This window comes from Salminus brasiliensis, chromosome 11 (assembly GCF_030463535.1).
Source record: "Salminus brasiliensis chromosome 11, fSalBra1.hap2, whole genome shotgun sequence".
In the NCBI taxonomy this organism is placed as follows: domain Eukaryota; kingdom Metazoa; phylum Chordata; class Actinopteri; order Characiformes; family Bryconidae; genus Salminus; species Salminus brasiliensis.
The window spans coordinates 2,081,470-2,211,469 of record NC_132888.1 but is presented as its reverse complement, the minus strand read 5'-3'; the positions used below and the strand labels follow the sequence as shown (position 1 = coordinate 2,211,469).

The following is a 130,000-nucleotide window of genomic DNA, read 5'->3' as shown; positions in this document are numbered from 1 at the left end:
GTCTCTGTAAAGGAAGTGTGTCTCTGTAGGGGAAGGGTGTCTCTGTAGAGGAAGAGTGTCTCTGTAGGGGAAGGGTGTCTCTGTAGAGGAAGAGTGTCTCTGTAGAGTAAGTGTGTCTCTGTAGGGAAAGAGTGTCCTTGTATAGGAAGAGTGTCTCTGTAAAGGAAGTGTGTTTCTGTAGGGGAAGAGTGTCTCTGCAGAGTAAGTGTGTCTCTGTAGGGAAAGAGTGTCCTTGTAAAGGAAGAGCGTCCTTGTATAGAAAGAGTGTCTCTGTAAAGGAAGTGTGTCCTTGTATAGGAAGAATGTCTCTGTAGAGGAAGTGTGTCTCTGTAGGGAAAGAGTGTCCTTGTAAAGGAAGAGTGTCCTTGTATAGGAAGAGTGTCTTTGTAAAGGAAGAGTGTCCTTGTATAGGAAGAGTGTCTCTGTAAAGGAAGTGTGTCCTTGTATAGGAAGAGTGTCTCTGTAAAGAAAGAGTGTCTCTGTAAATGAAGTGTGTCTCTGTAAAGGAAGAGTGTCTCTGTAGGGGAAGAGTGTCTCTGTAGAGGAAGTGTGTCTCTGTAGGGGAATAGTGTCTCTGTAGGGGAAGAGTGTCTCTGTAGAGGAAGTGTGTCTCTGTAGGGGAAGAGTGTGCTTGAATAGGAAGAGTGTCTCTGTAGAGGAAGTGTGTCTCTGTAGGGGAATAGTGTCTCTGTAGGGGAAGAGTGTCTCTGTAGAGGAAGTGTGTCTCTGTAGGGAAAGAGTGTGCTTGAATAGGAAGAGTGTCTCTGTAGAGGAGGAGTGTCTCTGTAGAGGAGGAGTGTCTCTGTAGGGGAATAGCGTCTCTGTAGAGGAGGAGTGTCTCTGTGAAGGAAGTGTGTCTCTGTAGAGGAGGAGTGTCTCTGTAGGGGAAGAGTGTCTCTGTAGAGTAAGTGTGTCTCTGTAGAGGAAGAGTGTCTCTGTAGAGGAAGTGTGTCTCTGTAGAGGAGGAGTGTCTCTGTAGGGGAATAGCATCTCTGTAGAGGAGGAGTGTCTCTGTGAAGGAAGTGTGTCTCTGTGGAGGAGGAGTGTCTCTGTAGGGGAATAGTGTCTCTGTAGAGTAAGTGTGTCTCTGTAGAGGAGGAGTGTCTCTGTAGGGGAATAGTGTCTCTGTAGGGGAGGAGTGTCTCTGTGAAGGAAGTGTGTCTCTGTAGAGGGGGAGTGTCTCTGTAGGGGAAGTGTGTCTCTGTAGGGAAAGAGTGTGCTTGAATAGGAAGAGTGTCTCTGTAGAGGAAGTGTGTCTCTGTAGAGGAGGAGTGTCTCTGTAGGGGAATAGTGTCTCTGTAGGGGAATAGTGTCTCTGTAGAGTAAGTGTGTCTCTGTAGAGGAAGAGTGCCTCTGTAGAGGAAGTGTGTCTCTGTAGGGGAATAGTGTCTCTGTAGAGGAGGAGTGTCTCTGTAGGGGAATAGCGTCTCTGTAGAGGAGGAGTGTCTCTGTGAAGGAAGTGTGTCTCTGTAGAGGAGGAGTGTCTCTGTAGGGGAATAGTGTCTCTGTAGAGTAAGTGTGTCTCTGTAGAGGAGGAGTGTCTCTGTAGGGGAATAGTGTCTCTGTAGGGGAGGAGTGTCTCTGTGAAGGAAGTGTGTCTCTGTAGAGGGGGAGTGTCTCTGTAGGGGAATAGTGTCTCTGTAGAGGAAGAGTGTCTCTGTAGGGGAATAGTGTCTCTGTAGGGGAGGAGTGTCTCTGTGAAGGAAGTGTGTCTCTGTAGAGGAGGAGTGTCTCTGTAGGGGAATAGTGTCTCTGTAGAGTAAGTGTGTCTCTGTAGAGGAAGAGTGTCTCTTTAAAGTAAGTGTGTCCTTGTATCGGAAGAGTGTCTCTGTAGAGTAAGTGTGTCTCTGTAGAGGAAGAGTGTCTCTGTAGAGGAAGTGTGTCTCTGTAGGGGAAGAGTGTGCTTGAATAGGAAGAGTGTCTCTGTAGAGGAAGTGTGTCTCTGTCGAAGAGGAGTGTCTCTGTAGGGGAATAGTGTCTCTGTAGGGGAATAGTGTCTCTGTAGAGGAGGAGTGTCTCTGTAGGGGAAGAGTGTCTCTGTAGGGGAATAGTGTCTCTGTAGAGTAAGTGTGTCTCTGTAGAGGAAGAGTGTCTCTGTAGGGAAAGAGTGTGCTTGAATAGGAAGAGTGTCTCTGTAGAGGAAGTGTGTCTCTGTAGAGGAGGAGTGTCTCTGTAGGGGAATAGCGTCTCTGTAGAGGAGGAGTGTCTCTGTGAAGGAAGAGTGTCTCTGTAGAGGAGGAGTGTCTCTGTAGGGGAATAGTGTCTCTGTAGAGGAGGAGTGTCTCTGTAGAGGAAGAGTGTCTCTGTAGGGGAATAGTGTCTCTGTAGAGTAAGTGTGTCTCTGTAGAGGAGGAGTGTCTCTGTAGGGGAATAGTGTCTCTGTAGAGGAGGAGTGTCTCTGTAGAGGAAGAGTGTCTCTGTAGGGGAATAGTGTCTCTGTAGGGGAGGAGTGTCTCTGTGAAGGAAGTGTGTCTCTGTAGAGGAGGAGTGTCTCTGTGAAGGAAGTGTGTCTCTGTAGAGGAAGTGTGTCTCTGTAGGGGAATAGTGTCTCTGTAGAGGAGGAGTGTCTCTGTAGGGGAATAGTGTCTCTGTAGGGGAATAGTGTCTCTGTAGAGGAGGAGTGTCTCTGTAGGGGAATAGTGTCTCTGTAGGGGAATAGTGTCTCTGTAGAGGAGGAGTGTCTCTGTAGGGGAATAGTGTCTCTGTAGGGGAAGAGTGTCTCTGTAAAGTAAGTGTGTCCTTGTATCGGAAGAGTGTCTCTGTAGAGTAAGTGTGTCTCTGTAGAGGAAGAGTGTCTCTGTAGAGTAAGTGTGTCTCTGTAGGGGAAGAGTGTCTCTGTAGGGGAAGAGTGTCCTTATACAGGAAGTGACTTTAGGCTTTAGATTGATCCTTTTACACGATGTTGATGAGAACATGATGTGTGTGTGTCTGTGTGTGTGTCTGTGTGTGTGTGTGTCTGTGTGTGTGTGTGTGTGTGTGTGTGTGTGTGTGTGTGTGTGTATGTATGTGTGTGTGTACCTGCACAGTTCTGGATGGTACCTCACTTTCTGTTGACCCCCAGGTCCTAGAGCAGGTTCTGCACCTCCCTCTTCCACTGAGGAAAACACACAGCTATTCACTGAACTGAAGAACAATCATTGGAGACAGTATCATCAACATAATTATATATATATACAGTGAGTCCAAGAAGTATTTGATCCCTTGCTGATTTTCTTCGTTGGCCCACTAATAAAGACATGATCATTCTATACATTTAATGGTAGATGTATTCTTACATGGAGAGACAGAATATTAAAAAGAAAATCCAGAAAATAAATCTAAGGAATATATATTAATTGATTTGTATTTCATGGAGTGAAATAAGTATTTGATCCCTTAGTATTCATTAGCAGTTCTGGCTTTTACAGACCAGTTAGACACTCCCAATCAACTTGTTACCTGACCTGAAGCCACCTGTTCTCACTAATCACTTGTGTGAAAAACACCTGTCCACAGAATCAGACAGATCACACAGATTTCAAGTCTCCAACATGGGTAAAACCAAAGAGCTGTCACAGGACCTCAGAGTCAGAATTGTTGACCTTCACAAAGCTGGAATGGGCTACAAAAAGATTAGTAAGGTGTTGGATGTGAAAGTAACAACTATTGGTGCAATTATCAGAAAGTTTAAAGAGTATAACATGACAATCAACAGACCTCGGCCCGGTGCTCCAAAGAAGATTTCGCCTCGTGGGGTGGCAATGATGCTGAGAACAGTCAGAAATCGTCCTGCAACCACTCGGCAGGAGTTAGCAAATGACCTGAAGGCAGCTGGGACCACAGTTTGCAAGGAAACAATTGGCAACACTTTGCGCAACAATGGATTCACATCCTGCAGTGCCCGAAAGGTACCCCTGCTGAAGAGAGCACATGTGGAGGCGCGCCTCAAGTATGCCAATGATCATTTGAAAGATGAACCAAGTTATTGGGAGAAGGTTTTGTGGTCAGACGAGACCAAAATTGAACTTTTTGGCCTCAACTCCACCCGCCATGTGTGGAGGAAGAAAAATGCTGCCTATGACCCCAAGAACACTGTGCCCACCGTCAAGCATGGAGGTGGAAGCATAATGTTTTGGGGGTGTTTCTCTGCCAAGGGTACAGGGCTACTTCACCGCATCACTGGGAAGATGGATGGAGCCATGTACCGCACAATCCTGAGGGACAACCTCCTCCCCTCTGCCAGGGATCTGAAAATGGGCCGTGGTTGGGTCTTCCAACATGATAACGACCCTAAACATACAGCAAAGGCAACAAAGGATTGGCTCAAGAAAAATCACATTAAGGTCATGGAGTGGCCCAGCCAGTCGCCAGACCTCAATCCGATCGAAAATCTATGGAGGGAGCTGAAGGTCAGAGTTGCCAAGCGACAGCCCACCAACCTTCATGATTTAGAGAGGATCTGCAAAGAAGAGTGGGCCAAAATTCCCCCTGGTGTGTGTGCTAAACTTGTGGTTAACTACAACAAACGTCTCACCGCTGTGCTTGCAAACAAAGGCTTTGCCACTAAGTATTGAGTGTGTTTGGCAAGAGGGATCAAATACTTATTTTCCTCATTGAAATACAAATTAATTAAAATATATTCTTTAAAATTATATTCTGGATTTTTGTCTTGATATTCTGTCTCTCCATGTTAGAATATATCTACCATTAAAAGTGCAGAAGGATAGTGTCTTTATTAGTGGGCAAACAAAGAAAATCAGCAAGGGATCAAATACTTCTTGGACTCACTGTATATATATCAATTATTATTTTTTCCTTTTATATATTATATATATGTCTGTGTGCACCAAACCACACTATGATGGTTACACCCCAAATATATACACAATATATATACACAACATATATACTACATAATCATATATATTTATATGAAATGGTGAAAACCATATTTTGAAGCTCCATTTTTGTCTGTTTTTAGTTTTCATCATGTAGCTGCTTCTGAACACTGTGTCAATCATTCTGGATGAATGGATCAATAGAAATGCTCTAAATCACTTGGAATAAACTCATATTTTATATTGGCTTCCATTCAGAGTTCAAAAATGTTTGACCTTTTCTAGTAATTTTACCATTTTGGTAAAGTATATATATATACTGTCCATAACAATCGAATAATGCTGCTGAAAGAAGGGCTTCAGAGTCTCACTTTGGGAAGTTGCAGTGTGGATGGTAGCTCTGCAGGCATTGAGGGCAGATGAGTAGTTCCCCACGGGTTAGATGGCAAATCCCACAGGGGGTCCTAATGCCCGCCAGCTCAGGATCAGCAGCCTGAAAACAATATCCCACATCTCATTTCCATCCAGTTCAGACTTTACCGTAACAGTCGCTCATCTACACTCGTCTAAACACCTGCAGCTTTCACCTCAGCTTCAGATCAGCTTAAAATGATTGTCCGACTGAAGACTCCATGTGCCTGACTCATCGAGCCACCACTCCATCTCTGAGATCTCTAAAGGTCTCCTGTGGGATCTGGACACCTTCTGACATAAGTAGCAGATCCTCCTCCTCCAAGTCCTGTAAGTTGTCTGAGTGAGCCTTGGGTGCCCATGACCCTGTTCTTGTGGTAGGTACTGACCACTGCATACTGGGAGGGAAGACCTGCCTGATGTTCTGGAGATGTTCTGAGGCAGTCGTCTAGAACATCACAGTCTGGTTCTTGTCAAAGTGTCTCACGTTCTTACACTTGTCTATTTTTCCTGCTTCAGCACCTTCATCAAATTCAAGAACTGACCGTTCACTCGCTGCCTGATAGGTCCACCCCTCAACAGGAGCCACTGGACCCAGATCCTCAGTGTGATTTACTTGATCTGTCAGTGGTTGTAATGTTATGGCTGATTCTCTTAGTGACTTACATTTAAAGAATGTACTGTTCAGAGACTCTCATTGGTTTAGTGAGATGTGCTTGACTGGCCAGGGAATTGAACCCTAGTCTGCTAGGTGTCCCTAAACTGTCGTGATTGGTGTGATACTGAGGGTTTGTTCACACTACCTGGAGCCCTGCAGGCTGTGTGCCTTTGCTGCCCGTGACTGCAGACAGAGAGGTGGAGGAGAAGAAGGAGAAGTCCACCGTGGAGCTGGAGCTGCTCTCCATCAGAGGAGTGTGTACTGGAGGCTGAGAAACAATCACAGCATGAATATACGCTCTAAATGTAGGTATTGTGATATACACTGAGGAGGCGGAGCTACAGTCTCTCATTAGGGTGAATATTAATAACGCTCTAAATGTAGGTATTGTGATATACACTGAGGAGGAGGAGCTACAGTCTCTCATTAGGGTGAATATTAATAACACTCTAAATGTAGGTATTGTGATATACACTGAGGAGGAGGAGCTACAGTCTCTCATTAGGGTGAATATTAATAACACTCTAAATGTAGGTACTGTGATATACACTGAGGAGGTGGAGCTACAGTCTCTCATTAGGGTGAATATTAATAACGCTCTAAATGTAGGTACTGTGATATACACTGAGGAGGCGGAGCTACGGTCTCTCATTAGGGTGAATATTAATAACGCTCTAAATGTAGGTATTGTGATATACACTGAGGAGGCGGAGCTACGGTCTCTCATTAGGGTGAATATTAATAACGCTCTAAATGTAGGTACTGTGATATACACTGAGGAGGCGGAGCTACGGTCTCTCATTAGGGTGAATATTAATAACGCTCTAAATGTAGGTATTGTGATATACACTGAGGAGGCGGAGCTACAGCCTCTCATTAGGGTGAATATTAATAACACTAAATGTAGGTACTGTGATATACACTGAGGAGGAGGAGCTACAGTCTCTCATTAGGGTGAATATTAATAACGCTCTAAATGTAGGTACTGTGATATACACTGAGGAGGCGGAGCTACAGTCTCTCATTAGGGTGAATATTAATAACGCTCTAAATGTAGGTACTGTGATATACACTGAGGAGGCGGAGCTACGGTCTCTCATTAGGGTGAATATTAATAACACTCTAAATGTAGGTATTGTGATATACACTGAGGAGGCGGAGCTACAGTCTCTCATTGGGGGGAATATTAATAACTCTCTAGATGTAGGTATTGTGATATACACTGAGGAGGCGGAGCTACAGCCTCTCATTAGGGTGAATATTAATAACGCTCTAAATGTAGGTATTATGGTATACACTGAGGAGGCGGAGCTACAGTCTCTCATTAGGGTGAATATTAATAACGCTCTAAATGTAGGTATGGTGATATACACTGAGGAGGCGGAGCTACAGTCTCTCATTAGAGTGAATATTAATAACTCTCTAGATGTAGGTATTGTGATATACACTGAGGAGGCGGAGCTACAGTCTCTCATTAGAGTGAATATTAATAATGCTCTAAATGTAGGTATTGTGATATACACTGAGGAGGAGGAGCTACAGTCTCTCATTAGGGTGAATATTAATAACGCTCTAAATGTAGGTATTATGGTATATAGAAGTGTTTTTTTTAAACATACCTGCAGAGACGTGTATGTCTTCTCTACCATCGCTCGGCTGCCGTTACAGAACTTACAGCGCCAGGTACCACTAAAAAAATCAGAAGCAATAGTTTAGGACTAATTGGTGAGATTTAGGCTTCACTTGTCAGCTATCTAAAGAAGGACTGTGTGGATGCACCACCACTGTGAACAGTTCTGACCTGGTGAGCTTCTCTAGAATGGAGCGCTTCACACCAAACTTACCAAACCCAAACTGTCTCCTACAGTGAAGGTTCTGGTTCAGTATGGTTTAATCTGACTGACAGGTGTGTGTGTAGTATTCACACCTGGGAATGGAGGTGAGTGCAGGCACCAGGCAGGCGAGGTGGAAGGCCCGAGGACATCCATCACAGCAAATCAACTCTCCTCCATCCTTACACACAGCACACTCGTCATCATTACGCTCTACCTGAACACGAACACACATATAGCACACAGCTTTGATCAATTCCCATTAAGACAAACTGATAGACATGTCTGTAATTTGGGTACGAGGCCTCCTTGTTTCAGTCCTTCTTATGTGTGGGTTTGGGTCTTGTTTCATTTGCTGTAATTCAGGAATCAGACTTGGGATTTGAACCCAGGAATCATGGTTGGAATTTGAACTCATGACTAAGGGCTGGGATTTGAACCTAGGAATCAGCCCAGGGATTTGAAACCATGAATCAAGACTGGGATTTGAAACCATAAATCAAGACCAGGGATTTGAAACCATGAATCAGGATTGGGATTTGAACCCATGAATCAAGACTGGGATTTGAACCCAGGAATCAGGATTGGAATTTGAAACCATGAATCAAGACTGGGATTTGAAACCATGAATCAGGATTGGGATTTGAACCCATGAATCAAGACTGGGATTTGAACCCATGAATCAAGACTGGGATTTGAACCCATGAATCAAGACTGGGATTTGAACCCAGGAATCAGGATTGGAATTTGAACTCATGACTAAGGGCTGGGATTTGAACCTAGGAATCAGCCCAGGGATTTGAAACCATGAATCAAGACTGGGATTTGAACCCATGAATCAAGACTGGGATTTAAAAAAACAGGAATCAAGTCTAGATTTTGAACCCAGGAATCAGGGTTGGAATTTGAATCCATGACTAAGGGCTAGGATTTGAACCTAGGAATTAGCCCAGGGATTTAAAACCTATGAATCAAGACTGAGATTTGAACCCAGGAATCAGGATTAGAATTTGAACTCATGATTAAGGGCTGGGATTTGAACCTAGGAATCAGCCCAGGGATTTGAAACCATGAATCAAGACTGGGATTTGAAAAAAAAAAGACTCATAAATGCTAGATGTATTATATGATTGTGGGTTCCCATCTCTTACCATTAGGGCTACCAGACACCCAAACTAGCCTACAGGCTAGCAAATATGTTATATAAGAATAATATAACCTGCAACCCCCACACACGTCCCACATACGTTCTCAATTCTGCCTCCACCTTATTTTCAACGGAATGGATTAGAAACTCATCCTGCTCCACACACATCCACAGCTCTGGTGTTTGGCTCCCCCTGCTGGTGACCTTCGCTCTGTGCAGTTTGTGCCATGTGAGAGCTGGCCGTCTCCTCCACCTTTCCAGAGGAATAAAACTCTCCTCCGACTTTAATGCACTTCTTAGCTCCTCCTGGAAGAGAGAAGCCACGTTAAATTTCCCAGTGCCGACAGAGCCTGACAGAGTGAATATCGCTCAAAGCTCCGGAGCCCCAACAGTAATACTGCTCACTGCTCTGGACTGCCTCTCCTAAAGGCATCACGGCACAGCAGTCTGAGACTCTTCCACATAAGAAAGGCAGTTACACCCCAGTGTTTTGGGGAAAGCAGGTCCTGATTGAGTAAAGAATGGCTGTATTGGTTTGGAAATCCATTCAGAGATTACTTATCGTAGGATCCACATGAACATACTAAACACATTAACAGCACTACGCCCCCTATCTTAGGCATGATGCAACGCTCATCGCTATCTTCCACCCCACCAACAGTCTATTTCCACTCCTTCCTCCTGCGTGGTTTAAACAGCAGCGCTGCTTGTGAATATCTCTACGCTGATGGGCGCGGTGGTCTGGAAATGAGGGGTGTTCAGGTCAGTTTCTGGAGTATTGCTGTGTATCTCAGCAGAGGAAAACACAGCAGGAGCTCCACTGACTGAAAACAGTCTAGACAGACGTTCGTTCATCAACAGTCAGACGTTTGTTCGTTGCTATCTCAGCAGTGAATTGTCAACACAGGCGCGTGCAGCCTGACTCTCTTACCCCCCCCACGCTCTACACCACCGAAACAGCAACCCCCCAAGGTCAGTCTGACCGCACCTGGCTCTTAAAGGGAGCGGCGAGAGGCACACTGATTGGTTTATTACTGCACGTTACGCCCAAAACAACACACCCATGATTCATTAAGAGACTCAGTACAGGACTTTTGAGCGGCCTAAATCAAGTTGTCCGGTGCACGGCTGCCGGCCCGTCTAAAGGCCGCTATAATAGGGCCCTATGCATGATTACACACTCAGAAAGGAGTATGAAAAGATTAGTGTTTACTAATAACACTATATTAACGATCAAAATCATCGGAAACAACATTTCCATTCTTTAGATTAATTGATTTTGTCCCGTTTGTCCTACAGCAGAGCCACCCACCCACCCAACCAGTGGTAATGGTAATGCAGCCTATCATAACAGAAAACTAATAAAATCTAAATTATAATTATAGTCTGTGCAAATGTTTGGACACCCTAAGCATTACAACAGCTCAGGTTTCATACATTGATTTGAATATCTGGCCTGAGGCTGGATACCAATTGTAATTAGGAACTGTCATCTGAATCCAAATTTTCCAAAGTTTATAAATTCTCCGGCTCTTCAAATTTCAAAGTCCTAAGACTAAGCAAACACGGTCCCCCACGGTCAAAGCAACTGTTTAGATGACCACAAGGCAGGGGACAGCTAAAAGAAGAAGCCTGAGAAATGGCAGTTCGGGGGAACCGTGGAGGTCAGAAGGAGATCTGGAAGACCAAGACAGCTCTCAGAAAGGACAGCAGAGTCAGGAGGGTGGTGCACCTACTCTACTGTGCAGCATTGCCTGTACAAACATAATCTTCATGGAGAGTCATAAGAAGGAGACCTGACCTGTGGCCTGACCTTGTCACAGCATTCAGGGCTTAAGCCTGAATCGCCGTTCAGAACGCTCTGTAGTCCAGGACTAGGCTTATTACCTACTTCTTAATTAAAATAAAAAAGATATGCAGAACAAATATGCAGAACTTGGCCACGGGTGTCCAAACGTTCACATGCTGTAACTGTAAATGCATGGTCCATTGATCTCACCAGACTCGATGACCTGCTGGATGAGGATCTCCTCCACCTTTCCACAGCCTGCAGGAAGTTCTCCAGCGGTCAGGGTGACGGCCCGCTGGACCGAGGCGGACACAGACTGGACCCCTACACAAACATATGCAGCACTAAGCACAGTAACAGCCATAATACACTTTACTGAACACGGACAGACACAGACACAAATTACACAACATTACTGCCCTAATAACTCTGTCTCAGATATGTTGTGGGTTCTTGATGCCTGAAACAAAATCTGTCAAAATAGTGTAAACAAAAAGTATTGTGTTTCTCTTCAAGCTGATACACAAAGACAAACAAACAAACAAACAAATATGACTGAAACAAACAAACAAACAACAACATTGGAAAACATATCAGATTAAAATGGACCAAAATAAACAGAAACAGAAACAGTACCTTCTCCTCATACAGGAATCTGATATACTAGGTTTTAAAGTTATATATTAGAGTATGTAGAAATTCCCTTATATACAATTCCTATATACTATATGCTCTACTACATATACTATATCAAATATACTATATACAGCATATATATATATATAGAAAATATATAGTATATTTGATATAGTATATGTAGTATACTCTATACTATATCATAAATACTACATACTATAGAGTATATATAGAATTAGTATAACATATATAGTATATCTGATATAGTATATGTAGTATATTATATACTATTTCATAAATACTACATACTATAGAGTATATATATAGAATTAGTATAACATATATAGTATATCTGATATAGTATATGTAGTATATTATATACTATATCATAAATACTACATACTATAGAGTGTATATAGAATTAGTATAACATATATAGTATATCTGATATAGTATATGTAGTATACTCTATACTATATCAAATATACAATATACAGTATATATAGAATTAGTATAACATATATAGTATATCTGATATAGTATATGTAGTATACTCTATACTATATCATAAATACTACATACTATAGAGTATATATAGAATTAGTATAACATATATAGTATATCTGATATAGTATATGTAGTATATTATATACCATATCATAAATACTACATACTATAGAGTGTATATAGAATTAGTATAACATATATAGTATATCTGATATAGTATATGTAGTGTACTATATACTAAACCAAATATACTATATACTATACAGTATATATAGAATTAGAATAACATATATGTCAACATTTTTTTAAAATATGGGACATATATTCCAACCACATATGCACATATACATAAACAACAAATAATTCACTGGACCCTGGCACAAACAGACGCAGCACTAAGCGCAGTAACAGCCATAATACACTTACACACACTTTATATATATATATTTATATATATATATATAGGTATGTTATATATCATGCAGATGTGTCACTGTTAAAAGTATATGTTCCTTAGGGGTTCGGAAATTTAAAACTGTGGAGGAACCTCTTAAGGTGCTTTGAGGAATCTTTAAGAAGCTTTAGATTAAAAACGTTTTTTTAAGGTTTTTTAAAGAACCTTAAGAGGTTCCTCCATGGTTTGAAACTGAAAAACCTCCAAAGTTTCCTTATGGATCTTAAACTTTTTAAAAGTGTACAGTATATCGTTGCTGTTCAATGAAAAACATAAATCTCCAAAACGGAACTTTACAGGAAGGCAAAATTTGGAAGTCATTGTAAAATAAGAGTTTATTCCAAATAATTTAGAGCGTTTCTATTGGTCCGTTCATCCAGAATGATTTACACAGTGTACACAAGCAGCTACAGGTTTCAAACCATTGAGAAAACTTAAAACAGACAATAATTAAAGATACATGTATTTCATTGGACAGCAGCAATATGATACTTTGAATATGCATACAGTACATATATATTTAAATATATACCCAACCATTAATAATATATGTGCATGTATGACCATATATCAGATGTCTGTCTATTACAATGTACATTTCCTTTTTTGAAAACTAGACCTAAACCCTAACACTAAGCCTTACTGAAACTGTCTCTAAAACTGAACCTGAACCCTATAGCAGTACTAATCCAAAACTAAACTTAAAAACAAACGTTAAAACTGAATTTAAAACTAAACATAAACATATAAAACATCTGTTGACCTGAAACTGAAAACTGATAATAAAACTAAGCTAAACTTAAAATTTAAAACCGATTATAACATTATTAATATAACAAAACTGAACTAAACTAATCTTGATCCCTAAAGATAATGTGTCTGTATTCATATAGTTCACAACAAACAAACAAACAAACAGCAGAACCTGCTCACCTTTGCTCACTGACACCTGAGATAGAGACGCGCTGTCCGTCTTCCTCACAGACTTTCCCTTCCCTCCTAGACGCCGCAAGACAGATCACACTCAGTTACGTCAAGTTCTAGTTCCACAAAAACCAGACTGTGATGTTCTAGATAAACCACCGGTTCAGAACATCTCTAAAACATCCGGCAGGTCTTGTGGGGTGTTCCTGAAATGCAGTGGTCAGTACCTACAGAAGCGTTCCATAGAAGGTCAACCGATGAACCAGCAATAGCGTCATGGGCACCACAGGCCCATTGATTCTCTTGGAGGCCCCGCCCACCTCACAACCTCACGACTTACAGGACCTAAAGGACCTGCTGATTAAATCCAGATACCACAGGACACCTTCAGAGGTCTTGTGGAGTCTTGCCTTGAGCTTGAGAGGGGTACCTACACAATATTAGACAGGTGGTTTTAATGTTATGGCTTGATTGATGGGGATTACCAGTGAATAGTGGGTTATTCTTAGCCTAGAGGAGTGACTAGTGAAGCCTGGACCTGCCGCTGAGTCCTAGTCATTTCATGGGTTGTTGCTGGTACCTGTGCTGGGCTGTAATGCTCTCTTGGAGTAATGGTGTGGTCGATGGGTCAGCTGCTTCTCCCCAAGCCCCCTCTTCTTGCCAGGCTGTCCTCGAATCTGCAGCTCAAACCTGGGGCTCCTAGCAGCCCTGCTCCCCAGCCTTAGACCTGCCAGGTACAGTCAGGGTTAAACCCATGGAACAGCCACTCAAATTCCTACCTAATTCTAATATAAAAGTAACCATAATCCTAAAAATACACTAAAGTTATGAATAAATAAAACCAACCTGAAAACTGACCTTTAAACAAAACCGTAACTATCCCGAAAGCTAAACATGAGCCCTAAAACTGGACCTAAACCCTAAAATTAAGCCAAAACGGAAATAATTGATCCCTTTAAGTAATGCTAATCCTAAAACTAATGTTTACCCTAAAACCGAACTCAAACCCTTAAATGAACCTGCCGCAGACCCTGATGATCCAGTTCTACACAGCCATCATCGAGTCCATCCTCACATCATCCATAACCATCTGGTTTGGTTCCTCCACCTCCCAAGAGTGAGCCGAACTACAGCGCATCATCAGGACGGCAGAGAAGATCATTGGATGCAATCTGCCAACGCTTCAGGAGATCTACACCAGCAGGGCGTGAAAGAGCTGACCCTCCTCCCCCTGGACATCACCTCTTCCCAACACTCCCCTCTAGGAGAAGACTCAGAACCTTCAAAACCAGCAAAACATCTATAAACCTAATCTATAACTGACCTGAGCTGAAACTGGACTTCACTGCTGCACAGTACTGATACATTACATACAGAACATTTGCACTAGGATTATTTGCACAGCTGTACAGATGTTCAAATGTTCTGGAAATGTTTATATCATCATATCTGTATATAATAGTTTGTATACATATGGCTACATGTGGATAATTACAGGTTTTGTTTTGGGTTTTTTTACAGCTCATTATTACTTCTAGTGTTTTTTTAACTTATTATTCTTTATTTGATTTATTATTTCGTGTATTTTTCTCTCAGTGTAATACTTTTTTAAATTTGACCTAGTACCATTCCTTGTATGTGTAACAGACTTCCACCTTTGCCCCTAAAACTGAATCTGAACCCTTTAAAAAAGTAAACCTAAACATGAACCTAAACCTAAAACTAACCAAAACTAACTATTACATCTAAAACTAAACCTCTAACTGAGAATGACATTCCTGTCCACTTTATCAGAAACACCTCCCGTTTGTACTTTACAGATCTACACACAGTGTGTAAGCCTTCCTCTAGCCCTTCATCGGCCGCCAGCAGCCAATTACAGAACTGCTCTTGCTCTCGTCCAGACAGTTTTAGCTGGGGGACCCTCTCTCAAACCCGAGTAGACACGTGTAGGGGACTGTGCGTCACACTGTACCTTTGGGTAAATTGGCAAACAGATTCTGCAGTTTAGGATAGCTCTCCTGGTTGTACTCCTTGGACAGATTGTCCCAGAAAGCCTGAAGAACAGAGGTGTCCTGCTCCAGAAGCCACGTTAGAAGAGAATACACAGCCTTATGGATCCCGTCCTTCTTCTTCCTTTCCAGAGTCTCCTGAGGAGCACATGGACCACAGCATGAGGATCACTTAATGACAGGGAAAGCAAAATTACACCGACCAGCCATAACATTAAAACCAGCCCCATAACATTGTGTAGGTCTTCCTCATGCAGCCGAAACAGCTCTGGCCCATCAAGGCCCCTAAAGGTGTTCTATGGTATCTGGACATCGTCTGATGTTGCAGCAGATCCAATAAAACCTGTAAGTTGTGATGTGGGACCGTAGGTGCTGACCGTTGCATACTGGGAACACCCCACAATAACCTGCCTGATGTTTTGGTGGAGATGTTCTGACCCAGTCGTTTATTTAGAACATCACAGTCTGGTTCTGGTCAGAGTGTCTCAGATTCGTACGCTTGTCCATTTTTCCTGCTTCAGCACCTTCATCACCTTCAAGAACTGACCGTTCACTCGCTGCCTGATGCCGCCTTGCTGCACATGTATGACACTGTGAACGACCTTCTCTGAACTCAATGAAGGAGAGAAGCTGATCAATACTGTTCAATACAGTGAGCACTCTCACCCCGAGGAGCTGCTCAGAGATGATCTCATGGTCTGCCAGCCCATACAGCAGAGGGAAAGCGTCATGGACTGCCATGGCGATCTCAGTCCTACAGGCTTTCAGCTGGGAGCGCAGCTCGGATTCTCCAAAGACCTCCACTCGAGACATTCCGGACTAGAAAGTAGAGAGGAGAACAGGACTGAGGCTAATTTTACTGGCCACTTTATTAGAAACACCTACCTTATAGCTCCACTACTGGCCACTTTATCACAAACTTCCACACACCGGCCACTTTAGAAACCCCTACCTTGTGCTTCCACTCACTGGCCACTTTATTAGAAACCCCTACCTTGTGCTTCCACTCACTGGCCACTTTATTAGAAACCCCTACCTTGTGCTTCCACTCACTGGCCACTTTATTAGAAACACCTACCTTATACTTTCACTCACTGGCCACTTTATTAGAAACACCCTACCTTGTGCTTCCACTCACTGGCCACTTTATTAGAAACACCTACCTTATACTTCCAATCACTGGACACTTTATTAGAAACCCCTACCTTGTGCTTCCACTCACTGGCCACTTTATTAGAAACCCCTACCTTGTGCTTCCACTCACTGGTCACTTTATAAGAAACCCCTACCTTGTGTCTCCACTCACTGGCCACTTTATTAGAAACACCTGCCTTGTGCTTCCACTTACTGGCCACTTTATCACAAACTTCCACACACCGGCCACTTTAGAAACCCCTACCTTGTGCTTCCACTCACTGGCCACTTTATTAGAAACCCCTACCTTGTGCTTCCACTCACTGGCCACTTTATTAGAAACCCCTACCTTGTGCTTCCACTCACTGGCCACTTTATTAGAAACACCTACCTTATACTTTCACTCACTGGCCACTTTATTAGAAACCCCTACCTTGTGCTTCCACTCACTGGCCACTTTATTAGAAACACCTACCTTATACTTCCAATCACTGGACACTTTATTAGAAACCCCTACCTTGTGCTTCCACTCACTGGCCACTTTATTAGAAACCCCTACCTTGTGCTTCCACTCACTGGTCACTTTATAAGAAACCCCTACCTTGTGTCTCCACTCACTGGCCACTTTATTAGAAACACCTGCCTTGTGCTTCCACTTACTGGCCACTTTATTAGAAACCCCTACCTTGTGCTTCCACTCACTGGCCACTTTATTAGAAACACCTACCTTATACTTCCAATCACTGGACACTTTATTAGAAACACCTACCTTGTACTTTCCCTCCCTGGCCACTTTATTAGAAACACCCTACCTTGTGTCTCCACTCACTGGCCACTTTATTAGAAACACCTGCCTTGTGCTTTCCCTCCCTGGCCACTTTATTAGAAACACCCTACCTTGTGTCTCCACTCACTGGCCACTTTATTAGAAACACCTGCCTTGTGCTTCCACACACTGGCCACTTTATTAGAAACACCTACCTTGTACTTTCCCTCCCTGGCCACTTTATTAGAAACACCCTACCTTGTGTTTCTACTCACTGGCCACTTTATTAGAAACACCTGCCTTGTGCTTCCACACACTGGCCACTTTATTAGAAACCCCTACCTTGTGCTTTCACTCACTGGCCACTTTATTAGAAACACCTACCTTGTGCTTCCACTCACTGGCCACTTTATTAGAAACACCCTACCTTGTGTCTTCACTCACTGGCCACTTTATTAGAAACCCCTACCTTGTGCTTCCACTCACTGGCCACTTTATTAGAAACCCCTACCTTGTGCTTTCACTCACTGGCCACTTTATTAGAAACACCTACCTTGTGCTTCCACTCACTGGCCACTTTATTAGAAACACCCTACCTTGTGTCTTCACTCACTGGCCACTTTATTAGAAACCCCTACCTTGTGCTTCCACTCACTGGCCACTTTATTAGAAACACCTACCTTGTGCTTCCACTCACTGGCCACTTTATTAGAAACACCTACCTTGTGCTTTCACTCACTGGCCACTTTATTAGAACCCCCTACCTTGTGTCTCCACTCACTGGCCACTTTATTAGAAACACCTGCCTTGTGCTTTCCCTCCCTGGCCACTTTATTAGAAACACCTACCTTGTGCTTCCACTCACTGGCCACTTTATTAGAAACACCTACCTTATACTTCCAATCACTGGACACTTTATTAGAAACACCTACCTTGTACTTTCCCTCCCTGGCCACTTTATTAGAAACACCCTACCTTGTGTCTCCACTCACTGGCCACTTTATTAGAAACACCTGCCTTGTGCTTTCCCTCCCTGGCCACTTTATTAGAAACACCCCACCTTGTGTCTCCACTCACTGGCCACTTTATTAGAAACACCTGCCTTGTGCTTCCACACACTGGCCACTTTATTAGAAACACCTACCTTGTACTTTCCCTCCCTGGCCACTTTATTAGAAACACCCTACCTTGTGTTTCTACTCACTGGCCACTTTATTAGAAACACCTACCTTGTGCTTCCACTCACTGGCCACTTTATTAGAAACACCTACCTTGTGCTTCCACTCACTGGCCACTTTATTAGAAACACCTGCCTTGTGCTTCCACACACTGGCCACTTTATTAGAAACACCTGCCTTGTGCTTTCCCTCCCTGGCCACTTTATTAGAAACACCCTACCTTGTGTTTCTACTCACTGGCCACTTTATTAGAAACACCCTACCTTGTGCTTCCACTCACTGGCCACTTTATTAGAAACACCTACCTTGTGCTTCCACTCACTGGCCACTTTATTAGAAACACCCTACCTTGTGTTTCTACTCACTGGCCACTTTATTAGAAACACCTGCCTTGTGCTTCCACACACTGGCCACTTTATTAGAAACCCCTACCTTGTGCTTTCACTCACTGGCCACTTTATTAGAAACACCTACCTTGTGCTTCCACTCACTGGCCACTTTATTAGAAACACCCTACCTTGTGTCTTCACTCACTGGCCACTTTATTAGAAACCCCTACCTTGTGCTTCCACTCACTGGCCACTTTATTAGAAACACCTACCTTGTGCTTCCACTCACTGGCCACTTTATTAGAAACACCTACCTTGTGCTTCCACTCACTGGCCACTTTATTAGAAACACCCTACCTTGTGTCTTCACTCACTGGCCACTTTATTAGAAACACCTACCCTGTGCTTCCACTCACTGGCCACTTTATTAGAAACCCCTACCTTGTGCTTTCACTCACTGGCCACTTTATTAGAAACACCTACCTTGTGCTTCCACTCACTGGCCACTTTATTAGAAACACCCTACCTTGTGTCTTCACTCACTGGCCACTTTATTAGAAACACCTGCCTTGTGCTTCCACTCACTGGCCACTTTATTAGAAACACCTACCTTATACTTCCAATCACTGGACACTTCATTAGAAACACCTACCTTGTACTTTCCCTCCCTGGCCACTTTATTAGAAACACCCTACCTTGTGTCTCCACTCACTGGCCACTTTATTAGAAACACCTGCCTTGTGCTTTCCCTCCCTGGCCACTTTATTAGAAACACCCCACCTTGTGTCTCCACTCACTGGCCACTTTATTAGAAACACCTGCCTTGTGCTTCCACACACTGGCCACTTTATTAGAAACACCTACCTTGTACTTTCCCTCTCTGGCCACTTTATTAGAAACACCCTACCTTGTGTTTCTACTCACTGGCCACTTTATTAGAAACACCTACCTTGTGCTTCCACTCACTGGCCACTTTATTAGAAACACCCTACCTTGTGTTTCTACTCACTGGCCACTTTATTAGAAACACCCTACCTTGTGTTTCTACTCACTGGACACTTTATTAGAAACACCTACCTTGTGTTTCTACTCACTGGACACTTTATTAGAAACACCTACCTTGTGTTTCTACTCACTGGACACTTTATTAGAAACCCCTACCTTGTGTCTCCACTCACTGGCCACTTTATTAGAAACACCTACCCTGTGCTACTACAGAAAACTGGTGTTGGGTGAAGAGAATGTACTCACCGCTGCTGGTGGTGGTGGTGATGAGCTGTGATGAGGCAGTTCCTCACTCTCCACTGGGTCAGCTTTATATCTGCTTTGATGGCTCTGCTGCTTATCCCACCTGTCTGTGTGAGAAGAGGTGGAATCTCTGGTGGTCTTTGGGCTTGAGGGGCCGTTAACCTGCTTAGGCCTTCAGGGACGCTCTGATGGTGAAGCTGCTTGGGAAACTGCAGCTGGAATGCTGAGATGTAGGTCCTGAGGGAGGTGTTTTAACACACTGCCGGAGGGTCAAAGTCGTTTACAGTTTAGCAGATTCACACAGGCTCATTTCTGAGTAGAATTCTGGAAAGTCCACAGTTGACCAAAAGGAGACTTTGACTCTCTCTCTGTTCTGCCCACCTGCCCTTCCAAAAGTGCAACTGAAGTGTTTGTGGCAGGGGAACCCCACACTGAGGGTCACTACTCCACTACTGAAGACTTTATTATAAACGTCCACTCACTGGTCACTTTATTAGAAACACCTACATTGTACTTCCCCTCACTGGCCACTTTATTAGAAACCCCTATCTTATAGCTCCATTACTGGCCACTTTATTAGAAACCCCTATCTTATAGCTCCATTACTGGCCACTTTATTAGAAACCCCTATCTTATAGCTCCATTACTGTCCACTTTATTAGAAACCCCTACCTTGTGTTTCCACTCACTGGTCACTTTATTAGAAACACCTACATTGTACTTCCCCTCACTGGCCACTTTATTAGAAACCCCTATCTTATAGCTCCATTACTGGCCACTTTATTAGAAACCCCTATCTTATAGCTCCATTACTGGCCACTTTATTAGAAACCCCTATCTTATAGCTCCATTACTGTCCACTTTATTAGAAACCCCTACCTTGTGCTTCCCCTCACTGGCCACTTTATTAGAAACCCCTATCTTATAGCTCCATTACTGGCCACTTTATTAGAAACCCCTATCTTATAGCTCCATTACTGTCCACTTTATTAGAAACCCCTACCTTGTGTTTCCACTCACTGGCCACTTTATTAGAAACACATACCTTAAGCTTCCACTCACTGGCCACTTTATTAGAAACCCCTACCTTGTGTTTCCACTCACTGGCCACTTTATTAGAAACACCTACCTTGTGTTTCCACTCACTGGCCACTTTATTAGAAACCCCTACCTTGTACTTCCACTCACTGGCCACTTTATTAGAAACCCCTACCTTGTGTTTCCACTCACTGGCCACTTTATTAGAAACCCCTACCTTGTACTTCCACTCACTGGCCACTTTATTAGAAACACCTACCTTGTGCTTCCACTCACTGGCCACTTTATTAGAAACACCTACCTTGTGCTTCTTGTATTGCCACTTTATTAGAAACCCCTACCTTGTGCTTCTTCAATGGCCACTTTATTAGAAACACCTTATGCTTCCACTCACTGGCCACTTTATTAGAAACCCCCTAGACAGGGGCAAACACTTTTTCACAGCACTGATAAAGCCATGCTAAGGGCAGGAAGAGAAGGCACACAGATGTGTGGTATTAACACAGAGTTTATTGATCTTTTCAGACGGATGTCATGCTCATAAATGTCCATACAGAATGAATAGAGAGCCAACTGCACTGCTCTGCTCAAGCCCATGGCCACAGTCCCAGCATGCCCCGCGAGCTCACGGCACCGCGGTGCGTCTGGTCATACACACACTCAGCATCCTCTCACACTGGACCTGCTACACCTTTCAACCTCGCTGATGGACAGAGTGAACACAGGATTTCATTAAAGGAGTTATTTCATCACACAAACGCCATGAAACCACCCGGGCGCAGGGGTCACTTCAGTGCGCTTTGCAAATGACCGCCACCCTTCACGTCCCTGTTCTCGGGTTCTAGCCATACAATGAGAGCTTTGCATTTTGGTGTTAGAATAACAGAAGGCACACTAGTGTCACAGAAGTGGAAGGTAATGACGTAAAAGGCTGGACAGTACAGGTTAAATATGAGAGTGTGAGAGAAGTAGGAGGTGAATTAAGTCTAAACCTATTCAATCCTGTGATTTTACTGCAACAAAATCACCTCCGCAAGTGAAATCCTCTTAAATCAAGTCTAAATATCTGATATTTCTCTTTTTTAAATTGTTAGAAAAAATATTACAGACATTTTCAACTCATTTTTAACATATTTCTACCATTTGTTTTAGTTTTTAAGTCATTTTATTCACTTTTATTTTATTTACTTTCATTTATTTGCTTGTTTTAATCACAATCTCTGACCAAATCTGAATTATTTATTATTTTTAAATTTAGCAAAATAATCTGCCAGATTTCACTAAATAATCACTCCAAACAAGTAAAAAAAACCCCAGAAATGAGTCAAATAATATCATAATATTTCTCTAATCATCTCAAACTGAGAAATATGAAAATGAAGACTATATTTATGATGATTAAACTCGCTAAGACTGAACTGTTCGCAGCGTTCTTGAGCTGTCAGCAGATTTACAAGCACAAGATTTAAGGTTTCCAGTGATTCTATCTCATGGTTAACTCCTGATGACCATCAAAATCATGGTCACGTGACTACTGCTTCTACTGTATATCTCATCTAGCGGAAAAATGACACTCTTAAAATGAAAGGTGCTTTAAATGGTTCTTTGAGCAAAGCCATAGAAGAACCATGTGTGTAAGAGAGAGGCGTGAGGGTGAAGAACCTCTGAAAGGTTTGAAGAACCTTCTCTACTACAGACATGCTTCTTTATAGAAACCAGAAATGTGTTTCTATGCTGCACAAAATCATCTGAGCATGTGAAATCCTCTTAAATCCAGTGTAGGTATGTGATATTTCACATGATATTTCTCATTAATTTAGGATGAACTTATTTTTACTTGTTTTTAAAGTCACTTTATCTGCATTTTGCTTGTATTTCTTCACAATAGCTGAAATATCTATTAATTCTTAAATGAATAAAAAGAAAACAAGATAAATAAAGTCAATTAAAATAATCTAGAAATTAGTTCACTGATGTTATGATAATTATAATTATTCTATAATCATTTTAAAATGAGAAATAGTCGATACTTGGACCACATTTAAGAGGATTACACTTCTGAATATATAATTTCTGCAAGGTTTGCAGTGTTCCCCATTTTTTTAAGAGTATACATGCACTGGAAATGAACTGACCAGATCTCAACGATCTTTACAAAGGCTAAAAAAAAAAAAAAAAAAAAAAACAGCCGTCATTAATTCATAAACGTCTATACACAGTGGTGTCAGTGCATTCATGTAAACAAACAGAACAAAATACACATATATATATATATCAAATAAGACATTATTATGAAATATTAAAGATTAAACTACGACTACTACCGTGATAAGTAAACAGTTCACATTCCTTTAGCATATTGGTGAAATGACCTGAATCTTATAGAGTGGCCTTAAACCACGTTTCTGTACATTCTCCCCCAGCTTTGCTCCGTTTAGCACATCCCATCTGGATCTGAGGACTTTCATCCACACAGGAGAGCGAGATCAGCGTCCTCCAGGTGGGAAACCACCATCGTTCTGTATGAATGCTCTGCACCTGGGTCCAAAATGTGCTCTACTGAATACTCACGAGGGGAAAAGTGACACAATTCAGCGTATCTGATGACATTACGGCGCGGACAACGGCATGTTTCCCTCTCTCAAGACACTGGAACAAAGTGCATGTATTAGAAGTTCAAAGCAAAACCAAACGGCTGGCCATCGGTTGCTGTGCAACAACAATAACGGAGACAGAAATAACCTCGAAATACCTCAAATTTGAGTGAAACCTCAAAACAGTCCTCCTTGCTGTAGTCCTGACGTCACTGTACTGAAGGGCAGTGCTCCTGAGGCTGCATAACACCTGCATAAGCCTACATAAACCTTTATACAGGCTCAGACTCTTATTCTACATGAATTTGTGTCAATTCTGATGTCATTTGAAAGTCCTAGAATTGCTGAGGTTTGTCGGAATAAACTGTTAGAATTGATTATTGATATAATCTGTAGGTGTGGTGAAGTCAGCTCCCTCCAGTACTGTGTTCCCTTCTTAATAATAACAACGGTAACAGCAACCCGCTGTAAAAGCTGCTGGACAATACGATTTTAAATGGTTTCTTCAGCACCCAAACTGACCACCAACAACGTCAGGACAACGTCTGAAGCCAACGTCAATGTGATGTAGGATAGTGACAGCTGATGTTGATTTTATGTTAGTTTTAAGATGTTAAGCAACCAGAATCCAACGTCTTCTAGACGTCACTTCCAAGTCAAACATTTAGTTGTGAGGTTTGGTGACCAAAACCAAACGTCTGCTAAACCTAACATAACGTTAAGGCCCACACAATGTGAAATTCTAACGTTGTTAGATGTTGATACGGTGTTGGTGACAGCTGACGTTGATTTTATGTTGATTTTAAGATGTTAAGCAACCAGAATTCAACATCTTCTAGACGTCACTTCCAAGTCAAAATTTTTAGTTGTGAGGTTTGGTGACCAAAACCAAACGTCTGCTAAACCTAACATAAAGTTAAGGCCCACACAATATGAAATTCTAACGTTGTTAGATGTTGATACGGTGTTGATACTGTGTTGGTGACAGCTGACGTTGATTTTATGTTGGTTTTAAGATGTTAAGCAACCATAATCTAACATCTTCTAGACGTCACTTCCAAGTCAAACATTTAGTTGTGAGGTTTGGTGACCAAAACCAAACATCTGCTAAACTTCATAACATCCACACAACGTGAAATTCTAACACTGTAAGATGTTGATATGTTGTTGGTTTTAAGTCATGGTGATAACTGACCAACATTCGGAGCTTGACAGCATCCCAATGTTGTTTTTTGTGATGTTGGTTTCTAACCAAAATTCTATGTCAGGTCAATGTCTAATGCCAACGTCAATCTGACGTTGTTTGTTGGTTTTAAGTTAATTTTAAGATGTTAAGTAATCAAAATCCTAAACGCCTGCTAAATTTCATAATGTTAATGTCCACACAACGTGAAATTCTAATGTTGTTAGATGTTGATATGTTTTCATGATGTGGTCATGATGAAGTGACCAAAATTCAACATCTGTCTAATGTGTGGAGCTTGTTGTCAACCCACTGTCGGATTTTGATCAATGAGTTCCAACTGGAATTCTACATCTGTGACATCAAGCCCCAACGCTGTAAACAAGTGTTGGATATGTGAATTTCAAATCCGACCAACATTGTACAAATTCAACATCTGTACAACGTTGGAGCTTGATGTCAACCTAATGTTGGATTTTCACGGATATATGACTTTGATTTCCAATCAAAATTCAACATCTGTACAACGTTGGAGCTTGATGTCAACCTAATGTTGGTGATTGATGAATGTGACTTTGATTTCCAACCAAAATTCAACATTTGTACAACGTTGAAGCATGATGTCAACCTAATGTTGGATTTTCACGGATATATGACTTTGATTTCCAATCAAAATTCAACATCTGTACAACGTTGGAGCTTGATGTCAACCTAATGTTGGTGATTGATGAAAGTGACTTTGATTTCCAACCAAAATTCAACATTTGTACAACGTTGAAGCATGATGTCAACCTAATGTTGGATTTTCACGGATATATGACTTTGATTTCCAATCAAAATTCAACATCTGTACAACGTTGGAGCTTGATGTCAACCTAATGTTGGTGATTGATGAATGTGACTTTGATTTCCAACTAAAATTCAACATTTGTACAACGTTGAAGCATGATGTCAACCTAATGTTGGATTTTCACGAATATATGACTTTGATTTCCAATCAAAATTCAACATCTGTACAACGTTGGAGCTTGATGTCAACCTAATGTTGGTGATTGATGAAAGTGACTTTGATTTCCAACCAAAATTCAACATTTGTACAATGTTGGAGCTTGTTGTCAACCTAATGTTGGTGTTTGATGAATGTGACCAAAATTCAACATTTATACGCCGGGTTTTGACATCAAATCAATCTGTCCGACATTAAGAGCCCAACATCTTTCTAACGTCAAACCGACGTCCAGTGCCTGCTGGGACAGCTCCTCAAAAGAACTCAATGTGTTAGACCATATAAGGCAACAGCAAAATGCCCAAATCAACCCAATCAACCGAAACCAACCCTGCTAGTGAAGAACCTCGCCCAGGTGGGAGAGAACGACAACGGATCGGAGTGAAGCCCTTTTCATTTCGGAAAGTAGTTCAGATCAGGCGAGCGTGAGTCGTCTTTGACGGATGCCAATGATAATATAAATACTATATACAATACAGTACAGCATGGCAGATCTTAAAGTGTGCGGATGGAGCCGGGATGAAACACACCAGGCCTCTTTTACACTGTACCTTTAAGCCGTACCTTAATAGTGGACTGACTGTAGGCAGTCTACGCCAGGCTCGGGTTACTGAGACATGCGAAGCGGGCAGATTGGCGGGGCTGCGATGGGATGAGGGGGTATGTGACCAGTCGAGGTTTCGTGATCATGTCGTCAAAGTCACGTAAAAACAAATATATGTTTGAGGAATGTGAGGCAGTATATTGGCGTGTTTTCAGATGATTAAAACCTATTACGTCATCACAGGCACTGCCAAAAGCATTGGAACGGAATGACAACACTATGCTGATCAAATATGTGTAATAAAAACATGTGTCAATCCAGAAAAATTCAATGCAGAGCTTCTATTCACTGCACCAGACTCCTCTGCTTTATCTGGACAGGCCTACACAAGGCCACATTGGTCATTTCTGGTCTTCTCCATTAACCTCAAAGCCTTTTTGCTGTTTTTCCTAACCCTAATTGCGAGTAGGGGACTGAAATAAGTGACTGTACCTATGAATCCAGGGCTGACATGCATGAAGTGTAAGAAAGAATGATGACCCAGTACACTGCTGCCCCTGCCTGTTCTATATTCTCCATATTCTCCATAGTCTCATTATATCTATGAAGGCATCATCTAGCGCCTCACTTCATGTAGAAAAATACAAAACATAACGTAACGTAAAACTTATTTCTACTACTTCATCCCAAAGAAACGGTATGTGTGTCATTTCATTGCCTACATATTCTCAACAGCATGTATTTCCTCTGTATTTGTTACATGTTTTCTCTTTTGTTTGTTTGTTTGTTTGTTTTTCGGCATCGGTGTTGACAATGTGGATGTGATTTTGTACATCTGAGAGCTCTGATAACGTTTGGCCCACTCAGTCGGATGTAAAAAGCCTATGTCCAATCATTACGTTCAACTGGATGCTGACCCATGGGAAGCAACAGAACAAGCAGGTTGTGTAAATGAAGGTGTCCATGAGGGGGCGCTATACTAACAGGAGCAGCCGCTCTCGGTGGCTGGAGGCTCCTGCGGTTTATCCAGCTTGATGTCGATCACTGAGGGGTTCGCCGTCAAGGAATCTGGTGTCACAGTACACTGCCCTTCAAAAGTTTGGGAACCTTTGTCCATCTTGTGGGTGGAAATGGGTGGAAAACAGCACACACTCCACACTGTGACTTCATGTGGATGTTCTAATGTTCTTCCTAATTTAGTTATTCCCAATTTCCACCACTAACTAGGACCACTCCCACTATCACACAATGCTACTAGTGCTGGGAGGGTGAAGGCTAGCACAAGCTTATGCCCTGTGGGATTCCTGACCATGGATGGCTGAGGCATCACTGGGGAATGGACTGAAGAATGAGAAGATTAGAATTAGAAGATGAGCTCATTTCATGCACTGTATGTCCAAATGTTTGCGGACACCCCTTTCTAATGAATGCATTCAGCTGCATTAAGTTGCACCGATTGCTGACACAGATGTGCAAATGCACACACACACAGCTTGTCTAGTCCCTGTAGAGAAGAACTACTGCCAATAGAATAGGACTCTCTGGAGCAGATAAACATCATGAAGCTATTGGCACCATGCTGCCTAATGCCAGGCATGGGCTAGAGGCGGGGTATAAAGCCCCCCAGCATTGGGGAGCTGTGGAGCAGTGGAAGAACTGTGTTCTCTGGAATGATGGTGGTGGAGCTCCATCCAGTACTTTTGGGATCAGTTGGGGATGATGAGGTGAGGTGGTGATCATCATCATCCGACATCCTGACCTCACTAACAGCGCTCTTGTTGCTGAATGCAGTGAAAGCTTTACAGCAATGCTTCTCCAAAATCTTCCCTGGACAGTAGAGACAGTTACTCCAACAAAAGCAGAATCAGCTCTTTTTAATGCCTTTGATTTCAGAAGAAGCAGAAAATGAGCAGGTGTCCCAATACTTTTGTCCATACAGTGTATGTCACTAGAATAGGGGCGTCCAAACCTTTCCACAAGACTGTAGTTGCTAGAGAATAAGCCACACCTACCCTTTATCCTAATGAGGACAGGAAACCTCTTTTTGACTACAGAGTTTTGAGAAATTATTAAAAAGATCATGGAAATTATGAAATATTAAATTTCACCACAATTACAGCTGAACATTTTGGTGAAAAACTGACTGGAGGAACTATTTACACTGGTGCAATATACACAATAATACACTCTATTAGGACCTGGTTATGTTTTTTAAGATCATCCAAGTCACCTAAAAATTTGATTTTAGCCATAAAATGAGTGTTTACTCTAATTACCATTAGAACCAGTATTTTTATATAATAAATAACTATATTATTAAAGTAATCATACAATTATTTTTCTTGCTGTTGAGGCATTTTAACACTACACTTTTAAAAAAACAAAGGTCCTAAAAATGGTTCTTTGAGTGATGTCATAGTAATAGAAATACGAGGGTCAATTTAATGGTCACACACAAAAAACATGGCATGGCATCACTCCCAAAAACCCTCTGCAGCACCATGTTGTATTTTAGGAGCGTAAGCCATTTGAGCATGGATGAAAGGATACTGCCCTCTTTGTTAGTGTCGTCCAGACTCTCCATCCCAGGCAGGGCAGCGGCCACTCGCCGGAACAGCTGAAGAATCAAAGCAAAATGAGCGTAAACCAGAGAGACGGAAACGGAGACGACGGCCGGACAAAATCACGGCAGGCTTAGTCAGCAGTTCAGGCTGAGACTGTGATCAGAACTGAGGAGTCTACAGACGTCCAGACTCACCTGTTTCACATTGCTGCCGGTTTTAGCACTCGTCTCAATGAACATCACATTCAGCTCTTTGGCCCTCTGCTCACCTTCCTCAATCGTGATTTGCCTGTGGGTAAACATGAGACAGATAAAACCTCGGCAGCTGTGAAAATATTTTAGTAAGTATTATAAGTAATATTAGAATAAACACTAATAATAACACTCCTACAGAAAATGCTGGTGGTTATCCATCCCTGTGTTCATCATTAGAACATCTCCAAAGTTCTCCTCATGGAGTCTAGTATTATTTAGAGTTCTCCTCAGATCAACACCTGGTTTGGTGGTAAATCAGGGCTTAATGATGGTAAATCAGGTGAGCTGCTGCTGCACATTTGTCAACGAGCTGTGGTGAGTTCAGTAAGCTCTTCAGTGAGACTTGCTTATGTGGTCCTTAAGTACTGATACTGTACGACTCACTATTATCTAGAACATGGAAGTACACTGGATCCATTAACTTTGCAGTTCCAGACACTGAGCATTCAAATCTCCCCAGCTGTAAAAAAAAGAGCCTGGCCAGTACATGCTGGTCAAGCTGGTTAAGCTGCTGGTGGACCAGTTCAGCTTATGACCAGCATGGAGTATGCTTTTCTAGCTGGTCTACAAGCTTAACCATCTTGACCAGGTCAGTTAACCAGTCCACCAGTTGGCCACCTCCAGCATGGCCAAGGTGTCCCACCAATATGACCAGCTTGGTCATATGACCAACCATTGTGGCCTGCTTGACCACCAGTTTGTTCATTCAGGTTGGTCATGCTGGAAGACCAACTAGTCCATCAGATTCAAATGAAAACATACACTATGCTGGTCAAGGGCCGGCTAACCAGCTTGCTTACCAGTATGACCAGTATGACCAAGAGAGAAAACGGTTTCAAACTATCACTTTAACCCACAGCCTGGTGACAAAGGCAAATTCCCACCTCATTCCACTCCATGGGTTCAGTCAGGCATTGTGCTAACTAGTAGCCTCCTTGAATCCATGTGCTCTGATGTGAGCTGAGCTACAGGGATGAAAGCTGCAGCTGGTCTGCTGTGGTTTGCTATGGGGGGCAGACTGTAGCAGAAACTGGTGGAATTGCAAGTACAGTTTTATAATTAAATCAATGAACCTCTTCTCCTCCAAGTCGGTTTTGTTGCCCACTAGCATGATGATCACATCACTCCCCCTCTCCATCCTGACATCATCAATCCATTTAGAGGTCAGCTGAAAGGAGTTCACATCTGGAGAGAGAAGAAGAACCGGTGTTGACCTTTTAAACCAGTTACAGGTGTAAACACAGCGTACTATAGGTTTTACTATATATAGTATATATATATATATATATATATATATATATATATATATATATATATATATATATATATATATATATAAATATATAGTTTTACTATGAGTCTCAAATGAAAACTATGAGTCTCAAATGTCCAGTCTGACATTAGTGGGTGGAGCAAGCGTCCAACAGCAGGCATATACTTTATATACATACACATGACCCTGTGTGCCCTCTGCTGGCCGCTAGTGGAATAGGCCTGGCTATGGGGTGCTTGCTCAGATCCAGGGTAAACTCCCACGAGAGATGGGAGGCAGATGGACATCCAGGGGAAGTTCGATCCATCACTTCGGTGCCAGGAAGGAAAAAGGCCTGGATGCTTGTCTTCCGTAATTCTTAAGGGATGGCGGGTCAAGCCGAGCCATATCTTGGCCATATCCAGGTCCTGGCTCCCAGGGTATGGCTTGGATTGTGTGTGTAATATTGACCACCAATCTGACCACCTTAATTTTAATTTCTGTAGGAGATGCTGTGCTTTTGCTCTCTTCTCTATGACCTCTGTTGCAGAATCCTAAATGAAGACCCTAAATGACCTCAGATCAGGAGTGGTTGTCCTTACTCTTTTAATAGCTCCCAATAAAGCAAATCTTACATTTTATATGTTGCGGTCTTCCCCGGGCCGGGCGTTACACTGTGTAAATAATTCTGGATGAACCGACCAATAGAAATGCTCTAAATTAATTTACTCATGACTCATTTTTGCATTCTCAGGTAAAGTCATTATTTTGGAGATCCATGATTTTCACTGGACAGCAACAGTATTTGAGGTATTTCTATTATTTATCTGTCATGCATCTGTTTGGTACTGTGCATGATACTGTAACATTGGAGCAGAGTGTTTTTAAGGCTTTAATTAATCTGAAATGCTCATTTTGTTTGTTTGTACATTATATATAATATGATTCAAAATTTGCATGGTGCCACATTTTTATTGATGTATTATTTGATTTGAATCAAACGAATCAAATGAAGCAATTTCATTAGGTAACTAACAGCATACCACGGATATCAGATATGATCCTTCGAGCTTAGAAAAACACCAAAGCGGGTGAATTACAACTAATAGAAGTTGAATAAAAAGAGTTGAGTTATTAATAAGGTTGTGTAATAAATGTTTGGAGTCTGAAGGTTGTCTGTTCCGGGTTCAGGGAACCATGTGTCCAAACGATTGTCTGAAGCAAATGACTGCAACAGATACGGCAGACTGAGAGCCTGCATTACATGACTCTACCTGAGTGTGTGTGTGTGTGTGTGTGTGTGTGAAGCTCACTTGTGATGTCATACACGACGACAGCCACTGTGGAGTCTCGTATGTAGCTGGGGATGAGGCTCCTGAAGCGCTCCTGTCCAGCTGTGTCCCACAGCTGTAACCTCACCTGCAGGGAATCAGTGCACGTTATTGGAAGCTGAAGCTGGAGGATGAATTCTTACAGCTACGTGTAGATTAGAGCAAGAGATTCAGTGACAGCCCATAAAAATGCTGTCAGGTAGTAACCTGCCTCTCTGTATCTGAGCATGTATCAGAAACTACACGCTGTTATCACTCCTAACGCTGACACTGCAATACTGCCTGCTGTTGCGTTTTACTATTGACATATGAAGCAATGTATTTATAGGCTGTTGACTACTGATACTGCCCCCCCCCACACACACACACAAATCTGCACCTCTATACTTCAAATGACTTGAAGTTACATCTTAGCTTCATAGTAGATTCAGAATAACTAGTAGGTACTGAATAATCTAACTGAATAATTACTAAGTACTAAATAATATAGTAAAATAATATTTACTATGTATTGAAAAATCTATAAATACTGAAATTTTAGTAGGTACTGAATAATTAGTAGGTAGTGATTCATTCTTGCCTAATAATTATTACATCTTAATTTCATAGCAGATTCAGAATGACTAGTAGGTACTGAATAATCGAACTGAACTTGTCAAACTATTAAGTACTAAATAAGTACTGAATATTTACTATGTATTGAAAAATCTATAAATACTGAAATCTTAGTAGGTACTGGATCATTCTTACTGAATAATAACTAGGTACTGAATAATAACTAGGTACTGAACAATCCTTACTGAATAATTATTAGATATTAACCAATAACTAGGTACTAGATAGTAACTATGTATGAAGAATATATAGATTCTAAATAATTAGTAGCCATAGAATAATTAGTAGGTACCAGATTATTCTTGCAGAATAATTATTGTGCTAAATAATGAGTAGGTACTGAATCATTCTTGCTGAATAACAATTACATAATAAATAATTAGTAGGTACTGATCAATTCTGCCAAATATTTATTACATACTAAATAATTAGTAGGTACCAAATCTTTATTGTCGAGTCATAATTACATACTGAATAATTAGTAGGTAGTGATTAATTTTGCAGAATAAGTATAACATAATGAATAATTAGTAGATACTGCTTCATTCTCGCTGAATAATTATTATATACTGAATAATTAGTAGATAGTGATTCATTCTTGCCGAATAATTATTACATCTTAGTTTCACAGCAGATTCAGAATAACTAGTAGGTACTGAATAATTGAACTGAATAATTAGTAAGTACTAAATAAGTACTGAATATTTACTATGTATTGAACAATCTATAAATACTGAAAACTTAGTAGGTACTGGATCATTCTTACTGAATAATTATTAGATACTGAATAATAACTAGGTACTAAACAATCCTTACTGAATAATTATTAGATATTAAATAATAACTAGGTACTAGATAGTAACTATGTGTGAAGAATATATAGATACTAAATACTTAGTAGCCACAGAATAATTAGTAGGTACCAGATTATTCTTGCTGAATAATTATTACATACTGAATAATTAGTAGGTACTGATTCATTATTGTCGAGTCATAATTACATACTGAATAGTAAGCAGGTACAGAATGTAGTCATAATAATGTAATTATTAATAATTATAGTCTTAATACTGATTCATTCTTGCCAAATAAGTATTACACACTGAATAATTAGTAGATACTGATTCATTCTTGCTGAATACTTAATACATACTAAATAATTAGTAGGTACTAAATCCTTGTTGCTGAATATGAAGCCTGTACTGAGTAGTTAGAAGGTACTGAATGTATATATAGAGAAAGGATAGTGTGTGTATAGTGTATGTTTTTACACGTCTGATTTAAAAAATGACCATAAACATGATTTCATTCATTTTTGCTGAATAATTAACAGATGCTGAATCATTCTTATTAAATTATAAATTAGGTAGAGTTCTGAATATTTACTACTTATCGAATAATTAGTATTTAATGAATACCTAGACTGAACGTACTGAATAGTCGTAGGTGTTAAAATGAAAACTCAGATGTAAGGCTGGGGTTTAAGGTGTTAAGTATCAATGGTGTCTTACGGTTCGGTCCTCCAGATACATGGTTTTTGATAAAAAGTCGATCCCAATTGTCGCCTACAGAAAAAAAAAACAGCAGCATCAGATCAGTGGTGTCTGAAAGCAGATTGGACATTTAAAAGCCTTAGGAGAATGGGGAATAAGGGACGGATGGACTGGTGATGACGTACCTGATAAGTGTTGTCAAAGCTGTCGTACATGAACCGTGTTATCAATGACGTTTTTCCAACTGAAAGACCAAACAGGACAAAACAAGTGGCATGTTTATCGGCTTCGGTGGTGACTCATGTACATTAGATTACATTCAGTGACTAAGGGATAACGCTGAGCATCTACTCGGCCTACACACACCGTCTGCACCAAGATGTTCCAGCAATTACGCTGGAAGCAAATGATCATCTGATCAAGAAAACTGATCTGCATCATCTGCAGAGGAATACAGTAGAACCTCTGCACCACCAGCACTGTGGATAAGCTTATAGGCACCTCCTGATCCAAACAGAAGAGAAGCACAAGCTGATTAGATGTTCAAGGACGCAAATCTCCTTGTTTTATTAATCTAACCACCATTTAATTGGGAGAATCTGCCTCAAATGATCAAATATTAATCACTTGAAACCTAAAGGCCTGCAAAAGGGCCTGCAAATGGGCCTGCAGTACAGTCCCTCACTCATAAGGACACAAGGACGAGCAGGATTTTGGATGGTCACCAGCCCACTTCATCCAAGACCAAGTTCTTCCACTGCTCCACAGCTCCTCAAAGCTGGGGGGCTTTATGCCCCTCTATAAGCCCACGACTGACATTATTAAGCAGCATGGTGCCAACAGGGTCCTGATGTTGATCTGCTCCATAGAGTCCTATTCTATTGGCAGTACAAGACAAGCTGTGTGTGTGTGTGCATTTCCAAATGGGAAGCGTTTATTAGAATGGGTGTCCACAAACTTTTGGACACAGGGCGTAGCAATACGCTTCGTCGTCCTGCTCCAGAGCCAGGACCTACTGTATCTGCTCTGTGGGGATGCTACACCAGCCACATTCCTCAGTCGGATCATCACACCCAACAGGCCTGCTCCTCAGGTCAGGCCTGTTCCTCAAGCTGGCTTCAGAAGGAAGGAACCAGAAACCATGAAAACAAGCCCATCCATGCTTCCACACCTCCCGTCAGAGGTTGGCACGTAACAGATACCGTGCCACGACGCGAGAAATCCGACTTCCCAAGATCCAACGCAGGCTGATCTTCAGGACCCTGGACAGCAGCATTCCACAGCTTCTCCCAACATCTCAGGAGAGCAACCCTCCCGGCCTAGAAAACCCCGTGTAGTGTTCTTACCACCACAGTACCGAGACGATGGTCCACGACCCCTATCCCAAAACAAACCACACAACCACCTGGCAGTGTTCCAACGTCCTGCCTCATGACGCCACAATAGCTCCCCATTATGACGGCACAATGCCACCCACGAAGCCTAATAACATCACATGCATATTATAAGTCTCATAGATAAGGCATCATAGATAGGCCTGGGGATTGAAGGAAGAAGGAAGAAGAGGCTGGGTGGGGTGTGGGGTGGTGGGGGTGGTGTGGGGGGCTTAGTAGCCTACATCCATCTTCCCAAGCCCATAGCAGACAGTGCTACTATTACGTCTTCTCCAGCCCCAGAGCAGCCCAAGATCACCTTCATCACGATGGTGCATCTTCTTCTAGTGTCCAACACACACACACACACACATACACACCCAGTCTGGCTCTGCTGCAACGCTGGCATTGCGTTTATAGCCTTTACTAAGGCTACTATTCCAGACGAATGGCAAAGGGTTGCCAAGTTGACACTGGCAACCTGGGTGTGTCTCCACCAGACAACATGGACATGGGGAAGGCTCGCTCTGTTGTCCTCCACGCCTAGATGCCTACATTTGCAGCAGTCGTTTGACGTTTCAAGCACATTTGATTGCATCTGGTGCTATTTTGCTTGCAATATGCCTAGGTATGATGGTGCGTTTTTATGACTAGTAAGGAAATCAAGGGGTTAAATTAGTGGTGCAATTGCGAAGGAGTGAAATAAGCATTGAGGTAGAGATGCTTTATGCATGTGGTTGGATGGTGGTGGAGCACAGGTTGAAGTTGGCTTTCTATTCGGCATCTCTTCTTGGAATTATCCGTTCCACCTTAAATGGTGCAGCAGTTCCATTCGGGCGCCTGAGGCGCCCGAATGGAACTGCTGCACCATTTAAGGTGGAACGGAGCAATTCCAAACACAAGCGCCTACTGAACGCAGGGTAAAACCAAAGGACTCACCGCTTTGCTCCCCTAAAAACACAAGCTTAAATTTCCTTAAAGGGTTCCCAAAGTCGCTCCCCATGGACATGGCTGCTCTGATGGATGGATGGACGTGGTGCAGGTCCCACCCGGCTGGAGAACACGACGCAGACGATCAAAAGCCCCCTATGTCCGGACCTCCTCCAGATCGATGGGTGTTGCAGCACTTAGCTTTTGCTTTTTGAGATCTGAAGTCTGGGGGGTTCTCTCTCTCTCTCTCTCTCTCTCTCTATATATCTACCTCTCTCTCTCCCTCTCTCTATATCTACCTCTCTCTCTCCCTCTCTCTCTATTCCGCACTGCGCATGCGCAGCACGGCTCTCCAACCCCGCCCTCCTGCTTTGGCTTCGTGTTTACGGAAACGGAGCAGAGGCCGCGCGCGCATCCGCCCTTCAATGCAATGTGCAAAGCCAGACCTGTGAGCAACCACAGGCTGCCACATGCACAGCCTGGGGTCAAATCTGATGCAGCAGAGCAGGAAATGCTGAAGATGGTGGTGAGATTAGGGTGGTTTGCTGCATCTTGCAAGGTAGTGAACATCACAGTGGTTGCTGATATTGGGTGCACTGGGAGGCCCAGCTGCAATGTTCTGGTCTAAATGGTGGGAATGGCTTTTTTTATGGGCCTGGGTAAGCATGAGCAGGCAAAGTCCTGAGACTGGTCTGTGTGATGGTCTCAAGCAAAATAACAAGAAATCATAATAGTTCAAATGAAATTATTATTATTATTATTTTAATTGAGTAAATAAATACGTATAATTATGATAGATTGTGTAAATACAAAATATATATTTTATGAGATACTATATCTAAAAATAAAAACATTTTTTCATTCTAACAAGATTACAAGAAAATATTACATAGAAAATATGTGCTTATGAGAAAATTATGAGTTTATTATTATTATGAGGTACAAAAAAAATGTCATACAATTATTATATTATAATAATATATATTATATTACACATTACTAATATGTAATATATGATATTATATTATATATAAATATTATAAATACAAAATATTATTTTTTATGAGATACTATATTTAAAAATAAATGTTTTGATTCTAACAATATTACAATAAAAGTATTGCATTTGCATAGGTTGCAAATATTACATAGAGAATATGTGGTTATGAGAAAATTATGAGATTATTATTATTATTATTATGAGGTAAAAAAAAATTAATAATGAAATATGTTGTAACTATGACATAAAATTCTTGTAATTATGAAATTCTAGAAGATCTGGTCATTACAAGACAGTGTTCTAATGAGAAATATCTAATTATGACATACTTATAATTATGTATGTATATATGTATATTATGTATATATTGTATATAGATTATGTAAATACAAAAATATATATTTTGAGATGCTATATCTTTAAAAAAAAACATTTGTTCTATTTCTCACATGAGATATGTAGCTTGCACTGTAATCACCCAGCCTTAATAAACACATTTGCACATGTACATGCAGATATTTATTTTATTTGTTTATTTATTATCTACTGTAATTATTGTTTAAGCACCCTGTCTCATGTTGTTCTTGCATTATTGCCCCATGTTTTTACCCATTTCTGCACTTGATACTTAGCCAGTGTTTGATTGTACTCTACAAGCCTGTATTAGTGTAATGTATGAGAAAGTCTCTCATTATTACGAGATATGTAATAATAATTGACATGTATTTATGACAGATTATCATGTAATTACAGTGCATTTTGTTATTTTGAGATATTTTACCACCGGCCCACAGCATTTTACCCTGTCTGCATCCTGTTTCTCTTATTTATATATTCCACACTTTACTAGCTCAGTACCAGCTGTCTGCATATAACGGCACGGCATGTTACATTTCTATACACCTTAATATCAATACCTACCTGTTAAATATTTATACACCTTACCCTCATTACCTCTACTCGGAATTGAGAGGTATTTATTATATTTATAGTATTTATTATATTTATTATATTTATTTTATAATTGTATTTATTATATTTATAGTATTTATTATATTTATTTTATAATTGTATTTATTATATTTATTGTATTTATTATATTGATTGTATTTATTGTACTGTGTTGCACGTTGCACTTTCTGCAGTCTGTCCTGTACTGTATTGTGCCATGTTGCACCTTGTTCTGGTAGAAATGTCATTTCATTGCACTGTGTACTCCTTTCAGAGCTAACAGCCAAGATAGGAGGTTGGTGGGGTTGGTGGGTATGGTGGGTTTGCTATGAAACGCTCAGTTCTAGATAACCTTACCCAGTCAGAGCTGTTCACAGTGGAGGTAAATGGAAGCAGACGTCTGAGGCTCTAGTTATGAATAATAATTATGAGTTATAAGTTATAATTATAAGTGCATGGTTGTCGCTCGTTATTGTTTATTCTTGTCTTAATCATAGCGTGGTGTCTCATGAGATAAGTTGCAAATATTACACAGAAAACCTTTGCAACTATAAAATAAAATCTTGTAATTATGAGAAAGTATCTTGTTATTATGAGATACTAGAAGATCTGGTCATTATAAGACCATTATATGAGATTCTCTTGTAATCACAGGCACATCTCAGTATCTCGTAATGAGATGTGAAGTCATTATTACATAGAACGTCTAGCAATTATGAAAAAGTGTCTGGATGTTGTATGCTATTGTTGAGGCTCTATAACCTCTAAAAGCTCCTCACAGAAAGTTCTTCCACCTAATTGTGATGAAGACACTGCTCTACCAGAGTTTGGATCTGAAACAGGTTATAAATACTAATATAATAAATGTATTATTGTTGGACTTAATAATTTTGTTTAGTGTAAGATGGTATTTGCATCTGAGAGCGTAGGCCATCTTCCTGAGGAAGCTTTAACCAGTGACCATCTGCCCACAAGGGGGCGCTGCAGGCCTCGAAAAGAGTACACAGTGTAATTGTGGCATTATAGGATCTTTAGTAGTCGTACCTGAAGTAGCCAGGTCTGCTGTAGAGGCTGGAGCTGGTCTAAATATCACTCAGTGGAGTGCCTACTGAGAACACACACACAGCCTCGCAGTAGTGTGTATAGTGTGTGTTAACTTACTTATATATTTAAAATAAATAAATAATAATAATTATATATATATATATATATATATATATATATATATATTATTTATTTTAAATATATAAGTATATTATATTATATATAAGTATAAAATACTATATATATATATATATATATATATATATATATATATATATATATAGTATTTTACTTTTTTTTATATGTTATTGCTGGAGCTCCTAACACTTACAGACTGGCTGAGTGACCGACTGACTGATGGACTACATTAAGCCACAATGCTAATAAGTATCTGTGCTGCGCAGAGGGGTGAAGTAACGCAGTACATATACTTTGTTACCTTACTTAAGTAACATTGGTTAACATAGAAGCTTGGTGCTCATTAGTTGATGGAGGTGCTGATTCAGGTGTAGTTTCAGGTCAGCTAAAAGTGAGAATTGCAGAGGAGGGGTCATCTGACTCCTCACTAGGATATCAGCTCCAAATGTGAACTCTGTAGTGCACTATAGACCCCTGTGGAGCGGCCTAAGCTTTTGGCCTTTGTTTTCCTTCCATTACTTTTACTTTTCTACTTGAAGTCGTTCTGAAACCAGTACTTTTACACTTTTACTGGAGTAAAAAGCTTCAGTTGATACTTCAGCTTCTATAGAAGTCTTTTAAAACCTCGTATCTCCACTCACATCTACCTGAGGAGTGAGTGTGAATACTTTTGACACCTTTGATCTTAGGTAAGCTGAGGTTGGCTCTCTTTGCTTTATTAGAATAATATTATTATAAAGGGATATGGTGCAAAGACAAACTGTGACCGTGACGGCCTCACCGCCACCACAGCATTAGTACCATTACCATCGTTTAGTACCATTTACCATCGCACCTAGCATGGCTACCGTGGTGTTTCCTCGCTATGGCAGCGTTAGCTTCGCTACCGCACTGGCCTTGCCCAGCATCGCTACTGTGTCGTAAGTCCCAAACCATGTTTATGAGGTCCTGGGCCCTTCACATCTAAACACTGGTAAATATGGGCTCTATCTTAAGGCTCTGAGGGCACAGCTTGAGTGCCTCACCAGATAGCAGGGGGGACGTTAGGATGATTTTAAGAGCCTGTAACTGACTTTTTATGGGCCCAAATTCCCTGACAGCGCCCCTGCCAGGCAGGGTCACATGAAATGGTACTTAAAATAGAAAATAGAGGTCATTTTAGGTCACAGAACCTTTCCAGAATAAAGAGCAGATATTTTGGTCCCAAACTCCCTATTGTTGGAATGCCATACCTGTTTGGTCCTGACAGTCATACTGGTCAACCAGTACAGGTCCTGACAGTACACAAGCCTGGCAAGGGTGGTCAGGTTGGTCCTGCTGCTAGACCAGCTGAACCATTAAATTCAAATGAAAACATATCCTATGCTGGTCAATGGATAAGCAGGTCAGCCATTTTGGTCCTGACAGTCATACTGTTTATGTTGGTCAACCAGTTTGGTCATGATTGTCATGCTGGTCCTGTATAGAGTGCTTGGTCAGACGGTCATACTGGTCAACCTGACAGTGCACAAGACTGGCAAGGTTGGTCAGGTTGGTCCTGCTGGTAGACCAGCTTAACCAGCTTGAGCTTGAGATATTCTGGTCCCAAACACCCCATTGTTGGAATGCCATTGACCATTCTGTGCAGCCAATGGCGGTCCGGGAAACCGAGGCTTTTCTGTGTTCATGAGACGGGACAATAAACCATTCTTCAGTGACCACAAATACAAAATACACCAAATTATTCAAATATTGTATTTCAGACAAACTGGAAGTTTATTCGAGAGAAAACAGCATATCAAAATGACGTACCTGTGGATTCATGAAGTGTGCTTCTATTTTGGCTGAATTTACATCTGTTTCATTATTCATAAGTTGTATCAACCCCCCCCCCCCCACACACACACACACACACACCCACACCACCCCCACACACACACACACCCACCACATTTTACTAGACTGTCCCTCACTGACCTGCTAGATTTATACTCTACTGGAATATCCAGATCAAGACCAGATTCTGCTGGTGGCTGGTTTCAGATGGTCTAAGCTGGTCTTTGATGGTCAGTGAGGTTGAAAAGCTGCTCATCCAGGTGGTCATCCTACTCTGGTAAGAAAAACAGCTTAGCTCTTGACCGGAAGAGGGTGTGTTTTCATTTGAGTGTGATGGACAGGCTGGTTTATCAGCATGACCAGCTTAACCAAGCGGGACATCAAGCTGGTCATATTGGTTGACCAGTTTGGCCACACTGGTTATACTGGTGGACAGGCACAGTCAGGTGGTTGCTAGTCAACCAGTTTGGTCCTGACTGTCATGGTGGTCAATCAGCTTGGTCATGATGGTCATACTGGTCAAGCATGTAAACAAATTTGGTCATACTGGTGAACCAGTTTAGTCCTGACGGTCATGCGGGTCAACCAGTTTGGTCATGATGGTCAACCAGCTTGGTCATGATTGTCATGCTGGTCCAGTATAGGGTGCTTGGTCAGACTGGTCAACCAGTTTGGTCCTGACGGTCATACTAGTCGACCAGTTTGGTCATGATAGTCTTACTGCAGGCCATGCGGGTCAACCACCTTGATCATGCAGGTCAATCAGCTTGGTCATACTATTCAACCATCTTGGTCCTGATAGTAATACTGGTCATGCTGGTCAATCAGCTTGGTCATGATTGTTATACTGGTCAAGATTGTAAACAAGCCTGGTCAGACTGGTGAATCAGTTTGGTCCTGATGGTCATGCGGGTCAACCAATTTAGTCCTAATGGTCATGCCGGTCAACATGCTTGGTCAAACTAGTCAATCAGTTTAGTCCTGATGGTCATACTGGTCAACCAGTTTGATCCTGACAGTCATACTAGTCGACCAGTTTGGTCATGATGGTCAACCACCTTGGTCATGATTGTCATGCTGGTCCAGTATAGGGTGCTTGGTCATCCTGGTCAACCAGTACAGGTCCTGACAGTGCACAAGCCTGGCAAGGGTGGTCAGGTTGGTCCTGCTGCTAGACCAGCTGAACCATTAAACTCAAATGAAAAGATATCCTATGCTGGTCAATGGATAAGCAGGTCAACCATCTTGGTCCTGATAGTAATACTGGTTATGCTGATCAACCAGTTTGGTCATGATTGTCATGCTGGTCCTGTATAGAGTGCTTGGTCAGACAAGCCTGGCAAGGTTGGTCAGGTTGGTCCTGCTAGTGGACCAGCTTAACCAGCTTGAGCTGGTGTAGCAAGAAAGAATGGTAGAAGAACGGAGCAGCATTCAGTGACTAAGAGACATTCTTACTAACCTTCAGAGTCTCAGTAAAAACACACAGATCATCTGCAGCTCAAATCCGGTCCACTAGGACCTGCTATTCCCACAACAGAGCAACCACACGCAAACAGCACTAGCGTTCAAAGTCAAACAGCTCAGCTTCCTTCTCCTTCCAGAAGGCAAAACTACGGTCGATGTACTTACAGATCTCATCATTGTTGAAACACAAGAAGTCCGTGTTCCCACCTGCCTTGTGGACCATGCCGTTTTGCGCCGTGTTCCCATCCGCCTTAACCCCAGCGGCCGTCTGAGGCTTCAAGGATGCAGGGACCCTTTTCGTCCCGAAGAACTGGGCCTTGACGTCTTCAAACCCGTCCTTCCAGTCCCGCTCTCCAGCTTCGATGTCTCTCAGCACGGCTCGATGAAACTCCCTCACTGTTTCCCAGGGGAACGCTCCAATATGGTCGAAGACCTCAAAGCAGAGCAGGTGCCTCATCTTCCTCTCTTCAGCAGGCAGGTCCTGCTCCAGGATGTGGAAATAGCCCAGCATGAAGAGGTCGAGAGTCAGGCTGTCGTATGACACGGGGGCACCGTCCACTCGTGGCAAGAAGTGCTCCGGGGAGTAGGTGATCCGTTTTCTCCGGAGGCTCCGAATCTGGCGAGAGGGAACTCCCAAGGTGATGGCCCTCCAGTTATGAATCATCTTGCCGATAGCCATCCTTTGTTTATAGAGGTGATACAATGAGCCGTTCCTCGTCGGGGAAACTGGAGATGTCGTGGTGTGGTTCTTGAGGTAGTTCTCCGCGGATCTCTGCGTGTCGATGTCTTGCCTCAGTCTGGCTCGCATTGAGATAGCGTAGGCTGACTTCTTCCAGTGGCTTAAGAACAGGACAACGATCCGCTCTTTGCGCAAGCTGGTGGTCTCCATCACTTTAGCTGGTTCCTTGAGGACATCGCTGTTGCCGTTGAGGACACCGGCGTCTTGGACGACACTCACCGGGCAGCTGGAATTGTTCGTCTGCTCTTTAGTGCTGGAGGTGGACTTGGATAGGTTGTTTGACAACCCAGAGAACGGGTAAATCTTTCCTATCTGACCTTCGAAATTGGACCTCAGATTTCGCACGGAAACGCCAGACATCTGAATCTCCATCTCCACCTTCTCCCTTCTGCCCCGGACAGAGCTTTGTCTTTCTGGCTGCACAGCGAAGACGGAAGCCAGTTCTTTGTTGGGGATCTTACAGATGCCGTCCTCCGATTCTCCATTTCTCTCGGCAAGGTTGTTCAGAAGCAGGCTCATGCTCTTTACGATGCCTGAAATGCGGCTGCACCACACCGGCAGGGCCAGAGAGTCCACTGTATCTGGCAGCTGGCGAGTATTGACAGTGATATTGACGATCGGAGTCGGGAGGATAACTCGCAGTTCCTCAACCAGACGGGCTAACTCCAGTTCGTAGGCCTGGCACTTCTTCTGAAGTGAAACGGTCTCAATCTGACCCTCCAGGTACACCAAGTCGTCCTCTGTTAGCAGCTCACCGAAGGGGCCCAAAATAGCATCGTGGATCTTTGAGTATCTCCAGCCGTCCATACATTTGTCGCCGTTATCCTGGCAGGAATGAAAGAATCACAATACTGAAGTACTGAAGAACTGGATCCACAGCTACATTTAAAAAATGTGAAATAACAAAAATCTAAAGGTCAGGGGGGGTATTCAAAAGTTTGGACACCCTTAGTAATGCAAAGGCTTGTATTTAAGCTGGGAATAATGTATTTTAATGATGCCTAGAGGACAAATTTGGGATGTCCTTATCCAAACCAGTGGCGACTCAAGACCTTGAGTTCGAGGCCTTCTGTCAGTTCCTCGCTTTAGGAGAATCAACGTTGAAGGAAGAGCTTTCTTCTATAAGGCTCCCCAACTCCGGAATAAACTTCCCAGTGGTGTTCGGGACCTCAAGCTTTCTGAGAATCCATCAGTGCACTGTACTGTTCTCCTTGCTGATGGAGCTTGTATGTATACTGGCCATACGTCAGTCTGTTCATACTCCTAAACATCAGAACACCTCCCCTATGTGCTGAGCTGCCCCCTGCTGTCTGCCTGCTGCTGAAACAAGTCCATTGATTGGATCCTATCACGCTATATTACCCCATGTGCTATATCATCACCTCCTGACCCCTTGTGTTTTTCCCTCTATTCTGATTTCTCTCTCTCTCTTTCTCATGTACTGAGATTTCCGGATCCAGGAACTGGAACTGTTCCATCCTGGTTCCACCTGACCTGGATCTCCACAACGCTCCTGCCCGCTGTCCTGCTCTGGGGCCTCGCATTGACTCATGCTCACCTCACTGCAGGACTCTGCTTCTGACTGTTTACCTGCAGGACTTTATCATCTCACTCACACTTTTTCTTAATTCAGTTTAGTTTTATTGTTGTTTTTATTCCTGTTTTGATTTTTATTCTGATACGGTTTCAAAGGGAAGGAAGGGTTCCTCTTTTGGGTCTTGGTTCCTCTCAAGGTTTCTTCCTCTAGACCTGAGGGAGTTTTTCCTTGCCACTGTTGCCACTAACTTGCTCAAAAGAGGCCTGGATCTTTGTGAAGCTGCTTTATGACAACATTTGTTATTAAAAGTCTAAATTAATAAAAATGTAATTATATTGAATAGAACACAGTGGTAAAAAACGAAAGAAAGAATCGCAATTGGATCGAGTGTTGGCTATCCTTTGTTTTTACCACTGTGTTCCAGCCAGCAATATGCCTGTATCAGCCTTGAGTCTCCACTGGTTTGGATAAGGACATCCCTAATTTCCAAAATTAGGCCTAGGCCCTGTATCTTCCACAGTAGAGATGGGCCCCTCTCATCCTCTAAACCACTAAGCTACATTATGACATGCATAAGATTGCAGTGGTTGACAGTATCCCAGTCCATGAGATAGGGGACAGTGTGTGACAGTGTCTACAGTGTGTATAGTGTGTGTGTGTGTGTGTGTGTATGTTTGTGTTTTGAGTGGAATTTGCTGTAGCTAACACTGGGAAAACTCAGCATTACGTTGGATAGGTGGCGGTTTGGAGATGGCAGTGTTTACCTTTTGCTGTTGGCCTTCATTGTCCTGTAGTCGTGCCTGAAGCTTACGCACCATCACCTGCCTCTTCCACTCAGCGATAGGCTTCCCGTGCTCGTCGTGGGTAGGAACCAGAGAATCGATGTCTGCGGGATTCGCTTCCTCCATTGGGATTACAACCAGTTCGTTTCCTCCTTTCTGTAAAAGCAAGTCCAGACATTAGCCATGCTAATTAATGAAATACACTATATTGACAAAAGTATTGGGACACCTGCTCATTCACTGTTTTTTCTGAAATCAAGGGGATTAAAAGAGCTGATCCTGCTTCTGTTGGAGTAACTGTCTCTACTGTCCAGAGAAGAAGACTTTCTGCTGGATTTTGTAAGAGGAGCATTGCTGTGAGGGTTTGATTGCATTCAGCGACAAAAGCATTAGTGAGGTCAGGATGTTGGATGATTAATCACCACCCCACCTCATCATCTCCAACTCCCAAACTCAAATCCCATTCCCAAAAGTACTGGATGGAGCACCACCACCATCATTCCAGAGAACACACTTCTTTCACTGCTCCACAGCTCCTTAATGCTGGGGGGCTTTATACCCCTCTAGCCCACGCCTGGCATTATAAGGCAGCATGGAGCCAATAGGGTCATGATGTTTATCTGCTCCAGAGAGTCCTATTCTATTGGCCACTGGTGTTAGTACTTCTCCACAGGGACTAGACCAGCTGTGTGTCTACTACAAGGGGTGTCCACAAACATTTGGACATATAGTCAAGCATCAGAATAGGATGACATGAATCAAGAGTACTAGATTAATTGCTGGGTTCATTGAGAGAACCCTGGCCTGTAAACCCAACCCCATCATTTATTGACATGCAGGTCAACAGCCGTCAATCAAGAGATCCTACAGTTGTTAGAGATAATAAAGGAGTTTACGGTGTGTCCAGTGAAGACCGCAGTCATTCCCGCATGTCTCCAAGACCTCATGGACTGTATCTGAGACATCAGTGCATCGTTCTCCTCAAGCTGCTTCACAGCGTTAAGTGAAGACACGACTGTAAAAGCAAACACATGTAAGCTGAGTTCAGTTCACTGTTAACTTGCAAAACCAGGGTTTTCTCCTCAGATTCTGTTCATTTCAATACACTATTTTGACAAAAGTATTGGGACATCTGCTCATTCATAGTTTCTTCTGAAATCAAGGCTAAAAAGAGCCGGTCCTGCTTTTGTTGGAGTGACTGTCTCTACTGTCCAGAGAAGAAGGCTTTCTACTAGATTTTGGAGGAGGAGCATTGCTGTGAGGATTTGGTTGCATTCAGCGACAAGGGAGTTAGTGAGGTCAGGATGTTGGATGATGATGATCAACACCCCAACTCATCATCCTCAAACTGATCCCAAAAGTACTGAATTAAGCTCTACCACCATCATTCCAGAGAACACAGCTCTTCCACTGCTCCACAGCTCCTTAATGCTGGGGGGGCTTTATACCCCTCTACTAGCCCATGCCTGGCGTTAGGCAGCATGGTGTCAATAGGGTCATGATGTTGATCTGCTCCAGAGAGCTGTTATTAAGTGAAAAGGGCCACATTTAGACAGGGGTCAAAAGAACTACAGGGATAATAAAAAGGTTAAAGATTATAATAATAATTATTATTATTATTATTATTATTATTATTATTATTAATATAATGACTCATTGTAGTACACTATAGGTCCTCACCTGCAGAGGCTACTTGCACATGTTGGATGGAGCCGGCTCCAGCTCTGGCAGATGGTGTGAAGGAACTGTGTGCAGAAGACAGGTCAGGACATGTCTGGGAGATGCGAGGCTGAGGAGGCACCTCCTTCACCGGCTGCTGAGACCACACCAGAAACACAGGGATTCGGAATATGCCTGATCTTTTACAGCATGTCCATCTGCTTCATTTCCCTGGTGGACTTTCTAATGTCTTTTATGTCTATAACTTTATTTATTTATATAAATATCAATTTCTCACAGCATTGGATTCCACAAGATGAATCTCCCCTTCCACCACATCCTTATGGCCATAAGCTCATTCATTACCTTGCTAATCTCCATCACAGCAGCAGGGCTTTGGTCACTGGACTGGTCAGTAATGTCCAGGAAAGGGGTCCTTTCCTCTTCTATGAGAATCACCTCTGGGGGAAGGTTAGTGCCCACTGTCTCCTGAGGCTAAGAAACAACATAGGGAATTAGTTAGGGAGTTAGATAACACACATCAGCATGACACTGTAGAAGACCCTGCCCAGTGTACATTTACACTATAGGGACAAAAGTATTGGGACACTCTCTCAGTCATTGTTTCGTCAGTTTGTTTCCTCATTTCGGTAAAAACAAAGCTAGGTTGTGAGTCCAGGATTTAATAAGCCATGCTTATTAATAATCTACAATATAGGGACAAAAGTATTTGGATGCCTGCTCATTCATAGTTTCTTCTGAAATCAAGGGGATTAAAAGAGCTGATCCTGCTTTTGTTGGAGTAACTGTCTCTACTGTCCAGAGAAGAAGAAGGCTCCACTACCATCATTCCAGAGAGCACAGTTCTTCCACTGCTCCACAGCTCCTCAATACCCCTCTACTAGCCCACGCCTGGCATTAGGCAGCATGGTGGTCATGATGTTGACTCTCCTGCAGATAGTCCTATTCTATTGGCAGCACTTCTTTCTCTACAGGGACTAGACCAGCTGTGTGTGTGCATTTGCACATCTGTGTCAGCAATGGTACAACTTAAAGTAGCTGAATGCATTCATGCATAGAAGGGGTGTCCGCAAACATTTGGACATGGTTAAAGATATGATATAGAACTGGGTGCAGGATCTGAACCTTCAGTCTTCATGTACAGTACACCTCCACCTATTCCGCTACACCAAGGCCGCCTATAGAGCCCCGCCCCTGTATCGGACAGGTCAGGTTGCCTGTACGTGATGGAGGGCCTTAAACTCCACACAGCGCGTGCGGTCGAAGGCTGTATTTACACTTATTTAAAGTGACTCAGTGGTGTAGTGTTCTGGCCCATGTGGGGGATCAAATCCCAGTCTGACAGAGGGAGGGCAATGCCTGCTACACTACAGCAATCATCCACAGATACACACTCTCTAACACACACATAATCAGCCAGACCCAGAACACAGTCTACCGTCTTCATCAGACAATATTAATAAATAATATCGAATATTAAATAAATACTTTTGATATTTTTATACTACGTTATACAAAATTATAGCAATTTTTAATAATACTGTAGTGATGATCTTCTCAGTATCATCATGTATCTCAGTCCTGCATATACATTGAACTGGCAATGCTATCCTATATGGACACTGGCCACCTGCAGCAGGCAGATCAGCCACAACATTAAAACCACCTGATATTGCATTGTGCAGTAGCTCCTGTGTGGGATCAGACCCGACACTCTAGCCTTTGCCTCCCATATGCATCACTGAGCCCTGGGAGCCCATGACCCTGTCACCAGTTCACCAGTTATTCTTCCTTGGAGCACTTTTGGCAGGTACTGACCACTGCATACTGAGAACACCCCACCTCAAGACCTGCTGCCTGATGTTCTGGTGGAGATGTTCTGACCCAGACGTTTATCTAGAACCTTACAGTCTGGTTCTTGTCAGTGTCTCAGATTCTTACGTTTGTCCATTTTTTTCCATTTCGCTTCATCACCTTCAAGAACTGACCGTTCACTTGCTGCCTAATATGTAGATCCACCCCTTGACAGATGGAGCCACTAGAACTCAGTGTTGTTTATTTCACCTGGTTTTAATGTTATGGTCATTAAAAATCTAAAGTTTTTAAAAGTTTTAATGATTTTACTGTCATTTACTAAAACAAATGAAACTGAAGGCATATTTATTGGCTGTTTTTTAAGTTCTTGGCATAATTTGACAATCTAATAATAATTTTCACATTGTATTCGAATGTCATGAGGAATGGACCAATAGAAATGTGCTGAACTTTCCATTTTGGAGAGGTATTTGCATATCAGTGATGATACATTTAATTAAATAAGAAAAGAAAATCCAGTATACACACGCGCTATACATGCTATATCCACAAGCAGTACTGTGCCAGTACCGCCAAGGTCACTAGTATATAGAGTATAGTGTCACTGTCCTGCAGCAGGTTGTATAGAAATGCAGTGGATGCAGCCCCCAGTGACCACTGCTGCATTAGACAGGTTCTCCCTTCTAGTACAAGTACAAGTAAGAAACACTTAAAAGAACCAGAACCCATAAAACCTCTGATTTGTCCCATTACTTGACGACAAATACGAGAAAAAACAGCCGTCCCGTGTGGCGGTCACTCTCAATAATAACAGTAATCCATCAGAACGCTACTATAGGAGAGAGCCATACCAACACTGCTCAAGTGTCAATCATGAAATCAACGCTACAACAGTTTGAAGTTTGGGGAAGGAGATCAGAAAGGACTTACAGTGGGCAGCAGGTCCAGCCTGGGTGGAGATCCTGACCAGTGAAGGAGCAGCTCAGCTTACTCTCACCTGACAGTCAATCTATGGCCCAATGCCTGAGCGTGCCCACCGTATGAACAATGCTCTGAGACGGGAGGTCTTCTACAGAGGTGATGCTGAATAATTCAACGGTGGGGTTCAGTGTCCGGTCCAGTCATGTGGACGCACTGTATGTACAGAACAGGCCTGAAAGGCAGGCGCGGAGGGGGGTCGGAGTGCTGGAGATTACGTAACTAACAGCAACTCAATGTAAATAGCCAGGACTGATCAGTGCATTAGGGTCAGGTTTATCCAATGTCCAGTAATGTGAACAGATAATGACATAAAATTGATCAATTATGAATATATACATGCATATTGTATATTAAAACTAATCAATCATCTATAATGTATCTCATTAACAGCCTCAATGAGAGCCTGCTATACCGCTCCCTGCTGGCTGTACTGTAACCATGCAGCACCTGTACACAGGTAAAATAACCTTAAAACCCAGACAGCAGTGGATGTAAGTAGCCATAACATTAAAACTACCTCCCTCCCCATATTATGTGGGCCCTCTCATCCCACCAAACCAGCTCTAACCCATAATGCATAGACTCCACAAGAATACCTGCGGCATCTGGACACCTTTAGATGCTACAGCAGATACTGTAAGTTCTGTAAGTTGTGAGGTGAGGCCTACATGAGCATCAATGAGCCTTGGGAGCCCATGACCGGTTCACCGGTTGTCCATCCTTGGAGCACTTTTGGTAGGCACTGCATGCTGAGATACGGAGATGACCTGACCCAGTCATCTGGAACATCACAGTTCTGCAGGTGCCACTGTAACCAGATAATCAATGTTTACTTCACCTGGTTTTAATGTTTTGGCTAATTAGTGTAAAGGTTGTAGATATGAATCTAGGGGCCCAATGATTTCACACATCCACTCAGTTATGATATTTCTAACAGATTATTATCTAGAAGGGCTTTGCATGGTCGTTTACATTGGAGGCCCTGCCAATGAGAACACAAGGCCGAATCCCTACATTAGCAGGAAGTCACAACACAGCTGCCTGCCAGCCCCCTGATGGATTGCTTTGGCAAGAGAGACTGCAAAACACACAGGCGTGGAAACACACTCTCTGACAAACCCTCTGGTTTAGGGCAGCGACACCTGAGAAGGCAGAGCTCGGATGTCTCTGCTCTACAGCTTTGGAGCTGAGGCAGTGAGGGTGGGGGTGATAGCTGATAGCGCCTGACTGAGAAATTCGTTCCACAGTTTACCCCCCAACACTGGTCCCTGTCAGGTATGAAGGGTACTAATGTTACAGCATCAGTAGAACCTTGTTTTTTTACATAATTTGAAGATACCAGAATCATTTACACAGTTAAGCACATAGGCCTAGGGTCCCCTTGCCCATCGGGCTGTGGAGCAGTGGACCTGCTGTCTCTGGAATTGGGAAGAGTTGGAGTAGCAATTGTGCCCCTCCCATGGGGCTGAATGCAATCAAATCCTCCACACAACAACGTTCGAACATCTAGCAAGTTCAGCCCAAGAGCAGACCACAAGAAGTCACAAAACAGACATCACAGGACCTTCAGGTAACAACGCCACAGTTGATGTCAGGATGAAGTACAGGATGAAATGTCATGGGTGTCATGGTTTGGGGCTGCTTTGCTGTAGAGGGGCCTGGAGAGCTCTCCAACACAGAATCCACTAGGAAGTCTTCACTGTATCAGAGGGGCTTGAGGACAATGTGAGACAATGGGAGTTGAAGCACAGATGGACCATGCAACATGACAATGACCCAAAACGCCCCAGTAAATCCTTCAAGGAACGTCTCAAAAGAAGGGCATGGAGGGTTCTGCAAAGGTCAAGTCCTCCGTATTTTACCCATCTGTGTGTGGTAGTGAACACACACACACACACATGAACTAGGACACACCCAGAGCATTGGGGCACCGGGCTGTGGGTGTGATACCCAGGCTCGGCAAACTGCCACTCTTGCCACCCCTTAAGTAAGACCCTTCATGCTCCTGTGTGCTGCAGCAATGGCTGCCCACCGCTTTTGTCACTGTGTGACCTTGATCACTGATGAATATGGCTGTTTTGAAGACCAGGACAAGGTCATCATATTATCTTTACATTTTACAGAACATGACATAAAATTAACCCCAGTTGAAAAAAAGTTAATTAAATTTTAATCAGATCAATATGTTTAAAAGCTCAACGTTGCAGTTTGGAGTACATAACATGCCACATTACACCAGTGGGTGGTAGTATAGAGTCACTGCAGGCAGAAATGAGGTAAGTGGGACCAAAGAGCTTCATACAGGTTTGTGCTGTCTTGCATTTATCTACAACAATGAGATACTCTCAATGTCCACTTTATTAGAAACACCTAACTTTCCAAACTCAAGCTCCAGAGCCGGCCCAGGGTATACAGGAATTATACCGCTGCTTAGGGCCCCAGCGTCACCAGGGGGCCCTCAAAAGCACCAAGATATCAAGATAAAAATACAAATATTTATTGGTGAATGGTACAAATACTTTGTTACCTTACTTCTACTTCTCACATTTTCCCCCAATTATCTGAACTTTCTCCTCCTTCCATTTTAAAAACAGCCTCAGTCTCCTATTTCATTTCCCTTAGTTTTCATTCCGGCTCGTCATCAATAAAAACCCTCTCCAGATAAATCCTGTGAGTGCACTATAGACCCCTGTGGCGCGGCCTAAGCTTTCAGTCTTTGTTTTCCTTCCATTACTTTTACTTTTCTACTTGAAGTTGTTCTGAAACCAGTACTTTTACACTTTTACTGGAGTAAAAAGCTTCAGTCGATACTTCAGCTTCTATAGAAGTCTTTTAAACCCTCGTATCTCCACTCACTTCTACCTGAGGAATGAGTGTCAATACTTTTCACACCTTTCTATTATAATTTATGGAATGATGAGGCATCTGGTGCTGAGGTATCGTATATAAAGGCTTTGCAGCAGCAGATCCTTTAAGTCCTGTAAGTTGGATGAGGTGGGTGGGACCTCCATGAGCATCAGTGAGCCTTGACTCTGCCCATGACTCCGTTGTCTTTCCTTGGAGCACATTAGGTAGGTACTGACCACTGCATACTGGACCTGCCTGATGTTTTGGTGGAGATGTCCTGACCCTGTTTCCAACACATCACCTGCATATCCACTCTGCACAGGTGCCATTGGGACCAGATCATCAATAGCGGACTAGATTTGTGGCAGAAGACAATTCCGTAACCCACCTGAGTGGAGCGCAGGAGTGCGGCACAGTCTCCATGGCCATTGTACTCCGCCAGGTCGACTGCACTGAAGCCGTCCACATCCTTCTCCAGTGGGCTGACATGGCTTCCCAACAAGACTCGGCAGCACTGAGGGAGGATCAGTTACAATCACAATCGAGGTGCAAAACATGGGGGTGTGCTGTGTGCGCTCAGCTAGCTGAAGACATCGTAGCCAGTCGACTGGATTAGCTTTATGCTTGAGCTTGAGCTTAATATAAAGAGTCAGGACTGTGATGTAACAGTGTAGGGGTTTTGCAATTGGCCTGTTTTACCGCTCTGGTTCATGGGAAATCTATTTCATTTACCAAACTCTCATTGTTATGAAACCAGGCCAAGATTATTCATTGTTTATTCTAGGGCACCTTTAAGTTCAATGAATTATGAGCTAGCAAAATTTCACCATGAGTGGGCCCTGGGTGGTCCAACGGGCTGTCACTGTGATTGTGGATTGTGGACTGTGGTTGCCTGGTGATGTCGCATCAGCAGCAGTTCGAGAGAGAGGTGTGGCTGGCTGTGCACGTGTCAGAGGGGGTGTGTATTGGTCTCACCCTCACTAGTGATGGGGTGGGAATACATACAGGTTGGCTGTACCCATTAGTCCTATTTACTCTGAATCCACAAATGTGACTGGAGAACATATTTGCATAGTAAACATAAAAATATCTATATAAAAGAATTATTCATAATTATAACTATTAATAATAATAGTTCATTTGAATCCCCACCTTCAAATCAATTGGTCAAATTTCACACATGCATGTTTTACACCTCCACTGAGTGCATCACCTCCAGTTCTCCATTCTCTGCAGCGTCATGCAGAGGTGTCCCACCCCAGCTGTCCCGCAGAACTCTGGCCCCCATCAGCAGCAGGCGCTCCAGGATGCGGTGGTGACCCTCACTGGCAGCAAAGTGCAGAGCAGTGGCCCCATTCTGATCCTGACAGGACACGTCTACATCTGTGAAGGAAGCCTGAGGAGCAGAGGCGTAGGTACCGATCAGCCAAAACATTAAAACCACCTGCCTAATATTGTGTAGGCCTCCCTTGTGCCTCCTTGTGCCTTCATCACCTTCAAGAACTGACCATCCACCTGCTGCCTAATAGAGCCACCCTTTAACAGGAGCCACTGAAACCATATCATCAATGATATTGACTTTTGACTTTTTAATGTTATGGCTGATTAGTGTGTTTGATGAGTGTTTCTGATAAAAGGTCAATGAGTGTACAAGGCAAGTGTAATTAATAAACTTTACAACACTTTATTTTATCCCCCTGATCCGATCCGAGTCTCTTAATGCTGAGTATCAGACGATATTGATCCAATCCAATCTGGTCTCTGTGTGTATAAATAATAATCCAGCTCCACAGTTTAGATCAGACGAGCTGCTGATTAATGGCTTCAGTAAAATCTTTTATTTTCAGGATCAGATTCTATAATCAGACTTCTGGGTTGATCACTTCCTGTGTGTGTGTGTGTATGAGTGTGTAGTGGTACACGCTCTGGACTGGTATCTGTGGTTGTTGGTCTACTGGTGTGTAGTAACTGGTTTATAGTGAATGTGCTGTGTGTGTGATTGGGGTTTCTATAGCGTGTGTGTGTGTTAGCATTAGCGTTAGCCTCCTCTCTGTTCTGAACGGGTTCTTCAGTGCTGGTTTATAAACAGAGAAAGGTGAGCAAGCAGTTCTGTGAATGGTCAGCTCTCCACAGTTGTACAGAGTGGCCATCTGAGCTACTGTTGCCTTTCTGTCAGCTCCAACTAGTCTGACCATTCATTCTGAGAACGTCCACACTGCTGCTACAGCAGCCGGCTGGGGATAATGTCCTTTAGTGGCGTCTTGAGGACAATAGATGGCGCTCTGAAGGCCGTGGTAAAAACAAAGACTAGGAACTGGATTGGGATTAAAATAGCCAGTACCCGATCCATTAAAATATACCTGGATCTCTCCCTATCGGGGCATCCCACAGAGGAATTTCCATCCCGTGCAGAATAAACACACACACACACACACACACACACACACACACACACACACCTTTCACAGTGCAGTCAAATATATAGTGAAAAATGTGAGAGACTCACCAGCCAGACCACCAGGCTGTAGTGCCCCATGTGCGCTGCAGCGTGCAGGGGGCTCATGCCATCTTGGGCTCTGAGGTGTACATCTGCACCACAGTCCTTCACCAGGTACTCCACCACATGCAGGTGACCCTCCTGACAGGCATGGTAAAGGGGAGTGGCCCCGGTGGCCATTTGACGGTCCACACACCTGAAAGGTTTGTACTGTACATAGGATTTGTGTGCTTTGGTTGATCTGGGGCAGAGTGTTCATTTGTAACAGTATTAGCTGCAGTGCCTCCCACAGGCCTGGGGACGACACTGCGGAGGTCATTTGAATATCTGGACCAGAGCATTTGTTCAAATAAGTTTCAAATAATGTTCACATCAAATATCAGAATGGAGACAAACGAGAGATCTGGGATTTTCAGCACAACAGTCTCAACAGAAAAAGCATCCAGTGAGGGGGTCAACAGAGTGGTCAGACTGGTTAGAGCTGACAGAAAGGCTACAGTAGCTCAGATGATCACTCTGTACAACTGTGGAGAGCAGAAAAGCAGCTCAGACTGAACACCACCACCACCTCTAACCTTGAGGAGAATACAGAGCTCCACCAGCAGAAGAACCACTGCAGGTTCCACCTCTTTCAGCCAGGAACAGAAAGCTGAGGCTGCAGTGGCTCACCAGCTCAACACTGGACAGCTGAAGACTGGAGGAGAAGCGTAGCCTGGCCTGATGAGTCTGGATTGTTTGAGGAGCACAGATGGTAGAGTCAGAACTTGGAGCCAACAGCATGAATCCATGAGCCCAACCTGCCTTAGACGATCATAGGTACTAGACATGGGAGTGATGAGGGGTGGAGCCTGGTCCAGTATATAAGCACAGGTGCTGACATGTGGCAGGTAGGAAGCAGTTCATGTATTATTAAGCTCTGAGCCAAGAGGATCCGTTTAACATATGTCTGACCCCCCCTGGCCTGGCATCACTAACGCACCGCTCCAGAGTGCCTTCAACGTGACTCTCAGCGACTGCCTTTGTGTGCTACCCAGGGCATGGACAATACACACTCTCTCACACACACTCTCATGCACTTGCACACACCATTACACCACCACCTCCACCAGCCTGGGCTGCTCACACAAAGCAGGTTGGGTCCATTGGTACCAAGTTCTGACTCTACCATCTGTGCTCCTCAAACAATCCAGACTCATCAGGCCAGGCGACGCTTCTCCTCCAGTCTTCAGGTGTCCAGTGTTGAGCTGGTGAGCCACTGCAGCCTCAGCTTTCTGTTCTTGGATGAAAGAAGTGGAACCTGCCGTGGTTCTTCTGCTGGTGGAGCTCTGTATCCTCCTCAAGGTTGGAGGTGGTGGTGGTGTTTAGTCTGAGCTGCTTTTCTGCTCTCCACAGTTGTACAGAGAGGTCATCTGAGCTACTGTAGCCTTTCTGTCAGCTCCAACTAGTCTGACCATTCTGTTGACCATTCATTAATTGTGCTGAAAATCCCAGATCCTGTCCTGATGTTGGTTGTGAACATTACCTGAGGCTGCTGAATACTTGCATGCATGTGCAGGTGTCCAGGTGTGGTCGTCTCACCTTGGGGAGTGTGACACAAGCAGTTTGAGACAGGTGAGATGTCCACTGGCAGCAGCGTAGTGGACCGGAAGTGCTCCGCAGTCCGTTTCTGCCTCGGTGCTGCCCCCTGCAGACAGCAGCCACTGCACCGCCTCAGCATGGCCGAACCTCGTGGCCAGGTGCAGGGCTGTGGCTCCTTCCCCATCCTGATCCTGAACAGGTGCATTATGGCACATGCATCAGTGGATAACGGCGGCGTAGAAGCTCCTTATTTATGACACTAATGTGTAAAAGTAAACAATGGGGTGATGCCACCCCTTTTTATAATTCGGTGGAGCCAAAGTTCAAAACCAGTGAACCATTAACAGCATCACCGTCAATGGGTCATACATTTTGGACATAATGCATATTTCTGAGACCAGGACAGTGTGTTTCATTGGTGAAATTACATTTTGAAGTGTATAAAGTCATTTTTGACTATGTTTTTAATTTTACCCTCCAAATAATGTCAGGTGGTGCGACCGACTATTTGTAAAAATGTGTTTTTGTGGTTGTGTTTTGTATTTACAGTTTAATATTACTGTTTCTAGTGGTCAGATGAATGCCTTAAAGACTGGAAATGTATGAAAACATAATACTAAGGTTTTATAGAATAAAGCCATAAATGTTGTGTATTGATTAAATAATTTTGAATGATACACAAAAATATCAATATCATATCATTCACCACTACAAATTGAACATGAGATTTCACAATTCTTAAATAATCCTTATAAACCAAGCAAAAAGCTTGCTGGTCCTACCCACTCATGAACATGCAAGCAGCCTTTGTACAGTATAATGTTTTGCAGTGTTTTCTAGACTAATTCTGCTTCTTCAAGAACTGTAATTTATAAAAATGTCAAAATTTATTATAAAAATGAAGAAAATAAGCTGGTAGACCAGTAGAGGTTCTCAGTCCAGGAGCATCACAGTCCTGCATAAACACTCAGGAAGGAGCTTACTGAAGGTTCACTCCAGCCAAAGAGTTGCTTACCTCCTGCAGTGCTGCTGCAATCATCTCCAGGCAAGTTAAAGTCAAGGTAAACCACCACTGCAAAGATGTCTTAAAGGTGGGAGGAGCTTTTTTGGAAGAAGAAAGGCTGGTGCTAGGAATCTGAATGGAGTCTGTGTGTGTTTATTAGGTTCTACACCAAGGGTGGAGAACTCCAGTGCTGTAGGCCACATGCCTGCACAGTTTGGTGATTTTCCTGCTTAATAAAGGAGATCCAAAGAGTTTCTTAAGTGAGGCCACAGCAGAACCGCTTTTAGCTTGGTTTTTAGTTTGTGAGTCTGAAGGTTTGTGGTTCTTCATGGATCCAAAAGTGGTTCTGCAATGTCTTCGCTCATTTTTGGTGGTACATTTCTTTTTTCTTAGCTGGTATGTCAGAGCAGGGGGATCAGAACAGTGTGTAGGACATCGGCCCTCAGTTCCCCACCCCTGCTCTACACCACCAGGATCTTGCTACCTGAACAGTTTGGGAGCTCTGTAGGATCTCGTTATCACCATGAAGTTGAAGTTTCAGGCTGGATGTCCCATTTACAGCAAACTATGCAGGGCAGGAGGACTCCAGAACCAAGACCTTGCTACTTGCTATGGTTGCAGAATGACACTATATGCCCAAATGTTTGTGGACACTCCTTGTAATTAATGCATTTAGCTACTTTAACTTGCACCTGTGGAGAAATACTGCCAATAGAATAGGTCTCTCTGGATAAACCACCATGCTTATTGCCAGGCGTGGGCTAAAGGGGTATAAACCCCCCCAGCAGTGGAAGAGCTGTAATCTCTGGAATGATGGTGGTGCTCCATCCAATACCTTTGGGATGACATCCTGACCTCACTAACGCTCTTGTTGCTAAATGCAATCAAATCCTCACAGCAAGGCTCCACCAAAATCTAGTAGAAAGACAGTTACTCCAACAAAAGCAGGAGAAACTTTTTTTAATGCCCCTGATTTCAGAAGAAACAGTGAATGAGCAGGCGTCCCAATACTTCTGTCCATATTGCACACATCTCACCTCACCTCAATCCCACAGTCTCCATGTCCCAGAAGCCACCGCATCTCCTGAGTGTGTCCAGTTGCTGCAGCATCGTGTGCTGCCGTGGCTCCATTCATGGCACGACAGTGGCCCTGGAGACCGGCCTCCGTCAAAAGGAAGCGCAGGCAGTCGAGCTGGCCACAGCGGGCTGCGTGGTGGACGGGCGTGGCCCCCTGAGGGTCAGTGATGGCTGAGCTGAGGTGGCCAGACTGGTGCAGGACCCTCAGAGCTTCAAGATCACCCTCACGGGCAGCCTGGATCACCCTGTGGAGAACCATACTGCCCTGCCCTGCACTGTGCTGCTCTGCTCTACTGGGACTGAACTGACAGGGGTCCTGTCCTGTCTCTCTGGACCTCACCACACCCCCATCCCTTTCTCTAAAAATGACACCTGAGCTGCAGCCAGAATGCCTGACTGAGGGACAGATGGTCAGCTGAACTGAGTGAGGGAAGCGAGGGACAGGTTGAGATGCTATAGTTAAAGGGACAGGTTGGTGAAAAGTCACATTATGTTTGGGTGTAGACAAGTACTGCCAATAGAATAGGACCCTCTGAAACATAAACAGGAACCTATTGGCACCAGGCATGGGCTAAAGGGGTATAAAACCCCCTAGCATTTAGCTGTGGAGCAGTGGAAGAGCTGTGTTCTCTAGAGAGTTGGAGAGTTGGGGATGATGAAGTTGGGGTGGTGATCAATCATCCAAACATCTTGTCTCTGAATGCAATCAAATCCTCACAGCAATGCCTTAATTCTCCAAAATCTAGTAGAAAGTATTATTCTTCTCTGGACAGTGGAGACAGTTACTTCAACAGAAGCAGGATCAGCTCTTTTTAACACTCTTGATTTCAGAAGACACAATGAATGAGCAGGTGTCCAAATACTTTTGTCCATTTAGTGAATTTAAGTACAGGTAAATAGCAGCACTAGCATTCGTCTTAAAGCTGTACTTTTATTGGTTTAATGGAATTAATAATCCCATATATCTGTAATGACTGGTAATTAACCAGTAACACACCAGTAAAACCAGTGCTGATAATATAATAGCTGAGTACCGAACTACATATTAAGTAAAAGTGGACCAAAATCATAAGTGCATAGACATGTTAACCCCGGCTCCGGACCATTCTACACCCTCTCCACCCCACCCCTATAAAGTGACACCTGAGCTGCACCCACAAGTCCCAAAGGAGGGACAGCTTGTGGGCTGACAGTCAGACCTGAGCAGCAGGTTGACTAAAGGTTTAGCTGATAGGAACACACTGGTCACTCCATCTACAGAAGCCTTGGTGTCATCATGGATGATCAGTTATCGCTCTCAAGTAATGCTGCAAACGTAACTCGGTCCTGCAGATTTCTCCTGTACAACATCCGGAGAATTCCACCCTTCCTCTCTAGAGAGTCGCCCAGGAACTCAGTCAGTCTCTCGTCACTTCCAGACTTGGCTACTGCAGCTCTCTTCTGGCTGGTCTTCCTCTGCACGCCATCAGACCCCTGCAGCTGTCTTCAACGCTGCCCAGGTCATCAGATTCAGACCCCTGACTCTGGTCTACAAAGCCAAGACTGGACCAGCCAGCCCCTCCGTACTTGATGACGACGGTCAAAAGCTGATCTGCACCAAGAGCCCTTCCAGCTTCAAGTACGGCTCGGCTCGACCCGCCATCCATTAAGATCCACGGAAGACGAGCGTCCAGACTTTTTACTGTCCTGCACTGAAGTGGTGGAACGAACTTCCCCTGAGTGTCCAAACAGCAGAGTCCAACACTCGCTGTCCTCAAACCCAGACTGAAGACCCTCCTCTTCTGAGAGCACTTGGGTGTAGAGTAGAGTATTATGGTCTCCATATTGACTTGTGTTTAGTAGAGTCTAAGATTAGAGGATCTGAATTTTAGTCTATTCTAACTAGCTGAGGTTCTTCTTCAGTAAACAGTGAAGCTCTTTTGTAACTCGCTCTGGAGAAGAGCGTCTGCTAAAGAATACAGATGCCAGGATCATCATCTCCGGCCCCATGCCTATGCGTTCAGCCGACTCCACGCTCCACTGCTGGCTTCTGGATTGGTGAGAACTTCATAGCTGGCACACCGATAATAGATTAATCAGCTCCTGCTGTTGGCTGCTGCTGCCACTGTTGAGCAAATGCAGATATGCGCCACTTGGGTGGTGGATAAAGGCCCGAGTGCTTCAGCGTATTACACAATATCTGTCTCCCTATTAAATCATGAAGCATCTAGGGCTGAGGTGGCGGTATGGGGGGGTTGGCTCAAATGAATCTGCTTAGGGCCCCATTAAAGCTTGGGCCGGCCCTGTTTCCGCACTGCAGACAGATGCTTTAAAGCTCGAGAATACTCCAGCGTCAGCTCGCCACCCAGCCAGCTCTCAGTTGCAGGACTGCTGGCATCTCTACTGTCCAAAACATGGCTGCTGTAGACAGATGGAAAAAAATAGAGGTGTGATTTCTCACCCAGGTTTTCATCTTTTATGAATATTCATAATTCAGTTTAGTTTCACTGTTGTTTTTCATTCTTAATATCCAGTGAAGGACGGGTTCCCCATTTGAGCCTTGGTTCATTTTAAGGTTTTTTCCTCTCCACCTGAGGGAGTCTTTCCTGCCACTGGCTCACTCAGAAGGGGCTCGAACCTGGATCTCTGTAAAGCTGCTTTTTTATTTTTATTTTTTTTTATTTGTGCACAGATACAGGATCACAGTTCCACAAACAAATGAACAATGTACGACAAGACAGGACAACAGATAGGGTGTGTCATTGTAATTGTAATTGTAAAGTATTGAGCAATAAAAGATCAAATATATATATATATAAATAAATAAACAAATAATTGAGTTGAAGTGGAGGGATCAGCTCTGGATAAATGGCAAGACTGGGGACCAGACGTTGTTGTAGTTATTGATATGATCTTTCATGGTAAATGTACTGGTAAATTTATTATTTATTCATTATTTATTCACTTTGTTCGGTCTTTCCTGTTGAGTAAAATGATTTTTGCCACTTTTGTAGAAACAAGGATGAATGTATGCAGATGTTTTGGGGTTGGTAGAGAGGAAAAGTCACAAAGCTTTAAGCTACAGTGTGTGGGAGAGTGGGATGCTGAAGCTGAGGATCTTGGATAGCTCTCCCATGACCATGGCGACCAAAACTGTCTGGGGGGGCACAGTTCCAGAATCCATGATAGTGGTCATCTATTGTGCTGGACAGTGTGTACAGGTGTTGGTGTCTGAGAGGCCCATCAGGTGCTTTATGGGGAGTGATGTATGTGTCCTGTATGTATGTGTATGTTGTGTTGGATCAGAGTGAATGTGTTGCTACATATCATTTGCCAGTTATGAAGGTCTGAAGTCCGTTTGTCTGTGAAGCTGCTTTGTGAAAACATTCGTTGTGAAAAGTGCAATAGATACAATTTTAATAAATAATAAATAAATACATTTTAAATTTGATTGGAATTAGATTTTTTTTAGTGAAATACTAAATCTACATCTCATTCCCAACATTAAAGGAGGATACTGGACAAGTGGTTAGACAATTTTTTAACTTTGGGTTTTTAGCCATTCACCCCCATTCACTAAGAACCTGCTCATGGGCACCCACCGGCACTTCTGCAGTCATTTGCTGACACAACAGGATAAACAGCTAGTGGCCAGGCTCTCTTGTGTCTCACCTGAATCATTTGCTATTTAGCATGGATGAAATTAATCTGCATCCATATTCAACGTTGAGCATAACTGAGCCTTTATCAGTAGTCTGTCAGGGACAGCTAGGTGGCTTGGTTGGTGCCCCTTCCAGTACTTTTGAATAAGATGACTTGAGGAGTTGGTATGGATGATGCGGGGTGGTGATAATCTATCCAACATCCTGACCTCACAGCAGTCCTCACAGTAGAGACAGTTACTCCAATAAAAGCAGGATCAACTTTTTTTAATACCGTTTTTAAGGCGTCCCAATACTTTTGTCCATATTGTGTATTTGGTATGAACATCTGGAGGATATCTGGAGAGTGTGCAAGCACAAATCTGGAGGGCGGTCAGCCAGGCTGCGCTACCCTAGAGCGGCTTCAGGTAATCGTAATCAGACAACACACTCATGACGCATGACGAGACGCACGGAAGGAGGCAGAGGCGGCTTTATGACATTGGTGTCGCACATTTATTTCACGTCCAACAAAGTGTTAAGTGTCCACAGACATTACAGACACTACAGTCTACCCACTCACGGTATAAAGAGGTTACACCTGCGCACCAGACCGTCCACAGTTTGGTTTATATACACAGCAGAGATGCAGAAGCAGTTACAGGAGATGCACCTTAGTCTGCAGGACGTGCCCTGGAGCATCGCTTCACGCTGCAAAATCAGAGTGAGTGAACTCGTGAAGGAAGGAGGTTCAGGTTTAGGATGTTCTGCATCTTAAAGTATTAACATGGTCCACTGAGAGCAGGAAGGAAGATGACGAGAGAGAGAGAGAGAGAGAGAGAGAGGGAGACACCACTTACAGTATTTAAAAACAACCGCCAGATATCCTGCTCGTCTACAATATGTCCTAGGATGCCGATGTTCTGTAATGTGCTGATATACTGCACTCCTGGATCTTTCAGCGGGCCGAGGAGGTTCTGGAGAACGAGGTTCCTCAGCCCAACAAAGTAATACAATATAATCTGCTCTAACTAGTAGTCTTATGTAGATGCTACTGATATACTGCAGGGAGGTAAATGAGCTTCAATGCATTAGCTTTAAACAGTCGAATATCTATATACAGCATGCTGTCACATACAGAGCTTTATCAAATGGACCAAACAGAAAGGAATGGACAGTACTTGATCGCAGCACCGAGAGGCATCGCCAGAAGTCCTTCAAAGTCAACAGAACGAGTCCTCTCATTTCTCATTTGGCTAAAAGAATCTGACGGTTTGCTGATGTGGGCCGTTTTCTCACCGCAGATGTATTGATACCCACGTCAGGCAGCTTCTCAATCTTTAAAACCTGCTTGTGTGAGGGTGGGGAGGTCCGTGCTCTACGGGTTGGCTGGCCCAAGGCACACACCTCCTCCAAACTCCTGCCATCCAAAGCAAGTAGATCTGGCAGCTGTGATGAACGACTGGCTGGTCATTCTCCACCACAACACTACCCTACACACAGGCAGGTTTTGCCTGAATGAGCATCATCAGTGGAAAGGCCAATGGTAGAACATCTCTGAAGTGTAGGCATCGTCCTTATCTCAGCACACAGCAGGCTCTGGTGTGTGGAGTGAGAATAGTCTCCGTCAGAATAGTCTAGAGTATACCGATAAATCAGACAATCAACAGGTTTCCATTCCAAAAGCAACACTGAATTTAGACCTGGGTGAACGATCGATTATGCTAATCACTGCACACGGTGACCCATCAGGAGAGAGGTCGTCTCAGTTATATCCTTCAGTACAGGTGGATATGATCTACAGGGTCAGTGTGAAGGCCAAGCAAGCAGGAAACATGCCATCAGTGATAAACTGCTCTCATTATCTAGTTCAATATCTCAATTTCTGACATTCTAGATCCTACTGATATTATGGTTATTATTAGAATGTGATATAACCCTAAATATTCCATTAATCTGGTGCTGTAATCAATCATCAATCTGTCAGTGAAAATGCTTAGAAGTGTGCATACATGAAATAGAATAGAATAAAATTAAGGGAGGTCAGGTGTAAATTAGCAGCCATGACTCAAAACTGTGCAAATTAACAATTCATTTATGGTTAAGTATTTCGGGTTTGTCGCAGTTAATATTGTAATATTTCCCAATAGTGTAATGATCCTAGAATTGTGAAAATGAAAATGGAATAAATTTCCAATATTGTTATTTATGATATAAGACTCTTTTTTTAAGTTATTATATTATTGACCATGTTACGTGCACAATTAATAAAAAATAATTCCCAGTAATGTAATAATCCTAGAAATGTAACACTGCACTTAACACTTAACTACAGTTGTGTTACACTAATGGTCAGGACCCTGTATTACATTATTAGGCAAGTTATTACATTACTGACTAAGTTAATAAGCAGGATTCTCTGGTCATAATAATAATAATTTCAAAATAAATAGCTAAATAATTTAAGAAATGTAATACAACCGAATAATGTAATAATGTATTATATTATTAAAGGAAATGAGACACTCTGTATTACATTATTAGGTATGTCATTAAATCAGGTTTGTAATGCTTAAAATTGTAATATGTCCTAATAATGTAATTATTCCCAAAATGTAACAATATTGTAATAAATTACTAAATTCCCAATAATGTAAATTAGGTATCAACCTAAACATTTAATAAATAACCAAAACTATTGGTAAGAATGACATTACATGGTCACTTACCTTATTAGGCAAGTTAGTAAATCTGAGTTTAATTGTATTGTTTTTCCAGATGTTATTACATTATTGGGTAATTACTACAATATTAAGCGCTACAAGGCTTTATGAATGATCAAAGCTCAGACTTGAAAGTGCAATGTGAAAAAAGCACGTCCCATAAAACAATAATATTAGTGATAAATAAACATAAGGATTAACGTCAATATAATTTTCATGTTAATAAAAATGCTAAAGATGGTTTAAAGACTTGATTGTTGCCATGATATCAGATCCTTTATCAGGCTGAATATTTAAGCCCTGTCCTGTAAGCGGTCCTACTGTCCAGCTCCACTCAGAGCGTGAAGCAGCTCTGTGCCGTCTCGCTGTGCAGTGGTGTGATCAAAACAACAGGACTCTAGAGAAGCTCAGGGAAAAAGCACTTTGACATCTAACCTGCGGAAGCACACACACGAAACGGAGCACGGCATCGCATTTTACACAGCAGCCAAGCCCTCTACATCTCACAGCCGGGGCTTTTCTGTACGCAGCTGCTTTCCTATCATTATCACTAATAAGCAGTAATTGTATAGAGGGGTTAAATCATGGAGAGTTACAGTACTTATGAACTGAGTTATCACTTTGCTAAAGCGGGTCTGCCATACACACACACACACACTTGCATACACCCATGTGCTCATACATACACCACACACACATGATAGGGAGGGTGCAGAGACAGGCAGGAGGCAGTATTAAGGGTGGCAGGCAGGGGGCGCGCTTCACATGATCTATTTACACCACAGGAGCCTGTCGGTTTTCTGTTTATTCTCAGACCCTTCTTCTCTCACATCCTCATCTGAGCTGTTTTTTTCCTGGAGAGTTTAGATCTGAGAGGAAAGAGAGAGAACAGACAAATTGGTCATCTAGAAAAACAGAAATACAGAAATACTAAATGTTAGAAATCCTCCCCCCCCGGACACATCCCATCCTACACCCCCGGACACATCCTATCCTCTCCCCCCGGACACATCCCATCCTACACCCCCGGACACATCCTATCCCCCCGGATACATCCCATCCTATCCCCCCCAGACACATCCTATCCTCCAGACACATTCTATCCCCCCTCGGACACATCTTATCCCCCCGGACACATCCTATCCCCCCGGACACATCCCATCCTATCCCCCCGGACACATCCCACCCCATCCCCCCGGACACATCCCATCCCCCCAGACACATCCTATCCCGCCAGACACATCCCATCCCCCCGGACACATCCCATCCCCCTGAACACATCCTATCCTCCAGACACATCCCATCCCCCCGGACACATCCCATCCTACACCCCCGGGCACATCCCACCCTATACCCCCTGACACATCCTATCCCCCCGGACACATCCTATCCCCCCGGACACATCCTATCCCACCCGGACACATCCCTTCCTATACCCCCGGACACATCCCATCCTACACCCCCGGACACATCCCACCCTATACCCCCGGACACATCCCATCCTACACCCCCGGACACATCCCACCCTATACCCCCGGACACATCCCATCCCCCCGGACACATCCCATCCCATCCCCCCGGACACATCCCAGCCCATCCCCCCGGACACATCTCAGCCCATCCCCCCGGACACATCCCAGCCCATCCCCCCGGACACATCCTATCCCCCTGAACACATCCTATCCCCCTGAACACATCCCATCCCATCCCCCCAGACACATCCTATCCCCCCAGACACATCCCATCCCCCCAGACACATCCCATCCCCCCCAAACACATCCTATCCCCCCGGACACATCCTATCCTCCAGACACATCCTATCCTCTGGACACATCCTATCCCCTCTGACGTCATCTTACAGAAGGACCATTTAGGACCCAATACGTTAGCCAGCCGATGTAGCTAGTATGCTACTTGTTAGCCAGTCGAGCAGATCCCCGTTTGACTGTATTAGCTATCATGCTACTAGTTAGCCAGTCGAGCTGATCCCCCTTCGATTGTATTAGCTAGCATGCTAGTAGTTAGCCCCCCTTCACAGTGTGTTTCATCTAGATTTTATTGCTTTATTATTTAAATCAGGTCAGGCAATGGTTTTACCTGATGGTTCCAGCCAGCAGTGGGTTGAAGGCGTACAGCCAGTCATGCATCTCTTTGTCATTGCTGGCCTGCAGAAGAATGCCACGGTGCTCAGTGCAAACAGCAAATGTGTTCGGGGTCTGCAGACAAACACAAACACACACAGTTTCATAAGGAAATCAGTTTATACAGTATAATACAATTATTTGGTGGTTTAAAGGATGTAGGTAAGGTATGAGGCATATATTATTTTGACACCCCCCCCACAACCCCCCCCCACAAATACTGTATCAAATTTAAAATTAGTCTCATTTAAACTGATGCAGTATCCAATTTTACAGTGTTTTTTTCTGACTTCACATTTCTATAAACAATCCATACTGAGCTGTTCCTCAAAATCATTTATTCTGTGGCTCCGCCCCATTAATCTGTTTACTGTTACTTATTCCCATCTTCAAGTTAGAGCGCCCCCTATCACATCAGGGGAGGGCTTCCTATTGTAAGACTCCTGATTATGAAGGGCTGTGGCGTTGAGGGGATTTGAGCTTATGATCTCCTAAATCTCTTCACAAGCAGGAAGTTAGACAGTTGCTCCACTTTAGAGCTGTGAAGGCGTGTCCATTTCTGAGTCTGAGAAAGAAGGGATGGTAAATTTACTCAGAACTGGGTTTTTATAGAGTGGAATTTCACAGCTCTAGACCGGCCCTACGGTCTAACTGCTGCTGATCAAGTCTGAGGAGATAATCAGTTCCAATCCCAGCAAGGGCTCAGAGATCCACTGTCAAAAGCCTCCCAGTCTGGGGGTGGGTTCTAACCTGCAGATGGGAATAAACACTAAACAGACTGAGGGGGTGGAGCCACAGACTAAACCGCTGACACTGTATTGATCAGTTTCAGCTGCAGCTCATTTACTGATGATTTTGCGGATCAGCTCTGTATGGATTGATGATCAATTTGATCTGTTTCTGTCGAGTTAGACTCTTACCCTCAGCATGGTCTGCTGGTCCTCGTTGTATTCCACCTGTGCAGAGGACAGGTTAATGACCGCTCTCTCCACGCTGTCCCTCTCACTGCGGTACAGGTAGACATAGGGCCGTCGCACCACCACGTAGCGCTTCACCCAGCCAGAGGTGTGCGGCTCCAGGAAGTGCAGGTAACCCTTCTTGGACACAATGGGACTGCCAAGGAAAGGGCAAAAGGTCAAGATTCGAGAAAAAGGAGAAACAAGAGCTTCTAGTGAGATCTTAGTCGGTAAGCCAGTCTGAAGAACAGAGCTCGGTTCCTCCAGGGTTCTCCTGGACGCCCCCCAGTCCAGCCAGAACAGCGTGGAAGATGTGTTCAACTCCATCATCATCATCAGCAGCAGCAGCAGCAGCAGCAGCAGCTCACCTGATTTACCATCATTAAGCCCTGATTTACCACCAAACCAGGTGTTGATCTGAGGAGAACTCTAAATAATACTAGACTCCATGAGGAGAACTTTGGAGATGTTCTAATGATGAACACAGTGATGGAGAACCACCACCACTTTCTGTAGGAGTGATATTATTATTAGTGTTTATTCTGATATTTAATGTTTTACTGAGCAGGTAAACACTCAGAGATCAGAGGTTTGGTGTCAGCTCTACTCTGGAGACTACGCTTTGTCCTGGGGTTTAGGGTCAGTACCTGACACGGATCTCCTGGATGTTAGGGACGAAGGTACAGGTCCTGGGCTTTCTTTCCTCAGGGCTGAATGGATCCAGATCAGGGCTGGAGGCCCCAGAATGAGCCTCTATGTTTCTGTAGAACACACACACACACACACACACACACATGTTTAACATACTGAATGACATCACCAAATATTTTATCAATAGCAATTTCATAGCATAGCAAAACTGCAAACTGACCTGAGGTCAGGGCTGCAATAGTGACCGTCTACCAGTGATGGGCAGGTAGTGGACGGAGTGAGTGTGCTCAAAGTAGAGGAGGAGCCATCTCTCAGCAGAGACGCTGACATCTCCGAAAGCTAACACACACACACACACACACACACACACACACAGTCAAAAACAGTTGACTCCATGAAGCATGAAGCCATCAGATCACTGATCCAGCAGTAAGGTCGTATTCAGAGGAGGTCTGAGCTTACCCTCAAAACAACTACAACAGTAATCATGGCAGGCTAGGAATGGCAGGCAGGCAGGCAGGCAAAGGGACTTGCAGCTGGTCTCAGTGACTAAGGGGTGGGAGAACAAGGCCTAGAGCGACTCTACTCGAAATGAGCGAATGAGAGAGGCGTGAGGCTGCAGTCCATCGTTTCGTTTACAGTGAACTAATGGATGAGGCCATTCTGAATGAGGCAGGGAGGCAGAGCAGGCAGAGGCAGAGCGCTCTGTCAGAGCAGAAGAGCGAGGGGGAGCCGCTCTGTACGAGCGAGAGAAAGAGAGAAGGAGATATCTGGAGGATGCTCTATCTGGAGGATGCAGAGAGGAAGGGCGGATAGAGAGCCGCTCTGTATGAATGGAGGGATGAGGCGAGGCCTGCAGTTGGGGAAGCTGAAGCAGTAAAGTCTCACCTTGCTCTCACTGGCACTGCTGCTCACCTGGCTGTACTGCCTGTTGAAGGTGTGCATGAGCAGCCGCAGACACTGTGGAGGAGGGAGGAGGTGAGTTAGGTCACCACTTTCACCCACAATCATGTCACAGTAGGCCTGAAGCAGCCGTTCGTCTATGCAAATGACTCATAGTACTCATATAATACGGGTTCGAACTCTGCTCAGTGAGTGATGGGAGGACACCGTTTGTCACCTTGGCAGCCAGTTCCTTCTGCCTCTCGTTGGGGCTGTCCAGGCCCAGGCTGCCTGCAGGGTTGGGGCAGGGGCTGAGGGCTTTTGGAGACTCCATCAAGTCTTTACTGCACAGAGAGTCCTGACCGAACAGCAGAGAGGCTTCCAGCTTCTCTCTCAACAGCAGGTAGTGCCTCGTCTTCTCAACCTGCACACACACACACACACACAACACGGTTACTCAAAGCCAACATAGTGTAGGCCTACAGAGTCCTGCTGACGCTCCACTGACTGAACTGAACAGGGAGAACGGTGTCTCCGTCATTCCCACTCCGGGCCAGAACGCTGCTGCTGCTACTGCACTATATGGAGGTTTGGTGGTGGAGCTGCAGGAGGAGAACCTCTCTCCAGAACTGCTGCTGTGTAACGCTGCAGAACCCATAGAGTCATATTAGTGTAAAATCCTGTAGTATTACTCTACCACCTCAGCCAACATGCTGCTCCATCTTCAGATCAAGCTTCTGCAGCTCTCACACTGTCCAGAAATGCATGTGTATAGCCGTTCATGAAGGGGGAGGGGTTGGTGGTTATTTACTGCAGTGGAGTGAAACTGAATTGCCAGGAATTTGCATTTTTTGCTACTGGGCTCCCCCTACAGTTGTGGAGTGCAATGTACAAAATACAAATCTGAGCGCCCGCTCCTGGACATGTGAAGTTTGCACAGAGGTAATTGGTGGGTATACGCTTCCACCTTGTACCCAAACTACCAATATAGACATGTATCATAGCTGACTGTCTACATTTGGGCCAGTTTAAACTTTGTTGTTGTTTTTTGTAGAGAAACAGCACCTCCTGCAGAAGACTGAGCTTCTCCAGCTCCCACTGGTGGTCCAAAATGAGGCTGTCACTGCGTGGCCTCCAGCCAGCCAGGTTCTCCTCCCCTCTGACGTACGCTACTGAGGTGTCCAGCACCCGTCGACGCCTCCTCTGCATGCCTGCAGAACAAAAACAGCAAAACCCAGAGGTGAACTGAAGCACTTTTGGGTGATTTACTCAATATTGATTTAATAGATCAATATTGACTTTTGAATTTTATGCAAATTGACCCAATAAATACTTATCTGGTGCTTTTTTGTCTGTAATTAGTGAAGAGTAGAACCTCACTTTATAATATGGAACACTTCATGATGTATTCATGACTGCTGATCTCTTATTAACTCAATAAACTCACAGACAGCAATAAACCTGCCACTATCTAGACCCCACATCAATCGATGATTTGCTGAATACACATAAATAACATGTACAATAACAGACCGTCAATTATGCACTAATAAAGTGTGTGATGATTAAAGTTTAAAGCATTGTGAATACATAACTTAGAAATGTCTGATACTGAACAGAGCAAAAGCGCTTCATACACCCCTAATATTAATAACTGTACTTCTTAAAATCAGGTGTTACACATGGGTTTGATGCTGAGGTCAAATTGAGTGGCAAAAATTGTGAGTTTATTTAGAATTACAATGAAATTTGAGGCTGTGATGACAGATTAGCCTCCTAGGGGACAGATACAGATAATAAAAAACAGTAGGCCAAGAATAGAGCCTTGAGGAACACCCTGAGTAACAGGAGCGGTACTGGATAGTAGTGGCTATTACTGTAAGCTTTCTATTTTTATGTCTGTAATGCCATTAATTAAATAAGTTGATTTGAAACACAAGAACAGATCAGAAAAGAGATTACACTGATTCTTTTGTCTAATCTCTTACCTGGACTCCCAGCATCTGCCAGGTGACACAGGCTGATCTCATAAACTCCAGTCACACGATTACTGAAAAACAGAAACACCCAGATTATCAGTGTTTGGTCTCATATGGCAGCTTATAAAGGAGATTAAGCCTATTCCTACATTCACAGCCAAAAGACCAGGATCTGTAAATGAGTTTAATGTTGTTTTTAAGTCTATATTTGTTTGTTAACATCAAACACTACATAATTACACTCCTATCACTACAGGATTTTACATTAGTTTCACACAGTACAAATAATTCATGTCATTTAATGAATAAAAGGCAGTTTCTAGGCTGTTGCCATGGGATCACTAGGGTAAAACTGTTTTTTGCCATGCTGTTGCTATGTTGTTGCTATGGCATTTCAGGCTACTACATAGATGTTCTAGGTATGTACTATCTAGTAGTGTTAGGTAATTGCTACTGTTTTGCAAGGTGGTTGCTATTGTGTTGCTGGGTGGTTGCTAAAGTGTTTGTAGGAGGTAAATAGATTGCTATAATATACCAAGTGGTTGCTATGGTGTTGCTAAGTGGTTGCCATGTCATCCCAAGCAGCTGCTATGGTATCCCAGGTGGTTGCTATGGTGTTGCCAGATGATTGATATAGTATAGTGCAAGGTGGTGGGTTGATATAATAATTTGTTTGGTGGCTATGGTGTTGCTAGGTGGCTGCTATAGTATACCAGTTGGTTGCTATGGTGTTAGTAAGTGGTTGCTATGGTATTCCAAGTGGTGCAACAGTATCCCAGGTGAGTACTATGATTTTACCTAAGTGGATGCTATGGTATCTCAGGTGTTGCTAAGACATTGCTAGATGGGTTGCTATGGTGTTGTATGGTGGTTGCAAGGGTGTTGCTTTGTGGTTTTTGCTATGGTTTCGTTACTACTGTGGCTGTTAGGGTGTTGCCAGTGGATTGCTGTGGTTCCCTTGTTGTCAGCAATGTATTTGTATCATCGTGACTGACACGCTGTTGACAGACGGGCCACACCTCTCAGACGGTCTGAGGACTCCAGTGCTAAAGAGGTTACGGATGGAGCGGGATGCAGGAAGCTTCGCGTCTCTGGAATAAAACACCATGCAGAAGTCCTTGGTGATGACTGTGGGCTGGGAGCAGTTCTCCATCTGGGGGAAAGTGAAGGGGATTAGAGAGCTTAACATCTGAGCGAACGCTGCAAGACCTGCAGAACAAAGCAAAAGAGCTTAAAACACCCCAAATATTAATAACTGTATTCCATAAAATATAGTGTTACACATGGGGTTGATGCTGAGGTAAAGTTGAGTGTCAAACATGTTGTGTTTTCAGAATACCAATGAAATTTGAGGCTGTGATGACAGATTAGCCTCCTAGGGGACAGATACAGATAGTAAATAGCAGTGGGCCAAGAATAGAGCCTTGAGGAATACCCTGAGTATCAGGAGCTGTACTGGATAGTAGGGGCTATTAGTGTAAGCTTTCTATTTTTGGGTCTGTAAGTCCTGCAGAATGAGGCTGGGTTCCTGCTCTTACTGTATTACACTGCTTCACCCCAACTTACATTTACCCTCAATCCAGCTGAGATCAGACGCTCCTCTGTCTGATCTAAATACATCATCTCTCTGAGTGTGTGTTTTTGTAAGTCACACATACATACACACACACACAGTCACACAGCTGACAGTAAAATACTTAGACAAATAAATGTCTGCTCTTATACAAACAGGATAAAACTGAATGAATTTTGATTTATATAAAATAATAGAAAATCAAAAATACTAAACTAAATCAAAACGAAACTAAATAAGAATATATATATATATTGGGGTGACTACTACACATTTTTTCGATTGTGTATCTGTTAGTAAAGCCTCTTTTACACCTCTTTTACATCTGCGAGCATCTGACTTTGTCTGGAGCGTTACAATGTCAATACATGATGGTTTATCAATTGAAGAAATATTGCCATCATCCACCTGAATCAGCATTACAGAGAAATAAGCAAAACGTATTTAAAAATTGCATTAAAATGAATTAAGTGCAGATGTTTTAGCACAGATGTTTTAGCACAGATGTTTTAACACAGTAGCCCAACATCACCCAAACAGTCTGCGCTTCTGGAGAAGTGAATAACACTCGGCCCGATGGTCAGGCAACTCTGCTCACCTCTAAGTAAGCTGAGAGGGTGATGTAGATTTTCTCTCCGTAAGGTGTGACCCGGTTCAGCAGGAGAGAGTTGTGCATGGAGCTGTCCCACGCTGCCTCAAAACGGTAAAACGTCCTGCAGGCCGGCCCAAAGAGATACAAAGAAAAATTTATATAATAAATACATAAAAAATAAAGAATATGAACATCAAGCTTGGTGCAATGTTACTGTTAGTCCTGTAAACAATTACAGGGATGTAATTGAAAAAGTAGCCAATAAAGAAAAAGGAAAGAATACCTATGATCAATTCCCAGGGACACACTGAGAGGAAAAAGTGAGAGGGTTACAGTGTTAGAGAATTATTAGCTGGTTAGAAAGCTCAAAGTTCAGATGGTTAGAGAGAAGAAATACAACATTATAACTTTAAAAAGGCTGTAAATAAGAAATTATCGTATTAAAATCAGCAAAAAATAAATAAATAAACATTATTTAGGAATAGCAGGGAAGATCGTTTGTGTGTTGGTTTGTCATAAACTCAGCTCTTAATTAAGGTTATGGCAGATGGTCACTGTCACAAATGAACAATTTTACAGGAGGAGGGAAAAACCTTCTGATCTTTTAATGGAAGTCAATGTAGAAAGATTTAATTCCAGGTCATTTTGGAGCATTTCTATTGGTCCATTTATCCTGAATTTGCAGGACAGCGTAAAGACCAGCTGCCAGATTTAGATTATGGAGAAAAGTGAAAAAGGTGACGGTGGAGATATAGTCTTCTATATACCTGTCGTCATATGAGGGCCTGAAGGAGCCAGCAGACAGGATGTTGAGGGAGAGGATGTTTGGGTCAATGATGGTCTCATCTGCCTCGGGTGTGTTACGGATCCGTCCTGAGAGAGACAAGACGACGTGCTGAGTCATCTCTAGGTGGTAAATCCAGGTCCGGAAGCTAAGGGAGCTATCCTCCCTTAGGATACTGATTGTTCCAACTGCCTGGAAATGTCCTCCAGGCAAAGATTGCTATAGATAGATTGCTAATTGGATGTTATAATATACCAATTGGTTGCTATGGTGTTGCTAAGTGGTTGCTAAAGTGTTTATGGAGGTAAATAGATTGCAAGCTGGATGCTATAATATACCAAGTGGTTGCTATGGTGTTGCTAAGTGGTTGCCATGTCATCCCAAGCGGCTGCTATGGTATCCCAGGTGGTTGCTATGGTGTTGCCAAATGATTGACATAGTATGGTGCTAGGTGGTGGGTTGCTATAATAATTTGTTTGGTTGCTATGGTGTTAGTAAGTGGTCGCTATGGTATCCCAAGTGGTGCTACAGTATCCCAGGTGATTACTATGATATTTCTAAGTGGATGCTATAGTATATCAGGTGGTTGCTATGGTGTTGCTAAGATGTTGCTAGATGGGTGCTATAGTGTTGCTTTGTGGTTGCAGGGTTGTTGCTTTGTGGTTTTTGGGCAGTTGCTATGGTTTTGTTACTACTGTGGTTGTTAGGTTGTTGCCAATGGGTTGGCAAATGTACCACTACTGGCAGCATGCATCTCTGAAGCTTGAGAACCTCAGGAGAAGATGCTTTGATGTGAGAACTGAAGCCACTCACCAATGACCAGCTCCTTAACCTCCTTCCATTCAATGTCGCTGCCCGTTTCATGGGCTATAGTGACTGTGATTCTTCTTTGGATGCCCTGTAGAAATACGTTGATCGTATGAGGAACACCCGCAAGAACCAACCACTCAGACTGCAAGCGTATTGCTCAGTGATTCGTCTTAAGGCTTATTATGGAGTAACTACAGTAACTACAGCCACTACAGTCACTACAGTAACTACAGTAATTACAGTACTTAGTCTCTACAGTAACTACAGTAATTACAGTACTTATAAGTAATTACAGTTTCTAGAGTAATTACAGTCACTACAGTAACTACAATAATTACATCCACTACAGTAATTACAGTCACTACAGTAACTACAGTACTTACAGTAATTAGTCACTACAGTAATCACAGTAATTACAGTCACTGCAGTAATTACAGTCACCAGTCACTACTGTAACTACAGTCACCACAGTCATTACAGTCACTACAGTAATTACAGTAACTACAGTCACTACAGTAACCACAGTAATTACAGTCACTACAGTAATTACAGTAACTACAGTCACTACAGTAACTACAGTACTTACAGTAATTAGTCACTACAGTAATCACAGTAATTACAGTCACTGCAGTAATTACAGTCACCAGTCACTACTGTAACTACAGTCACCACAGTCATTACAGTCACTACAGTAATTACAGTAACTACAGTCACTACAGTAACTACAGTCACCACAGTCATTACAGTCACTACAGTAATTACAGTAACTACAGTCACTACAGTCACTACAGTAACTACAGTAATTACAGCAACTACAGTCACAACCGTAATTAGTCACTACAGTAACTACAATAACTACAGTCACTACAGTCATTACAGTCACCACAGTCATTACAGTCACTAGAGTCACTACAGTAATTACTGTAACTACAGTCACTACAGTAATTACAGTAACTATAGTCACTACTGTAACTACAGTAATTACAGTTTCTACAGTAGCTACAGTCACTACAGTAGCCACAGTAACTACAATCACTACCATAATTACAGTCACTTCAGTAACTACAGTAATTACAATAACTACAGTCACTACAGTAACTACAGTGTAACTAATATCATGTTCAGTAATGGGATTGAGGACCTGAAGTGTGGTCACTGTGGATTAATAAGGCATTAATAAGGTGGGTGCTCACTTGGTGTAGCAGGAAGGTCCCATGGCAGGGCATTCCTCCTCTGTGATCAACCACGGCTGGGATGTAGCTGGGAAGAACAGAATGTCATGAAATGAAAGCACAGGGAAGGGTAGCACTGCTAAAGTCATCAGCTGGACCCGGCCCGGATGCTTTCAGCTCCTCAGATACTTACTCTCCATTAGCTTCAAGCTCACAGATCTCGAAGAATGCCATCAGGTCATATTTGCAGTGACATGGTCCAGCTGAAGAGCGGGTCATTGCACTCAGTTTGGTGGCTGGTACTGTGAGAGACAGTAGAGAGGGTGCCCTTAACAACAACAATAATAATAATAATAATAATAATAATAATGTTATTGTTAGTATTATTATTATAAATAATTGTAGTAGTAATAGTAGAATAATAGTAATAATAACAATTAATAATAATAATAATAATAATAATAATGTTATTACTAGTATTACTATAAATAATCATAGTAGTAATAGTAGAATAATAGTAATAATAACAATTAATAATAATAATAATAATAATAATAATAGCAGTAGTAGATGTAGTAATAAAAGTTATGATAGAAAATAGAAAAAAGAATAGTAGTAGTAGATGCAATACGTAGAACAACAATAATTAATAAATAATAATAAAAATAACAATAGTAGAATAGAACAATAATAATAATAATCATCATAATAATAGTAATAGTACAAATAATAATAATAATAATAGCAGTAGTCATAGTAGCAATAGTTGTAGTAATAGAATTATAGAAATAATAATAATAATTATAATAGCAGTAGAAGTAATATACTACTTTTACTACTACTACTACTACTACTACTAATAATAATAATAATATTAACAGTAGTAATAGTTGTAGTAATAGAAGCAATTCTAGAAATAATAATAATTATTATAATAGCAGTAGAATATACTACTTTTACTACTACTACTGCTAATAATAATAATAATAATAATAATAGCACTAAATAATAATGATAATCATACAAGAATACGAAATGTATAAAAGAACAGTATTTTATGCAATAATTTAGAAATAATAAGAGTAAATAAGAAGACGATGCATCGTTAAGTCCAGCACAGACAGCTTTACCTGGCTTAGATAAAGGCATCACCCGGGGAAACTGGCGTCTAGACGGGCGTAGAGGACTGTTAACACAGCCAGATTTACACACGTCAACATATCTGCCCCAATCTTCACACTTTCATTAATACATGAAAATAAAGAGCTGCAGTCAGACCGCCACCCATTTCATCCGACCCCAGACTCCAGCGCTCACCTGATTAGATCTTTACACAGAGGAGGGAAGGGCTGCTTCTGGTAGTGTCCGAACACCTCGAAAACTATAGGCTGACTCTTGATGTACTCCACAAATGACCTGGTGACCTCAACTGTAATCTGGAACCACATAACAGAGGAGAACCACACTGTTCAGTCTGACTTCAGTGAGTGAACAGTCCCACCACCCCTTCAGCACCTGTGAACCAACCTACTCTACCACAGTCTCAGCTCATACCACAACCATGGGTTAAAGGTTTAATAGCGGTCAGTTGAGACAGGAGACATTCGCATGATATTTGAGATGCCTCTTAATCTTTTCATTTTTCTGAGGTGTGCATAATTAGGGGCAGTGGTGGCTCAGCGGTTAGAGCGCCGGGATATCGATAACAGGGTTGTGGGTTCGATTCCCAGGCTTGGCAAGCTGCCACTGTTGGGCCCTTGAGCAAGGCCCTTTACCCTCTCTGCTCCCCGGCGCTGGAGTTGGCTGCCCACCAATGGGTTTATACTCATACATCAACCAGGTACTATGAAGGTAGTATCCAGGATGTATACCTCAGCTAACTGTGTACCATTAATAACCCAACCCTTCATATTACTCATTTATTCTAATACTGTGTTTTGAATGGATTGGTTGGATGCCAAATGTACCTGTACCTGCACTCTGCACAATGACAATAAAGTTAAGTCTAATCTAATCTAATCTAATATTCTTGTTTTAATGTTCTCCTACCAACTGTTTAATGATATTATTATATTATATAGATTTCTGTTTCTTGTGAGGAGCCAGCCACTAAAAAAAAACCCATACATACTAAAAAAGGCTGTAAAACTGTAAGTATAATATATATTTATACTTTTAGTAAAACCTTTGAGATCAGACATTAGAAAAGATCTAATAATGCATCAATTCAGTTACATCAGTAACTTTTTACTGTGCAGGTTATACAGGTACTAAACACCAACTGTTTGTGTTGTTGTTGTTGTTTACAGGCTACCCAAAGCCATACCCCACAACAGATTACAGGAACAAACCCAGTAACTGAGGTAAATGCTACAGACGTCTTGCTTACGTTCTGGACGTGGTAGAAGCCCAGTGGAGGTCCCCTGCCTGTGTTTTTCAGGGGCTCGGTGGAGAAAGCCTCATCGTGTCTGTGAATGAAGCTGGAAGAACAGAAACCATGAACCAGAAATCCATGAGCCCACAAACCCACACTGACATAAAGGACAAGCTGGAGCTTCTGAAGGATCTTCTATAGCTTGTACATTTGTCGTTTTTTTAAGTCTTTTTAATTAAAACTGATCAATAGTCCTGAATCAATAACCTGATAAAGACAAGTGTATCATATTTGAGCTTTTGAGACCTCTGCAACATCAGGACTGTGATTAAATGATTAATTCTAATAAGGAGTTACTTAATTTAATAATGAATTGAACAATTATAATTAGAAATAATGATATATATACAGTATACATATATATAAATATAATACATTAAATAAACAATACACCTACAGACAATACACTTACAGTTAAATTATGTAAATATAATAATTAATAATTAATTATATTAATTACACATATACACAAATATTTCCAAATTTGAGATATAAATTCTAATGATTATTAAAGGATTAATGATTTTTGTCCTATGCAGTTGAATTTTTTTTAATGCTGTTAGTAATAAATTCCTGATGTAGCAAGTATGATACAAAATAAAAGTCCTCTATGTGTTATTTAATTTATGGCAATTATTAGAATTAAAATTAAAATTTATTTTTAATTTTAATTTTTTTAATTTTAATTCTAAATTTACATTACATTTACATTTATGGCAGTTTTTAAAACTCAAACTCAAACTCATAAAGAGGGCCGTCTGGCTCTGTCCTGGGGTGCTTCTTAGACCCAGTGCAGGTGGTGGGAGACAGGAGGATGACAGCCAAGCTGGCATCCATGCTGGAGAACAGCTCCCACCCCATGCATGAGACTCTGGCAGCACTGGGCAGCTCCTTTAGTGACCGGCTGCTTTACCCCAAGTGTGTGAAGGAGGGGTATCGCAGGCCCTTCCTTCCTGCTGCCGGCAGACTCCACAACCAGCAGTGCTCCCAGCGGACCACATACACACATTTACACACATTTATGGCATTTAGCAGACACTCTTATCCAGAGCTACTTACAAGGTCACTGGTATTACAGAGGTGGGTCAGTGTAGTGTTAGGAGTCTTGCCCAAGGACTCTTATTGGTGTAGCGCAGCATAGTCACCCAGCCCGGGAATCGAACCCCAGTCTCCCACATGGTGAGGTAGCTCAGTGGCAGGTAGTGGTGTTATCTGTTGCGCCACACCAACCACATATTATTTACAGGTTGATGCAAATGACTCTTACTTGCACATGTGTGTGTGTGTGGATACTTAACTACACACACATGTTCAGGGAACAGAGATCCCTCAATGCAAAAATACTATGTGCAATACCCCCCCTCCACACACACACACACACACACATGTGTGCAAGTAAGAGTCATTTGCATCAACCTGTAAATAATATTGTTATTGTTTTTTTAATTCTTATTTATATTGTGTATATAGTGGTAATTATTTATCTACATTTTTGTAACAGAGTGTCTTGCTATCCCTTTCTGCTGCGACACTGAGAATTTCCCCACTGCGGGACTAATAAAGGGTTATCTTATCTTATCTTATCTTATCTTAAAATTAGGATTAAAATGTAATTTTCTGGCGATTATTAGAATTATAATGTAATTTTGTGGAAGTTAATTAGAATTTGAATAAAATGTAATTTTCTGGCAATTATTTGATGGTTCAGGTACACTTTATCATGCAGGCTTGCATGGATGGGTTGGAGGTGAGACACACTGAGATGAACCGAGGTGCACAGAAAGGTGACGGGGGAGGGGGGACTCACTTGAACTGGCAGAATATGTCTGCATATTCGGCGGAGATGCTGGAGGCCTGCAGTACGGTCACTCTGAAGGTGAAAGTGCTGCCAATCTTCAGGTGCTGAAAGGCTTTCTCTTGCAGGATGTCTCCTGAGCCCTCCAGAGACTTCAAAGGGCTAGCAGGAACATCGGGACTGTCTGCAGGAGAACACAGCAGGACATCACATCACCCCGAAGCAGAAAATCGGCGAGACTTATATTAAATATAATATATTAAATATAATATTTTCTCTTTATCATGTTTTCTGAATCTGAGTGGATTACAATTATGTTACAATTAAAGCAAACATATAAGATTCATTATTATATTTTAAATTATTCATATAAAATAATATTTTTATATTTTAACAGCCCAACACAAACAGAGCAGGCAAAGTGCAGTCATATACTTTTTGTTTGTTTGTTTGTTTTTTACCTGCACAGGTGTTGTTGTTGACCTCGTCAGCTGACAGACTCAGGTCAGAGTTCTGTCCCTCCCCCTCTACGATCCGCAGCTCCTCCTGAGACGTGTTGGAGTGGGACATTCCCCCGGAGCAAGACTCAGTCTGAAACTGATCAGAGCAAAATCTGTTGACGTTCTCACATTCCTAGAAATCCTTCCTATGAACGTTTATTAAAATCATGTACTTATAATAATAATAATAATATGTAAAATATGTATCAACCTTTATTTTCTTATTTATATAATTAAATACTATGTGTTTAATGTATTATATATTATTGTTATACTATATATTATTAATGTACTTATACTATATAAATAATGTACTTATAATAATATATAGTATGACAATAATATAATACATTAAACAAATAGTAATTAATTATATCAATAAGAAAATAAAGTTAGATACATATTTTCTGCTCCCTGGTGGATTATCTGTGCACTGCACCAGAAAAATACATGCATATTTCTAAGTGAAATTATTATTTTTATATAATGATACTTTTTTGTCATATATAGTTTATTTCGTTTTTTTTATGCTGTTAGTAATAAATTCCTCATGTATCAACTATGATACAAATATATAAAGTGTATATGAAGCCAGAATAAGAATGGAATGTTTTTTAATAATAATAATTTTATGTTTCAGGCTTCAAAGGGTTAAAATAACTAAATTCTGCTTTTTGCCTTTGATCGATCACATTTTGTACGACAGCAGCTCTCAGAAATGACGGTATTAATACAGAAGAAGAGTTTCAACCGAGCAAAGACCTCCTAATAGAGCTAATAATGTGCAGCTTCAGCAGTTGTAAGGCACACACACACACACACACACACACACACACACACACAAAAACACACTCAGAAGAAGAATAACAAACCCAGACCTTCTCAAACTGCTGATCCTCGAAAGAGATCTTTGCAGTTCCTGACTGCCGAACGCCAGAGCCGTAATCTGGAGCTTCTTCATCAGCTGTGAGGAGAAAAGAACGAGCTACTGAGGAACCCCTGAACTCTTCAGTAACACTGCAGGTTCCAGAATCTTACGTTCTGTCTCTAAGAGGTTTTTTATAAATAATATAAACATTTATATTTTTATATTATTCATAAAAATAATAATAACAGTTTAATAACAGTTTCTTTGCATATAATTAACCTAATTAAACACACAACACCACTGAGAAGAAAGTTTACAAATATAAGGAAACCCTCAAACTAATAAAAATAAAAATAAAAATCACAATAAATTATCAGAGGTGTGGGTGTAACGATTTCTACACAGTACCATAAAATATGTGAAAATTTAACCAACAATAAGTCCTTTGTTTCCATCTGAGCCACTCATATTTACTATTTTGCTATAATTTGCTATGGTATTATGCTACATGGCTGCTGTGAGCCATTGCAGTGCCACAAACCAGCCAATCAGAACAGAGTTCAACGAATTATTCATGAGCCTAAAATAACAGGGTGGTAAATAGGCTTTAATAAATTATTTGCCGCGTTTACTGATTTAATTTTTCTTTTAATTGTATTACCAAATAATTTTTTGTAGTATACAGTACAATCATTGCTCTGTTCAGACATTTATAATACACATAAAAGCTGAAAAATCTGCATATTGTTACACCCCTGCTTGAAGGTGACTTACACTATATGGACAAAAGTATTGGGACACACCTCTTAATCGCTGAATACAGGTTCAGCCACAGGTGTATAAAATCCAGCCTCTAGCCCTACAGTCTGTCTTTCCTCCACACACCAGTGAAAGAACGGGAGGTTCTGAAGAGCTCACTGAACTCCAGCCTGGTTCTGTATGTAATAGGAGACACCGCTGCACCAACAACAACAAGTCAGCTGGTGAAATTTAGACCTTCCCTCCTAGATCTTCCTCCATCAGCTGTGAGTGGTGTTATTATTGAACAGTGGAAGAGTTTAGGAGGAACAGCTCACAGAGAGCAGCTCAGCCACAGAGTGTCTGTCAGACCACGTAAAGTTACAGAGCGGGGTCAGGGCCGAGTGCTGAGCTCAGAGCAGAGTGCAGAAAAGCCTCCAACTGACTCAGTAACTGCAGCAGAGCTCCAGACCTGCTGCTGCTGGTAGAGCTTAGAGCAGAGGGGGACCAGCTCCTTATTAATAATGCCTATGGGTTTAGAACGGGATGTCAGAAAAGCTCCTGTAGGTGGAATGTCTAGGTGTCCCAATACTTTTGTCCATATATGGTGTCAAATGCTCGTACCTGAGATGGCCTGCACTGCCACCCGCAGGAAGCCTTTCACCTCTCCCTTCTCGCTCACTATCGCCACCCGGTGGACCAGTGGGACAGGATATAGCAGGTTGCTCAAATACACAAACGCCCTGCAGAGAGGATGGAGGACACCAGAGGAACGCATGGGAAAGGGTTGAGCAGGTTTAGGGGGTGGAGTAAGGGATGGTGAGGGATGACCAGGGATGGTGAGGTGATGGTGAGGGTGGGAACAGAGGAGAAATCAGTTAGAATAAAAAGTGAAGCACAGGACGAGAAAAGTAAAGGTCAGTGGTAAAGGTCAACGCAGCCACACTGCCACTGGACAACACAATACTGACACACACAAAAAAAAGCAACCAAACAGGAAGCTGCTCCAGCGAAAGCCAACTAAAAATAGTGCCCATTTACAACTGCTGCTCATCTCTCAAACCCTGGGGAGACCCCTACCCCCCACAGAAAAGGCCCCGGGAGAGGAGGGGGCAGTGTGCAGGGTCTGTGTGTAGGGCTGGTGAAGGGTTTCAACATGCAGGGAATTAGAGGCTGGACTCCTCTCACAGACATCGCGGCTATGCTTGTTATTCAGGAAGGACATTTAGAAAGCTTACAGCCACTGAGTCAATCTACAGCTCCTACAGATCAAAAACCTTGCATCTCCAAAGGAAAAAAACTTTGTTAACTTTCAATGGAAGTCAATATAAATAAAAAAATATTTAATTCCAGGTCATTTTGGAGCATTTCTATTGGTCCGTTCATCATGAACATGGATAAAGAACAACATTAAGTGAAAAATGGGGAAAATGGAGATACAAGGTTTTTGCATTACTGTGACTTGATGTATATTTGTATATATTTATTCTTCTTTTGGTCTGAAGTAACAATAAATATATATATGTATGTATGTATATACACTGCCTGTCAAAAGTTTGGGGACATCCAAATTGTACTTTCTTGGTTTGTTAAACCACAGCATTTCAAAATCTTTCCACTTTTCAGTCCAAAACAACTGTAAAACTAAACATTTGATAGTAGATCTATGTTGGGAATGTCGGGAATTTTTATAGCAAGGCATTTCAGCCTAAATGCCACCAGCGAGACAAGCAGTAACTCAAGTTTCAGTAGAAAAGGTTGCAACTCCAGATCTCTCCACTGCAATACTGACCAGAAACAGTCCAGGTCCACACGTCTGTAAATGAATCCTGATCTCTAATATCTTAGTTTTGATCGTGCATTTAACATATGTGCAGTTTTTCATCTCTAAAATATCAATTTCAGATATTTTAATTCAGTGTTTAATGTTTTTTTTATAATAATATCATTAATATCTAAAACTAGAATTTTGACTAGTTAGTAGTACAGTACAGAGCTCTGGACCCTCACTCACTACAATACACAACCATGGCTCGCGGAAAACACACTACGGACAATAATGAAAATATTTCTTTTTAACTCACACATACACTCACATACAGATAAATATGTACATATGTATACATATATATATATATATATATATATATATACACACACACAGACACGCACTATTTCATCTGTGTATATATATTTGTATTTTTATTTTTTTTGCTTATATTCTATATTTCTATATTTTCATATTTTTTTATTTTATTTTTTAACTTAAATGTAACTTATTCTATTTTTATTTTTTTATTTAATTTTTCTTTTGCACTTTTGCACTTTACTTCATTAAGTTAAGGTTTAGTTAAGTTTCAATTTAGATCTTTATTGTATAGCTTTGATGTGGGCAGACTGTCAAAAAAGCATTTCACTGCAAGTTATACTGTGTATTACTATGTATGTGACAAATAAAATTTGATTTGATTTTGATTTGATTTGATTTAAATAACTGTACAGAGGTTTTACTGGGAAAACTGTAATTATAGACAAGAGAAAGTGACGTGACTAGAAAGCATTACACTAAATATTATATTCACTATAACACTAAAACATTTATATACATTAAAACACTAAAACACTCATAAAAATAAAAGTTATAATTAATAAATAATAAATAATTGTTTCTTTGAGTAATGCCATAGAAAAAAAAACACTTTTGGCTCCATTAAGAACCTCAGAGGAACCTCAGAGGAACCTTTAAACGATCCAAAAACAAAATCGCTCAAATGCTCAAAGAACCTTTTGTAGCATTTTCTAGAGTGTATTGGGGGGGTAGTTGTGACTGATAGAGGTCCAAAAAATGTATTAATGAAAGTAATTTGGTAGAATTGTAATGTTAGAGTTATGAGGCCCAGTTTAGTATCTTTTAATTGGGCCTAAATTCCCTGGCTTTGCCCCAGGTCATCCTGGGAATGTGAGTTTACAGATCTGTAGATCTGATATTACTAGTAAAAAATGTCATAGTTAATCTCTAGTAATTTTTTTTTAAATTATAAATCTACTAAAAAAATTGAACTTTGAGTTTTTACCTGTAAAAATGCAGTTACGGCTTGTCTCTCTGGATGGCACTCATCACCACAACCCTTCTAGAAGTTCTTTAAACCACAATCAGGCCAGCTTGAAATGTTTAGTTTAAAAATAAAAAATAATACTAAAAACGTAAACCTTTGATGAACATGAACAAGTACCTTCATTTCCTCACACTGGCATATTCGTACAGTACCGAGAAACTCATCAGTTTGCATAGTCCAGCTTCAGAAAGCCAGGGGTCAGAGCACAGGGTCAGCTATTCTACAGCACCCCCTGGAGGGTTGAAGGTTAACCCTGCGATCAACAACCCGGCACTTTCACCACTAAGGCACCAGTCTGAATGCGCTACCCCTTCCCACACAGCTGCTCTGTCATCACCAAAGCTTGACTGACTTTACTCAAAGCTGAATAGTCCAAGAGCAGTCAAAGTGACTCCAAACTTTTGACGGGCAGTGTAATCATCACACACCTCAGCACACACTGAGAGTGGCCGGGTTCTAAAGGCCAGTGCGCGGCGGCACGGCAGGACGGGTCGAAGAGCGGCGGGAGGGGTGCCGGAGGGGAGGAGCCGGAGACAAGATTGGTGAGGCGCAAAAATACAGCATGCTCAGATAAGGAAATGATACAGTGATCAAAACAAAGCCCAGATTTGGCTTAAATCGGAACCAGATGCAAAACCCGAAAGCAAGAAGAGGTGATAATAAAAAAAAAAAAGATCCAAATGACATTAACATACTCCAACTCAACTTAAAAGTGAAATCAAACTCAACACACGTCACAGGCCTCGGGGTGGAGCATGTGTGTGAGGGAGTGAGAGTGTGGAAGCCAATCCAAAAGAAAAATAAAAAAATATAAATGTTGGGATAGATCGTACTGTAGCTCTGGCATGCCTGGTCGGGAGTGCTGCAGTCGAAACCAGCTCTTTCATCTTGAGGTCGAACCAATCGGTTCGGCTTATCCATCAGCCGGTTCGGCTTCTCAATCATTCCGGTTGGATTTCTTCATTTCAATGCAACGGAAAAAGTTGGGTGGTGTGGTGGATAACAACCACAGACAAGGGTTGGATTGCCTGACTGGGCAAATTTACCCTTCTACACCAATAAGAGTGCTTGGGTAAGACCTCCTACATTCTCCTACCTGGGTAACATGACTCACATGGAGGAGCTCTGGCGTTATTATACATCTGAAGGCCAGAAAACAAAGCCTGACAAACCTGAAGTTTAAACCTCAAAGTCTTGGTGTAGTCATGGATGATCAGTTATCCTTCTCAAGTCAGGTTGCAGTTCTGACTCGGTCAGGCAGATTTCTCCTTTCCAACACCCAGGGAATTCAAACCCTTCCCTTCTAGAAAGTCGCCCAGGTGCTCAGATGTTCAGTCTGTCGTCACTTCAAGACTTGACCACTGCAGCTCCCTTCCTGGTGGTCTTCCTCTGCACACCATCAGACCCCTGCAGCTGATCCAGAACACAGCGGCACGGGTCGGGTCGTCCTCAACACTTCTACGTTCAGCCATGTTCAGCTCCTCCTCTGCTGCTGCCCAGCTCATCAGATTCAGACCCTGACTCTTGCCTACAAAGCCAAGACTGGACCAGCCAGCCCCTCCGTACTTGATGCTGATGGTCAAAAGCCGATCCGCACCAAGAGCCCTTCCAGCTTCAAGTACGGCTCGGCTCGACCCGCCATCCTTTAAGATCCACGAAAGACGAGCGTCCAGACTTTTTACTGTCCTGCACCGAAGTGGTGGAACGAACTTCCCCTGGGTGTCCGAACAGCAGAGTCCAACACTCACTGTCCTCAAACCCAGACTGAAGACCCTCCTCTTCTGAGAGCACTTGGGTGTAGAGTAGAGTATTATGGTCTCCATATTGACTTGTGTTTAGTAGAGTCTAAGATTAGAGGAGCTCTGAATTTTAGCTGAGGGTGTTCTTTAACAGTGAAGCTCTTCTGTAAGTCGCTCTGGAGAAGATCTTCTGCTAAATGCTGGACATTAAATGTTCAGGCAGTCTGCCATGACTATTCTAAATGTTTTAAGAACACTGATGATCTGCTTCCAGTGGCTCCATCTGTCGAGGGGTGGATCTACATATTAGGCAGTTTTTGAAGGTGATGAAGAAGGTGATGAAGCTGGAAAAAGGGACAAGCGTAAGAACACTTCGACAAGAACCAGACCGTGAGGTTCTAGATAAACGACTGGGTCAGAACATCTCCACCAAAACATCAGGCAGGTCTTGTGACGTGGTCAGCACCTACCAAAGGCGTACGCCAAGGAAGGACAACCAGTGAACCGGCTCATGGGCAACAGGCTCATGGGCACCCAAGGCTCATTGAGGCTCATGTAGACCCCACCTAACAAGGTCCAACAATGTGTTGTCAGATGGTCTAAGCTGGTCTTTGAAGGTCAAGGTGGCTGAGAAGCAGGTCATCCCGACAAAAACGCAGCCGATGAAGCTGGTTGACCAGCATGGGGTATGAAGGCTAACTTGACCAAGCTGGTTGTCAAGCAAGCAGGCCATACTGGTGGACCAGCTTGATCAGGCTGGTCATTAACTTGGTCACTAGCTGGACGTACGGGTTCAGGCTACACATCCCTCGGCTTGAACTGGACCCTCGTCTCTGGTTTCAACCATAGCCTCAGTGTGAAAGAGCTGGTTTCCTCTGGCAACAGCAAAACTCCTGAAGCCTCACCAACCTTCCCACTAAACTGAACAGAGGCCAGCGGTCGTAAAAGGGATCCTGGCCTTCGCCGGCTTGGGGACACTGCGGCCCCTCCCGCGGGTCTGAGCCCCCGTCCTCTGCAAAGATCTCAGCGTCCAGGTCCTCCAACTCCTCCTCCAACTCCTCCTCCACTTTCCCATAATGCCGCTCGTCTGCGAGCTCGGTAATGTCAGACTCGGGGTCGGAGAGGGTGGGGGAGGGGGTGGGGTCACTCATGCGCTCGCTCATGCACGTGTTCAGAATGGGGGTGCTGGAGCAGCCGGAGACACGGGAACTGGGTTAGTACAACTCTCTCACACGCAGTCGGCCACATTCGCAGCCACGCGGTCCACCAACCATCGCTCAGACGTTTGGAAATAAATGTTTCTATAAAACTTCACAAATGAAGTTATTATAACATTAAAATCCAAAATTATTGATTAACAATAGATCATATTGTATCCTGGCATTTCATACTGTATCGCTGTGTAGTGATATACACTATAAGGACAAAAGTATTGGGACACCTGCTTTTTCATCGTTTCTTCTGAAATTAAGGATATTAAAATAGTTTCTCCTGCTGTTGTTGGAGTAACTGTCTCTACTGTCCAGAGAAGAAGACTTTCTACTAGACGTTGAAGGAGCATTGCTGTGAGGATTTGATTGCAATCAGTGACAGCAAAAGCTGTAAGGTCAGAATGTTGGATGATGATCACCACCCCACCTTATCCCAAAAGTACTGGATGGAGCTCCACCATCATTCCAGAAAACACAGTTCTTCCACTGCTCCACAGCTCCTCAATGCTGGGGGGCTTTATACCCCTCTGTAGCCCACGCCTGGCATTAGGCAGCATGGTGCCAATAGGGTCATGTTTATCTGCACCATATCTGGTCCTATTCTATTGGCAATATTTCTCTATAGGGACTAGACAAGCTGTGCGTGTGTGCATTTGCACATCTGAGTCAGCAATGGATGCAACTTAAAGTAGCTGAATGCATTCATTAGAATGGGTGTCCAGAAATATTTGGACATATGTTTAAATTGTTTTTGTGAACTGGTCAAGCTGGTCAAGCTGACAGACCAGCTAGTCCATCAGACTCAATAACTAGCTTAGACCATCGGAAACCAGCTACCAGCAGAAGCTGGTCTTGAGCTGGATTTTTCAGAAGGGTCTATATTTGATATTGTGGTGATACAGAAACTGAGGCAGATAATGTAGTGATATTAGATCATTAATGTTGTGTAATTTTTAGGAAAGTGCAGAATATTATTATAGCATAAATTTCATAAGATCTCTCCACGCTGTTTCCAAAATGTCTAAAATATAATAAAATAGTCAAGTTAAAAACACCTGGTATCATTTTATGCTGTTGAAATCTGCATCATAGAAGTTATTCAAGATTATTATTATTATTTGTATTATTATTATTATTATAATTATTAAACTGTCCTATCCACATTCTCGCTCTCCGGAATTCTAAGCACTAGCACCTGTGTATTTGATCATGTGATTATTTTAGATTAGTATTTAAGCTTGTGAGGTATTGTATCCCATTCTGGAGATCTACTGACTGTGTATTGACCATTTTCCGCATTTTTCTACGTTGCCGTTCCCCTCTGGATCTTTGCCTGTGTTTTGGTTTCCTGCTTACGACCCTTTACCTGTACTGTGGATTCCGTTTTTTGCCTCGACCCTTTTTGGATTCATTGCTCTGTGTGATGTTTGTGCTTTTGCCTTTCATCTGTCTTTTGGCCTTGACCTTGGACTGTGTATCGATTGCGAACTTGGACTGTGATAATCCCAGTAAAGCCTCCTTTACAATCATCTGACCCTGTTTGGGACCTTACATAAACAATCTATTATTATATTATTTATTATTTATTATACATTAAATAGTAAAGTAAATTTAAAAAATACTTTTAAAATAAGATATTATAGTTAATTAATAAATATATCTAAAATAAATCGTCCATTTCTATGAAAACCTATCTATCTGAAAATCTAAGTATAAAAGACCAATAATTAACAAAACACTCATTTCCAAACTTCTGAATGGTAGTGTACACACTCATGCTCAATCACACACACATACATACTCAGTCAGACACACAAACACTTACACAGTGTCTTATTTATTTAATCACACACACACACCTGCCTAGTCGGCCTGCCTCTTTGTCTGATGAAGGTTTAGATGTGAAGCATCTCGTGGATCTCCACATTTACATTTAGGAGGGTGTAGAGTCTCCACAAGGGGGCGATATTAGTACCAGACTAGCTTTTGGTGCTTTGCGTCAATGACACTGTGTGTTCTTGTTTTGTTACAAAGTCACGAAAAGTTCGAGCTTTGGGATTCTGTTCTGTGGAGCGATGAACAGAACTGGACCTTTTCGGGCCTGTGGATGAGCGTGGTATCTCTGGAGGAGGAAAACTGAAGTCTACGCTGAAAAGAACACCCTGCCTACAGTGAAGCATGGTGGTGGCTCGGTGATGCTATGTGGCTGCTTTGCTTCCTCTGGCCCTGGAAACCTGCAGCTTGTGGAGTACAGGCAAGACTCAATCAAATTTCAGGAAATCCTAGGAGAAAGCATCAGGCCTTCTGTGAGGAAGCTGAAGCTTGGATGTCACTGGACCTTCCAACAGGACAGTGATCGCCAGCATACCTCAAAGTCCACCAAGGCTTGACTTCAGAAGAAGTCCTGGAAGATTCTGGAGTGGCGGTCACAGTCACCTGACTTATCGCATCTGACGTAGCTGTCAGAATAGCAGAAGGGGGCTCTACTAAGCACTAAAGATGCTTATGGTGAAGGGGCTGGATAATTCGGAGACTGCAGTCGTCATTAAAAGAGACGGTTAAGATATTTAAATTAGTCTGGTTTGATTGGTTTATCGCAAACAGCTAAAAGTTTGCAAATTTTAATAAAGCTAATTTGCAATGGGGGCTGAATACTGTCGAATAATATCATATTCAGACACTTTCATATGTACACACACACACTGACACACACTGACACACACACTGCTCCCGGTGATGTAAGACCTTAGCGGAGTTGAGGACTGCGTACCCTAATTCCTCATTCAGACTCACATGTACTGAACACAGTGTGGAGTTACAAGGTGTGAGTAAAGGCAGAAGCTCAGCTGCTGCATCTCAAAGCAGTGAGGTGCATGCCACACACACACACATACATACACACACACACACATACATACACGCTCATAGACACACATATACACACCCACACTACGGTCGGGTACTGACCTGCCTACGAGACGGAACCAGGGGAATCGATCATAGAATGGGTCGCCACCGGTCAGAGCGTGGTCACAGTCCTCCATGGCGGAGCTGGGGACTTCAGCTGCCCGATCGTACATTTCTCTCATCAGGTCCAGCCTCTGTCTGCAGAGAGACAAGCATGGTCAATACCAGCACATGATTTACATGTTAAATGACCTTTATTAGGGAATAATTAGAACCCCTTGTATGAATATCAATCAATAATAATTTAATGATTATTTGTAATAATGCACAATAAACACTTTGTTACCACCCTGTTATGCAAATTATTCAGTGTTGTTTAGTCTGTAAATAGTGAGGAGTAGAACCTGCAGCATCTGAAGTTCCTACGCACATCATGGTTCCTACGTCCAGGCAATTGCCAGGCATTCGCTATGTGGTCACTAGGTTGAAACCTCAAAAAAAAAACAGTGGATGCTGTGGTGGTTGCTATAACGGTGATTGTGGTATATCAGGTGGTTGTTGCTATGCAGTTGCTACAGTATTTCTGGTAGTTGCTGCAGGTGGCTGCCATGCCAGTGGCCAAGGGTAGCTGCTATAGGGGTAGTGGGGCTCAACGGTTAGAGTACCGGGCTACTGATTACCTGGACTCGGTAGGCTGACCACTGTCAGGCCCTTAAGCAACCCCCCAGGCTCACTATTCACTGTCACTGTGTGTGTTTGCTCACTAGTGTGTGTGTGTGTGTGTGTGCGTTCACTGCATGGATGGGTTAAAGGCAGAGGCATCTGTGTCTGACACAAACTGTAAATATGTCTTGTCTATGGTGTTGCTAGGTTGCTATGGTGTCCCTGGTGGTTGCCATGATGGTGATTGTGGCATACCAGATGGTTGCTAGGTTGTTGCTACTTGTTGCAGTCGCTACAGTATTCCTGGTAGTTGCTGCAGGTGGATGCCATGCCAGTGGCCAAGGGTAGCTGCTATGGGGGTAGCGGGGGCTCAGTGGTTAGAGCACCAGGCTACTGATGACAGGGTTGTGGGTTCGATATCTGGGCTTGGTAGGCTGACCAATGTTGGGCCCTTGAACAGGCCCTTAACCCTCCATGCTCACTGTTCCATGCATGTGTGTGTGTGTGTGTGTTCACTGCACTGATTAAAGGAGGCAAAAAGTTACATCTCTGTCAGACACAAATTGTCTGTCTATGGTGTTGCTAGGGTGCTATGGTATCCCTGGTGGTTGTCATGGTATTGCTATGTGGTTGTCTATGGTGTTGCTTAGTTGTTGCAAGGGCGATGCCAGATATTTGCTATTCAGTTCATTTAGTACACTTGGTGGTTGTTATGGTGTTGCTAGGTGGTTGCTATGATGGGGATTGTGGTATACCAGATGATTGCTAGGTTGTTGCTATGCGATCGCTACAGTATTCCCGGTAGTTGCTGCATGTGGCTGCCATGCCAGTGGCCAAGGGTAGCTGCTATGGGGGCAGTTGGGCTCAGTGGTTTGATATCTGGGCTTGGTAGGCTGACCACTTTTGGGACCTTGAGCATGGCCCTTAACCCTCCATGCTCACCGATCTGTGTGTGTGTGTGTGTGTGTGTGTGTGTGTGTTCACTGCACTGATTAAAGGCGGAGGCAAAAATTACATCTCCATCATACACAAATGCTATGGTATCCCTGGTGGTTGTCATGGTGTTGCTATGTGGTTGTCAATGGTGTTGCTTAGTTGTTGCAAGGGCGATGCCAGGTATTTGCCATTCAGTTCATTTAGTACACTTGGTGGTTGCTATGGTGTTCCTAGGTGGTTGCTATGGCGGTGATTGTGGTATACCAGATGATTGCTAAGTTGTTGTTGTATGGTGTTGCTAGTGTGCTATGGTATCCCTGGTGGTTGTCATGGTGTTGCTTAGTTGTTACAAGGGGCGATGCCAGGTATTTGCTATTCAGTTCATATAGTACACTTAGTGGTTGCTAGGGTGTTGTCAAATCATTAATCATTAGGGGCAGTGGTGGCTTAATGGTTAGAGCTCCGGGCTGTTGATGACAGGGTTGTGGGTTCGATACCCGGGTTCGGCAAGCTGCCACTGTTTGGACTTGAGCAAGGCCCTTCACCCTCAGTGAGAGGCTGTAAATTGGGTGGTCCCGCCTCAAAATGCAAAACAAATATTTGATCATACCTCAGCTTCTCTAAAGTCCAGTAGTGTGTGGCCCCATTCTTCTGATCCTGGACCTCCACGGCTACAATAGTGCGAGGGAAGGGTCTTTTCTCTCGGTCTTTCGCTACACTGGGGGGCAGGAGGTCAGGAGGGAGTGGAGAGTAGAGTGTGTCCGTCAGCAACACAAACTGGAACTGAACCTGGAGGGAGAACCAACAACCCACCATTAGTTATTACCAAAACAGCAGTGGGGCAATACTGTTATACTAGAGGTGAAGCTAAAGCATGTCCGTTAAAAGTGTCCATGGTCAGCCACCCACCTTCTTCTTCAGCTCCACACTGATGGCATTGGCCTCTTTGAGGAAGATGGCATTCCCCCAGAGCAGGTCTCGGAGGGAGGTGAACTGGTAGAAGCGCCATTTACGGAAAGCCCAGAGTGCCAGCTCAGTCTCACGCTTCGTCCATGCCACTGACAAAGACACAAACACAGTGTTTACATGGTGATGACCGGTGACATGGACAAAAGTATTGGGACACCTGCATATTCATTGTTTCTTCTGAAATCAAAGATATTATAAAGAGTTTAACTATCTCTACTGTCCAAAGAAGACTTTATGCTAGGTTTTGGAAGATCATTGTTGTGAGAATTTGATTGCATTCAACCACAAGAGCATAAGTGAGGTCAGGATGTTGGATGATGATCACCAGCTCAGCTCATCATCCCCAACTCCCCAGCTCATCCCAAAAGTATCAGATGGAGCACCACCACCATCATTCCAGAGAACACAGTTCTTCCACTGCTTCAGAGGGGCTTTATACCCCTCTAGCCCACGCCTGGCATTAGGCAGCATGTGGCCAATAGGTTCAATAGGCACACCAATAGCCCTATTCTATCGGCAGTACTTCTCTACAGGGACCAGACAAGTGCATGCGTGTGTACATTTGCACATTTGTGTCAGCAATGGGAAGCTGGAGCTGAAAGCATTCATCAGAGTGTTCACTAAATGTCCAAAAGTTTGTGGACACCCTTTGTGGTGTTATAGTGTTATAAATGCCATTATTAGGAGGTAAGCTGGCATTATTCCTCACCTTCCTCCTCCGGTTCCTCTTCCTCCTCTGTGGTTTCTGGGTAATATCGGGAATTGACCTGCCTCTGAAGAGCCTCCAGTTTGCTCTCGTAATCCTGAAAGTTAAAGGCTCAGTCACAATTTTGCGTTTTTAACAAGTTTCACTTCTATAGTCTCTGTGGCTGTTAAGGGGCCGGCCATATTACCAGTCTTTGCTGCTCAAGAAGGTTGCTCGCTTCTTCTCTTTCCCTGCGATACTGATCCTCAAGCTCCTGCAATCTGCAAATAAGACATTTACAGCTGTGGTTTGGAAGTTTACATACACTCACTCACTTTCGGTTTCCCAAAATCAACACAGGGTCAACACATTATACACACACTCACTTAGGTAATTAATTCAGTGGTGCTAAGTCCCAAAATGTACTCAAATGGGTCCCAAAATGTCTTTTAACTTGCCAAAGCCAAAGGCTCTCAAATTCCTGCTAGTGATCATGATGGACTACAGCTGATATCTCAAAGCAGATCTGAGAACGATGAGTCAGGAACGTCTTTTAGAGCCATCAGTTCAAACAACTTACACAAGTACCAGTTATTAGGAGGTGTAGCCACTTTACCAAGGTCTGGAAGAAGACCCAACCTGTCACCCCCAGCTGAGAGGAAACTGGTTTGGATGGTCAGGAACTCCCCAAAAACCAGCAAAGAAAATGCCTGCCATGAACTGGAAGCTGCTGGAACACCAGTGTCACTGTCTACAGTCCAGCCGGTCCAAGGACTCATTACACCAAATATCAGGTGTGTGTGGATATTTTTGACCCTGTGTTGACTTAACCTTAGTACCAGCTAATCAGCTGAAAAGCTCCGTACCTCTGCTCCATCTCTTGTTTCATGTCTATGCCCTGTTTCTCCAGCAGCTCTCTCTGGGCGAAGGCCCAGTCCACAGGCTCCACAGGCGTCTCGGCACAGGGCGTCCGCTCCCGCTCCTGTCTGGCCTGCTCTGGGTCATTAAAGCGGAACACGTGGCTCTTCCCCATGATGATGCGGTTTCCTGAGAGGGATACATGGAAAAACCATTTGTGGGATCCAAGATTTTTAGTTAGGTGTGGTTGACCTGAATCAGGCTGATTTAAGCTGAGCTAGGATCAATCTGCCAAGTCATTAAACCCCAGGACTAGACTAGACATTAACACAGACGCTGTAGACACACCTGATCTGAGCACAGTGGGCTCGGTCATTCTCTTGCCGTTCACATAAGTCTCTGCATCCTTGCAAGGCTCCAGGACCACCACTCCCTCTCCGGATGCATTGGTGCTACTGGTGAAGATGCAGTGCTCTTCCTTGATGAAGTGACCGCTCAGGACAATGTCCTGCCTACAGCTGGCACCTTCACGACCAACTCTGAAGAAAGAGAGAGAGAGAGATCCAGAATCACACAAACTGAAATTCTGATTAATCGGCACTGTTAAAGGAAACCTCCTATCTCCAGAGAGGGATCTTCTTACCAGCTGTTAATGGAAATGGAACTAAACTGAATAAAAATTCTTACTTGGTGATTCCATCTTTAATGTAGTAGAGTAAACACTCTGACATCAGGGGATCTTCATTCAGGTTGACCAGATGAGGTGTCTGAAACATAAACAAACATAGTTTGTAGTTATCTGTCCTTTATGGCATATAATCAGTGCTCTTCATGCACCGCTTACCTTTTTAGGAGAAAACACTCCAACTGTGCCTCCATCTTCCCTCATGGCCACTCCCATTTCAGCCAGAAGAGCCTCCCTGTAGAGAACAGCAGTCAGGAGTACTGTATTTCACGCATAGCTGCAGACTGTACTGTGGAAGAATGAATGAATGGAGTTTCTGAAAACTGAAACACTCAAGGCTGTCTGACCTCTCCATCCTGATGGCCTCTGTGCGCCGCAGCTTCTCCTCCCAGGTCTCATTGAGCTCTGCGATGATCTTCTCTGTTTCCTAATGACAGGAAAAGTGACAATCAACAGATCATCTTATAATAATAGTTAAGTACCAATATTTCTGATAAAGACCAGTTTGTTCTTTCATCCATCCACTTTATCTTTCCATCTATCCATCCACCTATCCATACATCCACCCATCGGCCAATCTACCCATCCGTCCATGCATCAGCCTATCCATCCATCTATCCATGCATCCATCAATTGGCATATCTATTCATCCACCTACCCATTTTTCCATCCATCCATCCATCCATCTATCCATCCATCCATGTATCAGCCTATCCATACATCTACCCATCCATCCGTCCATCCATCCATCTATCCACCCATCGGTCTATCTATCCATCTGTCCATGCATCAACCAATCCATCCATCCATCCATCCATCCATTCATCCACTTATCCATACATTCATCCATCTATTTATCTGTCAATGCATCAGCCTATCTATACACCAACCCATCCATCCGTCCATCCATCCATCCACCTATCCTTATATTCACCCATCAGCCTATTTTCATGCATTAGCCTATCCATACATCTACCCATCCATCCATCCATCCATCCACCTATTCAAACATTTACCCATCAGCCTATCTGTCCATCCATCCATGCATCAGCCTATCTATCCATCGATCCATACATCCACCCATCGGCCTATCTATCCATCCATCCATGGATCAGCTTATCCATCCATCTACCCATCCATCCATTCATCCATCCATGCATCAGCCTATCCATCCACCTTTCCATACATCCACCCATCGGCCTATCTATCCATCCATCCATGGATCAGCCTATCCATCCATCTACCCATCCATCCATCCATCTATCCATTCATCCATCCACCCATCCATCCATCTATCCATCCATCAGCCTATCTGTCCATCCATCTATTGCATCAGCCTATCTATCCATCCATCCATACAGCTACCCATACATCCATTCATCCATCCATGCATCAGCCTATCCATCCACCTATCCATACATCCACCCATCTGCCTATCTATCCATCCATTCTTGCATCAGCACATCCATACATCTACCCATCCATCCATCCATCCATCCATCTACCCATCCATCCATCCATCCATCCATCCATCAATTGGCCTATTCATCCATTTACCCAGTCTATCCATCCATGCATCATCCTATCTATACATCAAACCATCCATCTATCCATCCATCCATCTATCCATCCATCCATCAGCCTATCTATTCATCCATCAATGGATCAGCCTATCCATACATCTACCCATCCATCCATCCATCTATCCATCCATCCATCAGCCTATCTATCCATCCATCCATGCATCAGCCTATCCATACATCTACCCATCCATCCATCCATCCATCCATTGGCCTATTCATCCATTCACCCAGTCTATCCATCCATGCATCAGCCTATCTATATACTATTTATCCATCCATCCATCAGTCATTCATATATCCATGCATCCATCCATAAGCCTCTCAGACCATTCATCCATCAGCCTATCAATCATCCATAAGTCTATCTATCCATTCTTCCATGCATCCATCCATTGGCCTACCTATCCATCCATCCATCCATCCATCCATCCATCCATCCATCAGCCTATCCATCAGCCTATCCATCAGCCTATCCATCAATCTGTATATCCACCCATTGGCTTATCTGTACCATCCATCCATCCATCCATCCACTCTGCCTTCCTATTACCTTCAGCCTCTCAATGGCCTCCTCACTGCCGGGGCTGAACATGATGCGGTCGTGCAGGCTGTTGATGGAGCCGGCCCGGCTGGACAGAGCGGAGAGAGATGGGGACGGACTCATCCCCGTCATGGCATTGGTCACTGTGGAGAGATCACCCCTTTGACTGACAGCCTGGAGACTATTGACATTAGTCTTGTAATTGGACAAACCTGGCCAGGACATTTCGGAACGAAAAGAGAACGGGAGCACAAGGCCGGAGAATTGTGGGTAGATGTGGAAGTTAGAGAAACGGAAAAGGAACAGGGAGCAAGGGAAGAAGAGTAGAAAGCATGAGAAACAAGGCTTCACAATCTAAGCCTCAAAGCAGAATGGAGCAGATCAATGGGCATAAATTTGAGGGCTCTCGATTAGCCAGTGAGCAACCAGGGCTTCACTTTTTTGGAGTTAATCTCTTGTATCTGAATCAGGACACATAACAGTGCTCCTTTCAAAGGATCATCACTCTATACTGCCTCAAATTCATTTCAGCATCGTAACCATGCCTGGGCCATGAGCATAGAGACGTGCTGTCCATGAGGCTGCTGGAGCAACAAGGCAAAGGGTCAAGCCAGGAGTGCTAATCGGCCTCACATTCCTACATTAGAATGAATCCAAAGCATCTGCATTCAGCAGAAACACTCTGGAGCACCACAGCTAGCAATAAACAGCCACTACAAGGACACATGTTGCTAGATCTGGTCACTTTGGGAATGTGCATATGGACTGTGGTGGTCCAGAGTAGTCTGCTTCAGCCTTAATAAGCTGCAAAGCACTGGGGTGCCGAAAAATACACACATTTCAAAGCAGGTATTCCAGGACCAGTAGCTCGATATGCTGAGAGATAGAGAGAAAGAGAGAGAGGAGAAAAGACATATCACAGATTGGCAGCTTTAGGCTTAGCTTTAGCATTACCCCTGTAGTCAGTCAGCCGAGAGAGGTTTAGTGTGTGACATTTAGGGAAAAGGACAATTTCGATTAATATCTACTACAGTTTTCTGCCATTTTACAGAAAACACTGTCAAACAAGGTCAGAAACAACTTAAGAGAGTGCAGGCAAGTGTGTGATGACTTAGGCTCCGCCCACACATATATAGAAGGGGTAAAATATCTTTGTCCACACGGCCACACAATCACGTCCCTAAAAGGCTTCAGTTAGCTTTCCAGCCCAGCAAAAAGTTGGATGTAAAATTCATTAAGAAGCAGTGTAACGGCCAGAACAGACCTAAATACACATTTCCCAAAGCACATTTTCTTTAACAGGGGTTTTTTTCTGTGTATTCAAACCACAGGTCTCCAAAACTTTCTTGAACACTGAGAAAATCATTGACTTTAAACTTTGAGATGTGTTAGCACCCCCTGCTGGGCTGGCATGCTCAGTTGAGAATTTTAGGGCCGTGTTTGCATCCTAGTGTCGACAGGGAGGTTGTTAGACCAGCATCAGCACTGTTAAAATCTAACCCCCTAAACCCCACAGTGCATTTTTGCCATTAAAGTGCATGTAATGAGTATTAAATTAGTTGTTTGCTGTATAAATAACAAGCATGAGACATTGGGGTGGTCGTCAACTTTATTCCTGCCAGATAGCGCTGCTGTCCTCTCAGTGCCCAGTCGGCAGATGTCAAGTTAGCTAGCTAATAAGATTGTAGTAAGGTCTGGTGGGATTAGCTTTCAGCCTAGAACTACGTAGCACCTGCTAGCTTCACTCCTCCGCCAATCGTGTGCATGGGTTTGCATCTCTTCCCCTGAGGATACCCTCAGCATCGATTTCGTGCCTCACTTCCATATTCTCCAGAAGTAGTCGTTGTGATTAGCTTCAAAACCCTTTACTAGTGGGCGGGGTTTATGTAAATGTTGGGAGTGTAAATGTAACGAGTGAAGACTGTGATGTAACAGTTTCAGGGTTTACAAAACTAAAAACAGTAAATTTAGGACATCACATCTTGGCTGATCAACTATATATGGGCTGAGGTGAAACTGCGTATTTTATTTTTCTTAACTCTCACTTAGAAATTCAGGGACAGAAACAACCATCACAAAAACGTTAGTAGAAGAGAAGACCTCTGTGATGGCTGGGCCTGCTCTGTAAGGCGAGCAGGAAAGCCAAAGGCCTATACAGTGTTCACTATCCCCTGAGCCGTCAAAGTGATTTAGCTCCTAAGGGGCTTGATGACTGAACGATAAGTTGGAGCTTATGGGCACTGCTGTAGGGGGTCAAAAATGCTGCTCACTCACTTTCAATGATGTCTCCAAGACCCTGGGCATAGAGGAGGTCCTTCAGCCTGGCCACTTCTTCCTTCAGCTCGCGCACCAGCCGGTTATTGGGGTCTTCATTGATGACGGCATTGCAGCGGATTTGTTTGGCTCGGTCTGCGTACCTGAGGAAGGGCCGGAACACAGCAGGGTGACTAACATCCTTCGAATCATTTTAGTGCTTCTTAATCCTGCTTAATTCTCAGAGGTTTAACAACTGATACACCTGGTACAGGTCAGCAGAGGTTACGGAAATCAGGCAGGGATCAGCTTTGGGGAGGTAGGCCCCCATGATTTAAAAGAATAGCCTGATCAGTCCTGCTTGGTTTGGGAATTGCAGTGCCTCTGACCGCATAGTGAGTGAGGACGGCTGAGAAGATCATCAGGGTCTCTCTCGTAAAGCCACAAACATCGTGACAATCCCACCCACCCACCCCTCACACAGACTCTTATCACTGCTGCCGTCTGGCAGAAGGTACCGGAGCAGCCGAGCCATCGCTGCCAGACTCTGCAACAGCTTCTACCCTCAAGCCATCAGACTCCTCAACACACAGGGACTGAATCTGAGACCCCCTGCTCAACTTTCAGACACTCACACACATATTACACACTCACACACTCACACACACATCTCTATTGATGCTCCCACCATATGCCCACTTGCACACCTATCAGGTTACTGCTGCTAGATACTGTATATATAAGAACTGTCCTCTGCTACCTAGTATATGTAATAGCACGTTACACACCTCTGCACCTTCTCCTCTGTGTATTTATGGTATTGTTCTGATCAACGTTTGCACTTTATGTATCTGCACTGTATTGTTTCTGTTCCACGTCGCACCATGGAGGCCCCAGAGGAACGTCATTTGGCTCCACATCTTTTGCTCAGATGGAATGACAATAACCGCCTCTTGACTGGACTGGATCTCTGACACAGACAGCTTACAGTAGTGCAGTTACTTGTTTATTAACTTTTATTTGTATTCTTATAATTACACAGTGTCTCTCAACAGCTGTGGCAGCATATCATCGCTGTCCAATGAAAAGGAAAAGACCTTTAACCCTTAACGTTCAACGGCAGACAATGCAGAATGACTTTAGTCAATTTGGAGTTTTTCAGTCTGGGTTTGAGGACAGCGAGTGTTGGACTCTGCTGTTCAGACACCCAGGGGAAGTTCGTTCCACCACTTCAGTGCAGGACAGCAAAAAGTCTGGACGCTCGTCTTCTGTGGATCTTAAAGGATGGCGGGTCAACCGAGCCGTACTTGAAGCTGGAAGGGCTCTCGGTGCAGATCGGCTTTTGACCGTCGCCAATCAATATAAAATGGGGTGGAGTGGTCAAACATTCTATTGTGGCTACTTCCGAATTATGAAGCTAGTAGCCACCAATCACCATGTCACTGCTATAATGCTAATGCTAATTGGTGTCCCTCACTTTTATTTATTGGACTGGACTGTTTTAATAACCAGATTCAAACACAATGAGCATATTTGACTGAATGACCCATTTAAAGAGTACATCCACCCTCAACACCTGCACGTCTGAAAACTGAGGGGGCATGAGGGGAATGCGGATAAGCATGTGGAGGCGGGGCTAAGTGAAGAGTGGACAGGGTAGAATGGAGCCAATCAGATGTGTGCTTTTCTGTGTCATGTGTGCCATGGCCATCATTTTGAAAAAGGTCGCCGCCCACCGCTACGTAAAAAACGGAAAAAGCGAGTGAAAAAACGGAGTTACAGATGCAGCTAGACTAAATTTCCAACCACTAGGGGGCGCACTAGCCGGGGTTCGTATGGCTAAAGTGTTACATTTATTGGTATAAAATTGCTTTTTTAGAATTTATTTTTTTAACCAGATGCTACACGAAGCATGTCTGAAAAATGTGGATAAAATAAACATTATTAAGATTTTACTGAAGACAAGAGAGATGTTTAATGGGAGTATTAGTTTCTCCAGGTTTACCTGAGGGTGCTGAGGGTCTCATCATAGTTGATATCTGCGGGGCTCAGAGCTGCTACCATGGCAGTACGCGAGTTTCCACCTAATCAAATGCAGAAACACAGAGCTAAGTTTTATAATTCAATAATAAACTCATATATGATTATTTATAGACTGGGTTTGACCGTCAGCCAGACAGACATCATTAGACATGCCTTTAAATTCATTTGTTTAGATTAATCACTGAGAAATGAGTCACATATTGATTATTATAGGCTGTAAATAATTGTGGAGGTCTTAATATGGTTATTTGCAGCTTATTACACCTTATGAGACGTCTTGGCTCCTTTAGAACAAAAAGATTTGAACCTGGAATTGATCTGGAAACTTTAGGGCTGTTAATAGCAGACTAATTCTAAGAGGTCACAATAATATCAATATCAATAATAATAATAATAATAATAATAAATACACAATAAAAAATAATAAAAGCACCAACAATAGTAATAATAACAATAAAATAATAATCACAACCACAATATAATAATAACAAACTAAAATTATTAATACAAATATTAATAATAAGAATGACAATATTAACAATGACACAAATCATCATAATTACGTAAATAATAAAAGCACCAGCAGTAACAATAATAACAATATAAAATAACTAACTGTAATAATAATAATAATAATAATAATAATAATAATAACTACAGAAATAATAACTACAAAAATATAAAAGCAACAACAGTAATATAACAATGATAAAAAATAAATATCATGATAACAACAATTTAATAATAACATTAAGTTAAAAGTTAAATAATAATAATAATAATAATAACTACAGAAATAATTCAAAAGTTATAATAATAAAAAACAATAATAATAATAATAACAGAAATAATAAAAGCAACAACAATAGTAATAATATAAATAAAATAAAAAGAATTATCACAATAACAACAACTATATAATAACATTATACAATTAAAAATAAATAAATACAATGATAATAGTAACAAGAATACCAATAACAACTATAATAATAAGATAATAGATAATAATAAGAAGAAGAAGAAGAAGAAGAAAAAGTTTCATACCAAGATTCTCTCTAAGCAGCCAGGTGAGAACGGAGTCTCTGTAGGGGATGAAGCTCTCCGCCTTCTTCTTCTTTTTGTTCTGTTTATCAGAGACAAACACGGTCATCATTTAAACCCTTCAGCTGCAGGCAGATCATCTGCAGACTGAAGTGAAGCTGGATCTTACCTTGTTGGGTAGAGAGTCCTACAAAGAAATGAACAACAGTAGAGTTTAAACCATCAACCACTGGCCCTGACAGCTTAACTCTGAGCTCAAGCCAGAAAAGCCCAATTTCTCACCACTTCAGCCAAAGCAGAGATCACCTTCCCCAGGGTGGTCAGGGATTTATTAATATTCGCTCCTTCCTAGAAAGAGAAAAGAGTCAAAGTCATGTTGAATCACAGTCACATCCAGGTTCTCCATCACCAGCAACACTTCCACACACCCTGGGGCTCCTTGGGCCGGCATGCTGACTGAGTGAGCACTCACTAGTCTCACTAGTGTCTGCGAGAGTCTCACCTTCAGTCTGGTTCCTTTGGCTCCAGTTGAATCAGCTCTTTCACTGCCTGCCAAGTCCACCAGGCTGATCTTGCTGACCTGCATCAGAGTGGAGAGGGCTGAATCTCAGCCAAACGATTTACTCTAATGCACAGCAGAGCGCTGAGAGGGTCTCACACTGCCTACACAGCTGAACGAGCAGCTGGCAATCTTTCCCTGAACAACACGAACCTCAGTGAGATATGCTCCTTCAGCAGAGGGGTTACTTCAGTAGAAATGTCTGTTATCTGAACTTTACTGACTTTTTACTTCTACTTCTCTCATTTTCCTCCAATTATCTGAACTTTCTCCTCCTTACATTTTAAAAACAGCCTCGTTCTTCTATTTCATTTCCCTTTGTTTTCATTCCGGCTCGTCATCAATAAAAACCCTCTCCAGATAAATCCTGTGAGTCTGATCCTGATTGGATGAGAAGTATAAACAGACTCTATTCTGACTCCCTATTGGTTTATAAGAGATCCATCACACCTGCACACGTCCCGTCACTCTCCAGCAGCTCACAGCAGACGTCTGTAGTCTAGTATGAAGACTGTGTCCGTGGCAGAGACTCAAGAGAGCTGCAGTGAAACGTCCCGACTGAGCCCCACATTTACATTCCAATAAAGCTTATTGATCACACGCCTCTGAAGTCTGACTTTCTGCAGCTTTACAAAACTTCTAGACAACGACTCCTCATATTCTCCTCCATGAAGCTCATGTTAATGCTCAGTAGAGCACAGAGACGCTCCTTTAATAGAGCTGATATTACTGAAATGCTTCATTTTCAATGGGCAGATCTGCAGCTGAAACAGGAGCCTAGTGCAGCCCAACATTTTTAACATCAACATTTTAATAGATCATTCTCCTCATTATGACTTTTAGAGGAATGGGGTTTTGGGGAGGGGGGGGGGGGGGGTAGTGTACTATAGACCCCTGTGGTGCGGCCTAAGCTTTTGGCCTTTGTTTTCCTTCCATTACTTTTACTTTTCTACTTGAAGTGGTTCTGAAACCAGTACTTTTACACTTTTACTGGAGTAAAAAGCTTCAGTTGATACTTCAGCTTCTATAGAAGTCTTTTAAACGTAAATTTGACACTGTTGTACCTTCTCAGAGGTCACTAGTAGGACGTACCTTCTCAGAGGTGTTGTCCGTGTCACTGTCGTGTCGCTTCTGTGTGAAGATGATGTTGAAAACAGCGTGGGAGCGACTGCTGGTCTCGTTCATGTTGGTAGCCGCCACGGTTCTGTGAGATCAGAGGTTTGGCTCATACAGGGTGTTAAACTGAGGGTGACCACACTGACATCTAATCTAAGCCAAAACATGACCAGGTCAAGCGAACCTATAATAATATCACTGCATGCAGAACTATCTAGAACTATGTAGACTAACTTTTGGTGTGGAGCAGTCCTGGAGAACCACAGGAGGTGTTCTCCAGGACCAGGGATGGGAACCACTGGTTTAGCATCTAATCATGTCTATTAACACATTCATTACCATCTAAAAACATCTCAAATGATCAGTCAGGTCTAGACAATTATCTACATTCTGGTAGTTTCCAGCTATAACAAACCACCGTCGACCCAGGAAGGCCTTGGTAACGAGCTGATTAGCTGTACAGAATTGTACAGAATGTTGATTATTATTTATTAATTATTATTAATATGCACATCAATAACATCTTTTAAAATGATCTAGTCAGTTCTAGATGATGATCTGCAACAGTGGTTCTCAACCCTGTTCATGAAGAACCTCCTGTCCTGCACATTTTAGTGGTTCCCTGCTCTACCACACGTCACCTTCAACTCAGGGGAGTTGTTAATTATCTGATTGGCTGGATCAGGTGTGTTGGGAGCTGGGCAAACTTTAAAATGTGCAGATCAGGGAGTTCTCCAGGACCAGGGTTGGGAACCACTGCTGTGGAACTGTCCACAAGTCCAACGACATCAGATCAGATGGAGATCACGCCACACGCCAGCTGCTGTCCACTTGCCTGGCCTTGTTTCCAGAGTCCATCAGGTCCTGGATGTCGTTGTAGGATGTGACCGCCAGCTTGGACAGATCTTCCACGTAGGGCCCCATGAGTGGATGCTCTCGCACACGCAGGTTTCCTTTGTTTTTGGGATTTAGCAGGTCTCGCACACGCTCACAGTAGATCTCCATGTAGCTGACCTGAAGATGCATATTGATTAATAATCAATCAATCAATCATTTAATAAATCATTAAATAATACAGAACCTGTGGGACTGGCCTCACCTCCACTGAGTAGGACATGTTGTTGTCATTATTGTCACTGATCTTGGTGAACAGGTCTTCACAGAGCTGGCAGAAATGCACAAATAAATACATAAATAAATAATCTAATACTCTCATAACTCTTAAACTGGCCCTCAGGGACCCCAGAGGGCCCCCCTTTATCCCTGAGTGCTGTATGTTGGGTTGGTGCGAACATCTGGACCAGGGGTCTGGGGATCCTTGAGGACCAGTTTACTTCAATAACCTACAAATAATCTGGATGGTGAATGGACCAATGGAAATGCTCCAAAAGGCTTTTCCTCCTCCTGTGAGTTTTTGCCCATACTGCCCACTACTGCGGCCACTTCATGTTATTTCTTCTTTCTTCTCTGTCTCTGTTCTTTATTAAGTAATAATTATGTAAAGCTGCTTTGTGACGACAACAGTTGTAAAAAGCGCTATACAAATAAATTTGACTTGACTTGACTAAATGCTCTGCCTTAAATAGAGTTCCCTGATATTGAATAATAATAGATATAATTAATAATTAATAATTGATAATAATAGAATAGAATAGAGTAGAATAATAGAAATGGTATTATACCAATTGATAGGAATGTAAGTTTGCAGGTGTTTGTATAAATAAATAGAGCTCCCTGATATTGAATAATAATATATATAATTAATAATTAAAAATAGAATAGAATAGAATAGAATTATACTAATTGATAGGGTTCAGGTGTGTATAAATAAATCAGAAGTAAAGTGTCATATGCACATACTTCTGCAGTGTATGAATAAATGATATGGATTATGTGATATACTTATGGAGTAAGTAAGTTATCTTTATTGATAAAGCACTTTTCCAGAGCATCTCACAAAAGTGCTTCACTTTTAAATAAAGCCTTTACCAGAGGAATAATGCCCTGCTGGTCTTTTTCCTGTTTGCCCATCATGGTGTAGGACTTCCCAGCTCCAGTCTGCCCGTAGGCAAAGATGCAGACGTTGTAGCCTTCAAACGCATGCAGGAGCATCTCCTCCCCAATGTCTCTGTACACCTGCTTCTGGCAGGCGTAGTTAATATCCTCTGGCTGAAAAGACAAAAGAAAAGAGACACCTCAACACCACATCCCATCCTATAACACATTCAAATCAGTTCATCTTTAATAAATAAAATAATGAGAAATGCTGGGAATCTGACTGCAGAAGTGAAAAGCAGGAACTCCACCTGGCCGGATGAACACACTGCACGGACACTTTTCAGGACACTGCGGCACTTTACCCACACCTTGACACCTTATTATGCTAGGCTTCATCTGATATTGTGATTGACACTGCTGAACTCTACAGGAAAGGCCAGAGCAGACTCGACTATCTACTGAGGAGGTTGAGGCCCTTTGGAGGGCAGGGAGCACTCATGTGAGTGTCCATTTGTGATTATCTGTAAATAATCTGTAAATAATATTGTTATTGCTTTTTAATTCTGTTATTTATATTGTGTTTATATTGGTAATCTGTATCTATATTGCATCTGAGTGTCTTGCTATCCCTTTTCTGCTGTGACACTGAGAATTTCCCCACTGTGGGACTAATAAAGGATTATCTTATCTTATCAGATTGCTGCTATTATTTTTTATTTCTCTGCTTTCCCACTTTTCCTATTTATGTCTACCCTTCTTATAGATCCCATGTACCACATGTGATGCAAATGACAATAAAGTCTCCTTAAATCCATTAAACCAGGACATCCACAGGATTTAAACTGCGCTACTCTCAGACCCGTGTTGCAACAAGAAACATCAAACATTTCATTTATTTCAACATTAAACATAAAATAATAGAATAATAGAAATGGTATTATACTAATTGAAAGGAATATAAGTATTCAAGTGTTTGTATAAATAAATAGAGCTCCCTGATATTGAATAATAATATATATAATTAATCATTTATATTAATAGAATAGAATAATAGAAATGGTATTATACTAATTGATAGGAATGTAAGTGTTCAGGTGTTTATACATAAATCAGAAGTAAAGTATCATATGCAGCAATATATTTCTACAGTGTGTGAATAAATGACATGGATAGAGTAAGTAAGTTACCTATAAATCTAAATATAATCTTATATAATATTATATTACATTTATGGTTACTTACAAATATAAATGAAAAAAAGTGCTTTACAGACCAAAAAATAAATAAACAAAGTAAAAAATATATATATAAAAGTAAATAAAATGATCTAAAACAAAAAAAAAACAAGATATTAAAAAGTGGATATCACAAATTCAGACACAACTAAAAGCAGGAGAATAAAAGTAAGTCTTCTTAAAAACATGAACCGATGCTGAAAACTTCAGCTTAGCTCGTGGAACAATCAGTAACCCTGGACTGGAGAACCTCAGAGATCTTACATTATTAAGTGGACATAAAATTCTGTACAGCCTGAACTTCCTGAGATGACATAAAGAGTAAAGTGACATATGCAGCAGATTCAAATCTGGCTACGGTCATGCAAATATAAGCAGCAGCGCAAACTGGAGCTTATTATAGACTCTATAGAAGCGAAGGCCAGTAAGTCGAGACTCACCGTAGTGTGAGACCAGTACGAGTAGTCGAAGTTGAAGCTCTTGTTCTCTTTCGGCTGCTTCGGGTTTATTATAGCTGGAAAATAAGAGAGATTATTCAGACAGGGAACCATATATGAGAAGGACAAACAAACAAACAAACACACACACACACACACACACACACACACACACACACACACACACACACAGCCCAGTTTGTGATAGCCATCCTCCAGCCCTCCATCAGGGGCCAGTTTCGGATCAAAGACCTGCTCTTGGCTGGAAATGCTGGGGTGGTGGTCCCACTCTCAACCTAGCAGTGACAAAAACACCACCACTGTACCTGATACACTCACACCACCAACCCACACACCACCATGACCACTACCATGACCACCACCATGACCACTACCATGACCACTTCCATGACCACTACCATGACCACTACCATGACCACCACCATTACCCACCACCATGACCACTTCCATGACCACCACCATTACCCACCACCATGACCACTTCCATGTCCACTACCATTACCACTGCCATGAACCACCATGACCACTACCATGACCACCTCCATGACCACCACAATGACCACCACAATGACCACTACCATTACCACTTCCATGAACCACCATGACCACCACCATGACCACTACCATGACCACCTCCTTGACCACTACCATGACCACTACCATGAACCACCACCGTGACCACTACCATGACCACTTCCATGACCGCTACCATGAACCACCACCATGACCACTACCATGACCACCACTATGACCACTACCATGACCACCACCATGACCACCACCATGCAAGTGTCTCTGCAGTGCTGAGATTGGTCCCCCAGCCCAACAATATCTGGGCCACAGTGGTCCTGTGGTAAGAAGTGGACCAGTTTATTAGGAACACCTGTATGTTTACTACTAACTAATCAGCCAATGGTGTTGCAGCAGTGCACTGTATAAAATAATGCAAATATGGGTCCACAGGTGGCTTCAGGTAATGTTATGCAATGCATATAGGGTGGGGGTGGGCTGTGGATGCTCACTGAAAACATGTCAGAGCCTGAAAACAGTGGAGACCCTCTTAAGACCACCTGCTCGACTCTGCGCTCTCAGTTCTGAGGCTTTATCCTCTAAACAGGTGGATCTGAGCCTCAGTTAGCTGGAACACGGCCTGCGCTGTGCTGTTTAGGCCTGTGGGCTAACTTATCTAAGCCTAGCTGGTCGGCTACAAGTCCAAATGCAGCAGAACCTATTGTCACTACCTGATTTGAACCAGACTCTGTTTTACGACTTTTGGAAAGTGGTTATGACACTGAAACAACTGGAATTTCTGTTAAACTGTGCAGAATTCACAGGAGAAAGAGTCAAGTCACGTAAAATTTATTTGTAGAGCTTTTTACAACTGTCGTCACAAAGCATCTTTACATAATTAGTCATTAGTAAAAGAAAGAAATAAATAAATAACGTAAGAAGACATGAAGGATCAAAGACCCCCAGTGAGCAGACCCCAATGGCCACAGTGGCAAGGAGAACCTCCCTCAGAGCTGGAGGAAGAAACCTTAGGAGGAACCAAGACTCACAAGGGGGGCCCGACCCGTCCTCCTCTGATCAGAACTATTTCAACATTATTGATAAAAGTTACCAAACCATCTTGAACTGCTCTGATCATAATCATAATATAATAATCGTGGTGTAGAATAACTTAATATAGTCACAGCAGTGATGGTCAGAGGAATAATGGGTAATAGTGGTGATATTAATAGTGGCAGATAGTTTAGAGTCCATGTAGATGTGTAACATGGTCATTAGGCAGGTAGCAGTGGTAGGAGGGTGTGCAGCTGGTCTGGTATGGGTGGTGGTGGTGGGGGGCCTGCTGGTTGTACTGGTAGGTGGCAGCTGGTCTGACGCAGCGGGCAATCTTTCAGCATGAAGCTGAAATGCCATCTTAAAATGGTACCACAGGTTCTGGGTCGCAGATCGTCTGAGCCATGTGTAGGGTTAGGCCATATAAAGGTATACAGAATTTATGAGAGAGGCCCAAATGAGGATCTTTCATCTGCATATAAGAGATCATAGGGTGGGGGGGCTGTGGATGCTTCATGAAGCTGAAATGCCATCTTAAAATGGTACCACAGAACTTTTCATGTTGTGTATTTCCTTAAAATTGTATTTTTAAATATTAAATATTTTACACCAATCAGATCCAGTGATGGTCTGGATCTGAAACTGTCACCACTTTATTAACAGCAATAACTATAATAATAATAATATCTGATCTGGTCGGCACACTTCTTGCCTGTTGATTCTCCACACCCTTCTGTAGCTGACGTAGCAATTAGGCCGCCGAACAACGGCCAACCCCAATATCGGCCAATAAGGCCAACAGTGTCTCTACTTCCTCCGGAAGCTGAGAAAGGCCCGTCTCCCTCCACCCATCCTCACCCTCTTCTATAGGGGGACCATAGAGAGCATCCTAAGCAGCTGCATCACTGCCTGGTTTGGGACCTGCACAGCCTCTGACCGCAAGACCCTCCAACGCATTGTGAGGACAGCTGAGAGGATCATCGGAGTCTCTCTTCCCTCCGTCATGGACATTTACACCACCCGCTGCATCCGCAAAGCAACCAGCATTGTGGATGACTCCACCCACCCTTCACACAGACTGTTCTCCCTCCTGCCATCAGGAAGAAGGTACCGCAGCATCCGGTCTAACACAACCAGACTCTGCAACAGCTTCTTCCCCCAAGCCATCAGACTCCTCATCTCAACTCAACTTCTGACCTGATGTCTTTTCTGTTACTCTCTCTCTCTCTCTCTCTCTCTCTCACTGTGTACTCTGTATGTAGTTGAAATGACAATAAAACCCACTTGACTTGACTTGACCACTTGAGTTCCACGTATCGCACATTTCCGCTCTATTTCTTCGCCAATCGCTTGGATGAAGCTAAGCTTGTACGAAAACCACGTAAACGCAGGACCCTCTGCACTACTTTTAGAACTGCTGCCTCTGGTAATACCGTATACCGCGGTAATTGTTTGAGACAGTATGAAAAAAAAGTGCATACTCTGGTGTCTAGAGCATTCAATAAAGATAACACATCCGGCGGGTCTGCAGTTCTGCATCCTGAACCTCCTTGTTGATGAGAGAGGGGGTCAACAGAGTGGTCAGACTGGTTAGAGCTGACAGAAAGGCTACAGTAGCTCAGATGACCACTCTGTACAACTGTGGAGAGCAGAAAAGCAGCTCAGACTGAACACCACCACCACCTCCAACCTTGAGGAGGATACAGAGCTCCACCAGTAGAAGAAGAACCACCTCGGGTTTCATGTAATGTTCCTAATAAAGTGCTTACTATAAGGGAAGTAAGGGGTCTCACAGGTGGTCTCACGAAGACAAGACCAAAATCTCTGAGTCTCAGATTACTGTAGTGTGTACAGGCATGCGCAGCAGCGAGTGTGCCAGCCTTCAGATTGTGGGAATGAGGTCATTAACCCGCGCTGCCTCCGCTGACCGGCACAAAGCTTCGCAGTGTGTTGGACTTCACATCGCATCACATCCTGCCTCAGCTGACACTGTTTACCCCCTCACACAAAGCCGCAATGAGCAGCTCACTGCCGTCGCCTCTGCAGCAGAAGCATGACATCCCGCTTCCATAGAGAGGCTCTGTTTGTGTCTGGACCTGCTGTCAGGGGCCTTTCACACCCACACTATGGGGACTAAAGTATTGGGACACCTGCTCATTCATTGTTTCTTCTGAAATAGAAAGAGTTGATCCTGCTTCTGTTGGAGTAACTGTCTCTACTGTCCAGAGAAAAAGACTTTCTACTAGATTTTGGAGGAGGAGCATTGCTGTGGTGAGGTCCTGACCTCACCTCGTCCTTCCCAACACCCAAAAGTGGTGGATGGAGCTCCACCATCCATCATTCCAGAGAACACAGTCCTTCCACAGCATGGTGCCAATAGGTTTACTGTGTGTGCATTTGCATGTCTGTGTCAGCACTGGGTGCAACTTAAAGTAGCTGAAAGCACTCATTAGAAGGGGTGTCCACAAACATTTGGACATATAGTGTTAGTATCAACCTTTTTTTTGAAGGTGTTGAAGATTCCTCCACAGTTTCAAACTGAAGAACCTCCAAATGTTTTTTCTAGCTGTACTGGGAGTTGTTTCGGTTGTACTGGGAGGCAATTTGGTTGTACTGGGATCAGATTCTGTTGTACTGGGAGTTGTTTCAGTTGTACTGAGAAGGGATTTGGGTGTACTGGGAAGGGATTCTGTTGTACTGGGAGTTGTTTCGGTTGTACTGGGAGTTGTTTCGGTTGTTCTGGGAAGGGATTCTGTTGTACTGGGAGTTGTTTCAGTTGTACTGGGAGGCGAACTGGTTGTACTGGGAAGGGTATGGTTTTACTGGCAGGAGTTTCAGTTGTACTGAGTAGGGATTCTGTTGTACTGGGAAGGGATTCTGTTGTACTGGGAGGCGATTTGGTTTTACTGGGAAGGGATTATGTTGTACTGGGAAGGGATTCTGTTGTACTGGGAGTTGTTTCAGTTGTACTGGGAGGCAAACTGGTTGTACTGGGAAGGGTCTGGTTGTACTGGGAGGGGATTCTGGGAGTTGTTTCAGTTGTACTGGGAGGCAAACTGGTTGTACTGGGAAGGGTCTGGTTGTACAGGAAAGGGCTTTGGTTATACTGGGAAAGGATTCGGTTGTACTTGGAAGGCATGCTGTTGTACTGGGAGGGGTTTCGGTTGTACTTGGAAGGGATGTTGTTGTACTGGGAGGGGTTTCGGTTGTACTGGGAGGCGATCTGATTGTTCTGGAAAGGGTTTGGTTGTTCTGGAAAGGGTCTGGTTGTACTGGGAGGTGGTTTGGTTGTACAGAAAAAGGATTTGGTTGTACTGCGAAGGGATTCTGTTGTACTGGGAGGCGATTTGGTTGTACTGGGAGGCAAACTGGTTGTACTGGGAAGGGTCTGGTTGTACTGGGAGGGGTTTTGTTGTACAGGAAAGAGCTTTGGTTATACTGGGAAGGGATTAGGTTGTACTTGGAAGGGATGCTGTTGTACTGGGAGGGGTTTCGGTTGTACTGGGAGGCGATCTGATTGTTCTGGGAAGGGTTTGGTTGTTCTGGAAAGGGTCTGGTTGTACTGGGAGGTGGTTTGGTTGTACAGGAAAGGGATTTGGTTGTACTGGGAAGGGATTCTGTTGTACTGGGAGGCGATTTGGTTGTACTGGGAAGGGATTCTGTTGTACTGGGAGTTGTTTCAGTTGTACTGGGAGGCAAACTGGTTATACTGGGAAAGGTCCGGTTGTACTGGGAGGGGTTTTGTTGTACAGGAAAGGGCTTTGGTTATACTGGGAAGAGATTCGGTTGTACTTGGAAGGGATGCTGTTGTACTGGGAGGGGTTTCGGTTGTACTCGGAGGCGATCTGGTTGTTCTGGGAAGGGTTTGGTTGTTCTGGGAAGGGTCTGGTTATACTGGGAGGTGGTTTGGTTGTACAGGAAAGGTATTTGGTTGTACTGGGAAGGGTCTGGTTGTACTTGGAGGGGTTTTGTTGTACAGGAAAGAGCTTTGGTTATACTGGGAAGGGATTCGGTTGTTGTACTCAGACGGGATTTAATTGTTCTTGTAGGGGGTTCGGTTGTACTGGGAGGCAATCTGGTTGTTCTGGGAAAGGTTTGGTTGTACTCTGAGGTGTTTCAGTTGTAGTGGGGGCGATTTGGTTGTATAGGAAAGGGTTTTGATTATACTGGGAAGTAATTTGATTGTACTGAAAGTGATTTAGTTGTTCTGCGAAGGGTTTCAGTTATACTGGGAAGGGATTTGATTGTTCTGGGATGGGGTTCCGTTGTACTGGGAGGGGTTTTGGGAGGGTTTTCCGTCTCAGACCCCCTCCTGAAGTGTAAACAGGCCTTAGACAGGTGGGGTATATGCCTCATATTCAGATGCTGACAGTTAATATTTCATAAAGGCATCATCCATTATTGACACCAAACACCCTTTATCAGACTGTGAAGCATCTCTTGCTCAAAAGCATTCACAGACTGAGAAGTTCAACTGAGGCTGCACCGCAGGACAGTCTAGGCAAGCCTCTGAAAGCTCGAATATCAACCCATAGAGTGCAGAATACTTACTTGTGGTGTTGCCCGACATCTGAATAATGCACTTGCTCTCTTTTCCGATTTCCCTGGAGTTGAAGGGGCGGACCCTCACCGCCACCTTCACTGAGGCTCCAGCCATGGTGATGCAGTTCTTAAGCTGGAGGCTGAAGGGTCAGAGCAGCACGTGTGGAAACACAAGGCCACCTGCGTCGGAAAGAACACGGGTCAGAAATCGGCACAGAGCAGTCGAACTCACACAGTGGAGGAGGAGCAGCAAAATATCGACAGTAATTTACACTCATTTCTCCATTTTCACAATCATTTGAATTTATATCTATCTTCCTTTATCATGAAGAAGTTCTCACCTCGAACTCATCAGTCAGACTGTATCTAATGTAACCACCGGTCAGAATCCTGAGGGTTCGTCTCAGCAGAACCCAGTGGATCAAATATTCTGAAAGATCAGCGTCCAAATACTTTTTTTTTATGGTAACCGATATTTTATTATTGATGTATTTACTATTAGTTTCTTTATATTGGCCGAACATGTAAAAGTGTTGTAAAAGTAAGACTACTCTTCAATGAGTTGGACTGAAGGGAGATGATTTGGTCATACAGGTCATTGACCTTGGTTAATGTTAATGTTAACATTGGTAAAATTGGTGAGACAATACACTAGCTTTTCTACATTTCTATATATTTATATTATTATTTATTAACTATTAAAGTCTACCTCCTCAAACTGCACAGCTTTACACAACTGAATTGCAAAAAACACAATCTGCACTTTTAATATATTTAAAAAAATAATTTAATTACTTTGTTTTTTATTTATTTGTTTATTTAGTTAGTTATTATAGTCAGTTTCGCTTCATTTAAACAACTTTGGTTGTTTAAAATCTCACATTGTTTTTTTTTTATTTTATTGTTAATGTTCATTTTTGATTACCTATTTTGTTTGATTTAACTAATTGTATTAATTTTATTCTGGTTTATTTATTTCTATTCCTTTTGTCATTTATTTTCCTGCTTCTCTTATTAATAAATTCTTAATTTGTTCATTTCTTTTCATTTTCTTTTAATATTTTTTTATAATATAATTTTTAGATTTTTTAATTATATATTTGTAATAAATTTCTACTGATTTTAGTATAAACTGATTACATTTTTTTTCCAACCCCTTTCATTGAAAATGCTCGACTACACTGAAAATGAGGGTCACCTTCAATGTAAAAAAAAATAAAAATTGATTGATCGATTACCTCCAGCCTCGTACCATACAATTCTATATATGTTTCTCTGTATATTTCTATTTTTGGATCTTGCATTTTTGGTGCATTAATGCAGTAATAACTATTATCACTCTTATTCATTATTATTTATTACCATTATTAATTTCACACGTCTACACTGCTGTGTTTACACAGTATTTAATCTGTATTGTGCTGCATGCTGTAGTTCTGTGAGTAACAGTGTAAAGCACACTGTATAGAAATGTGCTGGTGTAGTCTGTGTGTACTGTGTGTACTACTGTTCTCTGTGTGTTGTGTATTGTCTGTAAATCATATGTAGATTACTATATTGATAATACTAGAGAGACGCTAACAGCCGGAAACAAATTCCTTATGTGTGTGAACATACTTGGCCAATTAATCTGATTCTGATTCTAAATCTGATTCCCTTAAGGTTTGGACCGGAGCTACAACACTAGTGTGACCAGAACCGAACTACAGACTCCAAACATCTCAGCAGACTGACTGACTACACATTAAACACAGCAGCCCAGAACACACCCGGGACGTACGTCAACATTAAATGCCCAAGTTCTGATAATGCAGCAAAAGTACTGTGTCCAGTAAGACCACTATAAATCTGAGACTGGAGAACTGGAGGCCCAGAGATCCTGACCATGACTCAACATTACCGCCACTGAACTCGGATTTCTGGACTCTGGACGTGTTTCATAAGATTTGAATGCAAACGTCTCAAAGCCTGTTCCTGGAGAGCTTCGTTCCTGTGGAGCAGTGATCAGAATCCCTTCCTCAGCTGGATCTGCTCGTCTCAACGTCCACTTTTACAGGGGTCAGATCCCTGAACTACAATGCAATGCTAACTTTAAAAAATGCAGCAGAAAATACAAAAGCTTGTGGCGTTTAAGACACAGAGGCTTTGCTAATTAGCTGAATTAGACTAGACTAGAATCAGGTGCATTGAATGAGGAGGAGCGCTAACATCCAACGTCCGTATGCAGCCAATAGAAGAGCAACGTGTTTATGTTTCCTGTGCCAGGATTTATGGCATCAATTGCTAAGCGGTTGATGTAGCGTAGTGGATAACACCACCGACTTCTCTTTGGTAGACTAGGGTTCGAATCCCTGGCAAGACTCCTAACACTGCTTTTATGTGTACGTTGGTGATTTAATTAGTTTATTTTTATGTGTTTATTTGTTTATTTAGTTTAGTTAAATTCTATGATTTAAGCACGTTTTAAGCACGACCTAAAAACATTTCCTCTCCTATATGAATATTTTAGGTGTGTGTTTAGAGTTAAGATTGGTGACAGTGCAGTGTTTGTTAGCAACGTTAGCTTAGCATCTTCCATTGCAAACTACACAAATAATAACAAAGCTAGTAATCAATACATAAGACAACCCCCAGTGTGCTCCACTGATCTATAATGTAATTAAAAATCCTAAAAAAACCTTTTTATTTTTGCTGTTTTTTCATATAATGTGAATTTGGCAGTTGCTTTTAGAAAAAAATAAAAATGCTCCAAAATGGCTTGAAATGAAATATTTTTGGATAGATTTTTGCTTCTCCAATAAATTTGGTATAAATTACAGCAATATTTTGTTTCTTGTGCACCACACATAAAGGCCATTAACAACCAAACCCCTAAAAGTAGCCCAAAGAGATAACAGCATAATACTAATAATAATGAAATATGATTTATTCCTATTTTTTTTATCATTTTATGTCCATGGACATAATGTAGGTGAGTCACTGGGAGTTCATTCATTACATGCTGCTGTCTGTCTCTGCATTTCATACAGTAATGTTTGTAAGCAAGGCTTTATTAGCCATGCTGCAATATGTATTGTATGGGACTGTATGGGACTGTAGTAATCACACTGTTCCATATATATGTTTACAATATTATATATATATATATATATATATATATATATATATATATATATATATATATATATATATATATATATATATATATATATGTTTACAATATCTGCATTTAGCAGGACTGTATTAATCACACCGGCTTATCATTACATATATATGCTGCAGACAAATGTCTGCTTAGACTCAAATGCTGCCATACACAGGGAAACATCCCTACTAAATGCACATTAATATTGTATAGGGGACAGTGTGATTACTACTGTCCTGCTGTCTCACCTACATTCACAATATTATTGCACATTTATCAGCACTTAAATAATCCCACCGGCCCCAATATGTTTAACACTTTCCCTGCAAAATGCACATTAATACTGTAAACAGATAGGGGGCAGTGTGATTACCACAATACTCTTCCGCACACTGCCTCATATATGGCGATCATATTAATGTGTAATTAGCTGGGTAGTAATAATCACACTGCCCCATATATATCCTGCACTATGACGTGAGCTCAGTGAGCTCAGAGTGTGACGATTACAACACTGATAAATGCACATTAATATGAATAATGAACATATAGGGGGCAGTGTGATACCCTGTGTAATCACACCAGGTGTAATCACACAAACCCATATATGGTTATCATATGAATATGCAGTTAGCTGGGTAGCAATAATCATATTCATATGTGCAATTATATATATATATTTATTTATTTATATATATAAATAAAAAATGTCAGCAAAGTGCGTCAGCTTCCTCCCAAAGACCCCAGATCAGCAGCCATCGTCATTCTCATCAAGGCAGAGAGCTATTGATTACCTGCTCTACAGGCAGGCTTGCGGAGCCTATGTGAAAGAAAGGCAGCTTCGGGTGCTGTTGTGTAAGAAGCTGCATGCTGATCGGATTATTTGACCCGAACACATCTAAATTAGGACGGACACGCCGGCCTAGACTGCAGAGGGTCCGGCCAACGAAGCACTGGATCCTGTTTGCTACCATTAAAGCATTTTCTCAAACATTTGAGCTCGGGAAAGATTTCAGCCTCCACCATTTTGTGTCCAGAGAGCCTCCACCCCAGCTCTGAAGCAAGACTCACACACACACACATACACACACTCACACACACACACACTGAAGCTCCATACAGAATACTGAAGCAGCCTGACACGGAAAAACAGAAACACTGAGAGCATTTTAGAGCAGAAATCTGAGCTTATAGAGACGTTTAGAGTCTGAATGGTCAGATTTGACACCGTAACCTGGACAGTGACTGTAAATATGCCTTCCTGAAATGGGTTTAGATTATATACATACATAAACACATATATAAATATAAAGATGGGATGGAGATGGGTTTAACAGTGTTGTCATTGTCATTGTATTGCACAGTATGAGAGCATGGCAGTGAAATGCAGTAAGTGCAAACAGCAGCATCGTGCAATATGGGTTAAATATGCAGTAAATATGGGGGTATGAATACACACGTATGATGAATATGGTAAATATAATAAGATATATGTCACTATACATACATACACACACACATTCATACTACAAAACAGATGGATGATAGATGGAGAGGTACAAATGTGTAAATATATATACATAACCATGGGTCAGGGCGTACAGTATACATATATAATACATATATACAACATGTAATATCATATTTATCACATCCTGTACATTTTAACCCCCTGCTTAGGATGTCAACAGATCAGTGGAGGCCTGTCAGACACGACCGCAGCAGAAGGAAAGACTGTCCTTCTTCAGACATTCAGAAATCTACTACAACACACACTTACACACACACACACACACACACACACACACACACACACACTCAGCTTTAAACACAGAGCTGTGATTTAGGCTGTTGGGCTTACCGATCACCCTGATGGCAGAGTCCCGGTGATCCGCTGGATGTTATTCCATGTTATTCTCTCGCCCAGTGTGTGTGAGAGTGAGTGTGTCTGTGTGTGTATGTGTGTGTGTGTTGCTCGGCCTCTCCCTGCTTCAGTCTAGAAGGGTGGGTTGGGAGGGGAGGGGAGGGGGGTGCAGGATGGGTCTGCAGGGCCAGGAATACGGTGGTGCGTCAGGGCATGGGTGGGAGGGGAGATGGAGAGAGAGAGAGAGAGAGAGAGAGAGAGAGAGAGAGAGAGAGAGAGAGAGAGAGAGCGGTGAAGAGACCTAGGGAGAGAGTGTGTTTGTGTGTGTGTGAGAGAGAGGGAGAGAGAGAGTATTTTCTTCCCATCACAAAATGGCTGTGATGCTGGAGCTGAGGATGCTGAGCAGTGGTGAGTCGGTGATGACATCACCAGCGTCAGAGATGGAAACACAGGCAGAGAGGGAGGCGGAGCCACAGCCAGAGACAGAGGGGGGGGAGAGAGGAGGGGAGCGAGAGAGGAGGGGAGAGAGAGAAAAGGAGGGGGAGGGAGGGAGGCTGCTGAGCAATAGCGATGCTCAGGAGAGTAAGGGAGCAGTAGAGGGAGGGGTGAGAGGGATGTAGGGAGGGACGGCGAGCGAGAGAGAAAAAGAGAGAGAGAAAAAGAGAGAGAGAAAAAAAAACTATAAAATAATTTTTTTTAAAGTATATATTTTTAAAATATTTGGTAACATCAGCACCCAAATGACAGAACACCTTCACCCCATCCCGGTCATGCTGCTAGCCATCACAACTGGCATTTGCTCTCTCTAAGGGGCGAGGGGGGGGGGGGGGGGGTAGAATGTTCTGTCCCCCCACATCACTCGGGTGCAGTGCTGGATGGCACTGGCATCTGCTGGCCAGTGCGTCAGAGCCGGGTACACGGGCCTTTTCCTCCGATGCAGGTTGGTTGGTTGTCCAGTCATTATTGGACATTAGTGGCCAGCTGCGCATGAGTCGGAAGAGGTGTGTGTCGGCCTTCACCCTTCCAGCGTTGGGAGCGTTGGGAGCGTTGGGGCGATCCAAACTGGGGATGTCTGCATGTCTGCATCCATGAGATGGAACAGGATGCAGGAAGATCAGAAGCCGACTAAAATCAGTGGAAGCAGCAGCTGCAGTAATCAGGAGGTACAGAACGGGCCTTAGCACCACTAATCAGAGCCACAGCGTCTGTCCTCCCGCCAGCAGTGAAGTAAAGGTGCTGCAAAAAGTTCTATCCGATGTCATAGTATAACCACTACTGGTTCTGTAAAGAACCCGTTTTTAATTGAGATTTGTTTTATTGATAAACTGATAAAGAAATGACTTCAACGTTTTTATGGAACCATAAGTGGTTCTTCTATGGCAGCGTTCAAAGAACCAATGTGTGCAATAACTCAATAAATAATAATAATAATAATATAATATAATATTAATAGTAATAATATAATAGTAATAATAAAATCGGGGCAGTGGGGCTCAGTGGTTAGAGCTCTGGGCTATTGGTCACAAGGGTTGTGGGTTCGATACCCGGGCTTGGCAAGTTGCCACTGTTGGACCCTGTTGAGCAAGGCCCTTCACCCTCTCTGCTCCCTGGGTGCTGGAGTTGGCTGCCCACCACTTTGGGTGTGTGTGTGTGTGTGTGTGTGTGTGTGTGTGTGTGTGTGTGTGTGTGTGTGTGTGTGTGTGTGTTCACTACCACAGATGGGTCAAGACACATTTCGCTGTACCTAATGCAGTGATAGATATGTGCACCTTTAATTTTCCATATTTATTACTTTACTAAATTTCATATAATTTATATTTATTTACATTTTTAAATTTTTATTATTTTATAGTGTTTATTGAGTTTATTCTCACACAAACGGTTGCAGCTGTAACACCTGTAATTTCCCTCCTGGGATCAATAAAGTAGGGGTGGAGGAACCAGCCGGTTGCGAGACAGCTTCTACCCCCAGGCCATCAGGCTGCTGAACAGCCAGTCGTACAGTGCATCAGTCCTGTCCATCACAAAGCTCCCTCACCTTCCTCATCACACACACACTCTGCACTTACTGGAACTGTGACCTCCGCTCAGTGTGTAACACCTTTACACCACCACCACACCCCCCAAAACTCCACCCCCTTCTCCAGAATGTCTCCATAATCTGCAGTTATTCTTTATATTGTATCAGAATTTCATGATAAATGGACCATTAGAAAACCTGCTGACCTGGAGTTACATCTTTTACATTGACGTCCATTAAAAGTACTGAAGGTTTTCTCCTTCTCCTGCAAAGCTGCTGTTGGAGATATGGGTTTTTTGTGAGCACAAAAGTGCGAGAGTAAACCAGGTGGTTATGCTGGATCTGAAATGGCTGTTTTACACACACACCTCCACCCATCTCCCAGTTCAGCTTCTCCCACAAAGCTCAGCATGCGCAGCATGTTCTGCTCTGAATCAGGCCTTTGTGGAGAGCCGACACCTCCAGCTGTGCAGGGACAAAGACACACCACCAACCTCACCCCCATATTCACGTCCACTTCAGCATTTTTACACTCCTCAACCCACAGTGGTGTCTTTTACTTGGTCACCCCATGGTTGACTTTTCATGTTGCTCTTTAGATGATCAGCGGGTGTGTGTTTTAATGCCTTCAGGATGAATTCATGCATATGGGAATCTGATATATAGGAATATATAGGTTTCAAGTATAGATCAAATACTGGGATTTATAGAATTTCCTTATATCTAATATACATGTGCCATACTGGCTATTTTCTGCAAGAGTTATTTTCAAATATGGAATATTATTGGGTTGGCAAATAGTCAATTATGACTATTTATGATTATTTTTGGCTTATAAACCCAAACAAATGTGATAAGTAGAACACAGGGATGTCGGATATGGGCCATTTAGACCTACTCCATTAAAGCCCAACACTAAAATAGCCATGTTGTTTGATTTTATGCCTACTGCTATTCTAAAATATCAATTTGGCTTTTTTTATTTAATTTGTTCTCAGGGACCCTGCTGACAGACCCTAGAAAAAGCTTAGCCCCCTCAATCCATACAGCTCTAATCCTCTAAATAATCTCTGATGACGCCCCCCAGTGGAACCCCTGATCTACAAAAGAGAGCATGTTTAATCAACGCTCTTAGGGATAAAAACTAATGCACTAAATGAATGATTCGTGACTTGGTGGAACTTTGATCTCTTCAGGTTATTTGAAAATATGTTAAAATAAACAAATTCAAAATAAATATCTTCAGTATTTAAAAGGTCAAAAGGTTCACAAAGTTTTCACTGTACTATGTACAGCGAAATGTGTCCTCTGCATTTCGAGTGAGAGGGAAAGAGAGGGAAAGCAAGCAAACCTGGATGAGCCAGTCTACTGAATGAGGCTGATAACAGTGGGAAACACTCTCAAGACCGTCCCCTCGACTCGATATCCTCTTTGTCCTCTAAACAGGTGGATCTGATATGAGCATCAGTTAGCTGGACGTTCCTGGCTACACATCAATGTCAATGGACCATCGGGGAGTTAGTATTTGGATGGATCACTGTTTAGTCCAACTGCCCCCAACCTATCCTCCTAGACTGAACCCTGCAGAATGATTTGCCACTCGGTCTGACTAATTGGGGCGTGTTGGAATGCTATATTGTCAACTCAAAACTGGCTGTGATGGTAATGACGACTCTTGATGATGATGGCAGGTTTTCAGCTTCACCATCAGCCTCGTTTTTACTGTTTAGAAAAGAAAGTTAATGCAAACTTTCTAAAACTAACGATCACTGGTTTTCAGTCTTTATGGCCGTAAGACATCGGTAGAAGTGGTGAAAGGGTGAAAACGTAAGTGCATCCTTTGAAGTGACCTAAATTTTGCACACTGACACTCGGCAAAGACATCTAAAATGTTTCAATTCTAAGTAAGTTTGGTCCGGGCCTTAGTCTCAGTCTTTATTTTACATCATATATATATATATATATATATATATATATATATATATATATATATATATATATATATATATATATATATATATATATAATATATTGAAAGACTGAATAAGGCAGAATTACCCAGTACTTAAGAGCATGGAGGAAATTCTATAGAACTGCCCCCCCCTGCTGGACAATCAGGTGCGTTTCCAGCTTGAGCATTCATTGATCTGATTTCATCATCACTCTCCTAGAGATTTCATAAATCTCCTAACCGTCACAGCTCTTTTTGAAATGGGCAGCCACTTGAATCTAAATGATCGGCTGCATGAAGATCAATACAGTTACAGTGGCACATTGTGTACGCTTGGCTCTGTTCCTCAGTCAACAGGAGTTACATCAGAGCACACATTCAGAGGCAGCAGGGGGCTCGCCTGGAACGCTGGACTTCCTCTCCGTGTGAAGTGGGAGTTGAGCCCGGCCATGGTGCAAAGACCAAACGCAGACAAACAACAGGCCCTGACTTATTTACTAGACCGTCTAATTATTGACTGCGGGGCCAGCAGTGGACCAGATGCCACGGCCGAAGTTCGTGCTCCAGAGAAGTCGCCGCAACATGCATGTCCGAACATTAACAGAAGGATGAAACTCAAACACTCTCAGGAGTTCAGTCAATAAAACCTCCTCCAGCCAAGCCTTCTCCCAAAGCCTTCTCCAAAAGCCTTCTCCAAAAGCCTTCTCCAAAAGCCTTCTCCCAAAGCCTTCTCCCAAAGCCTTCTCCAAAAGCGTTCTCCCAAAGCCTTCTCCAAAAGCCTTCTCCAAAAGCCTTCTCCAAAAGCCTTCTCCAAAAGTGTTCTCCAAAAGCGTTCTCCCAAAGTTCTATTCCAAAGGGTTCTCGAAAAGCACTGCATACGAATGAGGGAGAAACACAGAGGAACCAAACCCAGGGAAAAAAACTCTAAGAGTGTGAGGAATAATCACTGAAAGGGAGCAAACACAACATGAAAAGCCCAACAACTCAAATAGTACTTTAAAGAACCACTGAGAGGAACCAAGACTTAAAATGAGACTCTGTATAAGAGCGTTAAGCAGAACCACTGAGAGGAACTAACTCAAAGAATGAGCATATGGGGGAGAACCACTGAGAGGAACCAAACTCGAAAGGTGAAACTCCCAAAGAGCATGAGGGAGAACCACTGAGAAGAACCAAGACTCAGACGAGAAACTACGTGTTAATATGAGGGAGAAGCACTGAGAGGAGATAAACCCAAAAGATGCACCTCCTTAAGAGCATGAGGGGAACCACTGAGAGGAACCAAGGTACTAAAGAAGATAAAAACTGCTGAGATGAACGGAGACTCAAAAAGAGACCCTGTATAAGAGCATGAGGGAGAACCACTGAGAAGAACCAAGACTCAGACGAGAAACTTAAGGAGCACCACCTTAAGAGCATGAGGGGAACCATTAAGAGGCACCAAGGTACTAAAGAAGAGCATTAAGAACTGCTAAGATGAACGGAAACAGAAGGTGAGAACCACTGAGAGGAACCCAGACTGAATAGGAGAAACTCCCTAAGAGTTTGAGGAAGAGCCAAGGTTGGCGCCAAAGCTAACCACACAGTACATTCATCTTTAACGGGCCTTTCCCACATCTTCACTCCACTCAAACGAGGCCCCGTCAAGCCCAACAATGATTATTTTTAAATGTATGAGCTACGTTAGACTTAATTAGACTGGAAGTGACCGTCTAGACGCTGGAGTTACGAGCGGTTGACCATATCAGGTGTTTTGAGTGCAGGTCGATCAAGTCTCAGCTCTGAGAAGACGCTAGATGCTATAAGATCAGTCTGAGATGATCCAGTTCAGACCAGACAGATCCTTCTAAATGCTGTGAGCTGGTAGGTGATACATTGTCCCACTGTTGTCCCCCTTTGTCCCCGGAACACACTCCGGAATTAATCTGTAATGTATATGAGTGAGCGCTCTGGATCTTGCTGGGTCAGGTTTTAAAGGAGCTCTGAAAGCTCTGAAAGCAGAAGTGATGCAACATGCCAGGACAGGTCGCACCGAGGCACTGTGATGTTGCTGAGTGCACAAGTATGACTGACAGCTAACCCCCCCCCCCCCCCCCACACACACACACACACCATTTGTTTTGAGTGTGTGTGTCCTTGTGTATACGTCTACTCCAGCCAATCCCCTCTCGTGAATAGGGTTGACTCCTCTTGGGAGCCAGTAAACAAGTAGCGATGGACAGAGCATAGGTAATCGATAGCGTACGTCATGTGCTGTACCTGCACAGATCAGATCTCAGACCAAACTCTGCTGCGCTTCACTGGACCTTTACTCTATCACCTTCACGTCAAACACTTCTCAGGAGGCTTCAGTAACTTTACAGATTAGATCCAGTTGTGTCCACTTTATTATGGCACTAAACCACTCTTCACAGAAAGGTTCTTTGATTCCTCACAGTGGTAGAACCCTTTTTGGTGCTACATAAAACCATTTTCTAAAACAGGTTCTTAAAGAACCATTCAAATGACGCCTAGAATTGGTTGTGGGAACCAATACCCCAAAGGAGAAACTCCTTAAGAACATGAAGATCCACTGTGAGGAATGAAGACTTCCAAAGAGAAAATCTTTATAAGCATGTAGGAGAACCACTGAGAGGAACCAAGACTCAAAGGTGAAACTCTCTAAGAGCACAAATGAGAACCACTAAGAGAACCAAAGACTCCAAAGGAGGAATTCCCTAAGAGGATGAAAGAAAAACATTTGGTGGAACAAACTGGACTAAGAGAAAGAAGGAAGACCCACTCAGAGGTGAAACCCTCTAAGAACATGAAGGAGAACCACTCAGAGGAACCAAGACTTAAAAGGTGAAACCCTCAAAGAGCATGAAGGAGAACCATCCAGAGGAACCAAGAGTCAAAAGAAAATAATCCCCCTAAGAGCATATATGAGAACCACTCTGAGGAACCAAGACTCAAAGGTGAAACCCTCTAAGAACATGAAGGAGAACCACTCAGAATAACCAAGACTCAAAAACCCTCTAGGAGCAGGAAGAACCACTCTGAGGAAACAAGACTCAATAGAAAATAACCCCCCTAAGAGCATATAGGAGAACCACTCAGAAGAACCAAGACTCAAAAACCCTCTAGGAGCAGGAAGAACCACTCTGAGGAACCAAGATCCAACGGTAAACCCTCTAAGAGCACGAATGAGAACCATCCAGAGGAACCAAGACTCAAAAACCCTCTAAGAGAAAGAAGAACCACTCACAAGAACCAAGATTCAATAGAAAATGACCCCCTAAGAGCATATAGGAGAACCACTCAGAGGAACCAAGATTAGAGCATTAAGGAAAACCACAAAGGCTCAAAAGGAGAAACTATGTTAGAATATTTTGGAGAATCACTGAGAGGAACCAAGACTCCAAAGAACATGGGGAACAACAACTGAGAGGAACCAAGACTCAAAGGGAGAACCTCGTAGATACCACAGTCTTGTGAAGTCCATGTCTTGACAGGTTAGAGCTGTTTTGGCAGCCTGAGGAGGACCTACACAATATCAGGCAATATTTTCGCTCATTAGTGTGTACTCTCACAACTCTAATGGACTTCAATTGTTGTGAGGTCAGAGATCTACAACCCCAGCCCCCCTGCCCCCCCCCCCCAAACTCTTCCCAGGCTGGAGTCCTAGGAGGGGGAGGTAGAAAGTGTTGCCAGAGGCTCAGTGACGCACAACCTGTGCTCCAGAGGTCAAAGACCCATTTGTTTTAAATGATCACCAAAGCCTTGCAGTGGACTCAGTCTCTCAGTCTGCTGCAGCATGTTGCCCAAAGCTCTGCTCTCCAGGGGCGCTGCCCTGGCCGCTCTGGACCTCTCTCTGCCCGGCTGGACAGCCCAGCGGTCAGCATCCTCGGTCACCATCCCGCCACCAGCTTGCATGCTGCGGCCGCTGGAGGTGCCCAATCGCTACCTGTTTGGCCCTGGACCCTCAAATGTGTCCCCACGTGTACTGGCTGCCGGAGGGAGGCCCATCATCGGACATCTACACCCAGAGATGTATGAGGTAAAAGATCTGGAGTTTCTAAGATTCTCTTAAACATAGCGGGCAGGATGGGGTCAGTCCACAAGCCTGTTAACCCTTGAAGCTCCTAAATTACTCAGACTCATTAAGCTTTTTTAACCCCTAAAAAAGGAAGGCCTGTGTGAGGGCCCATACTTCCAATTCCCATCATTGAATCATTTTTAGCAGATACTGAATTGTTTATTCCAGTTACTGAATCATTTTAGTCAATACAATCATTTAGAGCAGTAACTGAATAATTTTATGGTCGATAATGAATCATTTGCAGTTATTACTGAATGATTTATAGAAGTTACACAACCATTTATAGTAGTTACTAAATCATTTATAGTGGATTCAGAAGCATTTATAGTAGTTACAGAATCATTTTAGTAGATACATAATAATTTATATCAGTAACTGAATCATTTAAAGTAGTTACTGAATCATTTAAAGTAGTTACTGAATCATTTATAGTAGATACATACTCATTTTTAATAGTTATAGAATCATTTTAGTAAATAAAAACAATCATTTATACCAGTAACTGAATCATTTAAAGTAGTTACTGAATCATTTATAGTAGATAATCAATCATTTTAGTAGATACAATCATTTATACCAGTTACTGAATCATTTAAAGTAGTTACTGAATCATTTATAGTAGATACATACTCATTTTAGTAGTTATAGAATCAGTTTAGTAGATACAATCATTTATACCAGTTACTGAATCATTTTAGTCTATACAATCATTTAGACCAGTAACTGAATCATTTATAGTAGATACAGAATCATTTGCAGTTGTCCCTGAATCACATATAGTGGTTACTGATTAATTTATATTAGCTACAGAATCATTTATAGTAGTTACTGAATTATTTATAGTAGATGCACATTTACACCAGTTACTCAGTCATTTACAGTAGTTACTGAATCATTTGGAGTAGTTACTTAATCAGTTATAGTAGATACTGGATCATTTATAGTAGTTACTGAATCTTTTATTGCAGATAAAGAATCATTTATAGTATAGAATATTTTATAGTACATAAAGAATCATTTATAGTATAGAATATTTTATAGTAGATAAAG

The 130,000-nt window shown here is 42.7% G+C and overlaps 5 protein-coding genes across 11 annotated transcripts in view; 1 reads left to right on the top strand and 4 right to left on the bottom strand.

Moving 5' to 3' along the window:
- Positions 1-16,000, bottom strand: part of aire (autoimmune regulator) — a 16,903-nt gene extending 903 nt beyond the window's left edge. The window contains 12 exon segments of the mRNA XM_072691649.1: positions 3,019-3,094; positions 5,189-5,310; positions 6,032-6,154; positions 7,456-7,458; positions 7,506-7,575; positions 7,814-7,935; positions 8,966-9,171; positions 10,865-10,978; positions 13,185-13,250; positions 13,756-13,902; positions 15,151-15,325; positions 15,854-16,000. Coding sequence (XP_072547750.1) covers positions 3,019-3,094; positions 5,189-5,310; positions 6,032-6,154; positions 7,456-7,458; positions 7,506-7,575; positions 7,814-7,935; positions 8,966-9,171; positions 10,865-10,978; positions 13,185-13,250; positions 13,756-13,902; positions 15,151-15,325; positions 15,854-16,000 — 1,371 coding nt within the window.
- A 5,372-nt stretch (positions 16,001-21,372) lies between these two features.
- rab6bb (RAB6B, member RAS oncogene family b) lies at positions 21,373-36,323 on the bottom strand. Its single transcript, XM_072691349.1, has 8 exons — positions 36,029-36,323; positions 33,902-33,960; positions 33,735-33,788; positions 31,591-31,696; positions 30,099-30,210; positions 28,966-29,059; positions 28,758-28,824; positions 21,373-27,251 (listed from the first exon to the last, which is right to left on the bottom strand). Exons 1-8 carry the CDS (start codon positions 36,096-36,098, stop codon positions 27,187-27,189), a joined length of 627 nt encoding a protein of 208 aa, XP_072547450.1. The 5' UTR covers positions 36,099-36,323; the 3' UTR covers positions 21,373-27,186.
- A 4,761-nt stretch (positions 36,324-41,084) lies between these two features.
- Positions 41,085-59,273, bottom strand: espnlb (espin like b). Its single transcript, XM_072691348.1, has 10 exons — positions 58,933-59,273; positions 56,888-57,078; positions 55,319-55,505; positions 54,026-54,208; positions 53,201-53,326; positions 47,515-47,643; positions 47,170-47,305; positions 46,386-46,504; positions 45,472-45,645; positions 41,085-43,995 (listed from the first exon to the last, which is right to left on the bottom strand). Exons 1-10 carry the CDS (start codon positions 59,224-59,226, stop codon positions 42,526-42,528), a joined length of 3,009 nt encoding a protein of 1,002 aa, XP_072547449.1. The 5' UTR covers positions 59,227-59,273; the 3' UTR covers positions 41,085-42,525.
- A 3,807-nt stretch (positions 59,274-63,080) lies between these two features.
- On the bottom strand, positions 63,081-121,270 carry kif1ab (kinesin family member 1Ab). 7 transcript variants are annotated; one of them, XM_072691339.1, is made up of 49 exons: positions 120,896-121,270; positions 115,899-116,069; positions 109,767-109,840; positions 108,083-108,262; positions 107,193-107,258; positions 106,929-107,107; positions 106,070-106,181; positions 104,921-104,998; positions 104,701-104,766; positions 104,588-104,605; positions 104,422-104,500; positions 103,337-103,415; positions 101,353-101,495; positions 99,916-99,954; positions 99,088-99,221; positions 97,302-97,381; positions 97,114-97,189; positions 96,957-97,036; positions 96,618-96,808; positions 96,278-96,458; positions 95,620-95,692; positions 95,436-95,529; positions 94,667-94,815; positions 94,368-94,546; positions 92,219-92,356; positions 88,950-89,225; positions 83,810-83,928; positions 82,458-82,543; positions 81,541-81,676; positions 81,092-81,263; positions 79,240-79,330; positions 78,168-78,286; positions 77,981-78,036; positions 77,044-77,152; positions 76,872-76,938; positions 75,682-75,766; positions 74,852-74,957; positions 74,368-74,391; positions 74,091-74,205; positions 72,939-73,072; positions 71,929-71,990; positions 71,006-71,151; positions 70,179-70,364; positions 69,947-70,018; positions 69,279-69,397; positions 69,055-69,168; positions 68,372-68,564; positions 67,408-67,526; positions 63,081-66,179 (listed from the first exon to the last, which is right to left on the bottom strand). In XM_072691339.1, exons 2-49 carry the CDS (start codon positions 116,002-116,004, stop codon positions 66,137-66,139), a joined length of 5,343 nt encoding a protein of 1,780 aa, XP_072547440.1. In that variant the 5' UTR covers positions 116,005-116,069; positions 120,896-121,270; the 3' UTR covers positions 63,081-66,136. The 7 variants fall into 7 exon arrangements, with proteins under 7 accessions (XP_072547440.1, XP_072547441.1, XP_072547442.1 ...); XM_072691340.1 differs by lacking the exon at positions 99,916-99,954 and having other exon boundaries at positions 120,896-121,269; XM_072691341.1 differs by lacking the exon at positions 88,950-89,225 and having other exon boundaries at positions 120,896-121,268.
- A 7,395-nt stretch (positions 121,271-128,665) lies between these two features.
- The window catches only part of agxtb (alanine--glyoxylate and serine--pyruvate aminotransferase b), a 13,052-nt gene continuing 11,717 nt past the window's right edge, over positions 128,666-130,000 (top strand). The window contains exon 1 of the mRNA XM_072691124.1: positions 128,666-128,908. Coding sequence (XP_072547225.1) covers positions 128,666-128,908 — 243 coding nt within the window. The remainder of the gene's footprint in view (positions 128,909-130,000) is intronic.

What these genes read in the sequence shown, in the direction of transcription:
- rab6bb (XM_072691349.1), bottom strand. Translation starts at nt 36,098, where the DNA reads ATGTCCATGGGGAGCGACTTTGGGAACCCTTTAAGGAAATTTAAGCTT. An exon ending in GTTTTTAGGGGAGCAAAGCG is followed by an intron (nt 33,961 to 36,028) that starts GTGAGTCCTTTG and finishes TTGGTCTTTCAG; the next exon opens with TTGGAAAAACGTCATTGATA. An exon ending in ACCGACTTGGAGGAGAAGAG is followed by an intron (nt 29,060 to 30,098) that starts GTTCATTGATTT and finishes GTTTACCCACAG; the next exon opens with GCAAATCACGATTGAGGAAG.
- espnlb (XM_072691348.1), bottom strand. Translation starts at nt 59,226, where the DNA reads ATGGTTCTCCACAGGGTGATCCAGGCTGCCCGTGAGGGTGATCTTGAA. An exon ending in CTGTGATGGAGATTAGCAAG is followed by an intron (nt 47,306 to 47,514) that starts GTAATGAATGAG and finishes GTGTGGTCTCAG; the next exon opens with CAGCCGGTGAAGGAGGTGCC. An exon ending in CGGTCTTCACTGGACACACC is followed by an intron (nt 45,646 to 46,385) that starts GTAAACTCCTTT and finishes TTGCTTTTACAG; the next exon opens with AAAGGAGGAAACGAACTGGT.
- kif1ab (XM_072691339.1), bottom strand. Translation starts at nt 116,004, where the DNA reads ATGGCTGGAGCCTCAGTGAAGGTGGCGGTGAGGGTCCGCCCCTTCAAC. An exon ending in AGCAGGGCATTATTCCTCTG is followed by an intron (nt 107,259 to 108,082) that starts GTAAAGGCTTTA and finishes CATTTCTGCCAG; the next exon opens with CTCTGTGAAGACCTGTTCAC. An exon ending in CCAAAGGAACCAGACTGAAG is followed by an intron (nt 104,767 to 104,920) that starts GTGAGACTCTCG and finishes TTCTCTTTCTAG; the next exon opens with GAAGGAGCGAATATTAATAA.